Raw genomic sequence first — 144,179 nt, 5'->3', positions numbered from 1 at the left:
CAGGCGTATTTTCGCCAGCGCTACGCAAATTCACTAAAATCCGAACTTGCGCTCAGGGGAAGCATAAGGTTGCGAAGTTGCACTAGCGATAATTCGCCAAGCGAAGCGAAGTTACGCTAGCGATGGTTAATTTGCATACGGCGCCAAATTGAAGTTACAATGGAGGAATATGTAGCAACACTACACAAGCCTGGGAAACCTTCAAAACAGCAAATAAAATGTTTATTTTGCCCTACACATGTGCCCACTGTATAGTTAAGGTGCCATGAGTTAGGAAATGTAGGGGGGAAGGAGGGGAGCCACAAAAAAATTTCGATCTTTTTCAGCCTATCACCCATACAAAATTAAAAAACGCCAGTGTTTTTTGTGACTTAGAAACATTTTTAACTTTTTTTGAAGTAATCCCTATCTACTCTATTGCACTTCGCCTGGTCTGAGGTGGTGATGGAAGTCTGGCGTAAAAGATAGCGTTCAGAAAAATGCGCGCGTAGTTGCGTAGTTACGTCCGTTGCGCAAATTCGCCAGGCGTAAGGGTGCGAAGTAAGTATCATCGGGAGAGGGATCCCAGTACTGCTTGTTTTTAACATGGTTTCATCATCTCCCGCCTTGATTACTGCAACCTACTCCTCACAGGTATTCCAACAAGTCACCTTTCACAACTCCAATCTGATCTAAACGCGGCCGCTAGACTCATTCATCTATCTCACCGCTCAACATCAGCTGCTCCCATATGTATGTCCCTTCACTGGCTCCCAATCTCTTCTAGAATCAAATTCAAATTACTTACACTCACATTCAAGGCCCTTAATAATGAAACCCCTCCCTATATTTCATCTCTAATCTCCAAATACTCTCCTTCACGAAACCTACGCTCTACTTCTGATCTTCCCTCACTTCTCCTCTGGTCACTTCTGCCCATTCTCACCTACAAGACTTCTCTCAGGCTTCTGCTTTTCTCTGGAACTCTCTGCCACAAGCTGTCAGACTTTCTCCTTCCTTCCAAACTTTCAAGCTCTCCTTAAAGACCCACCTGTTTAAAGAGGCCTATTCGTTGTACCTTAATTAATCATTGATGTATCAAAAATGACAAAGTGTTTATATAATCCTAATGTCTCAATTGTACCCTAACCTTTTAGTTTGTAAACCCTATTGTACTCTGTAATCCTTGTCTGTTATCCACCATTTATTCCCTGTTTGCTATAACTGCAGTAAAGCACTGCGTATCTTGACAGCGCTATATAAATAAATGATGATGATGACGATGGTTTTCATTTATATACTCATGGCATGGTTGGGAATAAATATTGCTTTGTAGTTTCGAAAAACGGTCCGCACACACCAATATTGCAGTCGGGGATTGTGCCCCTTTTATTAATGCCACCAACAATAAATATTCAACGTTTCGGGGGGACACAGCCTCCCTTCTTCAGGATAAATTCACAAAGTGCACAGTGCCATATTCTTATACCCTTAACTCCTCCCATCTCATCTGTGTAACATCTCATTAGTATCATTTATGTGATTAACTCATTCAGTTCATTTAAATACAATTTCAGTGTAAATCATGTTTTAAATAATGTTACATATATTTCTTTAGATAGTGGAAAGCATTTCTTTCAATTAATAAAAAACATTTTTTACTCACTGCCGCTGGTTGCGTTTTTACTTTAGCTTTAATATTTGGAAAATCTTAACACCTCTCGTGTGTAATTGGGCTATCATGATACTTCATCTGTGAAGGAAAAGGGTGATTATAAAAATTATTAAATAGTGTATAAATATCTAAAAAACCTACAAACCACATATATTACAGAAAACATGTCAAATTAAAATCTTCATTGAGGCCTTTAGGCGAAAGTGTTTTCAGACGCCAAATCCAATAAGCTTCTCTCCTCAATAATGATTTTTTAAAATCAACACCTGCATTTTTATAAATAACTTCTAAAACTTGCCATCTTATTTGGGAGACATTATGTTTCACATTATAAAAGTGTCTAGCCAGTAGGGTTTCTCTTTTATACTTCTCTTTACTTTTTTTATCTTTAGGATCGGTTCCCTCATCTGGTTTGTAGTTTCTAATCACGCTTTTATGCTCGTTTAGACGTGTTTTAACTGCTCTTGAAGTTTGGCCCACATACCCAAGACCACATGGGCATTTTAACAAGTAGACTACCCCTTCCGTATTACATGTTGCCATATGTTTTAATTGAATTCCATATCCTTGACTCAGATGGGTGCATTTGTCACCTTTAATTATGCCACTACAGTGGCCACAATCGTGACACGGAAGGGTACCCCTCTTGTTAAACATCACACTTTTAATTTTCTTTGGTTTAAAATCCGATCTTATTATTCCATCCGCAACACTTCTACCTCTTTTAAAACTAAAGATTGGTTTTTTAGTGAATAATTTACCATAAATTTGGTCTTTTTGTAGAATATGCCAGTGTTGCAATATACTTTTCTTTATCAAATTGGAATGTGGGCCAAATGTGGTTACACAAACACACTCCTGTTCTCTCTTTTTCAAATTTCCTTTTGGTGTTAACAAATTTTCTCTTTCAATCCCCATTACTTCATTTTTAACCTGATTCAGTTCACCCCTATTGTAACCTCTTTCACTGAATTGTTTTACAATCACTTGTGCCTGTCTTTCATACAGATCATTTGTTGAGGTGATTCTTTTAGCCCTTATAAACTGGCTTTTAGGTAATCCTTTGCTGACCCCTGCTGGATGAAAACTGTCTTTCCTTAATAGATTCTATCTGTTGGCTTTCTATATAAATCCGTAACAAAATTACCATCCTTTATTGTTATTTGTACATCTAAGTTTTTTATTAATTGAAAGAAATGCTTTCCACTATCTAAAGAAATATATGTAACATTATTTAAAACATGATTTACACTGAAATTGTATTTAAATGAACTGAATGAGTTAATCACATAAATGATACTAATGAGATGTTACACAGATGAGATGGGAGGAGTTAAGGGTATAAGAATATGGCACTGTGCACTTTGTGAATTTATCCTGAAGAAGGGAGGCTGTGTCCCCCCGAAACGTTGAATATTTATTGTTGGTGGCATTAATAAAAGGGGCACAATCCCCGACTGCAATATTGGTGTGTGCGGACCGTTTTTCGAAACTACAAAGCAGTAAGGTGACCTGGCAAGGTCAACGGTGGACCAGCACCACTACGCAGAATAAGTGGAAGGAGGTGTGCGGTAACACAAAGTTTTATGGGAATAAATATTGCCTTTTTAGCATTATAGCTGGTATTTTTTATCATATTGTATTGTCCAGGAGTAGAAGTCTTGGGGGTTAAATCCCAGTTCTGGCATATTTACAATAAACATACAGATTATATACAAATACTGATTGGTACAGAAGAGAAAGAGGTCCCTGCTCCACAGAGCTTACAATCTAATAGAATAACTGGGTATGAGATACAAGCTGTGAGGCTGGGCAAGACCAGTGAGAGATGTGGGCAGGTGCCAGGGGTCAATCAGTAGAATTCGAATGCAGGACAAATCCACAGCAGTATTCTTAACTGCAAAAACTTTTATTGGGAATGCACAAAACACAACATGTTTCGGGCTAGGCCCTTTATCAAGTGTGCAGGAACATACAAGGTGTGGGTATTTAACACCAGGGGTGTAACTACAGAGGAAGCCGACCCTGAGGCTGCAGGGGGGCCCTGGAGGTATAGGGGCCCCATGACGCCCTAAATAATGAGCAATTCAACATATATTGGTAAAAAAGGACAACCTCTTTGGTTATGTTGGGGGCCTAAAAGTAATTTGCTGTGGGCCCAGTAACATCTAGTTACACCACTGGCAGGTGCCATAAAGGGCATAATGAAGAGATACCAGGCTGGAGAAGGGAAAGCTTCTCTAAACAAACGAATGTGCTTCACGAGAAAAGGCAGAGAGATTGGGAGAGGGCAGCGCCGATTCAGACCTAAGCGCCGCCTGAGGCGGCTCCTGCAATGCCGCCCCCCCTCGCTGACTTACTTGTCGGGAGGGGAGGCAGGAACACTAATGCGGAGAGCGCAATTGCGCTCTCTCGCATTAGTAAAGCCGAATTTCCGGTTTAAAAACCGGAAATTCGGCTCTTAAAGGTGCAGGAGCGGCTTTTTGCCGCCCCTGGAAACCGCTTCGGCGTTGCCGCCTGAGGCGAGCGTCTCAGCTCGCCTCATTGGCGGCGCGCCCCTGGGAGAGGGTCAGATGGAATGTGGAAGGGAATTCCAGAAAAGAGGCGCAGTTCTTGAATACATGTATGAGGAGGAGTTGAGTAAGGAGTTGAGGAGTAAATCAGTACTCAAGGAGTTTGATGAGTACATGGAGCCAAGTTCAGAGATGCAGGGTGGAGCATGAACTGCTTTGATATTAAGACCAATGTATGGAGTTGTAGGGTGGAATGGCAGAGGAGCTATGAGGAGCTTTGAGAAGTGAATGAGAAGTGAATGAGAAGGAATTATCAAGACTGAGTATATGGAGTAATAGGGGAGACATTAACTTTGGTCAGTGACACTATAGGAGCAATAGGAAAGGTAAGAAGAAAATTAAGAATGTGTCACAGATCATGGAGTATTAATAAAAAGTATTTTTCAGCTTTTGCAGACAGCAGGTCATTGGTGAGTCGTTAGAGCCGGTAAAAGGCTGGGACTTGGGTCAATCTAGTGATGATTAGAGAGGAAGCAGGTCAGTCTGATTTCTAATAACTGCTTGAGTAGTTTAGAGATGGGACGGAGGTTACAGAGACTGGAGAGAACCACAGAGGGTTTATTTATAATAGGGATGAGGAGTGCAATATTTAATTGGGAGGGGATCTGCTCAGGTTTTTTACGCTCATTTATTGTTACATTTTTCTGAAAATTGGCTTTGCTGGAAAAAAAAATGAGTTTTTCACAATTTTTTCAGATTTTCTCATCCCATTTTGACGAATTTCACGTTTTTTTTTTTAACGAATTTTCACCTGTAAAATCCTTGACTACTTGCTGGTCAGACTGGTGGGAAACTGACCAGCAGGTGGCGCTGTTGTAACAAAATTCATTCATATTAACAGTACATGTATCCCTTAATATCTTGGAATTAAAAACAAAATAAATAATGAATGTACATTGCAAAAGTGCTTAGAATAGCCCCCTTACATTCACTTATTTTGAAGGTCTACTTAGCCTTTAAGCGTAGAGGAAAAAGCTCATGCCACACAATGAGTTGGCCGGGTCGGTAATGAGCATTTCAGTTTATTAGGGTCACTACTGTTAATTCTAGGGGCGCTTGTGTGTGCAACTCCCGGTGAGAGTCTCTGGACGCCCCATAAGGAAACACCAGATGTGGAAGGTGCTCGGAGTCTTTTGATTGATTCCTTAGGAATAGAGAGAGGATAGTAATTTAACCTCATGGGTGACTGAACTGCTGAGGAGCAGAGATGCTTTTTTTCCTTATGGACTCTTTCTCTGTAAACAGCAGCTCAGGGGTTACTACTGATGAAGGCTACAGGGAGTTAGAAGCAATATAAATATTTCCAACTGCCACAAGGCACATTAACCTCTGCAGTCCAAGAGTCAGATTCAGGGTAAGTGCCTGTATATCCCATTCTTTCCTGCTGGATTGTTCCACAGATTGAAGCAGACATTGCAATTACATCAGGGCAATTAATCTGAGCTTCATCATATGGGTAAGACTCCTTCAGCTTTTATACCCCCCGCACCAGACTCATCCCCTTCCACAGTCACGTCTGTCTACACAAATTGGATAACCCATTTTGGTTACTCAAATCATTCCGGCTCATTCCCCCTCCCTTCCCATAACCTGACTGTCCTTACAGTAAAGAACCCCTTCCTATGCTGATGCTGAGATCTTCTTTCCTCCCCACCAATGAATTACTCATTCCCCCTCTCTTGGTACGGAATCCCATAACCTGACTGTCCTTACAGTTAAGAACCCCTTCCTATGCTGATGGTGACATCTCCTTTCCTCCCCACCAATGAATCACTCATTCCCCCTCTCTTGGTAGGGAATCCCATAACCTGACTGTCCTTACAGTAAAGAACCCCTTCCTATGCTGATGGTGAGATCTCCTTTCCTCCCCACCATTGAATTACTCATTCCCCCTCTCTTGGTAGGGAATCCCATAACCTGACTGCCCTTACAGTAAAGAACCCCTTCCTATGCTGATGGTGAAATCTTCTTTTCTTCTCCCACCAATGAATCACTCATTCCCCTCTCTTGGTAGGGAATCCCATAACCTGACTGTCCTTACAGTAAAGATCCCCTTCCTATGCTGATGGTGACATCTCCTTTCCTCCCCACCAATGAATCACTCATTCCCCTCTCTTGGTAGGGAATCCCATAACCTGACTGCCCTTACAGTAAAGAACCCCTTCCTATGCTGATGGTGAAATTTTCTTTCCTCCCCACCAATGAATCACTCATTCCCCCTCTCTTGGTAGGGAATCCCATAATCTGACTGTCCTTACAGTAAAAAACCCCTTCCTATGCTGATGGTGAAATCTCCTTTCCTCCCACCAATGAATCACTCATTCCCCTCTCTTGGTAGGGAATCCCATAATCTGACTGTCCTTACAGTAAAGAACCCCTTCCTATGCTTATGGTGAAATTTTCTTTCCTCCCCACCAATGAATCACTCATTCCCCCTCTCTTGGTAGGGAATCCCATAACCTGACTGCCCTTACAGTAAAGAACCCCTTCCTATGCTGATGGTGAAATCTTCTTTTCTTCTCCCACCAATGAATCACTCATTCCCCTCTCTTGGTAGGGAATCCCATAACCTGACTGTCCTTACAGTAAAGAACCCCTTCCTATGCTGATGGTGAGATCTCCTTTCCTCCCCACCAATGAATCACTCATTCTCCCTCTCTTGGTAGGGAATCCCATGACCTGACTGTCCTTACAGTAAAGAACCCCTTCCTATGCTGATGGTGAAATCTTCTTTTCTTCTCCCACCAATGAATCACTAATTCCCCTCTCTTGGTAGGGAATCTCATAACCTGACTGCCCTTACAGTAAAGAACCCCTTCCTATGCTGATGGTGAAATCTTCTTTTCTTCTCCCACCAATGAATCACTCATTCCCCCTCTCTTGGTAGGGAATCCCATAACCTGACTGCCCTTACAATAAAGAACCCCTTCCTATGCTGATGGTGACATCTCCTTTCCTCCCCACCAATGAATCACTCATTCCCCCTCTCTTGGTAGGGAATCCCATAACCTGACTGTCCTTACAGTTAAGAACCCCTTCCTATGCTGATGGTGAGATCTCCTTTCCTCCCCACCATTGAATTACTCATTCCCCCTCTCTTGGTAGGGAATCCCATAACCTGACTGCCCTTACAGTAAAGAACCCCTTCCTATGCTGATGGTGAAATCTTCTTTTCTTCTCCCACCAATGAATCACTCATTCCCCTCTCTTGGTAGGGAATCCCATAACCTGACTGTCCTTACAGTAAAGATCCCCTTCCTATGCTGATGGTGACATCTCCTTTCCTCCCCACCAATGAATCACTCATTCCCCTCTCTTGGTAGGGAATCCCATAACCTGACTGCCCTTACAGTAAAGAACCCCTTCCTATGCTTATGGTGAAATTTTCTTTCCTCCCCACCAATGAATCACTCATTCCCCCTCTCTTGGTAGGGAATCCCATAATCTGACTGTCCTTACAGTTAAGAACCCCTTCCTATGCTGATGGTGAGATCTCCTTTCCTTCCCACCAATGAATCACTCATTCCCCTCTCTTGGTAGGGAATCCCATAACCTGACGGTCCTTACAGTAAAGAACCCTTTCCTATGCTGATGGAGAAATCTTCTTTTCTTCTCCCACCAATGAATCACTCATTCCCCTCTCTTGGTAGGGAATCCCATAACCTGACTGCCCTTACAGTAAAGAACCCCTTCCTATGCTGATGGTGAAATCTTCTTTTCTTCTCCCCCCAATGAATCACTCATTCCCCCTCTCTTGGTAGGGAATCCCATAACCTGACTGTCCTTACAGTAAAGAACCCCTTCCTATGCTGATGGTGAGATCTCCTTTCCTCTCCACCAATGAATCACTCATTCCCCTCTCTTGGTAGGGAATCCCATAACCTGACTGCCCTTACAGTAAAGAACCCCTTCCTATGCTGATGGTGAGATCTCCTTTCCTCCCCACCAATGAATCACTCATTCTCCCTCTCTTGGTAGGGAATCCCATGACCTGACTGTCCTTACAGTAAAGAACCCCTTCCTATGCTGATGGTGAAATCTTCTTTTCTTCTCCCACCAATGAATCACTAATTCCCCTCTCTTGGTAGGGAATCTCATAACCTGACTGCCCTTACAGTAAAGAACCCCTTCCTATGCTGATGGTGAAATCTTCTTTTCTTCTCCCACCAATGAATCACTCATTCCCCCTCTCTTGGTAGGGAATCCCATAACCTGACTGCCCTTACAATAAAGAACCCCTTCCTATGCTGATGGTGACATCTCCTTTCCTCCCCACCAATGAATCACTCATTCCCCCTCTCTTGGTAGGGAATCCCATAACCTGACTGTCCTTACAGTTAAGAACCCCTTCCTATGCTGATGGTGAGATCTCCTTTCCTCCCCACCATTGAATTACTCATTCCCCCTCTCTTGGTAGGGAATCCCATAACCTGACTGCCCTTACAGTAAAGAACCCCTTCCTATGCTGATGATGAAATCTTCTTTTCTTCTCCCACCAATGAATCACTCATTCCCCTCTCTTGGTAGGGAATCCCATAACCTGACTGTCCTTACAGTAAAGATCCCCTTCCTATGCTGATGGTGACATCTCCTTTCCTCCCCACCAATGAATCACTCATTCCCCTCTCTTGGTAGGGAATCCCATAACCTGACTGCCCTTACAGTAAAGAACCCCTTCCTATGCTTATGGTGAAATTTTCTTTCCTCCCCACCAATGAATCACTCATTCCCCCTCTCTTGGTAGGGAATCCCATAATCTGACTGTCCTTACAGTTAAGAACCCCTTTCTATGCTGATGGTGAGATCTCCTTTCCTTCCCACCAATGAATCACTCATTCCCCTCTCTTGGTAGGGAATCCCATAACCTGACGGTCCTTACAGTAAAGAACCCTTTCCTATGCTGATGGTGAAATCTTCTTTTCTTCTCCCACCAATGAATCACTCATTCCCCTCTCTTGGTAGGGAATCCCATAACCTGACTGTCCTTACAGTAAAGAACCCCTTCCTATGCTGATGGTGAAATCTTCTTTTCTTCTCCCCCCAATGAATCACTCATTCCCCCTCTCTTGGTAGGGAATCCCATAACCTGACTGTCCTTACAGTAAAGAACCCCTTCCTATGCTGATGGTGAAATCTCCTTTCCTCCCCACCAATGAATCTCTCATTCCCCCTCTCTTGGTAGGGAATCCCATAACCTGACTGTCCTTACAGTTAAGAACCCCTTCCTATGCTGATGGTGAGATCTCCTTTCCTCTCCACCAATGAATCACTCATCCCCCCTCTCTTGGTAGGGAATCCTATAAACCTGATTCCAATCTCTTCATTTGCTGATGGCGGAATCTTCTTTCCTCGCCTCTGAAATAATGTTCTGTTTTCACCAGTATTTATGAATAAAAAGAGTCTAAGGTAAGTCCTTCTATATATTTGTTGATGTTAAGAATATTCTTTCTAAGGGGCCTTTTGTTAATGCACTAGATCCAGTTAATCTCAACGTTGTACTGTTAAAGCCAAATTAATAATCATCATCATCTATTTATCCTTTAATGATCTAATTGAGTTTTTCTATTATCTCAGCTACAGCCCTGGGTGGATCCTGCATTTAGTATCAGGGAGGGAAGGTCTCAGCCTGGATGATATTAGAATGTGAATTAAAATTTTAACCAATTGGCTTAAATCACATGGGTGCAAATCCATCCCCTACAGTAACCAATAACAACCAATCAGCAATTATTGCAAATTTGTTACTAGCAAGTGGGTTTTAGTGCGGCCCCCGGCAGTGGGGAAACACTGGTGCCATTTAGCCATAGTGCCAGAATATCCAGCCCAGTGTTCCCCCGAAATATAAATAAAAAACACAATGTAAGGGGTTGTTTACCTTTAAATTAACTGTAATATGATATAGAAAGTGATAATCTGAGATAACGTGCAATTGGTTTTCATTTTTTATTATTTGTGGACTTTTGAGTTATTTAGCTTTTTATTCACCTGGTTGCTAGGGTCCAAATTACCCTAGCAACTGGACTGGAATATGAATAGAAGAGGCCTGAATAGAAAGATGAGTAATAAAAAGTAACAATTACAATACATTTGTAGCCTTACAGAGCATTTGTTTTATAGATGGGGTCAGTGACCCCCATTTGAAAGCTGGAAAGAGTCAGGCAAATAATTCAAAAACTGTAAAAAGTAAAAAATTAAGGCTTAAAATTTGCTTGGAATTAGCTATAATATAATAACATACTAAAAGTTAAATTAAATGTGAACTTGACTGTCCCCAAACACACCCTTTACTTCTAGACTAAATATCCCTGACACCTTTCAGACATAAGTGGTTGATATAATTATAAATGATTATTTTATGGGGAGCCACTCCAGTGTTTCATGGTTTGCAAATTTGGACCACTGCATCTGACCAGATCCCTTCCGAGATTGGTCCCCTGGCAGGGAGCTGTAGATTACTAATTCCTGGTTGGACACATAAGGAGCCAATGGGAAACAAGTCTTCATTGCTAGACACCATGTGTCCTCATATCTCATTGGCTTCCAGTGCAGAAAGGAGAGAGTGGAAGGGGTCACACTAGTGATTTGAGCATGAACAATGGATTATGTTGCTCACAGTTGACGTTCTCCAACGCCCAACCCTTTCTTGACGCTCCCTATTGTATCCCCCAGCAGTGCTTTGCATTACTAATGCTCCTCTCTTTTTCCTTTAAGTCTGTGATTGTCAAACCAATGTTGGCCATGGGGAATTTTCGGGTATTATACAACGACACAGACGCATCAGCCCAAGCAAGAACTGTGCTCAATGTCAAGACGGGTCTGGTGGTCCTCACACTCCTTTGCTTCAGCTGTTTCCTCTACACCATCACAGTCATACTCCACGTCTTCTTCTCTTCTCCTCATCTCAAGGACAACGTCCGCTATCTGCTCTTTGCCCACATGCTCATTAATGATACAGCCTACCTTGTGTCAGGTCTCTTCCTTTTCCTGGCCGCCATATACACACTATACCTCCCGTTGCCCGCCTGCTATTTTGTGTTCACAGTGGCCTCCGTTACCTTTCGGGTGACTCCGTACAACCTGGCGATTATGTCCTTGGAGCGCTATGTGGCTATTTGCTTCCCTCTCAGACAAGGGGAATTGGTCACTGTGCGCAAAGGAGTAGCTGCCATTGGAGGGATGTGGACACTTGGGCTGATTCCAAACCTTGCTGATTTCATCACATTTAGTCCTTTCATTGGGATGCTCCAACCTATTGTCTGTAGCCAAGGGGCCCTCACAGTGAGGCCAGAGCAGGGCACTATCAGATTCTACACCTACACCTTAACTTTTACCCTTGTGGCCCTTGTCATTTTATTCACCTACTACAAGGTTTTGATGGTTGCCAGAAGCATTGGCTCCAACAAATCGTCCGCCCTTAAGGCAAGCAAAACTGTCATGCTCCATGCCTTCCAGCTCCTCCTCTACATGACCTCTTTATTGTCATCAATGGTGGAGACCTTTCCATTCAATTTTATTACTTATCTGCCCATCTCCAGCTTCCTCCTCTTTACCTGCCTGCCCAGGTTCCTCTGCCCTCTGATCTACGGATTACGGGATGAAGTGATACGAAAATATGTCAAAAAGTTGCATTCTCCAAAGCATTAAAGGGGAAATCAGGGAAATAAGGAAATGATATGAGGACTGGAATAACTTTAAAATATGCCCCCTACCTGTTAGACATTTTTAAAGGAAAGGTATTCTACACCAACAAGACTGACGTTATGGAGGGGCCCAATCCCCTTAATCCAAAAAGCAAGAAATGCAGAAGAATTGTGGGACAGGTTGTTGGAAGTTGGTGGAGTCCATACAACACAGATGTGCAGCACAAACACTGTTATACAACTCAATATTAGTTCAGTCATTCAAAGGAAAACAACAGCTTCAAACATGTTTCACTTGATACAGTCAATGAGTTGGCAAAGAAGATTTTTTTGGAACAGCCTAATATTCCCTTTTCTTCACTTTCTCTAAAGCAATAACACAAATGTCATCCATTTTTCTTCATGTTGTGATTTGGAATAGAATGTGCCGTGTTCCCAATACATTTATGTGTAATATGGAAATAAAATCTATTATAAGGATTTTGAGTTTTATTCCCTTTTTTTTTTAAAATACACTGCTGTTATTCTGTATAAAGCATAGCAAAGCCTGGGGGATACGTGACATGTCCATATGGGACTCTGCTGTTAGTGAGGGGCGACTGACCTTTTCCAGCATTTTGGGAGAGAGGAAAGTAAAATTAGCCAGTTTTTTGGGAATCGATTCTTGTAGCTCCCCGTCTATTTCACACTTACGTAATGGCCCCGAATTACAATGTAGAGAATGATGTAAAAGGTTTTTTTAAGAAAATGCAAATAAATGTTTGTCCATTCAGAAAGTAAGAGACATGATTATTTACATGTGGGTGCAACTGAGACGAAGGGGACGGGGTGCCAGTCCTAGGCAAATACAGTTACAAACCTCACCCCCCGAAAACCTTTATAGGTGGCCCAGTCCTGAATTATGCACATGAAATGGGAGTGGGGCTTACTGAAAATAGGGGTGGGGTTTGTGTGGATCAGGGACTCGGTCGGAAATTCTGGGGCGAATCAAACACCAAAAACATTTTACACAACACAACAAATGACTATTTTAAGAGGGGTTCCCAAACTTTTTCATATGACTGTATATCTACATCTTTCTTCATTTATATCTCTCTCACTATATATATATATATCTACATCGCTCTCCATTTCTATCTGTCTCTACATTGCTCTATATCTCTCTCTGTATCTCCTTCTTGTGTTGCCCCTGGCTTCCATATTCATTTCACTGCTAAGTGATATTTTGGGTTTAATGAGTTTTCTGAGAGTCGAGAATCGGTTACTGCAGGAATCACGGCATCAAAAGATACCAAAACTGTCTGGACAAAACAGATCCGTTTTCTCCCACAGAACGGGATTTTTAAGATATTTATCTGGTAAAAAAACAGTTTGGAACCTCGATGTTGGCAGGATCCATCCAGTGGCCTCATTAGCTTCCCTTTATTTACACTGGGGGGCTGCAAGAATGGAGGCAAAGTTGCATTTATCCTATTTCTGTTCATAGAAGTGCAAAGTGCAGGGCCCTAGAATTAAATGGAGAAAGTGTCACTTTTTAGGGACCCCTTTGTGTTTTGCCCCTACACACTCAAATAATTCAGAGGGTTATTCCATTCCTGTTACTGTGGCCCCATGAAGGGAGTCGCACAATTTGTACCCACACTGGCACAATGAAGACCCCAATTCTGGGCAAAATGCTTATAAAAATGACGAAGTCTGTGACTCAAGCAGTGGGTGGAGCATTGATACTGTGATGGAATTGTGGAAGGGGCAGGGAGTCTGTAAGCAGTGGGTGGGACTATAGAACACTCTGATGGAAGCTTACGGGGGTGGGGGTCTATAACTAACCCAGTGGGTGGGACTAGATCACTATAATGGCAGCTGTGGGTGGGACTAGGTACATTTTGTTGGCAGCTTTTGTATTCTTCCCAATTTTCACAAAACAGTGCCAGTTTTGACAGCTCAGCCCACAGTCCCAGATTTTTATTAAACTGTTTTATCTCCTACACCGTTGGCAGAAAAAGATACAAAGTTTCTGAAACAAAGAAAATGTGAGGGGTTTGACAGAGAGGTCAGAACACGCAGCACCTGCACTTTTATACAGTTGTAACTAATAAGATACACAAGTTTCTGAGACTCATAGTTTAAAGGGCAATTTCAGCTTCATTAGCAAAACTGTTATAACACATAAAACATGGTCCTAAAACTCCCAGAAATGTGTTCAGACTTTCATAACCTGCCAAATTGTGTAACATGGACATGGTAATAAGGGGGTGGGGCCAAAAACAGTTGTGGTCAAAAAAACGTTGTCTCGCCATGTGGATCTTTTTGTCCCTCTTTATATTTTTCAAATGTTGGGCGTTAAACTTGGGAATTAACTGTTAGTGTGATGTAGCGAGGGATATTCTGAGACAAGTTGCAATTGGTCTTCGTTTTTTATTATTTGTGGTTTTTGCGTTATTTACGGTAGCTTTTTATTCAGCAGCTCTTCAGTTTGTAATTGCAGCCATCTGGTTGCTAGGGTCCCAATTTCCCTATCAACCATGCATTGATTTGGAATATGAATAATAGAGACCTGAATAGAAAGATAAGGAATAAAAAGTAGCAATAACAATACATTTGTAGCCTTACAGAGTATTTGTTTTTTAGATGGGGTCAGTGACCCCCTTTTGAAAGCTGGAAAAAAGCAAATGCTTCAAAAACCATAGAAAAGATAAAGATGCTTAGAATTAGCCATTCTATCACATATTAAAATTAATTTAAATGTGAACCACCCCTTTAAGTGATGGAACACGGGAGCGGTACTGTATGTATATCCGGGTCCTGGATAAATAAGTGTAAACGGGTGCAAGTTGCTTTCAGATTGGGTCAGTGTTATGTATTGTGGTTAAAGGAGTGAGAACTATTTAATAGAATGAGAAGCAGTGGGTAGTGACGGCCCAAGTGATTTATGCAAATACGATACCTATTTTCCCCTCTCCAAAATTTCTGCCCAGTGTTTGGAAAAGAGATCGGCACCTCTCCAAGGAATTCACTAGGAAGAAATGACCAAACAATCGAGAGCAAGTGTATCGGGGTGAACCCCTGCGTCAGACATTCATTAGCACCAACATTTCTTTATAATGTTTCTTTCTCATCTTTACAACAGCCTGCCAGAAAGCAGTTCCATCCTAAAGTGCTGGCTCTTTCTGAAATCACATGACCAGGCAAAATGAGCTGAGATGCACCTACACACCAATATTACAACTAAATACACTTGCTGCTTCAGGAATGACATTTTATATTGTACAGTGAATTATTTGCAGTGTAAACAGTGTCATTTAAAACTGGTAGATAAAATAAAAAAGTTCCTAAGTGCCTATAAATTTAACTGAATCTGCACAAATATGGCTCATGGAATGTTTAAGTTGGAAACAGGAAAATGGCAACTTGCCAGATTTCCATAAAGGACAGATCATTGGTATCCACCCTATTTCTATTATTTTGTCCACCACCTGAACCTACTTTTGAATGGCTGCCCCCATGGCTACACAGCAGCTTGTTTATATAAACTATAGTAGTACTTATCTGTTATCTACTGTGTATCCTGTGCTTGAATGGCTGTCCCCATGGCTACACAGCAGCTTGTTTATATAAACTATAGTAGTACTAATCTGTTATCTACTGTGTATCCTGTGCTTGAATGGCTGCCCCCATGGCTACACAGCAGCTTGTTTATATAAACTATAGTAGTACTTATCTGTTATCTACTGTGTATCCTGTGCTTGAATGGCTGCCCCCATGGCTACACAGCAGCTTGTTTATATAAACTATAGTAGTATTTATCTGTTATCTACTGTGTATCCTGTGCTTGAATGGCTGCCCCCATGGCTACACAGCAGCTTGTTTATATAAACTATAGTAGTGTTTCTGAAGCAAACTCAGCAGTTTTACTAGTGCAGGGCAACACTGCATTATATTTTTATTAATTTAAAACACTTTCATTTTTTTGGTGTTACTATTTCTTTAAGACGTCTGTGCAGTACACGGCTGCATGTCATGTGACCATTGAGAGTTTTTGGGAGCTGTAGTTCCGGTTTCCTTGCCTGCAGGCGGCAGCTGTAGAGGAAAAACTACATGTCCCAGAAGGCTTAGAGTAAACCAATGAGAGGAGCCAGAGGGCGGAGCTACAGACAGGGAAAGCTGTGCGGTTACTGATGGTTACGGTAGGTGAGGGGAGGGTGTCAGCCTGTCAGTATCTGCAGGGTTAAGATTATAAAAGCAGCAGGTTACAGGGCTGATCAGTTGTGGGGTCTGAGGGTAAAGAAATGAATTAGAAAGTTCTGATGTTCCCCTGAGCACTTTCACCAATTGTATTCTCTGTTTTATTTTGTTTTTTTATTTGAATAAACATAAGTGTTTGGCAAGTCAGTGGCCTGACAATGGGAAGGTCAGTTTGGGTAACGGAGAATCAGATAGGAACAGTCTAAAACTGCGAATATCTCTCATTAAGCCACTTACTCTCCTACAGAGTATATTTGCCTCAATGCATTATGGGGGTTAGATTTCTTTTAAAGGGGCAGCTCACCTTCAAGTAATCAGATGCTTTTTTAACTGTGTTTTTTTTTACTGTCTGTAGGTTTCAGTGATCGAGTAACTGCTAATGGGATGCAATGAAGTGACTGTGTGTGGGGTGATACCATTTGTGCTGCTGTAACATCTATTTCTTGTTATTATTTTCTATTTCTTTCTCACACTCACTTGGGCAATACAGGCCAAAAGGGGTTAATGTCCAGCTAGTGCTTCGAGTCACATGTAACCCATGCTCTAACACTTCAGGCCTTCGCTAAGTGGAACATTTCAGGTGTGGTGGAACTACAACTCCCACAGGCTACTGTGCAATAAAACGGGAAAAGAATGGGCTCCAGGAGGTTCTTGCAGTCAAACAGAATAAACTTTTATTTGTCAGAGACACATGATCCACAGGTTACTTACATTGGTACATCCTGCCACTCATTAGCCTCATTAATGGGGGTCCCTGCTCCCCGACTCAGACGCTGGAGGACCGGTCCCTCTAGAGCATATGGCTTTTTTCGGCTGTACTCAGACTCCCTGGGCACACACAGTGGGATCAGCAGCCAGAGAGGAAGCTCCACCCCTTCTCACTCACTATACCAGAGTGTGACAGGAAGTGGTCACAGAGCCTCCTGGCCAATAGCACAACTATGCAAATTACATCTAGCTACATGGGCATCTTCCCAGCAACTAGGGAGATCAGGAAGTGTAGGGAATTAAAGCCATAGGGACACATTAATCTTTATATACTTTTATTCAGTCCTTCTCCCCTTTATCCTGCAGCCTGTCATTCAAACCACAGCCTTGTTACTAGGGTCAATGGGAAGATTTTCTTTTCAAGGCATGTGAATGATCGCTTCCTTGAGATGGGCTATTCTATAAGTAATGTGCACCTATTAGGCAAAAATATTACCCCCCCCACCACCAGTTACTTGGGGGTAACAGTAGTTTTTGTATTACCCCCCCCCACCACCAGTGTTAGGCCACCTGCACCCAACGCAAGCGGCCATACCAATCAGAGCGCATGCACTTCTGATGTCAAACACATGCACTTCTGATGTCACATTCTGATGTCACACACATGCACTTCTGATGTCACACACATGCACTTCTGATGTCACACACATGCACTTCTGATGTCACACACATGCACTTCTGATGTCACACACATGCACACATGCACTTCTGATGTCACACACATGCACTTCTGATGTCACACACATGCACACATGCACTTCTGATGTCACACACATGCACTTTTGATGTCACACACATGCACATAATGAATGAAGCCGCATCACTCACTCATTATGCGTGTGCCCCAATATGGCCGCTCGTACCGGGAGCTCATTCCTGGTGCAGGAGGCCAAGCGCTGGTGGGGGACAATTAAAAATAAACAAACTCACTGTTACCCCCAAGTGGAGTGAGGGATCTATTATCCCGCATCTTTGGTTGGGGATAATATTTTTGCCCAACAGGTGCCCTTTAAAAAAAAAAGCTAAATAATTCCAGAAAAACACACTGAAAAATTAACTGTAAACTGTCTCAGAATAATCATTGCCTGTCTAAAGGGGTATTTCACATTTAAGTTAACTTGTAGTATATTATAGAAAGGCTAATGCTATGCAACTTTTCAATAGGTCTTCATTTTTTATTCGTTTTTGAGTTATTTGCCTTTTTCTTCTGACTCTCTCCAGCTTTCAAATGGGGGTCACTGACCCCATCTAAAAACAAATGCTCTGTAAGGCTACAAATGTGTTATTGTTACTTTTTATTCCTCATCTTTCTATTCAGGCCTTTCCTATTCATACTCCAGTCTCTTATTTAAATCAGTGCATGGTTGCTGGTTGAATATGGACCCTAGCAACCAGATAGCTGCTGAAATTGCAAACTGGAGAGCAGTGGCGTAACTATAGAGGAAGCAGACCCCACAGTCACTTGAGGAACAGGGGGCCCGAATTGTGGGGTCTGCTTTCTCTATAGCTAATAAAAAATCTTTTTTATTCCTGTATCTGAAATCTGTTTAAATGTATTGAGCACTTCTGACTTACTCACTACATAATTCTGTCTCTCCCCTCTGATCTCTCTGCAGGCCTGACAGTTGCACAAGGAGCAGCAGTGACAGTTGCTACAGGACTCCCAGTGTAGCCATGATAGACATGGGCAGCCATCAGGCCACCGAGCGGATTGTAAGCCTCACGTTGGAGATCCTGTCCCTGCTGACCGGAGAGGTGAGAGACAAGGCCGAAATACTAGGGATGCACCGAATCCAGGATTCGGTTCGGGATTCGGCCTTTTTCAGCAAGATTCGGCCGGATCCTTCTGCCCAGCCGAACCGAATCTGAATCCTAATTTGCATATGCAGATTAGGGTCTGGGAGGGAAAACACGTGACTTTTTGTCAGAAAACAAGGAAGTAAAAAAATTTTCCCCTTCCCACCCCTAATTTGCATATGCAAATTAGGGTTCGGATTCGATCTTTCCATTCAGATGAAATATAAAGTTGTAAGAACAGATGAGCCGATGTTCTGCCCCTGACAGCAATACACGCAGAGATATTATCCACAGCCAACAGAAATTTTCTAACCTGTCCGATCGACCAAACGACCGATCTCCGCCGGACGAAAAATTCGGGACTCTCTACACATGGTTCGAATATCGTACGAATCCTCCATTCGTACGATCAGATCTCTGCGTCTATGGCCAGCTTTACTAACACTTTATTCTCTTGGAAAATATTTCCAGCCAAAAAACAATTTGTTAAGGGGGCCACTTGTGTTTATATTAGTTAATGCTTATTGCTATTCCATAACTTCATTAGACTAAAACAAGGGCACGTGCCCATAAAGAATAACCCTTCTTAATTCAAAACTCTCCTTCCCTATATGATTTCGTTTCCGTTCCCTGGACTTTTCTAATTCCATATTTTCTTCTTTTTGCCAGAATTAACTTTCCTAATCAGTGTTTTGTGCTCTGCAGTGTGTCAGGGAGGGTGGGCAGTTTTTGGCTAATCTGAGGATACACCCGCCAATCACAGCTGTCATTGTTTTTATATATATATATATACATAGGACTATATAGTGGTAAAGAAACAGAGTAAGGAAGGAACAGCCACCAGAAGACCGTCCACTCCAGATGGACACGTCCGATCCCAGAGTCACAAACCCAATCCTCCGGTCGGCTCCTTGAGCCCCAAACGGATCCCCAAAAGGATGGAACTGGCTGCCCCAGAGGTGATCGTTGCTGGAAATTGGATTTTGTACGTTGTCTGACCCCAGTGGTAATGTCTCACCATAAATCAATGGTGTTTTCCAGGTTCTTCTAAGATGTGACGACGCAGCAGTCTATCTCTCCATGGACGAGTGGGAATATTTAAAGGGACACAAGGAGCATTACCAGGGTGCAGTGATTGAGGATTTTCATCCCACCAGCTCAATTGGTATTAGGAAAATACCTATGAAATTAGGGGGGGGTGCAGTTGCTGGAAAGAATAAGGTCAGCGGCACATCAGGTGCGTCACCCACTTCCTCCAGGGAAACAACAGGAATAATTTATACAGGCAGATTTGAATAGGCAGCCATGCAAAGGTATTTGTTGCAGAAATACTACAATTGAGTGGGTTATAAGACAAATTCTTCAAAATATGCCTCTGTAATAACCCAGAGTAACGAATCAGATGTCGTGTAGAGCAACCAATAAGATTTAAGTTTCTCGCTGGCAAATGCAAATCGTAGCCATGTTATAATATAACTTCCGAAACAGTCTTGATGTAGTACAACTTGTACAGGCTTATTATGTAGGGGCAGAGGATAAAGTGTGTGTGTGTTTACATGGTTAACAAAAGTAGAAAAAAGACAAAGTCCATCAAGTCCAACCCCTCCAAATGAAAACCCAGCCCCATACACACACCCCTCCCTACTGTCACATAAATGATATATCCCCATATCTATACTAACTATAGAGTTTAGTATCACAATAGCCTTTGTATTATGTCTGTCCAAGAAATCATCCAAGTCCCTCTTATAGTCATTAACTGAATCATCACCCGGCAGTGCATTCCCCAACCTCACTGTCCTCACTGTGATGAACCCCCTACTCTGTTCCTTTAAATGAAACTTCTTTTCCTCTAGTCTGAAGGGGAGGCCTCTGGTACGTGATTCTCTTTATGGGTAAAAAGGTCCCCTGCTATTTGTCTATAATGTCCTCTAATGTACTTGTACAGTCTAATCATGTCCCCTCACAAGCGCCTTTTTTCCAGAGAAAACAACCCCAACCTTGTCAGTCTCCCCTCATAATTTAACTCTTCCCTCCATCTAACCAGTTTAGTTGCACTTAGTCTCTGCACTCTCTCCAGCTCATTTATATCCCTCTTAAGGACTGGAGTCCAAAACTGCCCCCATACTCCAGATGAGGCCTCACCAGGGACCTATAAAGAGACACAATTATGTTTCATCCCTTGAGTTAATGCCCTTTTTTATACAAGAACTTTATTTGCTTTAGTAGCCACAGAATGACACTGCCCAGAATTAGACAACTTGTTATCTACAAAGACCCCAAGATCCTTCTCATTTAAGGAAACTCCCAACACACTGCCATTTAGTGTAGAACTTGCATTTATATTATTTTTGCCAAAGTGCATAACCTGCATTTATCAACATTGAACCTCATTTTCCAGTTTGCTGCCCAGTTTTCCAGTTTAGACAAATCACTGTGCAAAGTGGCAGCATCCTGCATGGAACCTATAGTTCTGCACAATTTAGTCTCATCTGCACAAATAGAAACAGTACTTTCAATGGCCACCTCCAGGTCATTAATAAACAAGTTGAAAAGCAAGGGACCTAGTACAGAGCCCTGCGGTACTCCACTAACAACACTGGTCCAATTAGAAAATGTTCCATTTACCACCACTCTTTGTAGTCTATCTTTTAGCCAGTTCTCTATCCAGGTACAAATACTATGTTCCAGGCCAACATTCCTTCATTTAACCAGTAACCTTCTGTGTGGCACTGTATCAAATGCTTTAGCAAAGTCTAAGTAAATCACATCCACTGCCATCCCAGAATCAAGGTCTCTACTTACCTTCTCATAAAAAGAAATTAAGTTAGTCTGGCAAGATCTATTACACATAAAACCATGCTGGCACACACTCATAGTATTATGATTTGCTATGAAGTCCAGTATTTTATCCTTTATTAACCCTTCAAAAAGCTTTCCTACCACTGATATCAGACTAACTGGCCTATAGTTTTGTATAAAATGAAGTAAAGAGATTTGGCAATCACAGCGTTAAGCTCACTAAGTACCCTGGGATGAATACCATCCGGCACTGGACCTTTGTTTATCTTAACATGTTCTAGTCTCTTTTGAATTTTCTAGTCTCTTTTGACTCTTTTTTTGTCTATTATTCTGACCAGGGTGTGACATTGTAAAACCTATCCAACTGTGGAGTGAGAGAGACAAGGAAGCAAAGCTGGAACCGCAGGAGAAAATAATCCACCCAAATACCTGTGTAGGTCAGTGGACGTTCACTCTGGTACCATAGCGTCAGTGAATATATCTAGATTACAGATATATAGGTAGGACACATATACAGTATGCCAGCTAGCCTCAATCTTGGGCAGAGAAAAAGTTATATTTATACAGTACATAATATATGGTAATAACATGTTCAGAGTCACTTTAATTTTAGTAACCCATAACAACCAATCAACATAGAGCATTTACTTGGTTTTGAAATGGAGTCCTGAGCGGGTCTAGTTGAGCAAACCTGTGGCCAACCCAGACCTGCTAACTCACAACCTGACCCGGACCCACTGGTCCAATAAAAAGCTCCCTGTCCCTGCTAACGGAATCTTTTACTTGACCCGGGGCCCACACAAATTAGATGGAGGAGGTGACAGCACTCTGGAGGCAGATCAAAAAGGTTGGGGGGAAAGGTTATTTTTAACTTCAGTAGGTGGGGGAATGTGAGTCTGCAATCCCGAGCACCCAGGCAGGGCACCCACAGACCATGAATGTTCAGCGAATCTGGGTCTCTGTGTCCCATTCCCGACCACTTTACAGGTACCCCGACCTATGCAGAACTCTTTTAGAAGTACACGTCTGCTTCTCAGTGGCTGAAAATCTTGTATATTGCTCAACACTACCCCATGAGATAAAGGACCTCATCTATATGGCGGTATGTGGGGACTCCCATGGGAAATCCAGCAGATGACAAAGCACCCAAAAATATCTTTCCATCCGAACCAATTGAAAACACCGCTTGTAAAACATTATACATGCAGCAAACCTGGACTAGCTTGCAAGAATTGCATTCTTTGGCATTGTCATGTCATTATGTAAGTTAAAACTCTCCGATGCTCCGATTTTAACTGATCCGGATGGGAAGGTATTTTCAGGCTCTTCTATCTGCAGGAGAAGTGATTTCTCTTGGGTGACAAAGTGCCGGATATCCCATCGCCCATAGAGATCCTACTGACAAAAGTGTTATATTCTAAATGACCAATCAACAAAGAACCTTTGCCATTTGTGCAGCCTAAGCTTTGCACTGAATCTGCATGCCATTCTGGAGAGCAAAGAGCTACACCTATGTACAGAGCAGATTTGCACCTGTTTTTGCACTTTGCACCCTTCCCCACTATTCAGGGCCGGCCTTAGGCCTATTGGACCAATTGGGCCCAATAGGGCCCCGCACCTCTGGGGGCCCCGCACCACAGGGCAGCACAGATAATATTTCCCTCAACACATGATGCTGCCTGGCCTGCCCCCAACTTTGAGAGTCCAGCCCATCCCCAAATCTATAGGTCCAGCCCACCCCCAACTCCAGGACCGGGCTGAGAATTAAATTAGGACCTGTCATTTCAGGTACACAGAGGCCCACCCAGCCCACATAGAGGCCCAAACAGCCCCCACCAGCCCAATAAATACTGAATTTCAATGGGACCTTATAGCAGCCCCTCTGGCATTTGCCAGAACCCACAGATTGCCAGTCCGGGCCTGCCCAACTCTGATAAGCCAGCCTATCCCCCAACTCCATAGGTCTAGCCTGCCCCCAACTCTCATAGGCCCAGCTTTCCTCCAACCTTGATAGGCCCTGCCTGCCCCCAATCCAACCAAGCCTGCTCCCAAGCTGAATCGGCCCAGCCTGCCCCAAACTAATTGGCCCAGTCCATTCTCCTATTTCCTCCCTCTCTCTCTTACCCTGTGTGCCCCTATTATGTGCCCCTATTTCATCCCTCTCACTCTCTTACCTTGTCTGCCCCTTTCCTTTCTATTTTGTGCCTGTATGCCCTTATTTTCCTAAATACTTGGTGTGTCAGTAGCCAACAACACTTTGTCTAGGGGCCCCGCCAACATGGTCCCAATTGGGCCCCACATTTGATAGGATCAGCCCTGCCACTATTTATATATGAGGTGAGTTTCCCTCATGCAGCACTTAACTAAGGGCAGTACATAGTATGTATTATAGTCTAAATTTCATGTTGCCTGTGGTTTTGTTTTGTCATTGGACAGATACCATAGAGACTAGTGACTAGTTTATGTTCTGTTGCTGTGCATTTGTGTATCCTGATTACACATTGTTCACTTTTATTTACAGATACATCTGTTGTTGGTGAAATTCAGGGCGATGGACTCCAGGTTAACGCTTCCCGAGAACATGTAAATATTGTTACTGTTATGGAAAGGGATCAGAAGGAGAACCTTGCTGAGTGCCAGTCACCCGAGAGAAACCAGGAGGACACTAAGAAGGATCAAAGCCTAGAGGAAAGAATACATTTCACAGTCTCACCAAAAAGGCACCAAATGAGAGAGCCTTTGCTTATACCAAACCCCTGCATCGAGAAAATTCAAGAAAACCCATGTGTAAAAATCTATGAATTCAAGGATGACAGCATTAACTTTGAATCTGATGTTGATTGTCTCCCAAGAACTGACAGTTATGAGCTAAACAAGGGTTCTTCTGTGTCGGAGGAAAATGGCCCTACAATCTCAGCTCTTAGCCAACAAAGTGATGCAAAATGCCAGAAGGAGAGTGGGAAACACTACACCCAAACCATAGGGCCAGACAAGGAGAAGCAGTTTGTGTGCTCCTTCTGTGGGAAATGCTTCAGAACACACTCCTATATCACCCGGCACATCCGGACTCACACCGGGGAGAAACCCTTTCAGTGCCCCGTGTGTAGCAAATGGTTTTCGGATAAATCCGTCCTCGTCCGGCATCACAAAAGCCACACGGGGCAGAAACCGTTTATCTGTAGCTACTGTGAGAAATGCTTCTCCCAAAGAGCCGGCCTTGTGGAGCACCTCAATCTGCACACGGGGGATAAACCCTACATGTGCCCCGAGTGTGGCAAGTGCTTTAAATACAGGACATCTCTTAAAAGCCATCGGAGGATTCATAGAGGGAAGAGCGTCTGTGCGTGATGGAACTGAGCTCCGTATTTCAGGCAGATTTTATTTTAGCATCATTTATTGGAAAGAAGCAAAATGAGCAGGCTCTCAGTCTAGCAATTATTTGCGATAGGATTGGAGAGAAATTAAAGGTCAGAAAACGAAGCAAAGGTATGAGTGCAAAGTTTATCAGCTTATCCTGAGAGCAGTGGGAAAGGTACAGGCCCTCGAATCATATTCGACCACAGTTTCTGTATCGACATGCCAGACATTATGCCATTAACACTGATCACATATCTAACTAAACCCTGATCAGATATTGGTTGGGAAAGCTACCAATTTGGGCCAATACATTGGTTGTCAGCCTGTATATATTCCACCCTACAGCAAACTCTTAAAGGAGAACTAAACCCTAAAAATGAATGTGGCTAAAAATGTCCTATTTTATATAGTGAACTTATTGCAGGAGGCTAAAGTTTGAGCTTGTCAATAGCAGCAATGATCCAGGACTTCAAACTTGTCACAGGGGGTCACCATCTTGGAAAGTGTCTGTGACACTCATGTAGGGACCATAGGATTAACGCTCCCTATGGCTTTAAATGCTTACACTTTCTTGTTCTTTGGTTGCTGGGCAGAAGCCTATGTATCAACTTTTGCTCATTAGCATAATGTGTACAGTGTGTGATTGGCCCAGAGGCTGATGACCACTTTCTGTCACACTTCAGCAGCGCCGGATTTCAATGTGCGGCGCCCCTAGGCCGCGTGGTCCGACCAGGCGGCCGCGCGGTCCGACCAGGCGTCCACCTCACCTCCCCTTCCCAGCGCGCCGGCGTTTTTTCGCCGGCGCAGCTGCTGTAATTGAATGGGGACGCACGCGTCCCCATAGTGCGGCTGGGCGGCATGCCGCCCCTATTTTTTTGCTGCCCTAGGCCCGGGCCTATGCGGCCTTGCCGCAAATCCGGGCCTGCACTTCAGTATAGCACTGGGCAGATGGTGGAGCTTTTTCTTTCCTCTGCCACTCCAGGAGGGAGTGAATGCTGCTGGAAACCTGGAGCTTAGGCCTCAGTAAAGGGAAGGCCCCATGGTGAGGCCCTGGGTAAAGTCGGGGATACTGGGACTCTGTGAATGAGTGGTCAGAACATGGTAGTTCTCTATAAAGCACTTTCTAGGAGTAAGTCAGATAGAACTAGTGAGCAAGGACAGCCTGTGCTCCAACTAGGAGTGATAGCAAGGGGGTAGCTCTCCCCTCAGGAAGACTGGTCTGTAGTGTAGGGATCACAACCTGATAGGGATTTAGGTTTAGTGATTTCCGTGATCCAATGTGTGGGGATCCAGGTCACTGTACAGAGATCCTGAGGGTGCATCTATCTACACTATCTCCACATGGGCGTCACAAGGTGCTGCCTCTGAATTGCTGTGATATTATCTGACATGTATGTGATAAACCTCAAAGGATTGTGAGTATCAAAACCCTGATTTGTGCTTAAAGAGAATAAAACCTGTTGCTGTTTGTTTTGTTCAAGAACCTTCTGCAAGTCAGCCCTGATACCCACTGTCAATATATTGTACATAACCCACTTACATGTGCAGTACATTCCTAGTTACAGAACTGCAGGACTGAACCTGCCTGCCACAGTGCTCGAGGATCTCCCAATGGGCCCCAGCCAGAGATTCTCTCCATCAGCCCTTTCTTTTTTCCCCACATACGTCTATCTGCGTACAAAATGCGTAAGGCTGTCTGTATTCCCTATGTTTTGGAAAAAAATGTATTGAAAGTTTTTTAATAGTGGGGAGCTGCAGTTCAATTAAGGAATACCAGTCCTAATCACAACTCTGAAACAACACTGAAGGTGAACTACACCTCCCGTCGGACAAAAAAAAAAACAAAGCCATAAAATGTTAATTTATACACCACTTGTGTTAAAATGGTCATAATCAATGTTAACATTTTAAGTAGTTCTTTCATAGGCTGTCTGAGTGTAAATATTTAAGCACATTAATGTTTTTACCAAATAAAAAAGGTATTGAAAGAAACGGCTTATGCAGTAGTGATGTTCGGGCCGGCCCAGGACCCACGGGTCGGGCGAGTTCGGGCCGACCTCGCTGCCCCATTTGCAGGTCGAGGACCGGGTTTGGGTTGACCTCTTCTACCTGCTCTCCCCGCCTGTGACCTTACACTAACGACTTCCGGTTTTATAGGCCGGGCCTGCCCTGCCCCTTTTGTGATGTCATTGGTGGGCGGCACGGGTCTATAAAGGCAAGACGGGAACGGGTGGGCGTAGATCTGGGGTGTGTGGATCTCGGCTGGTTGCAGGTCGAGTTTTTCTCAACCCACTGCAGTGTTCTCCACTAGCCGTACATCGATCAGCTGCACCCTGTTCTGCTCGGGCCCCACATTGTACTCAGAAGAGAACTTGAGCCTGGAGGATTGCGCACTGTTTCCTTCCTCTTCTTGTTCTCTAGAGGGCACTAGCACATAGAATACCAGCAATTATCCCCTACATGATCTACATGCCCAGCAACACTGGCCTACGCTCTCCTTCTATACAGCCTATATATCAGAGCACATGTCACATGAATAGGGGCAGCTGGGAATCTGACAATGTCTAGCTCCAAGTCAGATTTCTGTTTGCTCTTTTGAGAAATGGATTTCTCTAAAGCAATTCTGCTGAAGAAGCACTATGAACTGATTTTGAAAATCATTTTTTCCCATGACAGTATCCCTTTAAGTGCTAAAAAGCAGCATAAGGAGAAGTTGGGTAAAGCTGATAAGAAGCAAATATTGGCGCGAGTCAGTTTCACCAAGAGGATTTGTACAGAGTCAAAGCACAATCCTATACTTGAGAATATAATACACTGGCACATTCTTATTTGTTACACAATACATCTCCCTTAAGTAGGGATGCACTGAATCCAGGATTCGGTTTGGGATTCGGCCAGGATTTGGCCTTTTTCAGCAGGATTCAGATTCGGCTGAATCCTTCTGCCGGCCGAATCCGAATCCTAATTTGCATATGCAAATTAGTGGAGGGAAATTGCGTGACTTTTTGTCAGAAAACAAGGAAGTAAAAAATGTTTTCCCTTTCCACCCCTTATTTGCATATGCAAATCAGGATTCGGTTCGGTACTCGGCCGAATCTTTTGTGAAGGATTCGGGGGTTCAGCCGAATCCAAAAAAGTGGATTCAGTGCATCCCTACCCTTAAGTTTCTGCTGCTTGGCCCTAATATCACATGGGATTTCCTACTCACAGCATGTTAGATATTACTCTCTTTTCAATATCATATGGACATATGTTGAGCAAAAAGAGCAATATCAGTGGAGGAACCTACCAATAAACCCCAACCAGAGGGTAAGACAGCTGTAACATCCACACTACCCACCAGTCCAAGAGTCAATCATTTCCCATGAAAAAGGTGCTGTTGGGTGTCCAGGCAAGGAGGTGAGGCTCCAGCACCTACAGGTCTCTAGGGTTGCTACATCATCTACTTCATCCATGCTGCAGGGCTACACTGATTATATTTACATCCAATTGGATTTTCTAGACGTATCCCTGAATTTTCTGGTAACTCTGCATTTTGTACACTTGCACAGGGACAATCCCTTCTTTTTATTCTATCTGATTTTAAAAGCTGACCAACTGCATAGAAGTATGTCTATAATTTTATGAGCAGAAATGTGTCTGCATATAAATATTAAAGGAGAAGGAAAGGCTTGGTGCACTTGCGGTGCAAATGTTAGGCACTCCAAGTGATTGTATTGACTTACCTGAAACCCTGGGCTGGTGCTCCTATCAGCAGAAAACTGCACCGGCCTGGGGTTATACCAGTGAGCACCTAACATTTGGCACCCCAAGTGCACCAAGCCTTTCCTTCTCCTTTAAAGGGATTCACCTTTAAATTATCTTTTACTTTGATGCAGAGAGGAATATTCTGAGACAATTTGCAATTGGTTTTCATTTTATTTCATTTCATATTATTTGTGGTTTTTGAACTATTTAGCTTTTTATTCAGCAGCTCTCCAGTTTGCAGTTTCAATAATCAGGTTGCTGGGGTCTAAATCACCCTAGCTACCATGCACTGAATAGGAGAGGCCTGAATAGAAAGATGAGTGATAAAAAGCAGCAATAACAATATATTTGTAGCCTTACAGAGCATTTGTTTTTTTGGATGGGGGTCAGTGGCCCTCCCATTTGAAAGCTGGAAAGAGTCAGAAGAAAAAGGCAAATAATTAAAACACTATAAAAAAATTAAGACCAACTGAGAAGCAGTGTCGTACTGGGACACCAGGGGCCCACCCGAAAACCATTGACCAGGGGCCCACCAATTAACCTTAGACCAGGGGCCCATTCTCAGTACTATTATTCTTCCTCTCCTCACTTAACCTCTATTCTCCTAGTCTCTTTTCTTTACATACTTTAATCCATTATTCCATCTATTTAGTCTCTTTGTTCTAATAGAAATATGGAATGGCCATGAAATAGGCTAAATGTTTAGCAGCCTGAGGGGCCACTGATACCTGGGCCCACCGGGAGTTTTCCTGGTATCCCTGTGGGCAGGTCCGGACTGAGAATTAAAATAGGCCCTGACATTTCAGGTACACAGAGGCCCAATCAGCCCACACAGAGGCCCAAACAGCTCCCACCTGCCCACTAAATACTGACTTTCTATGGGACCTTATAGCAGCCCCTCTGGCATTTGCCAGAACCCACAGATTGCCAGTCCAGGCCTGAATGTGGGCCAGTCCGACACTGCTGAGAAGTTGTTTAGAATTGGCCACTCTATTAAATATAACAACTTAAAGGTAAACCACCCCATGTTATATGTGATGCTATTGGCCAGTGGCAAAGCACCCCAGTAAACTAAAATAATGGGAATGTATGGGGTGTGTGTGTTTGGTCTTGCTGCACTGGGGAAAGGGGGGAAACAGTAAATACAACCATTTATTCCTCCTTCAACCTAGTAACACACTATCTGTTTCAGCTGACACAAGTCTTCATATGTTCCCCTTTAAAACCTACAAAGCTTTGGCTCCGACACAACTGCTTTTTTGTTGTTTTATAAGGGGCATCGGGTGCAGCATGTCTGCTAAGGGGTTAAGGCTAAGGAGAAACACCTGGTGTATGATGCAGGTATTTCCCATATCAGGTGCTCAAGCACAAGGGTGGTGGGAAGAGACTTTGAACAATATTAGCAGTGCAGAGGGAACTCAGGAGGTAAGAGAGGGACAGGGGGTTGTAACTTAAAGGGGTAGTTCATCTTATGATTCCCTTTTCATATAATGATGACAACATTACACTGAGCCAATAAGCTAGCAATCATCACTTGTTAAGAAGCATAGGGTTAAGGGTTGCTTGTTATTGGAAGTGGTGCAGCAGTTCTATTACTAATACAAATGAAAGTTGCCTATTTCACTTACTACTGCACCACGTCCAATAACAAGCAACCCTTTTAACGCACCTTTCACTGTCCTGAAAACCAGCAACCTGTATCTGGCTCATGGTAAAGTCTGGCAGTTTTATATTCTCTGCACTCTTGGAAACATGCAGCAGAAGCCAGCTGATAAAAAGAACTGGAGGGGAACTTACTTACGCTACATTGAGTCAGAGGATAGAAAGGGACAGACAAACACTGCTTTCAACAGAAATTTCATGACCCAATAACTTTGAAACCAGTCAAAATGTGTAATGGCTTTATATTAGAATGTTGCTTAGAGTTATATCTTCTTTCTTTATATCTTCTTTCTTTAAGCCAAAAACTGTATTTATTAGGGATGCACCGAATCCACTTTTTTGGATTCGGCCGATCCCCCGAATCCTTCTTGAAAGATTCGGCCGAATACCGAACCGAATCCGAACCCCAATTTGCATATGCAAATTAGGGGTGGGAAGGGGAAAACATTTTTTACTTCCTTGTTTTGTGACAAAAAGTCACGCAATTTCCCTCCCGCCCCTAATTTGCATATGCATATTAGGATTCGGTTCGGCCGGGCAGAAGGATTTGGCCGAAAAAAAATCCTGCTGAAAAATGCAGAATCCTGGCCGAATCCCGAACCGAATCCTGGATTCGGTGCATCCCTAGTATTTATGGGTGGAGTTCCCCTTTAATGTTTGCCCTATATCTAGTAATATTTTTCTATACTGTAAAGGCAATATAGAACTCTGGGGGGGGGGGTGACTAGGGTCAGTTAGGTGGGAGAGCCAACTGCCATGAAAAGGTGTGGCTTCTCACTAAAGGTGCAGGGTCTGGCCAGATTGAGGTATATCCAGACACATATGTGGGCCCCAATATTTCTTTCATCCCCCTCAGTCACTATGGAGCCTCAAAAGCTGGGTTGCTGCCCATCTTCTTAAAGTGATATGTGTTGGGATATTTGGGCTGCCGTAGTTTCTTAATGGGACAGTAAACCCCCTTGTGCAACATGAGTGCAATGAATAGGGTGTGTGCTGAACTCTACTTTTATCTGTTTCAATTAAGAAAATTTTATTTTTTGTTTGTTTGTTTCTTGAACTAAACCGGGAAATTGAAGCAACTCCATGTTTGGGCCTCACAAGGTAGATAATTCGATTCCCAGTGCAGCAATAAATCCCAATAAATCCCGCTGCATAACAAGAAGTAGAGGGAGAGTGCTTGAATACTGGTCTGGTTTGTAAATTTATACCCACTTTAATTCTCAATATATTCCTGAACTACTATTGTCTGCATTCTGAAAGCATGTGAGTAATGCTAGTAGGGAGTCTTACAGTCAGACATTTGTGATTGTTGAAAGGTGATGAAGAGTTTGAGGGAGCTGCAATCCTCCTGCCCTAAAGGGTGGTTGATAAGTTTCTAGCACAATATTAAAAGAGAAGCCTTTGCGCTGGCTAAAGAGTATTGTCACTGTGCCTTATCATTAAAATTAGTGATTTTATAATGGACCATTGATCCTGTTTTATTGCTGCATTTTTCCCCAGGTGCCGCTCCACAACCCCTGCTGACTTGAAACATTTAGATCTTACACCAAGACATTCTAAAGCTACAGTCCATGGATACCATGGAAAATGTTTCCGAGGCTACAGAATGTAACATGCACCCAGGTCTAGATCGTTCTGATGTACATGGCTTGGGAGATGAAGTGGTCTCTCCACTTCATGCAGCATTGAATGAGCTTTCATTAGTAGATGGAGCTCAAGGTATTGATTCGGAAGTTACTTTTCCCTGTGTATCTAGCATTGCTTATGACTCCTGTATGGCTACAGATTTGGACGATAATGGTAACGATATGGAACAAACCTGCCCTTTCCTAAAATATAAACCAGAAGATGTTCCACCAAGCAAAGGAAAACTCAAGCATTCCCAGTCTCCAACAAGCGTGTCCCATGACTTGGCCCAAGTCAACATGTCCGTCCCACAGGTGGCACAAAGCTCACTACTGCCATCTCCATGCAAGTGGGACATTAGGCTCAATAAAGCCAGATTAGAAGAGGAGGGGCCATGCCCAGATCCTTTCAAGCCAAGAAATGTGGTCCGATTCTGTTGGATTGGGGAATATGAACGCTCTTCAGACAGGAGCTTAATTATTTGTAAATTCTTATTGGAATCCACGGTCTTCCAACCGAAAGACATTTTTGCAGTTATTAACCTGCCAGGGCAGGAATATGAGGTTTACTTTCATGAGACAGAGTATTACCAAAAGTTTTGGTCCCTCTACCAGGAACCACGGACCATGGATGTATTGAAGTCCTTCAGTGTAGTGCCTATTGCCAGACCTGGGGTTAAAGGTATGATGATATATTTTACGGATGTGAATATACATCCAGAAGATATTCTCTTGTGGCTTAAACAGCACTGCATTGTCCTGACCCCACTTATTCGCAGGAGAGATAGGTTTGGCGATTGGACCGGTGCATGGAGGGTACATGTGAAGTTGAAGCTCAAAGGTCAAGTCTACCAACACCTGCCCGCTACGTTTTTCATAGGGAGTGAGAGGGGAGATGTAGTATATCAGGGGCAGCCTCGCTATTGCTACAAATGTGACTCAAGAACACACTTCTCCAGACAATGCTCCAACCAGAAAAGCAACCCATATAATAAGGTGGGCCTGCCTCCAACAACTTCTGGTTCTTTAGGCAAAACCCAGCCTGAATTCTGGAAGGGTGTTGTAACACAGCCTGCTGGGAGCTCAAAGCTCTTTTCTGCAGAGGATTTTCCAGAGTTGGGGGCAGTTGTTCAACATACAAAGGCACGTCCAAGAATGGTATAACTTTAAAAGCCAAGAGCTAATATGTGTGTTGTGTGCCACTTTATAAGCGACTGGCAGTTCAACCTTCCAACACTGCATCAGCCATGGGATTCCTTTGGGTATCCAGTCACCCATTCTCGGCCAAGTATCTTGAGAAGTCTTATCTCCCTGTTTCTCTGAATGAACTCGTTCTTTGGCAGATCCTCAAAAGCATTGTCTTCAAAAAGGCGCTGAATCATGGGCAGACTGCAAACCCAACAGCCAAAAGTAGACAACAAAAACTTCATTGTAAATATTTCCATATTAAGAAGCAGATATCTCATCGGGCCCTCAGATGCACTTAAGCCCACTTCATGTCAAGATCTTGGTCTTCACAGCACTCAACTACTTGTCTTAAGCCAATATGGCCGTAGCCAATTCCTCATGAGCAAGAGTAATAATACTAGTGATATAACTGCATCTGCTTCAGTCCAGAAAGATGGAATAATGGTCTTTAACGTCTAATGCTCTTACTACATCTAAAAGATGGTGGTAGAATGTCCAGGACTTTTTGTCTCCTTTTTAGCTGGTTTTATTCTAATGCCCTTAGATGATGGTGCACCACATGATTAATTACCAGTGATAAATCTCTGCTTCTATGGGTTACTAATCTCCTGTAAATACTTTTCCACTGGTGATAAAGTGAATCACTGGCAGTATAACCCATGTGTTGCTTGAATCATCTAAAGTTGCCTCATGAGGAAACTTCCAGTGACTTTGGAAGACCGAAGCAACAAATGGGTTTTACCACCAGCGATTCTCACTTTATCACCGATGGGGAAAGTATTTACAGGAGATTAGTCACCCGCAGAAGCAGAGATTTATTGCTGGTGATTAATTGTTGTGGACCATTGCCCTAAAGCCAGAAAGCTTAGTGAATGAATCACAAAAGATGATGGAGAGGAATCCTTGTTACCTGCTCTTATTAACGGCTAAATATGGAGGTTTTTTTTTTTCTATTTCATTTTTTTTTTTTTTTGTTATTCCAAAAGGGACACTTCTCATGCCGTCCTCACACGTGTGTCCCCAGAGTGTATGTTGCACTAATTGATTTCTATGTGGTTAACAACCCTTCTTAATAAAGAATTAAAAATAAACTATCTGTAAGGCCTTTGGTTATTATTGCTTTAAATTTGAATACAATATGCTTGACTTCGGGGGGGGGGGGTTAGAATTTTTTAAGAAAACAGTGCTGTCATTGAACTATAACACCCCTTAGGAAAAAATAAAATATAACTGTTTAAAGAGATAGTTCACCTTTAACTTACCTTTTAGTATGATGCAAGACAGTGATATTCTGTGACAATGTGAAATTGGTCTTCATTTATTTTGGTTTTTGAATGACTAAAGGTTTTGTTCAGCATTGCTGTGTACTAATTGTTTTTTTTCCCTTTAGTTTCTGTAATAAAAACAAATGAACCTGAAGAATATTGGGCTTGTTTACTATGTATATTGTGAAGTCCTAAACCCCAGGTCCACTTTAATTCCAGGCGGGGGATGGGTGACAGGGGTGGGACTATGAAGTCATGGGCGGGGCTGATGTGGTGATTAGTGATTGGCTGATCTCCGTTCCATTGACTACAATGTCCTGTCTGGATTTCCTAATGTGGAAAAGTGCTGTGAGGAAAGTATTTTGCCTTGTGCCCGGGATTAGTGGTCCTGCGGCTGACGCCTCTTCTTCGGCCCTCAACTTTCTGTTTGGTTTTGGCCTTGTGGAAGGTGGGTTGCCATCTGGACGGCTTTCACAAGGACAGGCCTTCCAACAACCAGTCTGTCCGGGACAACCCTGGTTCCACAAGGCCAAAACCGAACATAAAGTTGAGGGCCGAAGAAGAGGCTTTAGAACAAAAGGCACAAGCCCCAGGGCCACTAATCCCTGGCCCAAGGCAAAATACTTTCCTCACACAGCTCTTTCCCAGGTAGCTTGAGAATGTGATGGTTTCTGAAGGATAATCCAGTCATTATGGGAAACCATTTGGTTTCCCAACATACCTCCCAACTGTCCCTTTTTCGGAGGGACAGTCCCTCTTTTGACAGCTCAACCAGCAGTCCCTCATTTGTACTGGAAAGTCCCTCTTTTCTCTGCACTGAACAGCCAGAAAAAGAAACAAAGTTTCTCACTTAATGGCTTTTAGCAGAGAGCCCAGAACAGCTAACAGGTGCAAATAAGATACTTTGTAACAATTTTGAGACACAAAAACACAGTTTAGATAAGGAGAAATATTTTCAAACTTTCATAACCTGCCGAATTTTGTAAAACAAACATGGTAATTAGGGGGTGTGGCCACAGAAAGGGGTGTGGTCAAAAAAATTGCTGCACTACATGCGGAAATTTTATTTTTTGTCCCTCTTTTTACTTCCAAAATGTTGGGAGGTATGCGAACACCAAAAATAAAAAACAGTTGAAACAAAACTTTCCAAAATTGCTGCGTGTGCTTCTGCCCCACTGGAAGCTCCCAGGACATCATCTACAAGTAATGCCTAACTGTATTGTTTCAATTACCACGAAAAATACTGCATAGTAGTAGTATACTGAGGAGACTTCCCCTTTAAAGCGCGCCAAATTCATGCGCCAATGGGATCTAGCCGACTGGACAAGATAGGTTGCACCGTGCCATCAAACAGCTTCTCAGGACTCCGCCCTGCTGCTGAGGAACGAGCAGGTACAAAACCTCTATCCGTACTTCCGGCTGATGGCTACGCGCTGATTGGCTCAAATTCAGTAGACAGAGGGTATTTGAGGTATCAACTTCCGGATGAGTCACAGCCAGTGATTCATAGGGAAAATGTTATTGAGGCGTTAGATGAAACGCAATGGCTGCCATGCTCTCTATACAGGGGGACTGGGACCAAGTCCTGAGGTGAGACGCGGAGTTTGGGGCTTGTCTGACACTTACATTGGCTTAACCCTTTGCTTCAACAGTACAGAGCCACTAATGAATGGCAATTACTTGTCTACCCTCCCCCAACTCTTACAGTTTAGTTTGCAGATTGTGCTATAGATACCAGTGAGGACCTGAGAGATTATTAGATTGGATATTACTTTATGTACAGTAGGGCCTGGCCTCTATAGCCTGGGACATCCTCTCTGGCCAGGCCCATTCCATTATGTGACAGAGTAATAGGATAAAAGGAGCAGTTATGTACCATAGGTCTTGTTGCCTATAGCAACCAGTCTGCAAGTAACATTTGCTGGTCACCTGTTTGAAAGTAAAAAGAAACTGGTTGCTATGGGTTACTAGATATTGGCAAAAGTAGCACCTTTTATTACATTTCCCCATGAAAGCCGACTGCTCATGTCTATGAACTGACTGGTTTAAGCCTTTCAGACCTTAAAGGGGAGTTATCACAATAATGAAAATTGTATTTAAACTTCCGCATACTGAAGACATTTTATAAATACAATCAATTAAAAATTCTGTACTATTTCTGAATTAATCAAGTTCACTATCCCTCTCTCAGCATCTGTTTCTCTTCATTTTTCTTCATGCAGCAGTTGGGTGTCAGATATTCACTGACAGTTACATCCAATATATCTTATAGGGGGGCTCCTTTTGCCTAGAAGATGTATTAGAGGCCACTCTATTAAACTCACCAGACATCATGTCTCTCTACATGCAGGATTTGTGCAAAAGGCAGTTATTTTGTTACATTTTGTTTGTACTGGAATCAGTTATTTGAGTGAGCTCTAATACATCTGCTAGGAAAGGAGCCCCCCCATAAGATATATTGGATCTGTCAGTGAATATCTGACACCCAACTGCTGCATGAAGACAGAATGAAGAGAGACAGATGCTGAGAGAGGCAGTAGCGTTCGTTGAGGGGGGCGGGCCCTGGTGCGTGAGGCGCAGCCAGGCCCCGCCCCCCTCCGTACGGCCGCATTAGCCCACATTTCTCAGTGGCGCACGGACTGCCGGGGGGCCCTGAGGGGGTGCGGGCCCTGGCCCGCTCGCACCCCCTGCTCCCCCGGTAGTTCCGCCACTGGAGAGAGGGATAGTGAATACAAAGTTGATTATTTCAGAAACAATGCAGAATATTTAATTGATTGTATTTAGAAAGTTTCTTATTTCAGTATGGTGAAGCTTATATTACATTTTCATTTTTTCAGGACTTCCCTTTGTAATCCATTTAAGTCACTGATAACTGAACTGGCCACAAGAGGGTAGAGCCTCAACCCTTTTCAAGAGAAAAAAAGGTTTAATCATTGGAGGTGCCAGTTGGTGGGACCATGGTGCTACTATAGTGAGCCTGGCACTGCTATTTTGTTTCCCGATTGCTGCGGCCCTGGGCTGTGCATATGAGCAGGGGAGCAGAGACTCCACTTTTAGTGACTGAATTCCAGTTTTACTCTAAACACACTTTCCTTCTCCTTTAAATTGGTGGTTGTCAGACTTTTAGGGTTCAAAATTCCCTAAGATCAGGGCCCTCTTTATTAATAACAAGGTTATAGATAAAATACATTAGTATTTCAGCCATCAGCAGTTCAGTTATCAGCCATAGCACCAGGAATATTTACAGCAGCACAATTTATTCATATGATCAGATGTTTAAAAAACAATGTAGCAGAAGCCAGTTGCATAACAGACCTGGGGAGGACTAACTGTTTCATAAGTCAGACCCAACTAACAGGGAGGGATAGACAGTGACGGACAACAGCAACTCCATTTACACAGAACTATAAACCCAGTGAGAATGAGGAATGAATGGATATTGGGAAGTTGTATCAGGAGTCAGAAGCAGCAGTGCAGAGAAGAGAAAGGGACAGACACAATGACAGTTACACAGAACTATAAACCCAGTGAGAATGAGGAATGAATGGATATTGGGAAGTTGTATCAGGAGTCAGAGGCAGCAGTGCAGAGAAGAGAAAGGGACAGACACAATGACAGTTACACAGAACTATAAACCCAGTGAGAATGAGGAATGAATGGATATTGGAAAGTTGTATCAGGAGTCAGAAGCAGCAGTGCAGAGAAAGGGACAGACACAATGACAGTTACACAGAACTATAAACCCAGTGAGAATGAGGAATGAATGATATTGGGAAGTTGTATCAGGAGTCAGAGGCAGCAGTGCAGAGAAAGGGACAGACACAATGACAGTTACACAGAACTATAAACCCAGTGAGAATGAGGAATGAATGGATATTGGGAAGTTGTATCAGGAGTCAGAAGCAGCAGTGCAGAGAAGAGAAAGGGACAGACACAATGACAGTTACACAGAACTATAAACCCAGTGAGAATGAGGAATGAATGGATATTGGGAAGTTGTATCAGGAGTCAGAAGCAGCAGTGCAGAGAAGAGAAGAGAAAGGGACAGACACAATGACAGTTACACAGAACTATAAACCCAGTGAGAATGAGGAATGAATGGATATTGGGAAGTTGTATCAGGAGTCAGAAGCAGCAGTGCAGAGAAGAGAAAGGGACAGACACAATGACAGTTACACAGAACTATAAACCCAGTGAGAATGAGGAATGAATGGATATTGGGAAGTTGCTTTAAAGGGCAAGTAAACCTCAAAATAAAAATTTGCTTGATAAAAAGAAAAGCAACTTTGCAATTTACATTCCTTATAAATTTTTATGGTTTTTAAGTTATTTGTATATGTATTGTTATTGAAAGCAGTGCTTGTCTTTCCTTTTCTATTCTCTGCACTGCTGGTTCAGACTGTTGATACATTGTAAGACAAGGCAGATGATTAACAGACCTGTCTTTGCTGGGGAACTCAGACATTTGCAACATTGTTTAAAAAGTACAATGTCCCTGTCCCACAGAGCATGCAATCTAAGTAGTAGAAATGCAACATTATGTACATTCAGCTTGCTTTGCTTGCACTTTCTATTATTGTGACCTACTGATGTGACTGTAACTATGTTACTTATAATATTAACTGTATTCTTGTCACTATGTCCTGTGCTGAGGTGACGTCAAAGCCTTTATATGTTGTGCCTTGTGGCCTGTCCCTTACATGAAATTCTCTTTATTTTAAGGGAGGCTGAAGGGGAAGTCTGGGTATCCTGCAAGATTCCAGGTAGGTTTCATTGTGTTGCTGAACAACAGGCCTGAAGGGCCGACCCCGTCTCATGCACAGAGCAGCCTCGGCAGACTTGCAGCCGATAAAATGCCCACGGATGGAACAGGGAAGGGCCTGTGTAGATGATGATCTGCTGAGATGCTTTAAGGAGAACAAAAGCCTAAATAAAGAAGTAACTAGAAATTATGTACATGATGTTTTGTGCTTCTGCATCAGCTTATATTACAGGGGAAGCTCGTTTTCTGCTGGATAATTAGTGACGAGCCCTAAACTTAGCTTCTCAACAGCCAATCAGAGCCCACTGAGCATGTGAGTGTCACAGACACTTTCCAAGATGGTCTGTAATATAAGCTGATGCGACAGGTTTGCTGATTATTCAATTCTGATGCTAATTGCACTGGTTTCTGTGCTGCCATGTAGTAATTATGTGTATTAATGACTAATCAGCCTTATATTGTGACATTTCTATTCTATGTGTACTGTATATTGTGAGTGGCTCCCTAAGCTCAGTAAGTGACAGCAGCACAGAGCATGTGCAGTGAATCAGCAGAAAAGAAGATGGGGAGCTACTGGGGCATCTTTGGAGACACAGATCTTTACTGCTAAAGGGCTGTGGTTGCCTTGGGCTGGTACAGAAGCACAAAACATCATGTACAACATTTCTACCTACTTCTTTAGTTAGGCTTTAGTTCTCCTTTACCATTTTTGTTCGCCTCCTTCAGCCATACAATTGCAACCAATTGCTTCACTATCAGTCTGGGAGGCTATAGAACCAGAACCAGAACCAGACTGAGGTGCGTCACCGATAAACATGAAAGAGCTGAATTACTAGTGACCATTCACTTCCAGGTTTTAATGACAAAATAAAAATGTTTTTGCCAGCATTTCAGTGTTATCGTGACTCCTTCAAAATGTTCTTATGCTGCTACTCGTGACTGATGTGTGTGTCCTTGGTGCACAAGTTATATTTAATTGCATTAGTGTTAATTTGGGCTTTCTAAAGCACAGCCCAAACCTGCTGTTTTTCTCGTAATGTCCTTTGTTGTTTCTGTTCCTCAGGGAAGCCTACGATTCGTGGAAGCCTGACATCGAAGGGTATAAGTTCTGATGGGGTCCTGGAAGTCACCACCTCCGAGGAATTTGTTGTACAGGAAGTCACAAAGGTAAATTCACCTACACGTAGTAAAGCAAGGACTTGGTGCTGCACATGTAGGTTCTATTCTGATTAAAAGGCCAGTACTGCATAAAACACTGCATGTGTATTCCCTGCCAAAAGCGCCCTTGAACCAAAGGCTAATTTGTATTATTGTAGTTTGTAAGCCTTCATTTAGCAAGCTTGCATATCCCTTGTAACTAGGGGTAGTGCCCCCCCGAGAGTGGAATAGTAGTGCCGACTATTGAGGCTAAACAAAGTAGCCTCTGTGACCAGAGTGGCACTTAGAAATGCCGACTGCCTGTTGTCTTTCCCAATCCCCAGATTACACTACTATTAGGTCACTACTAGGAGTAAGGTCATTATTCTTTCTCAGCATAGTCTGCATCAGGTCCACTCGCTGAACAACACCATGAGGATCATTGCCTTCCCTGGATCCCCCCTTTCTGTCAGTAGCTGGCTTGATGATGAGTTAAAAACTTGCACTGGCCTGGCCCCAGGGCCGCCATCAGGTAGAGTCCTGCAGTGGGTCGGGTAACCGCGGGTTACCCGCAAAACCTGCGGAACACTGCTGGTTGCAGATAGAAGTTGCGGGGCAGGTATAGACGCGAGTCAGCGTTTCTCCGGGTTTGCGGGACGCGGGTCTTCTCAATAGTGAGTTTTACTCCTTTTTTTCGGATCACACCTACTTCCAATGATGTCACTTCTGCACTTCCTGTTTTACTCCTTTTTTTCTTATCACGGCAACTTCTAATGATGCCACTTCCGGTTTGCAATGACAGCACTTCCTGTTTCTTGATGGTCAGCGGATCAGGTTGTGGATAAGGTACTTGCGGGTCAGGTAGAGGGTCCAAGCGGGTAAGTATGCGGGTGCGGGTTTAGCAAATTGGTTCCGCACAGGATGGCATCAGGGGGGAACAGAGGGTACTGTTGTACCAGGCCTAAAGGTGGCTTTTTGGGCTTCAGCTCTGTTTGCAGCAATTTCAATGCTGTCAAGGGCGGCCCAGCTATTTTGAAAAGTGGAGCACAGCCGCCCCCCCCCCCTTGACGGCGCCAACATTGTCCCGAAGCCGCAAACAGAGCCAAAGTTGAAGTCCTGAAGCCACAAGTTCAGTTCTACTGAACACCAATGTGTGTTTTTTTTATTTTATTAAACTTTTATGGGGGGCCCTGGCCCTGACCATCAATGGCTTTTTACAACCTCTGGGGGTAGGGTTGCCACCTTTTTTGGAAAACAAATACCGGCTTCCTATATATTTCGATTTTTTAATAACATTGGGATCAACCATCATTTTGTGGCAACCCTATCTGGGGGGGGCGGGGTATTACCGTTTTTAGGGCTGACGTCTGTGTGGCCTTTTTGTACAGGGCCCCATGATTTCTAATGGAGGCTTTGCCTGGCCCAATACAAGGTGACATTTTGCTGGAAATCCAATGAATTCAAGGGTTTTTAACCTTAGTGATGTGTGGGACAGAGTGCATTAATTCAGGAGCAGCTGCTACATTCAGGTTTTTGATTTTACTGGTGAACTCCTGTTTAAAGTGAAAGGTATCGTGTAAATGTTTATGTGATTGTATAATGATAGACTGAATCCATTTCTACCCTGTGCACCTTACAGAATAAAATCACACTTTCCTGCCCTGGAGAGAATATTTCAAGTACATTTTTGTCTCCTTATGCAAGTTTTTCCAACGTCCACGAAAAAAATGTAAGCTTTACTTTCTTTTGTTTCACTCATTTGTATGTTTAGATGCCTTTACAATATGTATTTGTTTGATATCTTTCTGTACATGCTATGAGTAAACACTGTGGGAAGTTCCTCAGACTAGGTATTCGTATATATGACCGTATATATCACAGTTTAGGTATTGCCCTGCGCTAAGCACAATTCAGCAGGAACAGTCCCCTAAGTTTGCTCATAGTCTGTACAGAGAGATCCCATAAAACTATGGCAGCATAGGTATTCCCCTGTACTAAGCACAATTCAGCAGGAACAGTCCCTAAGTTTGCTCATAGTCTGTACAGAGAGATCCCATAAAACTATGGCAGCATAGGTATTCCCCTGTACTAAGCACAATTCAGCAGGAACAGTCCCCTAAGTTTGTTCATAGTCTGTACAGAGAGATCCCATAAAACTATGGCAGCATAGGTATTCCCTGTACTAATCACAATTCAGCAGGAACAGTCCCCTAAGTTTGCTCATAGTCTGTACAGAGAGATCCCATAAAACTATGGCAGCATAGGTATTCCCTGTACTAAGCACAATTCAGCAGGAACAGTCCCCTAAGTTTGCTCATAGTCTGTACAGAGAGATCCCATAAAACTATGGCAGCATAGGTATTCCCTGTACTAAGCACAATTCAGCAGGAACAGTCCCCTAAGTTTGCTCATAGTCTGTACAGAGAGATCCCATAAAACTATGGCAGCATAGGTATTCCCTGTACTAAGCACAATTCAGCAGGAACAGTCCCTAAGTTTGCTCATAGTCTGTACAGAGAGATCCCATAAAACTATGGCAGCATAGGTATTCCCCTGTACTAAGCACAATTCAGCAGGAACAGTCCCCTAAGTTTGCTCATAGTCTGTACAGAGAGATCCCATAAAACTATGGCAGCATAGGTATTCCGTGTACTAAGCACAATTCAGCAGGAACAGTCCCTAAGTTTGCTCATAGTCTGTACAGAGAGATCCCATAAAACTATGGCAGCATAGGTATTCCCCTGTACTAAGCACAATTCAGCAGGAACAGTCCCCTAAGTTTGCTCATAGTCTGTACAGAGAGATCCCATAAAACTATGGCAGCATAGGTATTCCCCTGTATTAAGCACAATTCAGCAGGAACAGTCCCCTAAGTTTGCTCATAGTCTGTACAGAGAGATCCCATAAAACTATGGCAGCATAGGTATCCCCTGTACTAAGCACAATTCAGCAGGAACAGTCCCCTAAGTTTGCTCATAGTCTGTACAGAGAGATCCCATAAAACTATGGCAGCATAGGTATTCCCTGTACTAAGCACAATTCAGCAGGAACAGTCCCCTAAGTTTGTTCATAGTCTGTACAGAGAGATCCCATAAAACTATGGCAGCATAGGTATTCCCTGTACTAATCACAATTCAGCAGGAACAGTCCCCTAAGTTTGTTCATAGTCTGTACAGAGAGATCCCATAAAACTATGGCAGCATAGGTATTCCCTGTACTAATCACAATTCAGCAGGAACAGTCCCCTAAGTTTGCTCATAGTCTGTACAGAGAGATCCCATAAAACTATGGCAGCATAGGTATTCCCTGTACTTAGCACAATTCAGCAGGAACAGTCCCTAAGTTTGCTCATAGTCTGTACAGAGAGATCCCATAAAACTATGGCAGCATAGGTATCCCCTGTACTAAGCACAATTCAGCAGGAACAGTCCCCTAAGTTTGTTCATAGTCTGTACAGAGAGATCCCATAAAACTATGGCAGCATAGGTATTCCCTGTACTAATCACAATTCAGCAGGAACAGTCCCCTAAGTTTGCTCATAGTCTGTACAGAGAGAACCCATAAAACTATGGCAGCATAGGTATTCCCCTGTACTAAGCACAATTCAGCAGGAACAGTCCCCTAAGTTTGCTCATAGTCTGTACAGAGAGATCCCATAAAACTATGGCAGCATAGGTATTCCCCTGTACTAAGCACAATTCAGCAGGAACAGCCCCTAAGTTTGCTCATAGTCTGTACAGAGAGATCCCATAAAACTATGGCAGCATAGGTATTCCCTGTACTAAGCACAATTCAGCAGGAACAGTCCCTAAGTTTGCTCATAGTCTGTACAGAGAGATCCCATAAAACTATGGCAGCATAGGTATCCCCTGTACTAAGCACAATTCAGCAGGAACAGTCCCCTAAGTTTGTTCATAGTCTGTACAGAGAGATCCCATAAAACTATGGCAGCATAGGTATTCCCTGTACTAATCACAATTCAGCAGGAACAGTCCCCTAAGTTTGCTCATAGTCTGTACAGAGAGAACCCATAAAACTATGGCAGCATAGGTATTCCCCTGTACTAAGCACAATTCAGCAGGAACAGTCCCCTAAGTTTGCTCATAGTCTGTACAGAGAGATCCCATAAAACTATGGCAGCATAGGTATTCCCCTGTACTAAGCACAATTCAGCAGGAACAGTCCCCTAAGTTTGCTCATAGTCTGTACAGAGAGATCCCATAAAACTATGGCAGCATAGGTATTCCCCTGTACTAAGCACAATTCAGCAGGAACAGTCCCCTAAGTTTGCTTAGAGTCTGTACAGAGAGATAAGTTAAAACATGACACACTTGCTTTATTGTTATATGGCTTCCAACCTTTTCTGCAGACACTAGTTGTGCTGGATTAAATAACATCTCATACTTAGTGAGCAAACTGATTATCAGGTGCAGTACATTCCAGGCTGCACTGGTGATTTTTCCTTATGGAGCTGAAGATTTTGGATAAAATAAAGTTAAATTGAGCAGTTTCTGCCTTCTCCTGCAGGTCAGTTACTTGGACATCTCCAGCGGAGGGGACCTCGGAGTCTCCAGCAGCACAGATCAGACCTTTAAGGTGTGGGAGACCCATAATGCAGAAGTAAAGGTAGGAAAGGGGAGGCTATCTTAGGCTATTGTTCTATTGTTTCTATCTGTATATCTGACGATTCAGCTCTACACGTGTGTATTGAAATGAGCGATCTTTCCTGGAAACATTGTAATTGAACATCTAAGGCCTCCTTAAGAAATACAGCCATACACTAAGCAACATGACTGCTGAATAATTTCCTGGTCTATATGAAGTGACCTTCCAGTCTCTTTCTATGCACACCCAGAGAGATGGACAGGTCCCCCCATGAATAGATCATCCGTCTGGCACTTTGCTTCCCATGCAAATATGTGAACATATGTAGGTGAATGTGGTGTAAGTTATAAGTAAGTTTCCTTTGGTTTATTATAGTGAAGCCACACGCTGCTGTAGCATTGATGCTGTTATATTTCCTTATGTAAATAGAATACAATTCAGCTAGTTGCAATCTTAAGTCCTTTTGGATACTAGGGATCTCCAGTGTGTGGTCGTCTTATTGTTTAACTGCAATTTACAGCTCTTCCTGCATTTCTTCACTATACATAGGTCAGGTAGTTTAAAGGATAAGTAAACCTTTAAAATAAGTGAATGTAAAATTGATGAGGGGACTATTCAAAGCACTTTTGCTATGTACATTCATTATTTATTTTGGTTTTATTCCAAGATATTAAGGGATACATGTACTGTTAATATGAATGAATCTTGTTACAACAGCGCCACCTGCTGGTCAGTTTCCCACCTGTCTGACCAGCAAGTAGTCAAGGAAGTTGTCAGGGGAAAGAAAGAGACTGATGTTCTTCTGCTTAGGAAAGATGTGAGAAAGGTTTCTAATTTTATTCCTAAGCGGAAGAACATCAGCCTCTTTCTAGACAGCAGGATGGCACTCAGAAGCACATCTTTTTCCAAAGATGCCCGAAGTTGCCTCACGAGGAAACTTCGGGTGACTTCGGAAAACAAAGCTCTCCAAGTGCCTTCCCGCCGGCAATTTAGATTGTAACCGGCGAGGAGGCAGTAAACTCCCCGAATTTCCACGTGTGTCTCTGCCCTTATGAACAGAGGCCATTATTTGATTCTTGCAGAGCGTACTGGAAGGTCACACGATGGACGTCTTCTGCTGCAAGTTCTTTCCCTCAGGGCAGGAGGTGCTGAGCGGCGGGTTGGATTCGCTGGTGAAGGTCTGGTCTGTAAATGATGGAAGCTGCTTAGCGACACTGAAAGGACACAGAGGAAGTAACTGAACAATTTGTTTATTTACAAGAAGTCTTATCTGCCCTCTATTTCCCCATACCCACTGAAGTCATATGTGACATGTAACTACCATATACAGTGAGTGCAAGTTGTAGTTCAGTTATTCATTAAGCAATCTGTCCCACAGGTATCCTGGACATCGCAGTTGTGGCTGATGGACAGAATGTCATTTCCTCGGGGCAGGATGGCACAGCTCGATTATGGGACTCTGCCCAAGGCTCCTGCATATCGGTGGTGGATGACTCTTACTCCCCTATTAACGCCATTGCTGTGGGCGAGGTTGGGAATTCACTAAATCTGGGCTCTTCCAAGGAAGCTCCTAGTAAGTTATAGATTTTTAAACAAATCAAGTCCCAGTCATTATTGGCTTACACTTTCTGTAGCATGGAACTTTAGGCTGTGGCTCTCTACCTCTGCCAATGGCAAGCATTGACCAACAATTTGTAACATGTGAGTAGAAGCTGTTTGTATTTCCCAGGTGATAGGGAAGTCGGAACTGAAGGGAAACTGCTGATTTTGGCCCGAGAGGATAAATCATTGGAAGGAGTGAGCCTGCACAGCCGCCAGTCGGTGAGTAGCAATCTCCTAACTATACGTTGTTCCACCTTCACTCACCAGAAAGAAACAGTAACATCAAAAAATGAAAGTGTTTTAAAGTAATACAATTATAATGTACCATTGCCCTGCACTGGTAAAACTGCTGTGGTTGCTTCAGAAACACTACGATAGTTTATATAAACAAGCTGCTGTGTAGCCATGGGGGCAGCCATTCAAGCACAGGATACACAGTAGATAACAGATAAGTACTACTATAGTTTATATAAACAAGCTGCTGTGTAGCCATGGGGGCAGCCATTCAAGCACAGGATACACAGTAGATAACAGATAAGTACTACTATAGTTTATATAAACAAGCTGCTGTGTAGTCATGGGGGCAGCCATTCAAGCACAGGATACACAGTAGATAACAGATAAGTACTACTATAGTTTATATAAACAAGCTGCTGTGTAACCATGGGGGCAGCCATTCAAGCACAGGATACACAGTAGATAACAGATAAGTACTACTATAGTTTATATAAACAAGCTGCTGTGTAGCCATGGGGGCAGCCATTCAAGCACAGGATACACAGTAGATAACAGATAAGTACTACTATAGTTTATATAAACAAGCTGCTGTGTAGCCATGGGGGCAGCCATTCAAGCACAGGATACACAGTAGATAACAGATAAGTACTACTATAGTTTATATAAACAAGCTGCAGTGTAGCCATGGGGGCAGCCATTCAAACACAGGATACACAGTAGATAACAGATAAGTACTACTATAGTTTATATAAACAAGCTGCTGTGTAACCATGGGGGCAGCCATTCAAGCACAGGATACACAGTAGATAACAGATAAGTACTACTATAGTTTATATAAACAAGCTGCTGTGTAGCCATGGGGGCAGCCATTCAAAAGAGAAAAGGCTCAGGTTACACAGCAGATAGCAGATAGGCTCTGTAGAACATAATGTTATCCACTATTAAACCTGTGCCATATAGCCTTTTTTCAATTCCTGCCATTTCTACACAGCAGCTTGTTTATATGAACTATAGTAGTGTTTCTGAAGCAAACAGATCATTTTTTCCCAGTGCAGGGCAACACTACATGATATTTTCATTACTTTAATTACATTTTTTTTGGTGTTACTGTTCGTTTAAGGAGCTAGGTAGGGAAATAAAGTATAGTAAAAGTGCTGGTAAGATGCAGACAGAACAATATAAAGTGAGGAGATTTGGTGAGGGAAGGGCAGAGGAATGTACAGTAAGGACATTATAAGGAGTGTAAGGAAAAGTGTATAGTAAGGAGATTATTGTGATTGACATAATGTACAGTAGGAGAAACTGATAAGCAAGTGGAACAGTGGGCATAAAGGAGACTGGTAAGGGGCAGGCAGAACGATACAAAGCAAGAAAATTGGGGAACCATAGTGAACAGTAAGATAATTGTAGAGGGTTACTGCACTTGAGGAGTGTGAGTGATCAATTATACACAAAGGAGAGATACAAGGGGCAGGTGGACAACTGATGAGATGAGAGATGAGAGGCAGAAAATATAATGTACAGTAGGTAAGGAGATTGGTGAGGGGAAGATAAAATAATACATTGTAAGATGAGGAGGTAAGTGGCCCAAGGTCCATAATGGGATTGCATCTTAGAACTGAGTGGGAGCTGTAGAGCCTTACGAGGTGTGCAGTGATTTACCATAGATTGTGCCCTAAGGTATAAATACTACTATTGTACTGAATTCTGTATTGGACTTGTTAGTACTTTGTGCTCATAGTAAACTCAGCCCTGTCCTGTTTTGCCTCAAACCCTCAGTTGCCTCTCTGTAAGTAAATTATGTTTTTCTTTTGATCCAGGTTTTCATTTTTGAAGGTTCTGACCCTTTTAACTGCTGCACCTTTATCTCCAGTGTGGGGGTGCTAGCTGGGGACCTTAATGGTAACATATTCCACGTAGATATCAGGAACCCAAAGTAAGTATGAGATAAATCTCACTGTAATAGAGCAGAGTTCTAGTTCTCCAGCCTGTCTTCTCTTGCACGTCTAACACGTGACTGTTGGGGGATTTTTATGTTAATTTTATCACGTTCCAACTCAACTGTGTCAATTTAATTGCACTTGGGAACCTCTGGTTGATCCCAGCAAAGTTGATTGGCCAAGGCAGAAAAAACAGACAACCAATGACCCCATTTGAACCTCATCAATGAATCCTTTAATGAAGAGGCCTACACACATGCCTACTGCACTTTTGGCTCATTAATAAAATCAGCCTAATAAGCACATATCCTGATGATAATTATGTCTATTTCAGAACTGCTGTGGAAACTGTTTCCTGGTCAGAAAGACCCGTGTTGTCATTGGTTCCCTTCAGAGACACCTACATCGCCAGTTATGGTAGGAACTGTTATTTTAATGTCACACAGGAGAATAATATCCCTATACCGGTATAGATTATCTCTCTATATGTTATCTGAGCAAACTTAATACTCTGTTCCTACTGAATTGTGCAGGGAAGGTTTAGCTCCCCTTAAAGGATAAGTAAACCTTTAAGATAAGTAAATGTAAAATTGATGAGGGGGCTGTTCTTTTTTTTTTTTATAATCTCTTTTATTTTTCAAAATTAGATACATTGATAGAGAATAATGTAAATATAATTTTCAGTACAGAACATTTCAACTGGTTCACATCAGTACAACTTCATTCAGTATAACATACATCAAAAGCATTGTTTTACTCAAGGTTGTAGAAATACATTCCATGGGGCCCAAATTTGTGTATGTTTCTCTACCCTGTCTTCTAATAAAGCCGTTAAATACAACAGATTCTGTGTTTGGGTAATTCTTGCAATTACGGCATGAACATCTATAGTGTGTTGCAGCCAGTGTTTCGCTAAATTGGTTCGTGCGGCAGCTAAGATTTGTCCCATCAAGGTATTCTGGAGCTTCGTGAGGCCTTTGGATGGACAGGCTAAAAGAGTCGTAGTGGCCTCAGGGACTATATGCGTATGAAATACTCGCTCAAGTAGGCTATAAACTTCTGCCCAATATTGCTTTGCCACAGGACATGTCCACCAGATATGCGGATAATCCCCAACTGCTGTACAACCCCTGAAGCAAGAATCGGGAGTGGAAGATGAGGGGGCTATTCTAAGCACTTTTGTAATGTACATTCATTATTTATTTTGTTTTAATTCCAAGATATTAAGGGATACATGTACTGTTACTATGAATGAATTTTGTTACAACAGCGCCACCTGCTGGTCAGTTTCCCACCAGTCTGACCAGCAAGTAGTCAAGGAAGTTGTCAGGAGAAAGAAAGAGGCTGATGTTCTTCTGCTTAGGAATAACATTAGAAACCTTTTTCACATCCTTTCCTAAGCAGAAGAACATCAGAGCAGCCCCTCTAACAGTACATGTATCCCTTAATATCTTGGAATAAAAACAAAACAAATAATGAATGTACATTATAAAAGTGCTTAGAATAGCCCCCTCATCAATTTTACATTCACTTATTTTAAAGGTTTACTTATCCTTTAAATGTGTTTACTGATCTTAAAACATTAGATGTATTTACCTAGAAAATATTGTATTGTGCTGTTACCAACATGGAGGATGAATATTATTTTTATTTAATAATATAAAATGTATATAAAAGCAACACAGGTATGGGATCCGTTATCTGGAAAGCTTCATATCACGGAAAGGCCATCTCCGATAGACTCCATCTTATCCATATAATCCAAATATTTAAGAATGATTTCCTATTTTTCTGTGTAATAATAAAACAGTAGTTTGTACTTGATCCCAACTAAGATATAATTAATCCTTATTGGAGGCAAAACCAGCCCATTGGGTTTTATTCAATGTTTATATGATTTTCTAGTAGACTTAAAATATGAAGATCCATTAGAGAGAGATTCTTTATCCAAAAAAAACCCAGGTCCCGAGCATCCTGGATAACGGGTCCCATACCTGTATATTTATAATACAGTAAAACCCCTGTTTTATGTTTTTCAGGGAACCAGAACAATAGTGCAAAATTAGGGAAAATGTAAAATCAGGAACATGCATTATACTGTATATAAAAAATGAGGGAAAATGTAAAATCCGGGTATGTAAAATTGATGTTTCACTCTATTCCCATTAGGTAATGGAACCTGCTACATCCCCTCGAAGGGTTCTGATCATGTTCTGCAGCTCACTGGGCCTCAGAAACAACCCGTGTTCCAGGTAATGTAACAATACAATTTTGTTTCAAGGGAATGTTGGGAAATGACTTTATGATTTGATGTGTCAGCTGGTGATTAAACTGTGTGTCTATAAAGGGTCTGGATGTATTTACACAAGAATATGTTGACTTGAATGACAACCAGCTCCACTGCTGATCCTGGAATTAGAACAATAAATGTTTTCATCTTCCATTCATTGTTCCCTTTCCCAGGTTGCAGCATGGAAGAAGCTTGTGTACAGCTGCTGCAGAGACGGATTCATCCGCAAATATGAAATCCCAGATCTGGGATAGATTTGCAAACTGTACAGAATTTCCAATTTCTGAATTACTAACCTGCTTCCTATGTTTCCTCTGACCAAAGATCAAGCCTTATAGATGAGAAACAATATATTGTATTTATAGCGAGAGTTTAACAGCCAGCTGTTTTATATAACATGGAGAGATGCATATATGTGTTTTTTTATATGGTGAGCACAGACAATACCTTCCCTGCATATTTCTACTACAACTTATGGGAAGGAAGTATGCAGCATGTGTTTTCAGTATGTTATTATATTTACATAAACAGAGTTCCCTGTATAACTCAGCCTGCAGCCTTGTGTCTTTATATGGTCACAGAACAACCCCTCAGTGACTTCTAATATCCTTATCATTTACAGTAGGGGGTACATTATCCCTTATAATACATGAGTGATACTCAGAGTTCCCTGTATAACTCAGCCTGCAGCCTTGTGCCTTTATATGGTCACAGAACAACCCCTCAGTGACTTCTAATATCCTTATCATTTACAGTAGGGGGTACATTATCCCTTATAATACATGAGTGATACTCAGAGTTCCCTGTATAACTCAGCCTGCAGCCTTGTGTCTTTATATGGTCACAGAACAACCCCTCAGTGACTTCTACTATCCTTATCATTTACAGTAGGGGGTACATTATCCCTTATAATACATGAGTGATACTCAGAGTTCCCTATATAACTCAGCCTGCAGCCTTGTGCCTTTATATGGTCACAGAACAACCCCTCAGTGACTTCTAATATCCTTATCATTTACAGTAGGGGGTACATTATCCCTTATAATACATGAGTGATACTCAGAGTTCCCTGTATAACTCAGCCTGCAGCCTTGTGCCTTTATATGGTCACAGAACAACCCCTCAGTGACTTCTAATATCCTTATCATTTACAGTAGGGGGTACATTATCCCTTATAATACATGAGTGATACTCAGAGTTCCCTGTATAACTCAGCCTGCAGCCTTGTGCCTTTATATGGTCACAGAACAACCCCTCAGTGACTTCTACTATCCTTATCATTTACAGTAGGGGGTACATTATCCCTTATAATACATGAGTGATACTCAGAGTTCCCTATATAACTCAGCCTGCAGCCTTGTGTCTTTATATGGTCACAGAACAACCCCTCGATGTCTTCTAATATCCTTATCATTTACAGTAGGAGGTACATTATCTCTTATAATACATGAGTGATACTCAGAGTTCCCTGTATAACTCAGCCTGCAGCCTTGTGCCTTTATATGGTCACAGAACAACCCCTCAGTACATTATAATACATGAGTGGTACAATATATAAATCCCATGTAGAAGTGATCAGAGAAACATCAAGCCATGAAGCCACCTTCCAATACCTGACATAGGTATAAACGTGAGCTCTACTCCCACCTACAGGATCCTATGTGTTTTGCCACCAACTCGCTTGTTGGAATGCATGTTGCTGCAGCAACTACGTTAAATGTGTGTAAGTGTTGGATTTGCACTCATTCACCTATCTCAGCATTTGACGATACAGGACATTGTGCTCATGCCCAATGGGACTATCACACCAATAGGGGCTTCTCTAGCCCACCTACTTTTTATAACAACAAATCCTTTGCTGTAGTTGGAGAGATCCCTGCGACTCTATGTAACACTGCCCGGCAGCGGCACTGCGTTATTTATATAGTGAATAAAGTACCTCCTCTTGTAAATTATAAGTCACAGAGGAGTTTCATGACCATATAAAAGTACGAGGCCGAAGGTCATGGAACTCTGAGGTAACTTCTAATATCCTCATATATTGCAACTGGGGGTACTTTATTTATTATAATACACAAGATTCAGTGAGTCATGTGACAGAAATGACATCACTACTCACCGTTTATAAGGATATAATTTATAAGAGATTTATGGCTTATGTGCATTATAAGATGTTATCCAACGCATCCTTCATTTATTCATCCGATGAGCCCCTCGCCTATCAGCAGAGTGACTTTAACAATATCTCCAAAGATGATTTTGCCGAATACGATCAGTGGTATAATTTTAACTGTTCCAAATCCAGTAATAACTGTAGCTGTAAGATTAACATGTTTCAATATCTTACCCAGTATATCTTGTGGGAAATGTCCTATACTTTGCTCCATACTATTATGTTTGTGGTCCCCCTGTTGCCTTTTGCTGCCTCGGGATTATGTACCATAGCCCGGCTCATTCCCCCAACCTGGTATACTAAAGGCCCCCATACATAGGCCGATAAAAGCTGCCGACAGACCGAGACGGCAGCTTATCGGGCCGTGTGTTGAGACCCCCGATGGGCTTTCCCAAACGATATCTGTCTGAAAGTCGGGCAGATGCCAATCGGGCAGGTTAGAAAATCCCATCGGATTTCGGGCGCATCTTTTCGTTGATGCAGCCTTGTGATTCGACTGCCCGTTTGGCATCCGTTCTAAACCGATCATGGGGCCGTAGGTCAGATCAGCCCGATATGGCCAACTTCAATGTGTGTTTATGGGGGAGAGATCGCCAAAAGTGCAGGTCTCTACCTCTATGGCCACCTTTACTACTCATACATTCCCGCCCACTTCCCACTCCACCACAATTAAAGGGATACTAGTTGGCCAAGTGCACAGTCCGTGTTTGATATTCCCTGGGTCAATCATCGTAAAAAGGCCTTTCGCTTTATTATTGATCTGTTCATTCTGCTGGATCACATCACAAATGAATACGACGACACCTTTAGAGCTGTAGCCAGGGAAGTGCAGTCCCTAAAGAAAGAGGTCTTGCAGCGGCTACTTTTAGATGATTTGACTGCTAGCCAGGGTGGCCTATACATGTCGGTGGCTGCAACTATATTGATGAATTTTATGATTTTGAACTAGCTGTCTCATTACACGTTGATAAAGTTGCCCAAATGAAGTCTGATTTTCTTTCTTCCCATATCGGACAGAACATATTTTCCTGGATAGACCCGTCCACTTGGTTTGCAGGCTTTGGCTCCTGGTTCTCTGGTTTGTTACACAGCTTATCATTGTCATTGCTTGTGTTATTCTTGTTTCATTTTGTTGTCTTCAACAAATCCGCCCTCTGCCACATATTATAACTTTGTGACATTCTGCTTTTGCAGCCTTGAGAAATGTATGTAGAACTAGACTGATAACATCTTAGGTTTTGCCTTGAGACCTGCCACTAAATAACAGCTAAAGCTATTTTGCTAAATAACTAGGATGACTCATTATAACCTGTCCTCCCTGATCTGTGCACAACCCTCGGGAGGCATGTGTTACAACCGGCACCCAATTCCAGAACAAGTGCCAAGCACCCTGGTCTCGGCTCGGCTTCACCAGTAGTGTGACCACCGTTGGGCTTCGGGAGGAGCCCTCAGCTTACTTGGGTGCCACCTGGACTTAATGAGGGGTACAAGGCGAGATGTTCTGGCTAGCAGAGGGGCACGGCTGTTAGCAAAGTCTTTTGGGCCGAAGGTCACGGTACAAAAGGATTAGGCAGAAGGATGGTCAGACAGGCTGGGTCGAGGCAGGTGGACATCAGAATCGTCAGGCAGGCAAGGGTCAAACCGGGTTGTCAATCAAGGGGTTGAGCTGGAAGAGTTGTCGTAGGCAGGCAAGGGTCAGGATACAGAATGCAGAGTAGTCAGGGAACAGGCTGGAGTCAAAACCGGATAATCAAGACAAACAGGTACAGGATCAGACGCACAAGGCTCAGGAACCACTAGAAACCAAGTTCTATCACGGGCACTGGCTGGGGGTCAGAATGGGCCTTAAATACAGACAAAGTTCGCGCCAAAACGTGCGCCAATTACGCCAGCGCGCCTGTACCCTTAAGAGGCACGCCGCGCGCGCCCTAAGAATCCAAGATGGTGCCGGCTCCTAAGAACACCGCGTGGCGGGCGTCCCCACCGATGGCGCTGCGGGTGACCCTGCGGCACAGGTAATTTCATTACAGCATGTAAGGGTATATAATGTTGTCATATACATCAATAAAGTGAACAAGTCTTGTACCACACTTCCCGAGATCTTGAGTCCTTCCTGGGCTACTCCAAGGGGGACATCAAGTGGTGACTAGTAGGCAAGCAGTCATGAATCCCTACATTTCTAATGATACTTACTGTAATATTATTTCTTATAATACACAACAGAATTGACTTACTTTGTTTTGATAATAATATATTGGTTCTTTATAATGGTGCTGTTATTTTATTACTTTTTAAACCTTAATACCAAGGTGTACTTTTAAAAAAAAAAAAAAGACATGGTTTCTTGGGGTAGACTTACTGTTAGTGGGATTTTTTGCCTTCTCTGTTAGTTTAGCCGCTGGGAGTCTTTGATTTAAAAATATCCACGAAACTATAAATATTTGATACTAGAGTGTACAGGAGACGTGGGACTTTTGAAATCATTGGTGTGTTTGATGTTTTGATAATAAACTTTTCTGTTAAAGCTACATCAACGTGTCTGTATCTGAGGAGACCGATTGAAACTCCAGAACACAAGTACTAATGGCTGACGCACACATGGGAATAGTAGAAAGATTCAATATACTATGGACTACCGGACACACGGGAACACATCATTAAAACATCAGTGACGGAGTGGGTCAAAGGGCCACATCACTTGTGCAAAGAGCACAATAGCATTCTTTGCACTAGTAGCGATGAATTTATGGGTTAAAACCTGGAAATTCGGATCTTAAAGGGATACTGTCATGGGAAAAATACATTTTTCAAAATGAATCAGTTAATAGTGCTGCTCCAGCAGAATTCTGCACTGAAATCAGTTTCTCAAAAGAGCAAACAGATTTTGTTATATTCAATTTTGAAATCTGACATGGGGCTAGACATATTGTCAATTTCCCAGCTGCCCAAAGTCATGACATCATATCCTGTATGCCAATAAGATGAAGTGACATCCTCCTCAGTCTTATGTGAGTGACATCATATCCTGTATGCCGATAAGATAAAGCTACATCCTCCTCAGTCTGTCAGTGACATCATATCCCGTATGCCAATAAGATGAAGCTACCTCCACCTCAGTCTTATGTCAGTGACATCATATCCTGTATGCCAATAAGATGAAGCTACATCCTCCTCAGTCTTATGTCAGTGACATCATATCCTGTATGCCAATAAGATGAAGCTACATCCTCCTCAGTCTTATGTCAGTGACATCATATCCTGTATGCCGATAAGATGAAGTGACATCCTCCTCAGTCTTATGTCAGTGACATCCTATCCAGTATGCCAATGAGATGAAGCTACATCCTCCTCAGTTTTATGTCAGTGACATCCTATCCCGTGTGCTGATAAGATGAAGCTAGATCCTCCTCAGTCTTATGTCAGTGACATCATATCCTGTATGCCGATAAGAGGAAGTGACATCCTCCTCAGTCTTATGTCAGTAACATCATACCCTGTAAGCCAAAAAGTCATAAAAGTTTATAAAACGCTGGCGTTTTTTCATATTTTAAAGCGGTATTGTCTTGAAAAGTTCTGTAATTAAAGATTTTTGTGTTAACATTTGAGGGGCATGCCACATTTGTTTTAGGGTGAGATCATGTCTAGGGCATTAGAGGATCTCTTTTGTCTTTATTTTGCTTCCTTGGACATGTGTAATAATAAGTGGCCACTTCAAGCATTTGCACCAACATCTCTAATAAAGACGTATATATGACCTATATGTACCCACCCTATTCAAATTAACCTAAGTGTAAGAGTACTAACGAAATTTTGCTAGGCAGAAATGAACGTTAACAAACGTTCGCTATGAAATACTATCACTGATGAATTAATGCTAGTGAAACTTCACCAGCATTCGGCTGCTGAGACACAACTTCACATTTTAGTGAATTAGGCTGACGAAGTGGCACGCAGTGTCGGACTGGCCCGGCGGGAAACCGGGAAAAAACACGGTGGGCCCCGACCCTCGTGGGCCCCCGCCGGGCCAGAACCCTTCTCTAGATATTTCGAATCGTGGGGAAAAAAATTTTTCCGGCGATGCGCAGCGCCGCCAGCGAACGGCGCTGTTGCACATGCGCTCCGAACGGCGCTCTTGCGCATGCGCGCCAAGCGGCGGTGTTGCTGGCCCGACGCATTTTAGTAGGGGTGCAGGGGGCCGGAGGGGGGCCCCTGGACAGCAGTCCCGGTGGGCGCCGGGCCCCCCAGTCCGACCCTGGTGGCACGGAGTGTGGTGGATCATTCGCTGGCAAAAATTCACCCTTTTGTGAATTTGCTTCAAAGATGGAACTGCAGTCCCACAATATACATTGGAATAGCAATGAAGGGGGCATTTTCATTCTGTTAAAACAAGAAATGAAAGAAATATTCAGGCATTCCAGAGGCAGGGCAAACAACAGTACCAAAACTTTTAAATTCATAATTATATAAAATCTGATTATATGATATTAAAGTTTGTGTGAGGGATGCTGTGTTGTAGTAAATATTATTTCTATGTGAAATTATGTATGTTTTTATATGTTCTGGATGAGGGCACATGTATTAGGATCTGCCATGGATATACATACAGTAGATAAACAATGGACAGTGAGCAGATTAACAGGTAATTGGCAGGTAATTACCTTACTAAATCAAGATTTGAAAATTCGAACCAAGATACTGGCTAATCGTTTATCATTCAATCTGCCTAAATTTATATAATCTGAACAAGGAGGTTTCATAAAAGGAAGATCAGGAACAAAGAATATAAGAACTATAATTAATGTAATGTATGCAGCCAAAGCCAAGAGAATCCCTTCTGCTTTGGTGGGAATTGACGCAGAGAAAGCAGTTGATATTTGCTAGAAACCTCTTAATGACTCCCCTCTCAGCTTTTAGATTTCAAGACCCTTTTCTAAACTTAATTCACCTACTATATTCTTTCCCAACAACTGGGATAATTGTAGCTGGTGAAATGTCTGGAATAATTCACAAAGAAAAAGGAACAAGGCATGGATGTCCTCTTTCACCCCTTCTTTTTAATTTATCATTAGAACCTCTTATTAGATATCTACAGAAATCTCCCTGTTTGCCTGGCTTGCGATTTAACAATACTCAAGTGAAATCAATAGCTTTTGCTGATGATATCTTACTCATTATAAAAGATCATAATAAGTTTCGCTCTCTGCGCTAGCGATGCACCCCCATCGGTGAGTTTAAGGTAAACGTGACTGGCGGTGGGGGCATTTTCAGCACCGCCTCAGGCAGCATCACAAGCTGAAGTGCGCCTGGCAGTACAGAATCGAGATCCAAGAGAGTAGTCAGGACAGGCAGCAAACTAGACAAGGTCAGGTACAGGCAAGTTCAAAAACAGGTTAATCATGCTAAGATCACACCCAGGAACTATTGGAGAATAGACCTACGTTGGGCGATGAATGGTAGGTCAAGGCCACTTATTATTGATATTTGAATTTCGTGCTGCTTGCGATGACATTATGCACCAGCGCCAAAATAAATATGTGGAAGCAGGGAGCGCGGCTCCCCCACCGCACCACCAATGTCTACTACATGGGAAAATAAAGGAATTCATTATTTACAAGATATTTTATCTCATATTACAGGTATGGGATCAGTTATCCAGAAACCCTCTATCCAGAAAGCTCCGAATTACACAAGACTCCATTAAAATTAAATAATCCAAATTTTTTAAACATGATTTCCTTTCTCTCTATAATAATAAAACAGTAGCTTGTACTTGATCCCAACTAAGATATAATTAATGGAAGCAAAACCAGCCTATTGGGTTTATTTAATGTTTACATCATTTTCTAGTAGATTTATGGAATGAAGATCCACATTTTGGAAATATCGTTTATCTGGGAAACTCGAGCATTCTGGATTACAGGTCCCATATCTGTACTAATTTAAGACTAATTTCCACTGTTCGACTTTATATCTAATACAAGTAATTTAAAAAAAAAAAAGATCTGTTCGACTTTATAGGGGCAGATTTATCAAGTGTCAAATTTGGAATTAGAAAAACTTCGAAATTCGAATTCAGAAAGACCAACCGAAATTGAATTAAAGTTTTTTTTTTTGGCCGACTAGGTCCATTTACAATTGAATAGGACTGTTCTTGATTGAATTTGAATGGTACCAATCAAAGTAATAGCGCATTCAAATCGTATGATTCAAAGTTTTCCCCCAAAAAAACCTTCCATTTTTTAAAGTCCACCAATTGACTCCAGATAGGTTCTAGGAGGTCCCCCATAGGCTAAAACAACAATTAGGCAGGTTCGATATTTTTTTTAAAATTCTAATCGAATTTGGACTATTCCCTAGTCGAAGTACACAAAAATTGAACAGCGCACAATAATTTCAAATCTTTTAACTCCGGTAACTAGTCTGTTAGGTGAGGCTTCTAACATTAACCCTTCACCTTCTATATATAAATCTAAGGGCTGGTGCTCCTCGCTCATTCATGCATTTGTGAAACTGATTCTGGCTGCTGCTCGTGGAACAAGTTTTACAAAATGGATAGAGGCTTTCATTCCTTCTCTGCATGAGAATCTTCTAGAGCTATGGAGATAAAAACAATAAAAAGTCTAAAATTCACCTAAAGATGGAAAATTGGAAGATTTACTCATTATTATGTTATTTTCTTACCAGTGGCACAGGGCCCCCTGCAAAGAAATTTTCAGAGATGCCTGGTGCACTCCGATCCCCTCCTACCCATTTCCCATCCCGCCTCTGCCCCACCCAAGTCCCACCCCGCCCGCTCCCCAACGTGACTCCACCCACTGCCCATCCTGACTTGCGCCCCCCTTCCTTGCTGCAGGTAAGTGGGTAGCTGGGAAGGAGGGTCTGATTCCTCTATAGTTACCCCACTGTTTCTTACCCCTCCTCCCCCCCATAGCTTTATCCCTTAAAGGACCAGTAACATAAAAAAAAAAAAATTTGTTAGTGCACAACGAAAAATAAACACCAAGACAAATGTCAGAAAGTCCACTTCTGCTCCTCATCAGAAACGGCAAAAAGGCGACCATCCATACTGCAGCGATCGATTTCTCCTCCCTGTCTATTCACTGACAGGCATCGCCTTCATCCTCCTCTCGGTGTCCAGCAGCAGCAGTGTCACAGGCTCTTCTCTCCTGCAATTTCCCAAATCTTAGTGTGACAGCGGCGCCAAGTTTGTTCCTGTGCTGGCGGCGATCAACTAACAGCAGTCGATCCTCTCGCTTCCCTTCCACTGGCCTGGCCGTCTAGAGTCTCCCGAGTCCTGACGCACACTTGTTCCTGCTACTGCCTCCCAGCCTTTCAATGTGCATCAGCTTCCCTCCTCCGCTCTCCTCACCTCCCTCTCAGTCTCCCCTCCTCCCGGGTCCAGTCCCGTTCTGCTCCCTCCACTGTGTCCTTTCCTTGTTTAATTCCAAACTCCACATCATTGTCACCCCCTCTGAGAAGCAATAGAAAGTGAAGCTCAGGTCATTTTCCCTTGCTAGGCCGGAAAAAGGTCACATACAATCAAAGGAAAGGGGGGGGGGTAAGATAGTCACACACTTAGGGGCCCATTTACTTAGCTCGAGTGAAGGAATAGAGGAAAAAAACTTCGAATTTAGAATGTTTTTGGGCTACTTTGACCATCGAATGGGCTACTTCGAATCGAACGATTCAAACTAAAAATCATTCGTCCATTCGATAGTCGAAGTACTGTCTCTTTAAGAAAAAATTTCGACCCCCTAGTTCGCCACCTAAAGGTCCCCATAGGCTTTGCTAGCTTTTTTTGGTCGAACAAAAATCGTTCGATCGATGGATTAAAATCCTTTGAATCGAACGAATAGCGCTAAATCCTTCGATATTCATATTCGATATTCACTGTAGATAGCTGGCTTTTCCCCTCCGCTGCCCTTTCAGATCGCAAGGCTTTGCTATTTAAAAGTTACATTTGTCTTGGGGGCCGATTCACTAACTTCGAGTGAAGGATTCGAAGTAAAAAAACTTCGAATTTCAAAGTGTTTTTTGGGCTATTTCGACCATCGAATGGGCTACTACGACCTTCGACTTCGAATCGAACTATTTAATGTAAAAATCGTTCGACTATTCGACTATTCGATAGTCGAAGTACTGTCTCTAAGAAAAAACTTCGACCCCCTAGTGCGCCATCTAAAAGCTACCGAACTCAATGTTAGCCTATGGGGAAGGTCCCAATAGGCTTTCCTAAATTTTTTTGATCGAAGGATATTCCTTCGATCGTTGGATTAAAATCCTTCGAATCGTTCGATTCAAAGGATTTTATCGTTCAATCGAAGGAATATCGCACTATTTGTGCTAAAATCCTTTGACTTCGATATTCGAAGTCGAAGGATTTTAATTCCCAGTCGAATATTGAGGGTTAATTAACCCTCGATATTCAACCCTTTGTGAATCGGCCCCTTGGTGTTTATTTTTCGAATTTCTAAACATTTTTTTGGATGTTACTGGTCCTTTAATGCCTAATATTCTTGTTTAGTGTCCTCAGTTAATTTAATACATTTAAAAAAAAATAACTATCACTAAAAGATACAGGAGGTACTTTCTTATCAAGATCCCCCCCTCTGATATAAATATTTTACAGTAATGCAGAAAAGATTACGACTTTGTTCTCTTTGTTTCCCCCACATATTTAGTCATAATCACGTGGGGACAAAGACTAGATAAGAACTTGTGCAATTTCATTTCTCACTAATTTCCTTCCATGAAGTTTAATTTCTAAGTAAAAAAAAACCTGCTCACACTTATGGACACAGCAGTGTCTCTCGATCATTCTTTCCCCATAACTGATCCCTTCCATTCCCTTTATCAGCTTAGTCGCTCTTCTCTGTACTTTCTCTATTTCATTACCGTCCCTTATATATTTATATATAGTGATCATATCCCCTTATATATTTATATATAGTGATCATATTCCCCTTAAATATTTATATATAGTGATCATATCCCCTTATATATTTATATATAGTGATCATATCCCCTTATATATTTATATATAGTGATCATATCCCCTTATATATTTATATATAGTGATCATATCCCTCTTATATATTTATATATAGTGATCATAGCCCCTTATATATTTATATATAGTGATCATATCCCTCTTATATATTTATATATAGTGATCATATCCCCTTATATATTTATATATAGTGATCATATCCCCTTATATATTTATATATAGTGATCATATCCTCCTTATATATTTATATATAGTGATCATATCCCTTTATATATTTATATATATAGTGATCATATCCCCCTTATATATTTATATATAGTGATCATATTCCCCTTATTTATTTATATATAGTGGTCAAATCCCCTTATATATTTATATATAGTGATCATATCCCCCTTATATATTTATATATATAGTGATCATATCCCTCTTATATATTTAGATATAGTGATCATATCCCTTTATATATTTATATATATAGTGATCATATCCCCCTTATATATTTATATATAGTGATCATATTCCCCTTATTTATTTATATATAGTGGTCATATCCCCTTATATATTTATATATAGTGATTATATCCCCCTTATATATTTATATATAGTGATCATATCCCCTTATATATTTATATATAGTGATCATATCCCCCTTATATATTTATATATAGCGATCATATTCCCCTTATATATTTATATATAGCGATCATATCTCCCTTATATATTTATATATAGTGATTATACCCCCCTTATATATTTATATATAGCGATCATATCCCCTTATATATTTATATATAGTGATCATATCCCCTTATATATTTATATATAGTGATCATATCCCCCTTATATATTTATATATAGTGATCATATCCCCTTATATATTTATATATAGTGATCATATCCCCTTATATATTTATATATAGTGATCATATCCCTCTTATATATTTATATATATAGTGATCATATCCCCTTATATATTTATATATAGTGATCATATCCCCTTATATATTTATATATAGTGATCATATCCCTCTTATATATTTATATATATAGTGATCATATCCCTTTATATATTTATATATAGTGATCATATCCCTCTTATATATTTATATATAGTGATCATATCCCTCTTATATATTTATATATAGTGATCATATCCCCCTTATATATTTATATATAGTGATCATATCCCCTTATATATTTATATATAGTGATCATATCCCCTTATATATTTATATATAGTGATCATATCCCTCTTATATATTTATATATATAGTGATCATATCCCCTTATATATTTATATATAGTGATCATATCCCCCTTATATATTTATATATAGTGATCGTATCCCCTTATATATTTATATATAGTGATCATATCCCCTTATATATTTATATATAGTGATCATATCCCCTTATATATTTATATATAGTGATCATATCCCTCTTATATATTTATATATATAGTGATCATATCCCCTTATATATTTATATATAGTGATCATATCCCCCTTATATATTTATATATAGTGATCGTATCCCCTTATATATTTATATATAGTGATCATATCCCCTTATATATTTATATATAGTGATCATATCCCCTTATATATTTATATATAGTGATCATATCCCTCTTATATATTTATATATATAGTGATCATATCCCCTTATATATTTATATATAGTGATCATATCCCCTTATATATTTATATATAGTGATCATATCCCCTTATATATTTATATATAGTGATCATATCCCTCTTATATATTTATATATATAGTGATCATATCCCCTTATATATTTAGAGAGGCATAAGGAGCGCACAACCACGTGTCCATGTTCGCCCTGGGTGCCAGTCAAGGTATATATAATAAAAATTGCAGCAAGCGACGGCACTCCTAGGAATTTCACCAAAACAACAAAAGTATGAATCAAAAGTGAGGTTTAATAAATCCTACGTTTCGGTTCCTAACCAGAACCTTCGTCAGGGAAACAAACAGTGCAGTACACACGAGTCACATTTAAATACTTGTCTTGGCGCCAAAGGCCGTTGCTAGGTAACTAGTAAACAGCTGTGTATTGAAGCTTAACTCCGATCAAGGTAACCAGCAAATGAATAAAGTTAAAAATCACACTACCGTCATCGTAGGGGTTTCCTTATAGCGTGACTAATGGCACCACTCAGACCGGTTCAACAGATCCTCCGTGTCGCTCAGTATGCGGATATGATTACCCGTCCTACGTCCTGTAGCGGTGGAACGGGGCCGCAAGGGTCTCCGGGAGGTTCAGTGCGTAGGAAGTTTACTGCGTTGCCAAGCAACCCGCCTTGCCGGTCTAATGTCATCGCGCTTTCTCGTGCCTAGGTCATTCACACAGAATGAGTCCTGCAGCTCACCAGCTTCCCACCGCTGGTGTGCGCCGACAATGCTAAAGGCAACGAATGTTAGGCCAATGCAGGGTACTAGTGAAAGTGTCCGCATTTGCCAACACATATTGAGCCTAGCAACGTTAGACCAACGGGTGCATATGGCTGCTTATAGGCTTACCTTCGCCTAGGATTCCATACTGCACTTCCGCTAACTATCCATTATATTATATATATACTGATCATATCCCCCTTATATATTTATATATAGTGATCATATTCCCCTTATTTATTTATATATAGTGGTCATATCCCCTTATATATTTATATATAGTGATCATATCCCCCTTATATATTTATATGTAGTGCTCATATCCCTCTTATATATTTATATATAGTGATCATATCCCCTTATATATTTATATATAGTGATCATATCCCCTTATATATTTAGATATAGTGATCATATCCCCCTTATATATTTATATATAGTGATCATATCCCTCTTATATATTTAGATATAGTGATCATATCCCTTTATATATTTATATATAGTGATCATATCTCCCTGATATATTTATATATAGTGATCATATCCCTCTTATATATTTATATATAGTGATCATATCCCCCTTATATATTTATATATAGTGATCATATTCCCCTTATATATTTATATATGGTGATCATATCTCCCTTATATATTTATATATAGTGATCATACCCCCCTTATATATTTATATATAGCGATCATATCCCCTTATATATTTATATATAGTGATCATATCCCCTTATATATTTATATATAGTGATCATATCCCCCTTATATATTTATATATAGTGATCATATCCCTCTTATATATTTATATATAGTGATCATATCTCCCTTATATATTTATATATAGTGATCATAACCCCTTATATATTTATATATAGTGATCATATCCCCCTTATATATTTATATATAGTGATCATATCCCTCTTATATATTTAGCTATAGTGATCATATCCCTTTATATATTTATATATATAGTGATCATATCCCCCTTATATATTTATATATAGTGATCATATTCCCCTTATATATTTATATATAGTGATTATATCCCCCTTATATATTTATATATAGTGATCATATCCCCTTATATATTTATATATAGTGATCATATCCCCCTTATATATTTATATATAGTGATCATATTCCCCTTATATATTTATATATAGTGATCATATCCCCTTATATATTTATATATAGCGATCATATCCCCTTATATATTTATATATAGTGATCATATCCCTCTTATATATTTATATATAGTGATCATATCCCCCTTATATATTTATATATAGTGATCATATCCCCCTTATATATTTATATATAGTGATCATATCCCCTTATATATTTATATATAGTGATCATATCCCCTTATATATTTATATTTCCCCTACGTCCCTTACGGCAGCACCATGAGATTTATTTTGCTTTACCTTTCATGTAGGACAAGTGAGAAAAAAGAGTTAATTAACCCCACCCATAAATACCAGCTACTCAAACCCTCTCTGGTGTTTTTTTGTCCTACCTTCGTAGGCAGGTGAGAGCTTTATCCGTGTAAAGGTTGATGCCTATAACATTCTTTCTCTTTTTTTCCAGGTATAACGATGCCAGGTCCCTAGGGGACTTGAAGACCGTAGACTGCATTACCCAAGGGGTTTTTTCAGTCGGAGGTTGGGTGACCTCTTAGGTTTTTCCGTCGCCGCAATGGACTGTGCAGCCGAGGGTTGCCCTTAAACAAAATGGCGACGATTAACCTCTGACGCGCAACTTAGAGTTGACGCGATTGGTTACACTGATGATGCGGATCAAGTGCGCGACGAGGTGAGCGCCAGAGAATCCTTTTAAGCAGATCACGCTATATTCAGGCGCCCATTTGGACGCGAAAAGTTTAAGTTGTGATCAGCCTGCTGTTTAACGTTGCTGCCTGGGTTGCAGCCTCCTTGTTTCAGCACAGAGGTACAAAGTAGTCTGTGGGCTAACTTTTTACCGGGATTTTATATATTATGTCTAATTATTTTTTGGTGTTTTTTACAGATGTCTACCCTAGATCCACCGCCTGCTAAAAAACACAGGAAGTCAAAGCATCAACAATGTACAGCATGTGAGATGCCTCTTCCAGATTCCTATGGGAAAAGATTCTGTAAGGACTGTCTGTCTTATCTGGCTCATAAGGATGTCGAAGCCATTCCTGAGTCTTCTTCTTCATGGATTAAAGAATTTATTAAATCAACTATGAAGGATATGTTTAACCAATTTCAACATAGTTCAGTCAGAATTTCGAATGACGTTGTTAACTCTCCTACTCTTACTAATCCTATTTCAGTAGATGGATCAACTCAGGATTCATCCTCGGATGAGCCTTGTTTCCTGTGGAAAGTACTGCAAAATTGGTTAAAAGAGTAAGGCAAACGATGGAATCCTTAGAGACTGAGGAATCACAAGCATCTGCCTCACAAGTAGCTAAGAAATCAAAATCTTTTCCGGTCCACCCAGTTATGAAAGACTTAATGACTAGAGAGTGGAAAAATCCTGAAAAACCTCCATCCATAACCAAAAGACAGAAACTATTGTTTCCCATTCAGGAAGAAGAGCTACTGTCCTCGGGGGCACCTCCTAAAGTTGATGTAGCCATTGCCAGACTGTCTAAGAAAACACTCATTCCTGTGGAAGACGGGTCAGGATTAAAAGATCCTATGGATCGCAAAATGGAGTCTTTACTCAAGAGAGCTTATAATACAGGCACAGCCATTTGTAAGCCAGCCTTAGCAGCCTCGGCAGTTGCTCGCTCAACCAGGCATTGGCTTAAACAATTTGCAGATGATATTAATAACAACATATCTCGTGAGGAGCTACTAGAATCCCTGGATAAGGTCAATAATGCAGTTGAATTCCTATGTGATTCATCTATTGAAAGTATTAAACTCGCTGCTAAGTCTATGGCTTTAACTACAGCAGCTAGAAGAGCTTTATGGCTAAGAACCTGGTCAGCTGATACAGTATCCAAAAATAGCCTTTGTGCCATGGCGTTTGAACCAGGTCGTCTCTTTGGATCGGAGTTGGATAAACTTCTGGAGTCATTATCAGGTTCTAAGAGTAAGCGTCTTCCTCAGGAGAATCTATCTAGGAGGAACAAAAACTCTTTTTTTCGAACCAGAAGAGCATCACCTAAGAGAGATGACTTTATTCAGAGGGACAGAAAGAGAAATGAAACAAATTCCTTTTGTTCTAACAGATCATTCAATACTTCCAGAGGTGAGAGAGGATTTGGAAGAACCTTCCCACCAAAGAAGAAGTCATCCTTCTGACGCCAGAAGTTCTCTTCCAGTGGGAGGAAGATTGACTTTTTTCTTTCCAGAGTGGAAAGAAACCATTTCAGATGCATGGATACTGCAGCTTATTGCAGAGGGTTACAGGATAGAATTTCTAAGTCTACCTCCTCAGAGGTTTGTTCTCACTCCTGTAAATTCTCAAAGAAAACAGCTAGCTCTCGAGCAGGCCATTACAGAATTTGTTTTAGCCAGAGTCCTCGAACTGGTGCCTCCACAAGAAATTCATCGAGGAACCTATTCAAAGGTTTTTTTAGTCCCCAAACCCAATGGGACTTTCAGGACAATAGTGGACTTAAGGCATGTCAATCAGTTCATCCACAAGAGGACTTTCCGTATGGAAACTATCAAGTCAGTGATAAATATCTTGGACAGAGGCGACTATATGGCTTCTTTGGATCTCAAAGATGCGTATCTTCATATTCCAATATTTCCGGCTCACAAGAAATTTCTTCGAATTGCTGTGTTTATCAAGGGAGTTCTACACCATTATCAGTTCAGAGTTTTTCCCTTCGGGATAACAACAGCACCTCGGGTATTTACCAAGGTGGTGACGTCGATAGCAGCGGTACTAAGAGAAGAAGGCATAGCTCTGATACCTTATCTAGACGATTGGCTGATTACAGCAGTATCAGCGTCTCTGTTAAAGAAACATCTGAACAGAACCATCGAACTACTTCAGTATCTAGGATGGATGATAAATTGGGACAAATCAACCCTAGATCCATCCAGAACAGTCCAGTTTTTGGGGCTTGTCATCAGATCTACAGAGATGAAGTTATATCTTCCCCAGGACAAGATTTACAGATTGAAAGAGGCTGTTCGGGAGATAATTGTGAGCCCCCTATCGACAATCAGAGGCTTAATGAGAGTTCTAGGTCTCATGACGGCATCGATAGAGGCTGTCGCTTGGGCGAAATTACACATGAGACCTCTACAAACAGAGATACTTATGAGTTGGAATCGGAAAGTTTCCTCCATAGACATGAAGATATGTCTCAGTGCAGAAACACGATCCAGGTTGGAATGGTGGCTTCAGGAGAATCACCTTGCTCAGGGTCTATCTTTTCAACAACCGAAATGGATAGTTCTAACTACGGATGCTTCTCAGTGGGGTTGGGGAGCTCATCTGAACCATCTAACAGCACAGGGCATTTGGGATCCAATGGAAAGTTCCATGTCCTCAAATTTCAGAGAACTGAGGGCGGTATACAAAGCCATTATGAGTTTCCAACAACAGTTGAAAGGCAAAAGTATAAAGGTTCTTTCAGACAACTCCACCACAGTGGCTTACTTGAACAAACAAGGGGGGACCAGAGTTCCCTTATTGAATCAAGAAGTTTTCAAAATCTTGAATTGGACGGAGAGACACAGTCATCGTCTGATGGCAGTACATATAATAGGAAAGGACAATGTTATAGCAGACCACCTCAGCAGGAAGAGGATTTTTCCGGGGGAATGGTCCCTAGATCAGCAGATGTTTTGGAAGATTACAGACCGATGGGGAATGCCAGAGATAGATCTTATGGCCAACAGGAAGAATCGCAAGATACAGAAGTTTTGCTCCTTAAACAAACTAGATCGCCCGGATTACATAGACGCTATGTCAATCAGGTGGGAATTCCGACTAGTTTACATTTTTCCCCCAATACCAATGATTCCCAAGGTATTGCAGAAGATCCGATTGGAGAGAGTACAGACAATTCTCTTAACTCCATTCTGGCCTCGGAGGAGTTGGTTTTCTCTGCTAATGAGAATGTCCAGGGGACAGTATTGGATTCTCCCTCAATTTCCAAATCTATTGACCCAGGGACCTCTTACAGTTCAGCATCTTTCGAGGTTGAAGATGACAGCCTGGAAACTGACAGGTCCATTTTAGAGTTAGAGGGGCTTTCTACTGAAGTAGTAGATATACTTATTCAATCTAGGAAGGCTTCTACTATCAAGACTTATTCCAGAGTTTGGAGAAATTTTGGAGACTGGTGCAAAAGGAAACAGATTTCACATGTACAACCTTCTGTGCCAGTGTTGTTAAAGTTTCTTCAAGAAGGTTTTGATAAGGGACTATCAAAACTCAGATTTCAGCTTTGTCTGCTCTCCAAAATAAATCTTTATCTACTCTACCGCTTTTTAAAAGATTTGTAAAGGCCATTTCAAAGATCCGACCTAGAATCATTCAACCCTCTCCTTCTTGGGACTTACCTCGTGTGTTAAACAAATTATGTGAATCACCTTATGAACCCTTGGAGAATACATCAATTAAGTGTCTATCTTTCAAGACTTTATTTTTAGTAGCCATTACTTCAGCCAGAAGAATTGGTGAAATCCAGGCTTTATCAGTAAAGGAGCCTTATCTGACCTTCCTTCCAGACCGTGTTGTTTTGAGAACCCTTCCAAACTTTAAACCTAAAGTTGTCAATACGTGTAATGTCAATCAAGAGATTGTTCTACCAAATATTCAGGAAGCCCAGGGACACAACTCTCAGCTTACCCTTTTGGATGTAGGCAGAATTCTGAAAACTTACCTAAAGATTACAGAAGAATTTAGAATATCTGAAAATTTATTCATCAGTTTCTGTGGGAAAAACAAGGGGCTCAAGAGCTCGAAACCTTCATTAGCTCGATGGATTAAAGAGACCATTCAGATGGCCTACATTAAGGATGATCTCAGTCCGCCATTTGCAGTCAGAGCACACTCTACCAGGAAAATTTCTGCGTCTTTAGATCAGATATGTAGAGCCGCAACTTGGAGTAATCCAAATACTTTCATCCAGCATTACAGGGTAGACATCTCGGCTTCACGGGAAGCTTCCTATGGCAGTAAAATACTACAGAAGGCGTTATGAAAATGCCCTCCCTTGTTACTCGCTAACTCTCATGGTGCTGCCGTAAGGGACGTAGGGGAAAAAGTAAATTTTTACTTACCGTAATTTACTTTTCCCTTAGTCCCTTAGGCAGCAATAAATTACCCGCCCTAATAAAGTACTTAAGCATTGTCTGGGTGTCGTGTTTAAAAAAAAAAAACACTAGAGAGGGTTTGAGTAGCTGGTATTTATGGGTGGGGTTAATTAACTCTTTTTTCTCACTTGTCCTACATGAAAGGTAAAGCAAAATAAATCTCATGGTAAGTAAAAATTTACTTTATAGTGATCATATCCCCCTTATATATTTATATATAGTGATCATATCCCCCTTATATATTTATATATAGTGATCATATCCCCTTATATATTTATATATAGTGATCATATCCCCTTATATATTTATATATATAGTGATCATATTCCCATTAACTGTCCCTTAGTTGGTTAACTTAACCAATCCCAACTTGCCTTTCCCCATAACTGATCCCTTCCATACCCTTTATCAGCTTAGTCGCTCTTCTCTGTACTTTCTCTATTTTATATGTACCAGTGTTACCCTCCGAATCCCGCAGTCGGTTTTCTATCTACGTATAAACAGCATCAACAACCAAGAGCCTCAGTTTAGACCGCAGCCATGCAGAACTGTATCAGATGTTTAGGCACAGGTTAAATAGGTGTAATGTACCCCCTGCTGTCTGACTACTGCACCCCCTGTCCAACTTCCTACTTACTTCATCATACAAATTCATGTTTCAAAGGACCAGTCCTTCAGAAATCCATGCTGATTCCATCTGATAATGACATTCAACCAGAACAGTGAGCTCTGCTGTGTACCCCCAGTCTCTGCTATGCTCCCCCATACAAGGTCTCCCTCATTCTCCCCATAGAGCAATATCCGCCAGTTCCTCCTGCACAGAAGTGTGGGCTTATAGACACATAGACATAATGATGAATCCCATAATTCCTCGCACTCTATATTATATTAGGGACAGGTCACGAGACCCCAGTGCAGCCCCTCTTTATGGAAACCTGGGTCTTCTGCCCAGAAGAGAACTATTGAATTGTACATTAGGGGGGTATAGGGGACGATGGTGTTTGTGCGGTGCAGTTACAAAGCTGTAGATTAGCTGGAATCAGTCTCAGTTAATCTCACCACAATATTGCCGCACACACATCACAATATTGCCCCACACACATCACATGTGACATTTGCAGAAGAGGCTACAATTGTGCATAAAATCTTCCTTATTCAGAAGTGTTGAGTCATTTGCTGATTTCAGATCTAATCAGCTGGACTTGATCCAATACCTGCACCCTGACTCGCACCACTTGCACCCACAACTCTAATATATCCCAGTTGTGCTCAGAAAGTACACGCCCCGGCTCAATTTATATTATAGGTATGATATATGAGTCGCCCTTCAAACACCAATTCTTATATCTCACAATATTGGTGAGGTCACGTTGTTCTTCAATACAGAATCGTATGTGCCCACAGATAAAGGTCCATAGATCAATATAAATAGGTTGGACTGACAGTTTGTAGTGACCCAATGTGTGAAGTGACCCAACAAGGCCACCATGGTAAGGTGCTTCTGGGTGTGTAGATCAAATCATATGAAAGTTGAAAATCAAACACAGAAATGACATGATAAATGAACGTAAAGTCATCCAAGGGCAGGTGGAGAACGAGGGAGCGAGGTGGAAAAGCCAATCTGAGAGAAGTGGTGTTAAATTCTCTCTAAGAACCAATCACCAGAACCATACCCTGCAGAACCTCAAACTGGGGTGCTAGGTGTCCCCAGGAAATATAGATCAGTGGTAACCGTTCCCGAAGATAAAAACTGTTATTCATAAAGGAAATCCAACATAATTATGTTCCATTGTATCCTCTTTCATCAAACACTTCTTCACATGTAACTGAATATTTTTCTCTCTTTACATAATTAGAACAACAGACACAGTGGTAAAACTATAGAAGAAGCAAAATCATGTCAAAGTCAATGGCAGATGGTCCCTATAACAATTTTTTGCCTTGATCTTGATTGTCGAGAATTTCGGGCTGTTTGACACTGGTTTTCATTTATTAATTCGAGTTTTTCATTTGATAATCCAAATAATTTTAGTTTTTTTTGGGTGACAAGACGAAAAAGTCACACGATTCAAATTGTCGCATTAATTAAGCCAGATCGTGTTTGTGAGTTAGGTCGAATTTTTATTAATAATATAATGGGAAAAAAATTTAGTTTTAATAAATAGCCCCCTAAATGTCATTTTTATTAATATTTTATTGTAGTTGCGGTTGAAAAAAGACAAGTTCATCATAGTTAATTAGTGTCCCAGTTATACCTGACTGACTTCTAATAGACCTGTATGGTGAAAAAAACCATCTAAAACTATTGTTAATTTGTCTATGGATGAGAAAAATCCTTTCTTCTAATCTCAGCTTATTCCTCAGATGCAGAAAGTGGTGATATCAGCCCCCATTCACCAATGTAAACAATCCATATATTTTGGAAAGTACACATTCTCCTAAATCCAAAATGTTAATGTAACCCTTGGCAATTCAGGGCCCTGAGTCCCTTTTGTATATGAAAAGTACTGGGAACTCGGATTTACAGTGCAGTGCCTCCACCTAGGGAACACTGAGGAACACACCTCAGGGGATTTCCACTAGGACAAATAAAACACACAGTTTGCAAATAAAACAAATATAAACTTTATATAAACACAATAGTGAAAGAACTTGGGCAATCTAATAGACACTACACTCCTGCACTGGGGACACGTGGGACCTACCTAACTCACTATTAGGTACCTGACTGTAAATAACCACACAGTTCAAATCCTCCCCCAGAACTCTTATACCCCAGGTAGTGCTACCTTTCCCAAAAGTACCTCTCCCTTTGGAACTTAGAAGCTGCTCCCACGTAGCAGGTAAATGCACAAGACCTGTCCTCAAATTGGGGCCCCACATTTGTATCTTTGCCACTATCCTCCCTTGGGTGGCTCACTCACCAGGGTGCTCTCAGAGGCAGTCACACTGGAGATTACAGGCAGCTCTGCAGCAGGATCAATCTCACCAGTGGTACCTTTCTTCTTCTGAGTCTCTAGCAGCTTGGCAGGGAACAGGATGGGCTCTCTTTGTACTTCCACAGATTCAACAGCTTGGGCAGTCTCACAAGACTTGTTTCTGGCTGGATCTGTTAAACTCTGTCAGAGACCCGGATTGCTCTCCAGCCTGTAACTGGGCTGGATGATGTCACAGACACAAAAACAGGAGAAGGATTTCCCTAAATTAATATTCCCCTACATTCATATTTCATTCTACACCTACTGCCGTTTACAGCATCTTATCTCCCACATATCATTTAGTACCAACACAAAATAACCAGAATATGAATGCCAGGAGTCTTGTGAATAGTTTGATGCCCAAAGTGCATAATATTACCAAAATATATTGCATGTAAAGGCCCTGATATAAAATAATGTATAGAGGAGTATCTGATGATTTAGTAGGACAGCAGACGCTCCCCTCTTCCTTGAATTTGGGCACTGGTTATGGCGAACACGTCCATATTTTTGTTTTCGGTTGATGTCATTGCGATTGGAACAAAATTTTCATTTTAAAAGGTGCCACATTCTAATTCACATTGCCCAATTTAGGTCTATTATCAAATAGTTCCTGGGTGTGCTTAGTATCTGCTTTTCCTGTTCTTGATCAGTGCCTGACCCTGACCTTTGATTCTGATTTGCTGCCTGTACCGACTTTTGTCTGTTACTTCTTCTGGAATACTGATTTGTTAGACCCCAGGCCATGTCCGTTTTTGTTTCTTGATTCCATAGCGCACTGTACGTCTGTCTGGCCTGTCCTACGACTATACTTTCTCTTTCCCCGTCCTACCTGTCACACGTTACGGTTCTCTTGTCTGCCCAAAACCCTCCCCTTGATTCTCTCACATTAATGGGCACATTTATCAAAGGTCGAATGTCGAGTTCATGTGAGATTTTAAAAACTCCCATAGACTCCTATGAATTTGAAATTCAACCAATCAAAATTTATTAAAAAAAAAATTAGAATTTTCAAAACTAAGGTGAATAGGATCAACCCGAAAGTTTTAAAAACTCGATTCGAGTTTTTTCTCTGAAAAAAACTTGAATGTCAGGATAGCTGCAAACAACTCCAAATTGATCCCAGGACGTCTTCCATTGACTAAAACAGCAATTCGTCAGGTTTTAGTTGGCGAATACTCATATTTGAGTTTTTAATGGGCCAGTGTATGATAAATCTCGAAAATCAAATTAGAATTTTTTTAAAAATACAAATAAAATTTTAAAAAATTCAAATTTGAAATCAAATCTTCAATTAGACCCTTCATAAATCTGCCCATTAAGGTGTAGAGATCCGCTCGTTTGGTGATGCTGCCAAACGAGCGGATATCTCCCTGATATGCCCACATTGGGCTGATCATAATGGATCCGATACAGCAGTGGGATCGCGGGACCGCATAGAGTCACAGATGCGGGATTTTTTAACCTGCCTGATAGAGATCTGGCGAGTTTCGGGCGGATATATATGGGACATAAGTTGCCGACTCGATCTGTTGGCAGCTTTTTATTGGACTGTGTATGGGGGCCTTTAGTCCTGGTGGCATCTGAGTAGTGGAGGGCTCCTCCTGACGTGAAAGGCGGCTGCTATAGGCAGAAGTGTGAGTCATGACCGGAACCTTGCCATTTGCTCTGGGTTTGGAATACCGGACGTGACAAGAGGGATGTCTTTTTACTCCAAATTAAAACTATGCCAAATGGAGCAGTTTTTTTTAGAATTCCAATAAATCTAGCATTTTACAGCATCAAATGCACCAATAAATGGGGTCGTTAATGATAAAGAACACAGTGTACAAAGTGCATTTTCCCATTTCTTTGGAATGTTCGCTGTGTTCTGCTCTGTGCAAAAAGCTGCGGGTGTCTGGGCTCTGTTTTGGGGAGCAGAGACCTGTTGCTTCACCCATAAATACAGTATTAGTCAGGCATGAAGGTGCCCCCATCCATCCCCTAATTTGCACCAGTGCTCCTGTATAACCTATAGCATTAGGGTAAATTCCCCAGCTTGATGCACTTGCCACATAGTCATATCTGCTCTTCTAACAGTCCTAAAGTGAGGGCAAAAAAACTAAATGATAATAAATTGTTGGCATCAGAGAGGGCAGCAGAGGCAGCAGCCAGCAATAAATTGCACAAGGAGGACAACATGAAATGAAGATGATTATCATGTGTTATCAGGTTGGACACACAATTGCATTTTGTTATTTTTACACAACACTGGTTAACAAGAAGAAGAGAGGAAGAAAGATAAAAGGAGAAGCAAACCAATAAGGAGAGACAGAAGGAGACAGCAGATACACAGCGAGGGGCAGACAGACCACTCAATAACAGGAGCAGGTGAGCTGAGCTTGACGTTGCTGCTGCATTTATACAGCTTTTTGTTTGGAGGGAATTTAGTTTGAAGTCTAGTCAGTACTGTATACCAGGTATTTGCTGTGTCAGACTGGCCTACCGGATACCAGGAAACTCCCAATGGGCCCAGGTATCAATGGGCCTCTTGCTGCTGAACATTGGTGGTCATTCCCTATTTATTTATGAGAAAAAGAGGCTTAACCCTTTCCCTGCCAGCCGTTTTGTCCTAGATGCGAACATCTACTGCCAAGCAGTTTTTAGATATTTTGCACTCTTTCACTTTAAGGGCCCTTCCTGGGGCGGTCTTTTAGTTTACCCAGGAAAACAATATATTGTTTTTTCAGGACAACCTGAACTTTCAAAATATGCAAGAATTTTGGTGTAATTCTACTTCTGTAAAAAAATATAGGCTTCTAAGTGTCCAATAAAATGAAAAAAATCATGTTTCACAAAGAACAATCACATATATCAGAAACATTATTTACTTTATGTATGAGAACACAGCTGATTTGGAAAGGTCTATGTCTCCTGAACGCGGCAATACCAAATATATATAGTTTTATGGAGATTTCTCACTTGTATAGATCAAAATCTATAAGCAGTACACTAGCAAATGTCCAAAGCACCGCTCCCCAAACGGCATACTTCTGATTTCAAGGCCAAACATTCCACTAACAGTAGGTTTACCCTAGAAAACTACCCATTATTAGAAAGAACAGATTCTGGTGAATCAAAAATGGGTAAACATATTGTTGTACTCCAAACTACCAAGTTGCAATTGTTTCCTAAAGTTATAATGTTTTATAGAAATTGGTGAATTTTTTGAAAAATGACCTCAAAGCTTCCAATCTACAGAATCGTATCTCCCACACATCATTAGGTATCAATGTAAAACACCCCAAATATGAAAGCCTGGGGTCCACTGAACAGTTTGATGCCCAATATGTATAGGTGTACCCAAGCATGTGACATATAGGGGCCCTAAAATGTAGACACCTCATTTGAGCTATCAGTTCTGTAATTCCAGATACTGCAAAATCAACACATTTACGTCGTTTTGGGGGGGTCAAAAGTAGAAAAAGGTATGTTCACCCCAGAAAACCATATATTTTCGGAAAGTACACATTCCCACAAATCTAAATTGGGTATGCATGTCTTTGTACTACAAAGTACCAAGCCGCAAACCATTCCTAAATTTGGTGATTTTGGTGACATTTCCAAAAATCACCTCAAAATTTCTACCCTGCAGCATCGTATTACCCACATACTTTTAGGTATCAAGAGAAATCACCCCAAATATGAAAGCCTAGGGTCCTCTGAACAGTTTGATGCCCAATATGTATAGGTGTACCCAAGCACGTGGCATACAGGGGCCCCAAAAGGAAGACCCCCAAATGGTCTGTCATTTCAGGTACTGCAAAATCAACACATTTACATCGTTTTGGGGGGGTCAAAAGTAGAAAAAAGTAAGTTCACCCAAGAAAACCATATATTTTCGGAAAGTACACATTCCCACGAATCTAAATTGGGTATGCATGTCTTTGTACTCCAAAGTACAAAGCCGCAAACCATTCCTAAATTTGGTGATTTTGGTGACATTTCCAAAAATCACCTCAAAATTTCTACCCTGCAGCATCGTATTACCCACATACTTTTAGGTATCAAGAGAAATCACCCCAAATATGAAAGCCTAGGGTCCTCTAAACAGTTTGATGCCCAATATGTATAGGTGTACCCAAGCACGTGGCATACAGGGCCCCCAAAAGGGAGACCCCCATATGGTCTGTCATTTCAGGTACAGCAAAATCAACACATTTACGTCGTTTTGGGGGGGTCAAAAGTAGAAAAAGGTATGTTCACCCCAGAAAACCATATATTTTCGGAAAGTACACATTCCCACGAATCTAAATTGGGTATGCATGTCTTTGTACTCCAAAGTACCAAGCCGCAAACCATTCCTAAATTTGGTGATTTTGGCGACATTTCCAAAAATCACCTCAAAATTTCTACCCTGCAGCATCGTATTGCCCACATACTTTTAGGTATCAAGAGAAATCACCCCAAATATGAAAGCCTAGGGTCCTCTGAAGAGTTTGATGCCCAATATGTATAGGTGTACCCAAGCACGTGGCATACAGGGCCCCCAAAAGGGAGACCCCCATATGGTCTGTCATTTCAGATACTGCAAAATCAACACATTTACATCGTTTTGGGGGGGTCAAAAGTAGAAAAAAAGTAGGTTCACCCCAGAAACCATATATTTTCGGAAAGTACACATTCCCACAAATCTAAATTGGGTATGCATGTCTTTGTACTCCAAAGTACCAAGTCGCAAACCATTCCTAAATTTGATGATTTTGGCAACATTTCCAAAAATCACCTCAAAATTTCTACCCTGCAGCATCGTATTACCCACATACTTTTAGGTATCAAGAGATATCACCCCAAATATGAAAGCCTAGGGTCCTCTGAACAGTTTGATGCCCAATATGTATAGGTGTACCCAAGCACGTGGCATACAGGGCCCCCAAAAGGGAGACCCCCATATGGTCTGTCATTTCAGATACTGCAAAATCAACACATTTACATCGTTTTGGGGGATCAAAAGTAGAAAAAAGTAGGTTCACCCCAGAAACCATATATTTTCGGAAAGTACACATTCCCACAAATCTAAATTGGGTATGCATGTCTTTGTACTCCAAAGTACCAAGTCGCAAACCATTCCTAAATTTGGTGATTTTGGCAACATTTCCAAAAATCACCTCAAAATTTCTACCCTGCAGCATCGTATTACCCACATACTTTTAGGTATCAAGAGATATCACCCCAAATATGAAAGCCTAGGGTCCTCTGAACAGTTTGATGCCCAATATGTATAGGTGTACCCAAGCACGTGGCATACAGGGGCCCCAAAAGGAAGACCCCCATTTGGTCTGTCATTTCAGATACTGCAAAATCAACACATTTACATTGTTTGGGGGGGGACAAAGGTAGAAAAAAGTACGTTCACCCCAGAAAACCATATATTTTCGTAAAGTACACATTCCCCTGAATCCAAATTGGGTATGCATGTCTTTCTACTCCAAAGTACCAAGCCACAAACCATTGCTAAATGTGGTGATTTTGGTGACATTTCCAAAAATCACCTCAAAATTTCCACCCTGCAGCATCGTATTACCCACATACTTTTAGGTATCAAGACAAATCACCCCAAATATGAAAGCCTAGGGTCCTCTGAACAGTTTTATGCCAAATATGTATAGGTGTACCCAAGCACGTGGCATATAGAGGCCCTAAAATGAAGACCCCCCCCCCATATGGCCTGTCATTTCAGGTACTGCAAAATCAACATATTTACATCGTTTTGGGGGGGGGCAAAAGTAGAAAAAAGTAAGTTCACCCAAGAAAACCATATATTTTCGGAAAGTACACATTCCCACGAATCTAAATTGGGTATGCATGTCTTTGTACTCCAAAGTACAATGCCGCAAATCATTCCTAAATTTGGTGATTTTGGTGACATTTCCAAAAATCACCTCAAAATTTCCAACCTGCAGCATCATATTTCCCACATACTTTTAGGTATCAAGATAAATCACCCCAAATATGAAAGCCTAGGGTCCTCTGAACAGTTTGATGCCCAATATGTATAGGTGTACCCAAGCACGTGGCATATAGGGGCCCCAAAAGGAAGACCCCCATATAGTCTGTCATTTCAGGTACAGCAAAATCAACACATTTACATCGTTTTGAGGGGGGCAAATGTAGGAAAAATTAAGTTCACTCCAGAAAACCATATATTTTCGGAAAGTACACATTCCCACGAATCTAAATTGGGTATGCATGTCTTTGTACTCCAAAGTACCAAGCCGCAAACCATTCCTAAATTTGATGATTTTGGTGATATTTCCAAAAATCACCTCAAAATTTCTACCCTGCAGCATTGTATTACCCACATACTTTTAGGTATCAAGAGATATCACCCCAAATATGAAAGCCTAGGGTCCTCTGAACAGTTTGATGCCCAATATGTATAGGTGTACCCAAGCACGTGGCATATAGGGGCCCCAAAAGGAAGACCCCCATATAGTCTGTCATTTCAGGTACTGCAAAATCAACACATTTACATAGTTTTGGGGGGGGGGCAAAGGTAGAAAAAAGTATGTTCGCCCCAAAAAAACATATATTTTTGGAAATTACACATTCCCGCGAATCCAAATTGGGTATGCATGTCTTTGTACGCCAAAGTACCAAGTCGCAAGCCTTTCCTAAATTTGGCGATAAAAGCAACAGTTTTTACATTTCTGAAAATCGCCTAAAAATATTGAAATTGGCCGCATTTATCTCACCCAACTTCTTACATACAATTGTAAAACACCATAAATACTGATGCCAAGGGTCTACTGAACAGTTTTATGCCCAATATGCATTGATATACCAAGGCAGCTGGCATGTGCGGACCCCAAATTTAAATAGTGAATATGAGTTTTCTCTGCTGCCGATTCGCCTTCTGTGAACATAGACCCTTGACTTCATATTATGTGCCTCAAGACCCTCCTAACAGCAAAGACCCCCCAAAACCATATGTTTTTGGAAAGTACACATTCTGACGAAAACAACCAAGATAAAGACGTCTTTCTACAGCAAAGTACCAAACTGCAAAACTTTTATAAACATAGAGATTTTTACATTTCCGAAAATCGCCTAAAAATGTTGAAGTATGCCACATTTATCTCACACAATGTTTTACGTACAAAGAAAAATCACCCCAAATATGGACATCAGAGGTCTACTGAATAGTTTGATGCCCAATATGCATAGATTTACCAAAGTATATGGTGTGTACGGCCCCAAATGAAAAACGTGCCTATGAATTTTCACGCTGGCCAACTAAGCTGCTGAAAAGAGAGCCCCAACTGTGCGTTATGTGCCGTAAGACCCCCAAACTGTAAAAAGACCCCAGAAAACCATATATTTTTGGAAAGCATATATTCTGACGGATCAATCTAAGTAAAATAATATACCAAAGCACCAAACAGCAAAACTATACTAAAGATACATAAGGAACAATAATCCAGGGATAAAATTGCAATAAAACCACAAAAATTGTGCAAATCAATGAAATAACAAAATAACTGCACCGACAGCGTAATTATTGGCCGAAATCGATTATCCAATAGTCACGCTGCTGAAATAAACAGTTTTTATGGGTAAAAAAAACACAAATTGATGAAATGAAAAAGTAAAAAAAATAAAATGTGTGTACACTTCCAAGAATTGTGTGACAGTGTATAAGTGTGTAGAAGTGTGTATATAAGTCCATATAAGTGTATATAAATGCATATAAGTCCATATAAGTGGAAAATTAAAAATTAAAAAAAACGTTTTTTTTTTGGGGGTTTTTTATACTAAAATATGTGTGTATGTGTGTATAATGTAGGTAGGTGTATGTAAGTGTGTAAAATAAAGGCCACTTACCGTTTTTGGCTGATCTTAGAGCTGGAGAAGAGAGAGAAGCAGATCTGCAGATTCACAGCAAGCAGGAAGTGTGTGGGCGTCGCTGGAACACGAGGTGAGCAGGAGGAAGCAGAGCAGCAAGGCAGACACGCGATTTGCTGTGTCTGCCTCTTTTAGGTCGGCCCTGCGACAATCCAGTCGCAGGACCGACATGACAGCCCCCCAGCCTCGTTGCCCAGGGGGCTGTCAATGCTGCTAAACCTCTGCAGAGGCGGCTAAAGCCGCTGATGCAGAGTACAGCATGTAAAACTGCAAGCACGTACAATGTACGTGCTTGGCAGTTAAAGCCCTTGCCTGCCAGAACGTACGGTGTACGTGCTTGGCAGGCAAAGGGTTAATAATGGAAGAACAGAGTATATTATGTAGAGACTCGGAGAATAAAGAGGTTGAGTGAGGAGACGAGGAATAATAGTTTGGAAAGTGGTCCCACAGCCTAAGGTCTCTGGTGGGCTCCAGCATCCCAGTCCAACACTGGCCATTTTCATGTCTTATCAGCTGCTGCCAGATGTTATTTCACTGATAGGCATCATTTTATTCTATTATTTGTTGCATTTAGATCTACATTTCCCTTGAGATACTGACACCAGAAAATAACCTTTTTATATCCATCATAACATTATCTTTGAATGCTATTAATAATTGTCTGATGCCACGTGTTCCTGTATAAGGGGGCGGCCATATTTGTGCAGCAGGAGCCCGTTAGCATTAGAAACTCTAACTGACAGGCTGAGATGTGACAGTCAGGTTTAGAAACTTCAACTAACAATTACTTACAAAAACAAACCTCTCAGCAAAAAAAACAGTCAACATGACCTATAGGTAACTTTTAGTGGCAGATTTATCAAGGGTTGAATTTCGAAGTAATTGGAGTTTTTCGTTGAACTCCCATAACTTTGATATTTGAATAAAAAAAGTAAATAAAAAAAAGTTTTTAACTTTCGAATCGAAGTTTTTGCGCATTCGATCGAATTTGATTCAAAGTATTTGCCCCAAAAAAACTTACATTTTTCAAAGTCCACCAAATGACTAGATAGGTTCTATGAGGTCCCACATAGGCTAAAACAGCAATTCGGCAGGTTTTAGACGGCGAATGGTCGTCAGTACATGATAAATTTTCAAATAGTCAAATCTTTTTCAAATCAAATTTTGGCCTATTCTATAATCGAAGTACACAAAAATAGCTCAAAATTAAAAATTTTTTACTTTGAATTTTCACTTTGACCCTTGATAAATCTGCCCCTTAATGTAGATTCATATTTTGAAAAGAACATTTTCAGGATCACTTTGAGCTTTGATGTTTAGTAGTTTTGAGTAGAAAGACCTGTTTACCCATTTTGGATTCATTTTGGACTTTCCAAAAATATACGTTTTTCACATATACTTGTGTAGAGCTATGAGCATTGGGCATCAAACTAATGAGTGGACCCCTGGAATTTAATGTTAGGATCTCGGTATATAAGAATCTGTGGGACATACAATGCCTTTCATCTTGAACAATCATAAAGGAATCCCCACGGAAATTAACGAACGCAGGTTTTTGGAGAGAAAATCTCGTTAGTTGAAGTATTTTTCTTAATGCTTTCTTAAATAAGAATAAATTGGCCCCTAAGTTTCAAAATAACAAGCAATTAATTTAGCAGAACATCAAGGTGGAGATCAAGATGATTCTTAGCCCCGTGGCCATGTAAATATTACAATTTGGAACATAAATTAAACATGAACGACGAATAAGCCTGAATTGTTGATCCTTCCAGTTCTCTGATTAAATATATTTATTAAAACTTTAAATGGAAGATGAAAGTATTTTAGGATTAGTGTTTATTCCCAAAAACAAAGTCCATTTTTCTCCTGCTTTTTATAAAGGATGAGTTTAGATGATGGTAATGTGAAATGATTATGGGAAATGGTCTGAGTATTATTTCCTTGAGTTACTTGAGTAATTGATTTATATAAATAATGTTTATTTAATGCTAATACAGGTAAAAGGTTAATCTGATTCGTAATTTGAGATTATACCCTTTTCTTTTTCCATAAATAAGAGAAAATGTGTTCCTTAGAATCCAATTTGATTTTTAAATCATGATTTTAAGGGGCAGATTTATCAAGGGTCGAATTTCAAAGTAATGGGAGTTTTTTTTGAACTCCAATAACTACAAAATTTGAATTAAAAACAACCAATTGAAATTTATCAAAAAAAATCAAAGTTTTTTTTGAGGGAATAGGTCAGTTTTTGATCAAATTCTAATCGTACAAATCAAAGTAACAGCACATTCAATCAAATTCTATTCAAAGTTTTTCCAAAAAAAACCCTTGATTTTTCAAAATCCACCAATTGACTCCAAATAGGCTCTAGTTGGTCCCCCATAGGCTAAAAAAAGCAATTCGGTGGGTTTTAGATAGCGAATGGTCGAAGTTGAATTTTTAAAGAGACAGTACATGATAAATTTCGATATTCGAATTTTTTTCAAATTTGGATCGAATTTGGACTATTCCCTAGTTGAGGTAAATTTGAATTTTCTAAATTCAAATTTACACTTTGACCTTTGATAAATCTGCCCCTAGGTGTATTCTCAGATATCCATTCTATCGTATATTTGTAATGGAAGCACGATTAAACTTCAAAAATAAGGTATAATACACCTTTTGGTTTGAAAACCCTCCGTTTCCACAGGGAAATTTATTTTGCCAAATACTTTTACCAAGGATTTCATCCATCTTATTCATATCAGAGTGTTTCAATAAAAAAAGGTACATTTAGAAGGGAATAAGAGATTTTAGAAAAAATTAGCATTTTAAAAATGCAAGTCCATTAGATGTGGATTCAATACATTTTAATAGTGGCAAGAATACACTTTACATAAGTCTGAAGAGAAAATAATTACTAGACATTTTAATTTACGAAAGGTAATTTTATATTCCTTTATTATTAATTCATTTGGCATAGTACCAGGAATATCTAAAAATTGTCTTTTCTTTAACGGACTCTCGTGATTTTTATGGTGTAGTTTTTATTTCTAAATGACACTGTTTACACTGCAAATAATTGACTGTACAATATAAAATGTCATTCCTGAAGCAGCAAGTGTATTTAGTTGTAATATTGGTGTGTAGGTGCATCTCAGGTCATTTTGCCTGGTCATGTGATTTCAGAAAGAGCCAGCACTTTAGGATGGAACTGCTTTCTGGCAGGCTGTTGTTTCTCCTACTCAATGTAACTGAATGTGTCTCAGTGGGACCTGGATTTTACTATTGAGTGCTGCTCTTAGATCTACCACGCAGCTGTTATCTTGTGTTCGGGAGCTGCTATCTGGTTACCTTCCCATTGTTCTGTTGTTAGGCTGCTGGGGGGAAAGGGAGGGGGTGATATTACTCCAACTTGCAGTACAGCAGTAAAGAGTGACTGAAGTTTATCAGATCACAAGTTACATGACTGGGGCAGCTGGGAAACTGATAATATGTCAAATTTTAAAATTAAAAAATCCATGTGTGCTTTTAAAAAACGGATTTCAATTTCTCACTTAATTGACTTTTAGCAGAGAGCCCAGAACAGCTAACAGGTGCAAATAAGATACTTTGTAACAATTTTGAGACACAAAAACACAGTTTAGATAAGGAGAAATATTTTCAAACTTTCATAACCTGCCAAATTTTGTAAAACAAACATGGTAATTAGGGGGTGTGGCCACAGAAAGGGGTGTGGTAAAAAATTGCTGCGCTACGTGCGGGAAAAAAAATGTTGTCCCTCTTTTTACTTCCAAAATGTTGGGAGGTATGCTCTTTTTAGATCTATTCCAGCTCTGGGGGATAAAAGGTTAATGAGCTGCACATAGGGTTTGCCAACTTTTCCTAAAATTTTTACCGGCTGGTGGGGGCTGGAACAAAAGAGGCGGGGTGTGATGTAAAAGGGGTGTGGCTAAGTCACGGGAAGGAGGACAAGAGTTGCGTTTCCAGCGGATTAGGGGCGGGCCAAGGGGTTTTGTTATGGGTATTATAAATTTACCAGTAGCTACATTGCCGGTAAATTTGTAATACCGGTCCCGGCCTTGGCAGGTGTTTTACTGGCCGGCCGGGTGGCAACCCTAGGTGCACAGAGCGGTGCAGAAGAAGAGGGGTTTTGCAGTGCGGTGGAGGAGCGGAGGATTGTTATTATATAGTCACACAACTGAATATAAAAGGAAGCAGCAGCACTGTGATAAGGAGGCTGTAAACCCTGACCCTGTGTGGCTTCATAGTATAAACCAGGGATCCCCAACCTTTTGAACCCGTGAGCAACATTCAGAATTAAAAGGAGTTGGAGAGCAACACAAGCATGAAAAATGTTCTTGGGGTGCCAAATAAGTGCTGTGATGGGCCATTTGGTAGCCCCTATGTGGATTGTCAACCTATACCGAGGCTCTGTTTTGCAGTGCACCTGGTTTTTATACAACCAAACCTTGCCTCCAAGCCTGGAATTAAAAAATAAGCTCCTCCTTTGAGGCCACTGGGAGCAACATCCAAGGGGTTGGAGAGCAACATGTTGCTCACGAGCTACTGGTTGGGGATCCCTGGTATAAACCAACAACACCATTGTCTGTGCCGGATTCTTCCTGTCAGTCAAACATTTAACTGCCGGCCTTGCAGCTCTGATTGACAAGCCCCAATGGACCATAACAATGTGTCTGATACTATCTTAAAGGAAAACTATACCCCCCAAACAATGGAGGTCTCTATAAAAAGATATTGCATAAAACAGCTCATGTGTAAAACTCTGCTTCATGTAAATAAACCATTATCATAATAATATACTTTTCTAGTAGTATGTGCCTTTGGGTAATCATAAATAGAAAATTGCCATTTTAAAAAATAAGGGCCGTCCCCCTGGGATCGTAAGATTCACTGTGCACACATACAAACCACATGTAAGGTCACATGAGCCAATTAACAGACAGTTCTGCCTTTTGCTTCCTCACTTCTTCCTGTTACAGTTAGTGTTGTAGTATTTCTGGTCAGGTGATCTCTGAGGCAGCACAGATAGAGTCACGAAATGGTGGTTCAAGGCAAGAGATGTAAAAGGGCAATATTTATGGAAATATATATTCCAGTTGGGTAAGATTCTTTAATACGTCATTCAATTTGATATAAACTATCTGTTGCTTAAGTATTCATTTTGGGGCTATAGTTTTCCTTTAAGGGAGAAGTCACCTATGTCCAATTTACATAGAAAGAGGAAAATGGTCTAAAGCACATATAGGCATATTTTGATGAAGAATTCAGTTGAGAAGTGTCACTTTCCCTTTAACATTGCAAATCTACAGACCAAGAATCTCCGGCGGCTCCATGAGATACTGTGCTGCCACATTTTCACATAGTCCAGAGTTCAAATACAGTTCCTGCCATTTTAATTTAATTGAATTTGGCTTTTATTGGCTTCTATTAACACAGAAATGTTGTCTTGGTAACAAAAACCAACATTTACACAAAGAGAAATTCACTATATAGGGACACTATGGGGCCAATTAATTAACATTTGAATTCATGTTTTTTCTACGAGTTATTTTGCACTTACGTAAACTCTCAAATGCAAATTTTGAATTTCCAAAACTCAAATGTTCAAGCTTTATTGTTCACAAAGAACTTGAAAAAGTCAAATATAAAAATTTGGAATTTAAAGGGATACTGTCATGGGGAAAAAAAAAAATTCAAAATGAATCAGTTAATAGAGCTGCTCCAGCAGAATTCTGCACTGAAATCCATTTCTCAAAAGAGCAAACAGATTTTTTTATATTCAATTTTGAAATCTGACATGGGGCTAGACATATTGTCAGTTTCCCAGCTGCCCCAAGTCATGTGACTTGTCCTCTGATAAACTTCAATCACTCTTTACTGCTGTACTGCAAGTTGGAGTGATATCACCCCCTCCCTTTTCCCCCAGTCAAACAACAGAACAATGGGAAGGTAACCAGATAACAGCTCCCTAACACAAGATAACAGCTGCCTGGTAGATCTAAGAACAACACTCAATAGTAAAAACCCATGTCCCACTGAGACACATTCAGTTACATTGAGAAGGAAAAACACCAGCCTGCCAGAAAGCATTTCTCTCCTAAAGTGCAGGCACAAGTCACATGACCAGGGGCAGCTGGGAAATTGACAAAATGTCTAGCCCCATGTCAGATTTCAAAATTGAATATAAAAAAATCAGTTTGCTCTTTTTAGAAATGGATTTCAGTGCAGAATTCTGCTGGAGTAGCACTATTAACTGATGTGTTTTAAAAAAAACCTATGTTTTCCGATGACAGGATCCCTTTAAGGTGGCGAATCTAACAGGATATCCGAGGTGTGGGGTAAGTAGACAACAGCAGTCATGGGTTGTCCCAGTTGTAGCTTTGTAGGGATTCTTCTGCATCGTACAAAACTTGTGTTGGGAATGATGTACTTATGCACTTACACATGTGTTTCCTCAGCAATATGGCGGATAATGAAGATTATCAGTGTCTGGTCTCTGGTGTTGGTTCTCTGAGTTTCACTGGGGAGGCGGTTCCGTGCAAGCTGCTGCTGAGAGAACCTTCTGCATTCCCTGTGCTGGTGTCTCCCAGAAAAGACGTTCTCATCGCTGCCTCTCTCTATGGAAAAGGGAAGGTAGTGGTTATGGCCCATGAGGAATATCTCAACAGGGAAAGCTTCATGGACTTTTTGAAAAATGCTGTACCTTGGCTGAATCCAGATCCAAACGTCAACATTGGGGTACATAATACATTACCCGTTTTATCCAATAATCTCTCTGCCTCCAGGTACAACGTCCAAAACACTTCCACCCTGATTCAGGGCCTGGGCGTGTTCTGTACTACTGGATATGATGACCACCAAGCTGAGGAGATCATCTCATTTGTGCGAGAGGGAGGAGGCCTGCTGATTGGGGCTCAGGCTTGGCACTGGTCCACCACCCATAAAGAGAATGTTCTAATCTATTTCCCGGGGAACAAAATCATATCTGTTTGTGGGATACACTTCACCAGTGACTACGGAGAGAAAGGAGATTTCCTTGTTACTGAAGATATGCCACAGGTTCCACTTTACACAGAGTAAGTATCTTATAGGTATATAATCTACAGTCTGGTCATTTCTCTATGGGACCAGACAGTAAATTATATCCTTATAATACACAAAAGCCATGAATATCTTGTAAATTATATCCTTATAAACGGTGAGTTCTGATGTCATCAGTTATAAACGGTGAGTGGTGATGTCATTTCTGTCACCTGACTCACTGAAACTTGTGTATTATAATAAATAAAGTACCCCCAGTTGTAAAATATGAGGATATTAGAAGTTATCTCGGCCTCGTGTTTTTATATGGTCACATAACTCCTTGTGACATAATATCTTTAGAAATTACAGTAGGGGGTACATTATCCACTATATAATTCTATTGTATGGTGCCTGGTAAAACAAAAATATTAAAGGAACAACCAGCAACACCTGGATATTCAGGCAAAACCGTGTATTTATAGCTTTATGTACAACCAAATGTGAGATTTCAGTCCAAATGGGAAGCAAATTGTACATACAGCTGTGAATATACTGTGTAACCTAGAAATAGTCTGGATGCTACTGGTCATTATAAATAATTTATACTGTGGCTATATGGGGTAATGGAATAAGTGATCTAAAGTTTGTTGCTTGGCTAGTAACCCATAGCAACCAGAACCACCATGTGCCACAGCTACAACAGTCAGCTCTACTGTAGGAAACCCAGCAAATTTTAGGCACAGGGAGGCCCTGACAGACGTGCTTTTTTATGCAAGAAATTCGTAGCCCCCCCAGGACCCAGGGCCGGCCTTAGGCCTATTGGACCAATTGGGCCCAATAGGGCCCCGCACCTCTGGGGGCCCTGCACCACAGGGCAGCACAGATAATATTTCCCTCAGCACATGATGCTGCCTGGCCTGCCCCCAACTTTGAGAGTCCAGCCCATCCCCAAATCCATAGGTCCAGCCCACCCCCAACTCTGATAAGCCAGCCTATCCCCCAACTCCATAGGTCTAGCCCACCCCCAACTCTCATAGGCCCAGCTTTCCTCCAACCTTGATAGGCCCTGCCTGCCCCCAATCCAACCAAGCCTGCTCCCAAGCTGAATCGGCCCAGCCTGCCCCAAACTAATTGGCCCAGTCCACTCTCCTATTTCCTCCCTCTCTCTCTTACCCTGTGTGCCCCTATTATGTGCCCCTATTTCATCCCTCTCACTCTCTTACCTTGTCTGCCCCTTTCCTTTCTATTTTGTGCCTGTATGCCCTTATTTTCCTAAATACTTGGTGTGTCAGTAGCCAACAACACTTTGTCTAGGGGCCCCGCCAACATGGTTCCAATTGGGCCCCACATTTGATAGGATCAGCCCTGCCAGGACCAGTAGGACTGATTAGGTTGGGTCTGAGGTGCTTTGTAGGAAAGGCAATACCTGAGCCCTAGCATTAACAATGTTCTGCAGTGCTTGTAGGAGGGGCCAAAAACTTGGGGTCACCATCTAGTGTTGCAACTTGTCTGGTTTTGACCCTGACAGCCTGTTTTTCTGAAGGTTTGTTTGAGTTAAAACTGGCTCCAAATTAGGAAAACTGGGCAGGATTTCCTGAGATTGATGCAGCGATTGGCCAATCATCGATTGCCATGTCATAGCCCCACCCCAATGTCACAGCTCCACCCCCAGCTGTATCATGGTCCTGCCTCCCCCCGAAGTTTGTTGGGGGGAAAGGTGGCAACCCTATCACTATAATTATTTGTTTATATAGTGACAGCAAGTTACTCAACTCTTTAATTTATAACAAAAGGGGGTAACAGAATAAAAATAGGGTCCCACAATATCTGTTGTTGTTGTTGTATTACTCTTGCCTGTAAAAGGAGAGCTAAGCCCCTAAAATTGAATATAGCTAGAAGTGTTGTATCTTATTTATTAAACTTATTGAACCAGCCTAAAGGTTCAGCATCTCTGTAGTAGAAATGATCCAGGCCTTCAACGTTGTCACAGGAGTTTCCCATCTTGGATCTTGTGAGGAGGGTTTGCCACACGCACATGCTCAGTGGGCTCTGATTGGCTGTTGAGAAGCTAAGCTTAGGGCTCGTCACTAATTATCCAGCAGAAAATGAGCTTCCCTGGCTGTAATATAAGCTGATGCTACAGGTTTGCTGATTATTCAATTCTGATGCTAATTGCACTGGTTTCTGTGCTGCCATGTAGTAATTATGTGTATTAATTACTAATCAGCCTTATATTGTGACATTTCTATTCTATGTGTACTGTATATTGTGAGTGGCTCCCTAAGCTCAGTAAGTGACAGCAGCACAGAGCATGTGCAGTGAATCAGCAGAAAAGAAGATGGGGAGCTACTGGGGCATCTTTGGAGACACAGATCTTTACTGCTAAAGGGCTGTGGTTGCCTTGGGCTGGTAAAGAAGCACAAAACATCATGTACAACATTTCTACCTACTTCTTTAGTTAGGAATTAATTCTCCTTTAAATGACTGTTTATTTATATCCTCAAACAAAGTCACCTCTCCCAGTTTGCAGCCATCTTGAGTACTGCCAACAAACCATCAATGAACATCTTGGAGGTGAATTTATGTCAAGTGGCGCCTGTGGAGGGGTCTTCATCAGCTTTATAACATCCACTTTCTAAGACAGGGCAAGTTCTTTATAATTATTGTTGTCTCTTAATGAAGTGTAACTTACTGTATCTCTTACCGGCAGTTACCACTACCTTGTCCGTGGTGTTGGTTCTCTGAGTTTCACTGGGGAGGCGGTTCCGTGCAAGCTGCTGCTGAGAGGACCCTCTGCATTCCCTGTGGTTGTGTCTCCCAGAAAAGATGTTCTCATCGCTGCCTCTCACTATGGAAAAGGGAAGGTAGTGGTTATGGCCCATGAGGAATATCTCAACAGGGAAAGCTTCATGGACTTTTTGAAAAATGCTGTATCTTGGCTGAATCCAAATCCAAATGTCAACATTGGGGTACATAATACATTACCCATTTTATCCAATTATCTCTCTGCCTCAGGGTACAAAGTCCAAAACACTTCCACCCTGATTCAGGGCCTGGGCGTGTTCTGTACTACTGGATATGATGACCACCAAGCTGAGGAGATCATCTCATTTGTGCGAGAGGGAGGAGGCCTGCTGATTGGGGCTCAGGCTTGGCACTGGTCCACCACCCATAAAGAGAATGTTCTGTACCATTTCCCGGGGAACAAAATCATATCTGTTTGTGGGATACAATTCACCAGTGAGTACGGAGAGAAGGGAGATTTCTCTGTTACTGAAGATATGCCACAGGTTCCAGTGTGCACAGAGTGAGTATCTTATAGTTATATAATTCTAATGTATGGTGCCTGGTAAAATAAAAATATTGAAGGAAAAACAAGCAACACAGTGGCGGAACTACTGGGGAGCAGGGGGTGCAAGTGGGCCAGTGCCCGTACCCCCTCAGGGCCCCCGGCCACCTGCGCTCCACTGAAATGCAGGCTGTGCGTCACACACAGGCCCGGATTTGCGGCAAGGCCGCATAGGCCCGGGCCTAGGGCGGCAAAAAAATAGGGGCGGCATGCCGCCCAGCCGCACTATGGGGACGCGTGCGTCCCCATTCAATTACAGCAGCTGCGCCGGCGTTTTTTCGCCGGCGCGCTGGGAAAGGGAGGTGTGGTGGGCACTAGGACCGCGCGGCCGCCTAGGGGCGCCCCACACTGAAATCCGGCGCTGGTCACACACCAGGGCCCGCCCCCTCTAGTTACGGTACTTCAGCAACATCTGGATATTTAGGCAAAACCGTATATTGGCAGCTGTATGTACAACCAAATGTGAGATTTCAGTCCAAATGGGAACCAAATCCAGTGTGCCCAGATTATCTATAGATACAAATAAACTGGTTTTGCCTAAATACATAGTCCAATGTTGCTGGTCATTTCTTTAAAAATAATAAAGTATTTGTAATAAATGTATATATTGTGAGAATTCACTCAGACTTGGTAATAACTAATTCACAAGGGAGTGTTTATAACAGTGTAAGAGTACAAACGGTTAGAGTCCCCATAAAGGCTGGTTCCTTGCTGGCTGCAAAGTGCTTGCCTTTCAGTAGCCTTTAGCCACCCTTAGGCTATTTACTGTTTCAGATCTAGTTTTCCACAGGGGTTTTAAACTCCTTGCTGCAGAATTTACCTCACACTAACAGACTTCCTGTTTCCTGCTTCCTTGGCAGAGAGCTTCCTTCCCCCAGTTAGTGACATCACTTCCAGCACCCTCTAGGTTTTCCCAGACACTGTGCCACAATATATGTAAATGAACACCTCAGTAGAAATCTGTACTTCCAGCACTGATAACTCAAAGAGTCATTTATTTGAGAAAAAGAGCTAATGATTTAAATGGGCAAAAGGCCAATTGGCCCAGAGCCGTGTGATTTAGGAGCTCCTGAGGGTCGCACAGCAGTGTAAATAAACCAATATCAGGTCCCTCCACATCCTATTTTCGTGTCTGTCAGGGCTGGAACAAGGCGCAGGCAGTAGGAAGTGCTTTTGGAGCAATGATGGGGTGTTCTGATGGGGGTTGTTGATTGTGGGGTACCTTGCCTTAGGCACACATGGAGCTTGGCACTGCTGTCTGTTCACAGCAAAACTGGACTTTGCCCAGCACCCACCAAAGCCTTATAGGAGAACTAAACCCCCAGAGATATAACAACCCCCTCAACAGTCCCCTGATTGGTCCCCTTTACCTCTCCCTCCCCACACAGTGTATTACCTATATTAGCACTCCTACTTGGATTCCTGAGTGCAAGAACAGATCAGCGCAGTGGAGTCCCTCTGCACCATCTTCTGTCCATTCGTATCCTCTTCAGCCGTCTCATTTTTGCACATTTGGGACCAGGAAGGAGATGGCATTATTTTGAATAACAGGGAAGCAATTGGATTGGTTAGTGTTGCTGGGGACCCCTGTGTATGTCTTTTCATGAGACCTGGGTGCAAAATAGAGGAACTTGCTCCCCGATTTACCTTATTAGGGACTCTATAGCACAAACCTATAACCCCTATGACTTGATAGATCAGACTACCTGGAAAACCATGACTGAGCCAATGTAAAGGCCGAGAGCCACTGGGATGTTTTTCCAGAATTACAGATGATTCGTAGCCCAACAGAGGTTAAAACGCATGGTAACTAACTGCCATTCCCCGTATCTCTCCACAATACAATCACTCGACATTCATACAGGAATTTAATTGCAACAGATCAGAACTTCCCTAACACAACACACAACACAACTAACAAGAACGGTCCCATGTCAAACCTCCTAGATCTTAGGTCTCACTTAGGTCTAAAAATAAAAATGAATTAACAAAATACAGGGAGAACTCAATGACTATAAGGCACAGATGAAAATCAAGGTACAACTACAGAACCAGAGAATTATGTTTTGATTTTAAGTGAAGGAGATTCTAATCCTGATTATCTTCCAGCCAATAGGTCAATACCTGTGTATGAACGGAACAACAACCAGACATCACGGCTCTTTTACATCTCCTGATATTTTGCATCTGCTCTGATACAGCTTTCGGCTTGTCGCAAGATAATTCTATGTTATAAATGAATAATTTGATTGCAAAACAGCAAACAGTTGTTGGGTGTCTTTTTATTCACCTACCCATAGACTGAGTTCCCCACAGCGAGAGGCATCTATAGCTATGGGCTGACTGGGATCAATTAGATCCTGCTTAAAGGGGTTTTTTTTTACCTTCCAAACTCTTTTTTTCAGTTCAGTTGTTTTCAGATTCTACACCATAAAAAAAATACTTTTTTCTATTACTTTCCATCTTTTATTTTTTACAGTTTTCCCAAAATGTAATTTTAACTTTTAAAGGATAAGTAAACCTTTAAAATAAGTGAATGTGAAATTGATGAGGGGGCTATTCTAAGCACTTTTGCAATGAACATTATTTATTTTGTTTTTATTCCAAGATATTAAGGGATACATGTACTGTTAATATGAATGAATTTTGTTCCAACAGCGCCACCTGCTGGTCAGTTTCCCACCAGTCTGACCAGCAAGTAGTCAAGGAAGTTGTCAGGAGAAAGAAAGAGGCTGATGTTCTTCTGCTTAGGAAAGATGTGAGAGGTTTCTAATTTTATTCCTAAGCAGAAGAACATCAGTCTCTTTCTTTCTCCTGACAACTTCCTTGACTACTTGCTGGTCAGACTGGTGGGAAACTGACCAGCAGGTGGCGCTGTTGTAACAAAATTCATTCATATTAACAGTACATGTATCCCTTAATATCTTGGAATGAAAAAAGAATAAATAATAAAAGTAAACTGCAAAAATGCTTAGAATAGCCCCCTCGTCAATCTTACATTCACTTATTTGAAAGATTTACTTATCCTTTAAATGAGACTATGAGTAACAACCACTGATCATATCTCTTGTATCACATTATAGACTATAGTGAAACTGATAAGATGCATGAAGGCTGGTACCATATCTGGCAAGCGTCAGGTATTGCCCATTTATTAAGTGCTTTGAATCTGCTTTAGTATCAATTAGTTATTGGAGGAGTGGATAGAATGTAGGGAAAATGTGTGATTCAATGATTTAGAACTTTGTTTTAGACAATGCTTTAAAGATAAAGTGGAAGTCTTTGCTATGTGAGGTTATGCAACACCGTGTAATTACAATATATAGTACACAGGCTTGGATTTGCAGTATATCATGATACAGTTATATTGCCTGTTTTGTTATCATATTCAAAGCCCTTCCTGGAGGATTAAAGCCGATTTATGTGAAATTATGTGAAATTATGTGAAATTATTGAACATCTTGGGCGAGTCCCTCAGTATCAATAAATCCTTTATCTGCCTTATCTCAATGGGTCCGTTTCTTTTCATTCTACAGAACCAAAAATAACCTTTCTCAGTACAAGTTGATGTGTGTGTGCCATTATTCCTGCAATATTTTCCATTTACAGACACATACAGATTTACACGTATAAATGTGTAATTGTTTTGGTACGATCCGTAGACTGGAGCAATACAGGACATTGTATACATGGATATACCTGGGAAAGCAGAAATAATCATCATCCTTTATATAATGTATAGAAAATGAAACTTTATCCCTTTTTACTGCCAATAGAACCACCTACCATATATCACTAGAAATTCCAAAAAAAAAAATGATGCCATACTGCAATTTTCAATATCAGTTTCAGCGCCTCCTCCCCAATAATAACAAGCTTTTAGAAAACATCCAAAAGGGATGGGAATGTTCTGACATGGACATTATCCAGGAAAAGCAAATCATGGAACGTATGATACTTTACCTCCCATCCCTAACTATCCCTCTATCCTGGATCTAAATGTAAATGCCCCATATTGTCTGGCACCTCTTTGGTTCTACTTTGCTTCCTACATCTTAGGGAATTAGCATACGGGCAGATTCAGGGAAATTTACTCGCCTGGCGACTAATCGCCTCTTCTGCGGGACGACAATCTCCCCGAACTGCCTTCCGCCTTCTATAATGAGAAAACAACAGCGCCAATGCACTCGCAGTGCTTCGATTTCCGAAGTTGCCTCACAATGATAACGCGTGTCCATTTTCTGGAACCCGTACCCACAACCTGCAATCCGGACCCGTATTCTTAACAGATTGGACACGCTACCCGACCCGCAAGTACCTTATGCGCAACCCGGACCCGCTGACCATCAAGTATCAGGAAGTGCTGTGGTAACCCGGAAGTGACATCATCGGAAGTAGGCGTGATCAGAAAAAAGGAGTAAAAATCAGTATTGAGAAGACCCGTGGCCTGACCCGCATCTATACTCGCACCCGTGACTTCTACCCACAACCCGCAGGTTTTTACGGGTAACTCGCGGATACCCGACCCGCTGCAGGACTCTAGTTTGCCCATAATCTGAATGAACTTTTTTGGGACATTAATAAGTGTGCAACCGACACAAATGTGGCACCATTTTGTTCCCTTGTTATAGCGTATTTAAGTCACACACTGATCACTGTCTGGTATCCCTGATAAAGGTCCTAAAGAGGACCGAAACGTTGTACACAAATGGTATATGAAGAAGTGTTTTTTCTTTTTTTACTTATCTAGAGTGTTGGTCCTACCAGCAAAACCGTATATATTTTTGATCGTGCACCTCGAACAAAAACCAGTGATAAAGTGCAGACACTTATTTTCAAATATATGTGTGTGTATATATATATATATATATTTATTTATATATATAGTCAGGTGATCTCACTGGTGTCTAATAAAAGGGCAGCCAAGTTTGGGAGTTTTACTTTGAAAGCAGCAAGTAAGTTGCAGGTAAAACCTAGTCCCTTTGTAAAATGTATAATGAAGCAATAGAATTTTTAAAGGAGAAGGAAAGCTCCAAGACAGTTTATTGCCAACATATTAGCCACAATAGTGCAAGCTAAAATGCTATATTTATTCTGCAGAATGCTTTACCATACCTGAGTAAACAGCTCTAGACACTGTCTCTGTTTGTTTAGGATAGAAGCTGCCATATAACCTTGGTGTGACATCACTTCCTGCCTGAGTCTCTCCCTGCTCACTTACAGCTCTGAGCTCAGATTACAGCAGGGATGGGAGGAGGGAGGAACAAACTGAGCATGCTCAAGCCCTAGCCCTGGAGGTTTAAGCTGAAAACAGGAAGTCTGATACAGAAGCCCATGAGTACACAATAGAAGGAAAGAAATGTGCTGTTTCTTTTGACAGAGGACTCAGAGCAGCATTACTGAGGTTTTACTGGTGTATTTATATAGATCTTTCTGATAAAGCTTACTTAATTGTAGCCTTTCCTTCTCCTTTAATGAATCAGATGAAATTGAGTGTAGGACTGGCCAGATATGGGATGAGTGTGACGTAGTTGGCCAGCTTAATATATTGCAATATATGGACAAACAATCCCTGTTTTGTTTAAAGGGTAAGGCATTTTTCAGTAGCACAAATGTCTCTGTCTTAAATATATTGATAATGGGTTGACTCTTGTATTTGTCTGTTGGGGACCTATTCTCCAGAATGCTTGAGCATAACAGATCTTTCTGTAATTTGGATCTTCAAACCTTAAGTCTACTAGAATATCATGTAAACATTAAATAAAGCCAATAGGCTGGTTTTGCTTCCAATAAGGATTAATTATATCTTAGTTGGGATCAAGTACAAGCCTCTGTTTTATTATTACACAGAAAAAGGAAATTATTTTTAAATATGTGATTTGGATAAAATATGGGAGATGGTCTTTCCGTAATTCAGAACTTTGTGTATAATGGGTTTCCAGATAACTGATCCCATACATGTAGTAAAATATAGATCCTTTGTTAATTTTTTTTTGCATAAATTAAGTTCTTTCCCCCTCTCAAACCATAAATGAGTGACCTGCTGGTCAGTTTCCCACCAGTCTGACCAGCAAGTAGTGAAGGAAGTTGTCAGGAGAAAGAAAGAGGCTGATGTTCTTCTGCTTAGGAAAGATGTGAGAAAGGTTTCTAATTTTATTCCTAAGCAGAAGAACATCAGCCTCTTTCTTTCTCCTGACAACTTCCTTGACTACTTGCTGGTCAGACTGGTGGGAAACTGACCAGCAGGTGGCGCTGTTGTAACAAAATTCATTCATATTAACAGCACATGTATCCCTTAATATCTTGGAATTAAAACAAAACAAATAATGAATGTACATTAAAAAAGTGCTTAGAATAGCCCCCTCATCAATTTTTCACTTATTTCAAAGGTTTACTTATCCTTTAAATGTAACCTTTCTTGTTTGTTTGCTGACCATGACTTATCCAAATATTGCTGGAGTTAAACACATATTGGTGTTCAGAGGAATTGAACTCGTGGCTTCAGGACTTCAACTCCTTTCGTGACTTCGGGTCTTTTCGCCGCTTCAGGACTTCAATTTCGGCTATTTTCGTGACTTCGGCTCTTTTCACCGCTTCAGGACTTCAATTTCGGCTGTTTTCGCCGTTTCGGGACTTCGGCTATTTTCATGGCTTCAGGTCTTTTCAACGATTCGGGACTTCGGCTGTTCAGGACTTCGGAAGGAGGTGACAAGGCTTCGGCGTACAGACCCGGTACACTTGTACCCCCTGTGCCCCCCTGATGGCGGCCCTGTGTAAGAAGCACATCTTTTTGCCTGTGCCAGTTACAAAACACCCACACAACCAACATGAATGTTAACTCTGTTTAATAATAAACCATTGGCATGTGGAACTTGCCACTTCCTAACAAGAGGAAATCTGTTAATCTCAAAAATATACAGAAAATCAACATCCCCAACAAACCCCCATCACCGGCCTAATATATATATATATATGATTAATAAAGTATTTGTGACTGCCAGGTTTGTGCTGGATCAAGTCTAAGCATGGAATGAAAGAGACTCATAATGAGCAGGTCAAAATAAAAGCATCACAATTAGAGGAGGGTAGAAAAATAAGAATATAACCCCCTTTTGGCTGTTTCATGGATGTTGAAAGTTGTATCCAGCATCACATCACATCATTTTATGCCAAAGTTTGCCTTTCTTATAAGTAATAAAAATGAACTCTGCAAAAGCAGCAATAACCAAAAGAACTTTCTGATTTGCTACAAAGAACTGTATAAATGAAACTTGACCCTCCCCTGCGACTCCACTTAATGGTAGTGGCCTTGGAGGTTAAACACAAAGGGTGTCTGCCATCTACTACCTCAGGTGACATCCCTGCTTCTCATATGGGCTGCTCCAATTATGTGTGTGAGGTTTAGAATCTAACAAAAGCCCCAATAGTCTGAATATTTTTCAGCGACACTCCACTCTCTTCCTACATTCCATTAAAGGAACAGCAACACCAAAAAATGAAAGTGTGTTAAAGTAATAAAAAATTAATGTACTGATTACGTTGCACTGGTACAACTGGTGTGTTTGCTTCAAGGACTCTACTATAGTTTATATAAACAAGCTGCTGTGTAGCCATGGGGGCAGCCATTCAAGCACAGGATACACAGTAGATAACAGATAAGTACTACTATAGTTTATATAAACAAGCTGCTGTGTAGCCATGGGGGCAGCCATTCAAGCACAGGATACACAGTAGATAACAGATAAGTACTACTATAGTTTATATAAACAAGCTGCTGTGTAGCCATGGGGGCAGCCATTCAAGCACAGGATACACAGTAGATAACAGATAAGTACTACTATAGTTTATATAAACAAGCTGCTGTGTAGCCATGATGGCAGCCATTCAAGCACAGGATACACAGTAGATAACAGATAAGTACTACTATAGTTTATATAAACAAGCTGCTGTGTAGCCATTCAAGCACAGGATACACAGTAGATAACAGATAAGTACTACTATAGTTTATATAAACAAGCTGCTGTGTAGCCATGGGGGCAGCCATTCAAGCTGAAAAAGGAGAAAAGGCGCAGGAAACACAGCAGATGACAGATAAGCTCTGTAGTATACTATGGGATTCTTCAGAACTTATCCGTTATCTATTGTGTATTCTGTGCTTGAATGGCTTCCCCCATGGCTACGCAGCAGCTTGTTTTTTATAAACTATAGTAGTACTTATCTGTTATCTACTGTGTATCCTGTGCTTGAATGGCTGCCCCCATGGCTACACAGCAGATTGTTTATATAAACTATAGTAGTACTTATCTGTTATCTACTGTGTATCCTTTGCTTGAATGGCTGCCCCCATGGCTACACAGCAGCTTATTTGTACAAACTATAGTAGTCTTTCCTGAAGCAAATGCAGCCACTTTAGCAGTACAGGGTACCATTACATGATATTGTCATTCTTTTAAAGTACTTTCATTTTTTGGTGTTATTATTCCTTCAGTAACGGCCGAGAAGCTGAAAGGGGCCATGTTGGTACAACTACTGCAATAAGTCTATAGGTAATGTGGACATGTGTCAAATTCCTGTGCTGATTAGTTGATGATTTCTAAACAAATGGCAGTAAAGTTTTACTCTCAACACAAATCAAACATTCTCCATGCAGAGCTTGTTTTCTGCTGTGAAGGATAGAGGAAGGTAGAATTTTCTGTCAGTATCAATATCTGTCAAATCTCAGAGCTTCTGCAACAAAAGGATGTCCCACTTGATTCATGGACTGATGGTGAGGGAGGTCGGCTGATGAAGAGCATGAGATACTGCCTTGGCATAACAAGAGCGTCTCTTATGCTAAATTATAGAGAAGAAACTGAAGAAATAGATGCAATTACAACGAGGCACAACTTCTACTCTCTGGCCTTCAGATTACGAATGGTCTTTTGCTCGTTGTCTTTGCCGTTACAGCTTGGTAATCCCACAGTCAACTTTTGAAAGCAGTCACGAGAGGTCTAAAGCCTGATGCCAACGGACTGTCTGCATGAAGCAGTCTCGGCACCACAGCCATTATACGGTGTATAGTAATCATAGTCATCGTCATTATCCATCCGATAAAGGTCTAGATCCGCATCCCTGCGCTGTTTCTCTATGGGGCAGTCACTGGCAAAATGCTCTGTAGATTCACATACATAACAGATACGGGGCTGACCGAAATAAGAAACGACTCCCCTCTCATTCCATATAAAGAATGTAATGGGCAGGTGCTGCAGGACATTGTTCACCACATTCAACTTCACTTGCGCTCTCCATTCACCGGTCCAAACGCCGTAACTACACCTGACGCGTCTCACCGGGCTCAGGACAGTGCAGTGCTGCTGGAGCCAACTCAGAACATCTTTCCGACGTATCATCTCATTTTTAAATGCTATTGTCACCGTTTTAACTTGTGAACTGGAAACAGGTCTGGCTTGCACAGATTTCCACATATCAGTGGGGCCCTTTTTTTTGTACAAGGACCAGAACTTAGGTAGAGATTCTGCCACTTGAAAACTGACATCGAACTTGGAGCCAGACACATCAGTGACGACGAGTATGTCTTGTGAGCGAAAGCCCATCGAGTCGAACAAGAGGCGGCGCACACGTTCCCTATCTAGAGGATGATCCGCATCCCCTGTCCAACATAATCGCACAATATTTCTATTCCTGGAATGAGACGGACCCTGTGCTCCCTCCTGTAATTCTTCTGACAGGGGCCCCGAATCAGTCACATTAGAAGAAGGAGATGGTGAACTTTGTGGCTCCTGCTGTAAGTTATTAGCATTGATCTGCAGATCAACAGGACCCGGAACTGCACCAGCGTTTACGGAAAGCTCAGAGTCAACTTTAACGTTATGAAGATCTAGAGGATTGTCCTCATTTACCCCAGAGACTTGAGGCAAATCTGGCTCTGAAGTTCCCGCTTGTAAAGTGAGTTCTGCTGCATCAGAATGCGAGATATTGGCATCAGACTGAGACACATCGGCATCAGAATGTGTGACGTCGGCATCAGACTGAGACACATCGGCATCAGACTGAGTGATATCGGCATCAGACAGACACAATACATTTTCACCACACTTATCAAGTCCTGCAGACTCCTGGGAGTCCAGCACTGTGGCAGAAAATGAAAATTCCATCCCGGGCTGTGGTGTTTTGTTGGTGTCCATCTCATCTGCTTCAGGATGCTGTGAGCAGATCACTCTTCCGCGCAGTCCTAGCGGTTTATGGAGTTTACAGTACGTAGTGAACTATACCTAGTCTGTAGTCTGAACTGGAGGTGCACGTAGAAGAACCGATAGGGAATGAGGCCCTGGGAATGTCACTGCTTGTTAAGGACCTTACCGGATGCTCTGTCCAAGGCTTCAAACGGAAGGTCACTGTGAAGGAGACAGAGGAGAAAACAAGTCAACAATAGAAAGGCAGCCATTCGGTGTATGGGACCTCATAACTAGGGTTGCCAGTTGGCCGGTAAAGATGATGGTTGATCACAGTATTATTAATAGGGAAAAAACAAATGTATAGGAAGTAGGGTTGCAACCTTTTAATAAAATTTCCACCGGCCGGTGGTGGGGTGGGAACAAAAGGGCAGGCCGTGACGTAAAAGGGGCCGGGCCAAGGGCTTTTGTTAGGGGTATTACAAATTTAGCGGCAGCTACATTGCCTGTAAATTTGTAATACCGGCCCTGCCAGGTGTTTTACCGGCCGGGTGGCGACTAGGGTTGCCACCTTTTTGAAAAATCTTTACCGGTCAGGGAAGGGGCGGTTCCACGAGGTGGAGGATCGTTCTAAAAATGGGCGGGGTTGTGATGTCACGGGGTGGCATAGTGCTGTCACTGTGGGCGGGGCCATGACATCAAGGGGCAGCGTGGAGTCGTGGAGCGTGGAATAGGTAAGTATTTTTTAGCTATAGAGGGAAGAAAAGAGTGGGCTGAGGCCTGTGTGCTGTTCTGTCAGGGAGGCAGTCCGCACAGTCCCCTGCTCTGCTGCTTATGTCAGTACGATCCCCCCTGCACTCGCGCCTTTAAAGACGCCGGTAACTCCGCCCACAAATTGCATCACGTGAGATTGTGACATCACAACGTCACGTAAGCGCCATGAGGTCCCAGGCACCGTAGCAAGCTTAGCTGGGGATTTTGAGCAGGGAGGGGGAGGGAACAGGGAAGCTGCTATGGCCATTTCTCCCCTCAGAATTTTACCGGCCTTTGTCGGTATTTCTTAAATACCGGCACTGCAACCCGTTTTTCCGTCTGGGCCGGTTAAATACCGGCTGGGTGGCAACCCTAGTGGCAACCTTAATAGCAAGGCCGGTAAAAATTTTGGTTGATCCCAAAATTTTATTAATAGGGAAAAAAGATAAATATATAGGAAGGCCGGTATTTTTTTCCATAAAAGGTGACAACCCTACTCATACCATTTCCCTCCATGAGCCAATGGGTTGGACACTGTGCAAGGTTGACTTTCCCTTAAATATCAGACTGTAGGTACTGCTATTGTTGGACATGTGAGTGCTGCTGGGGAATGGAGGCCAGTTGGTGAGGAAGGAATGGAGGCCAGTTGGTGGGGAATGGAGGCCAGTTGGAGGGGAATGGAGGCCAGTTGGAGGGGAAGGAATGGAGACCAGTTGGAGGGGAAGGAATGGAGACCAGTTGGAGGGGAAGGAATGGAGACCAGTTGGAGGGGAAGGAATGGAGACCAGTTGGAGGGGAAGGAATGGAGACCAGTTGGAGGGGAAGGAATGGAGACCAGTTGGAGGGGAAGGAATGGAGACCAGTTGGAGGGGAAGGAATGGAGACCAGTTGGAGGGGAAGGAATGGAGACCAGTTGGAGGGGAAGGAATGGAGACCAGTTGGAGGGGAAGGAATGGAGACCAGTTGGAGGGGAAGGAATGGAGGCCAGTTGGAGGGGAAGGAATGGAGGCCAGTTGGAGGGGAAGGAATGGAGGCCAGTTGGAGGGGAAGGAATGGAGGCCAGTTGGTGAGGAAGGAATGGAGGCCAGTTGGTGAGGAAGGAATGGAGGCCAGTTGGTGGGGAATGGAGGCCAGTTGGAGGGGAATGGAGGCCAGTTGGAGGGGAATGGAGGCCAGTTGGAGGGGAATGGAGGCCAGTTGGAGGGGAATGGAGGCCAGTTGATGGGGAATGGAGGCCAGTTGGAGGGGAATGGAGGCCAGTTGGAGGGGAAGGAATGGAGACCAGTTGGAGGGGAAGGAATGGAGACCAGTTGGAGGGGAAGGAATGGAGACCAGTTGGAGGGGAAGGAATGGAGGCCAGTTGGAGGGGAAGGAATGGAGACCAGTTGGAGGGGAAGGAATGGAGGCCAGTTGGAGGGGAAGGAATGGAGGCCAGTTGGAGGGGAAGGAATGGAGGCCAGTTGGAGGGGAAGGAATGGAGACCAGTTGGAGGGGAAGGAATGGAGGCCAGTTGGAGGGGAAGGAATGGAGGCCAGTTGGAGGGGAAGGAATGGAGACCAGTTGGAGGGGAAGGAATGGAGGCCAGTTGGAGGGGAAGGAATGGAGGCCAGTTGGAGGGGAAGGAATGGAGGCCAGTTGGAGGGGAAGGAATGGAGGCCAGTTGATGGGGAATGGAGACCAGTTGGAGGGGAAGGAATGGAGGCCAGTTGGAGGGGAAGGAATGGAGGCCAGTTGATGGGGAATGGAGACCAGTTGAGGGGAAGGAATGGAGACCAGTTGGAGGGGAAGGAATGGAGACCAGTTGGAGGGGAAGGAATGGAGACCAGTTGGAGGGGAAGGAATGGAGACCAGTTGGAGGGGAAGGAATGGAGGCCAGTTGGAGGGGAAGGAATGGAGGCCAGTTGGAGGGGAAGGAATGGAGGCCAGTTGGAGGGGAAGGAATGGAGGCCAGTTGGAGGGGAAGGAATGGAGGCCAGTTGATGGGGAATGGAGACCAGTTGGAGGGGAAGGAATGGAGACCAGTTGGAGGGGAAGGAATGGAGACCAGTTGGAGGGGAAGGAATGGAGACCAGTTGGAGGGGAAGGAATGGAGGCCAGTTGGAGGGGAAGGAATGGAGACCAGTTGGAGGGGAAGGAATGGAGACCAGTTGGAGGGGAAGGAATGGAGGCCAGTTGGAGGGGAAGGAATGGAGGCCAGTTGGAGGGGAAGGAATGGAGACCAGTTGGAGGGGAAGGAATGGAGGCCAGTTGGAGGGGAAGGAATGGAGGCCAGTTGGAGGGGAAGGAATGGAGGCCAGTTGGAGGGGAAGGAATGGAGGCCAGTTGATGGGGAATGGAGACCAGTTGGAGGGGAAGGAATGGAGACCAGTTGGAGGGGAAGGAATGGAGACCAGTTGGAGGGGAAGGAATGGAGACCAGTTGGAGGGGAAGGAATGGAGGCCAGTTGGAGGGGAAGGAATGGAGACCAGTTGGAGGGGAAGGAATGGAGGCCAGTTGGAGGGGAAGGAATGGAGGCCAGTTGGAGGGGAAGGAATGGAGGCCAGTTGGAGGGGAAGGAATGGAGGCCAGTTGATGGGGAATGGAGACCAGTTGGAGGGGAAGGAATGGAGACCAGTTGGAGGGGAAGGAATGGAGACCAGTTGGAGGGGAAGGAATGGAGACCAGTTGGAGGGGAAGGAATGGAGACCAGTTGGAGGGGAAGGAATGGAGGCCAGTTGGAGGGGAAGGAATGGAGGCCAGTTGGAGGGGGAGGAATGGAGGCCAGTAGGTGGGGAATGGAGGCCAGTTGAAGGAATGGAGGGCAGTTGGTGAGTAAAATGCTGGTAAATGTCGGTGAGGCACAAAACAGAAGAGATACAGAGGAGAGAGCTGAGGGCCAGTCAGTCACACAAGGGAACAGCTCAGGCTCCTGTGAGGGAATGTGACGAGCAGTTTTGGAGAAGGATCTCGAATTTCTGTTCAGCCAATAGAAACACAAGCTCCTCAACATCTCCAATTAAAAGAACTAAATTCCCCCTCAGAAGAGTTCGCTCGGTGACTGGATATAAAGGCGCCACAAACACTGACCCCTAGCGGCTACTGATAGAAATACAACAGAACTACAGTAAACAAAATGCCGCGCTCAGGCTAATGGGGGAAACGCGGTCACTGGTGCGTTAATGTCAATACCCCGCGCACACACACGAGTCCCCTCCTTCCCTCCAAATACGCACCTTCCGCACGACAGAAACGCGTCTCAGTGACAGACACAGCCAGGTGCGACAGCATTTACTTCCCGCGAAGGACAGAACCGCACGCCATTGGCTTACACGGGCCGAACGCTGATTGGCTTATCGCTATGCAGTTCCGGGAGGCGTTAGTGAACTATTACTTCCTGTAAGCGGATAAAGATGAGGGAACCTGATTGGGCGGGGCTTCAGCATTGTTTGTGTTGTCATGGCTGCCAGGCTTGTGCTTCTATTGGGGCTGAGGAGAGCACAGCTTTGTGCTTATAACCATCTCCTGTTACACTATATAGAACTTACTTAATAAACAAATGAATAAAACCTGATTTGGTATCAGAGTTACTCCATAAAAATACCTCAGCAGCGTCAGCTTTGTGTGCTGGACGTTCCCTCCCTGTGTACTAATGTGATGATGATTCCCCACAACCCCTAAGTGTAGCGTCTCAACAGCAATCACTGAGCATGTGCAGAGTCACTGACACAAGTCCCTTGTATGAATTTGAAGGCCTGGATCATTACTGTTAAAGGGATACTTAACGTCAGACCTGGTGGTACAGTAACTTCACTATATAATATACCACATCTCTAGCCATATTCTTTTTTTAAGTTTTAGCTTCTTTAATGTAAAGTTACCACCTTTCTGGTTTTGACCCAGACAGCCTGGTATTTTGAAGGACTGCCAAGGTCAAAACTGCCTGCCCAGTTTTCCAAATTCCACATCATCAGACCGCCCCCAGCCGGGAAAGTTGCCCACCCTAACCCCTCCCAAGTATCAACTGGATCAATTCCTTCTTTACTGGTGTAGTTCAGTTCCCCCGTATGATACAGTCATGGGCCGTCATCAGAGGGGGCACAGGAGGTACCGTTGTACCGGCCACACTGCACTTTTCAAATTAGCCGGGCCCCCCCTTGACAGCACCAATGTCATACTCCGAACCTCCGAAGAGCCCGAACTGCTGAAGCTGCAAAAAGACCTGAAGCCACGAAAGGAGGCAAAGCTGAAGCCCGAAGCCACGATAAAGACCCAAAGCCACAAATGCCTATGATTAAGGGAGTGATTCCCGAAACGCGTAGGGCGTTGGATCCTTGTTTTAAACTGGAATAAAAGTACATTCCAGTGTATTCGGAGTGCCGTCCTTTCTTTTCGAGGTCTATGTAAGTTCCACTGAACACCAATGTATTTTTTATTTTATTAAACCCCTAGCCAACAATGTATTATTTAAATAATATATAGGCCCCTGGCCACCAATGTTTTTAAAAATATTCTATGGGGCTAGTGTTGCCACTAGTGATGTGTGGGTCGGGTTTTACCTGACCCACACCCGCCCGATACCCTCCCGCCACCCGCGCCGAGCAGTGCCGGGCCAAGTTGGCCAGGTGCCCTAGGCAACCTGTCCGACTAGGTCGCCCCCCACTGTTCGCGCCAGTGCGCATGCGCGTTAGAGCGTATATGCCATTTCAAAACGCCAGCCAGTGCGCATGCATGGAAGGGCGCACACGCATTAATAAAAACAACTAAACTGCAACCACAGCTTAAGGACACAATGGTCCGGACTAGGGGAAGGGCTCAGAAGAGGTAGGTGCTTGGCGCCCCTCTGCCTTTGCACCCTAGGCACGTGCCTCTTCTGTCTACCCCTAGTTCTGGCCCTGGCGATGAGGGAGGAAATGGAGGCCAGTTGTCATTTCATATTTCAGGGTTCCTTTTATAAACCCGTGCAGGGCAAGCAGGCGAGTGTCTTATTAAAGTTGAACCTGGAAGACAGAAGCCAATGTTTTAAAAAAAATATTCTATGGGGCTAATTTGGAAAACCGGGCAGGCAGTTTTTATCCTGAGCAGCCCTTCAAATTACCGGGCTGTCCGGGTTAAAACCGGACAGGTGTTTACTTTATATGGGGCTCCTGACAACCAATGTTTCTTTTTAACTTGTAAGGGGGGGGGCCTTAGCCACCATGTTTTTTTTAAAACTTTTATGGGGGGGCCTAGCACCAATTATTTTTTTAACTTATAGGGGGGCCCTTACCACTAATGATTTTTAAAAAATGTTTATGCTGTTTTATGTTAACGTATAAGGGGGTCCTGGCCACCAATAGCTTTTTATAACTTGTTTGTGGGGGGTTTACCGTTTTTAGCCCTGATGTCTGTGTAGCCTTTTTACTGTGGTGTGTGTGGGATCTGTGGTGTGGCTGGGATGAGCGGGGTCTAGGGGGCCCAGAAAATATTGTACGGGCCCCTTGATTTCTGATGGCAGCCCTGGATACAGAACATCCATCTACGTCCTCCTCAACTCCCCTTTCATTCCCTCCTCACATACCCACATACAGTTCTTTGCAAGGGCACCACCCTGCTTTAGGTCAAGTTGTAGGCAGAGGTATAAGATCCCCCATGTACATGGATGTACATGGATTTCATGTGTTGGTAACTGTGCCATGTAATTGTGTATTTTGCATACTTCACACATATGATGCATCATCAAGACCAGACAAGAGATGTCAAGGAAGCTGGGAAGTTACCCTTAAGAGACTCGTCAGCAGGTAACTCTCAAAATGCTTTATTTAGTGTTAGAAATATGTGAACTGAATGTAACTATTGGTGACTTGATAACAGTGGCATGAATAACACATCCCAACATGTCTATGACATCAAAAGTGGCAACAACAATTTAAATCCACACGTCAGAACAAATTTCCCTGGTGAGCTTCTTTGAAAGGAGTGAAAGACCCAATGAAGACACAACAGAAGACTCCAAGACTGCCAACAAAAAGACAGCCTCATTTGAAATACCAAAAGTCTTACAATTTGGGTGTCACTGTCTCTCGTCCCCTCTAGGTGGGACTGTCTAGTTGCAGGGAAAAAAGCTCAGGTCTCCCACTGATCCTGTATCGTGCTGAGTTGCACAATGTAAGACTAGAAATTAAATGCATAATATAAACAGTGACATTAAATATGTAATAATTAAATGTTATACTACTTATGCACAACAAGGGGTAAATTTATCAGAGTGAAGTTCCGCCACTAGAGTGAAATTCCGCAGCTCACAATTCATTTCTATGGGATTTTGAAAGGCATATTTATCAATGGGTGAAAGTTCACCCTTTGATAAATACGCCTTTAAAAGTCACATAGAAATGAATGGAAAGTGGCGGAATTTCACTCTAGTGGCGGAACTTCACTATTAACTTCACTCTTTAATAAATATACCCCCAAGTGTGGGTTTCATTTATCTATTATGCGCCTGAAATGTGCATCCCCCGGTATTTGGAAATTTTTTTGTCTTGTTTGAAACCGGTCCCTGGTCAATTTATAGTATATATTAATACCAGGGCTGCCATCAGGGGGGCACAGGGGGTACTACTGTACCGGGCCCGGGTCTGAAGGGGGGCCTGGCTGTGCTGCACTTTTCAAAATAGCCAGGCCCCCCTTGACATCGCCGAAGCCGTGCCACATCGTCTCGCCTCTCCTGAAGTCCCGAACAGCAAAACAGCCAAAGTTCCGAAGCAGCGAAAGATCCGAAGTCAAGAAAGGAGCCGAAGTTGAAGTCCTGAAGCCACGAGTTCAATTCTACTGAACACCAATGTTTTTTTTAATCCCTTGAACACCAATGTATTATTTTAATACTCTATAGGCCCCTGCCACTAATGTTCTTTTTAAAAAATATTCTCTGGGCCCCCTATTTTTTTCAAACTTGTAAGGGGGACCCTGGCGCCAATGATTTCTTAAAAAATATTTAACTTGTAAGGGGGGCCTGGCACAACCAATGTTTTGTTTTTTTAAAAAAAAAAACTTTTATGGGTGGCCCCGGCGCCAATGTTTTTTAAAAAAAACTTTTATGGGGGCCTGAAAGTATTGTTGTACGGGGCCCCTTGATTTTTTAATGGCGGCCCTGATTAATAGCAGCAACCTTGTGTGTGTTTTAATTTATCAAAACCTATCCACCTCTTTCTATATCTACTGCAGGGGTCCCCAACCAGTGTCTCGTGAGCAACATGTAGATCACCAACCCCTTGGATGTTGCTCCCTTTGGTCTTAAATCAGGTGCTTATTTTTAAATTCTTGTTTTGGAGGCAAATTTAGCCACATAAAAAGCAGGTGTACTGCCAAATAAAACCTCCTGTAGCCACCTGCCTCCAGGAATTTTTTTCATGCTTGAGTTGCTCCCCAAGTCTTTTTATAATTGAATGTGGCTCATGGGTAAAAAAGATTGGGGACCCCTGATCTACTGTATCTTCCCTTACCAGGGAGCCAATTGCACAAGTCTGTATTCAGCTGTGCTTGGTATATTCTGTCCTTACAAGTCTTTATCTTGTCATTTCGTATTTCTTATTTAGGCAACAGGACAGATATAAAATTAAAGAGGAAGTTCACCTTTTAATTAACTCTGAGCATAGATAGACCTAATGCAATTATTTTTGAGCTGATTTTCTTTATTTTGTAAGTTTTCTTAAATTATTAGAATTTCGATACTTCATCTTTCCAGCCTGAAGCTTCAAAATGCTATCTGTTAGAGTTAGGGTAACTGACCCTAATCTGTGTCTGGTGTTTGCTTGTCCTCACCCCCCCCCGCTCAGGATTTCACATCGGATCATTCGGCAAAACACTGATTAGGATGCCAGGGCTGTTGTATCAGCAGCTGTACATACATAACTGTACTCACATAATGTGGCAGTTGGTAACACAATTCATGCGTCACATAAGCAAATTTCACATAAGCAAATGTCACATAAGCAAATGGAAGTGATCATCATCATCAGAACTTGCCCAGTGATTCGCTTGGTTGAGAGACTGGGCAGGACTGTGTGTGACCAGCTTTATAACAGTTTCTCCACTATTCACTGTATGGAGTCCAAGCTGGCAGTCCTGTTATAGAGACCAAACTATGTTCCTAAAGGTCATCCGGTACAATGAAGGCCGACAGACGTTTATGAGTCATGTCTGCAGTTTAACACTCTTGCCTCTTCCCCAGACAGCCTAGTTAATGCTGTAAGATTAGATAACAAAAGTCTAAAGGCCAACTACTTTTTTATAAAAAGGATTTGACTTCAATATTTTTTAATGGTTTCCCTTCCCATTATGTCTATGGGTCTCTGACCCTTCCAACCCCACTGTCAGGTTCTGCCTTTGGGCCATTTTTGTCTGATTTATACAGTTGGGAAAACATTTGCTTTACTTCTCCATTAAAACTAGAAAACTCAAGCTTAAAATTCTAGTAGACTGTCCAAAGATACTTGATTGGTTGTTATTAGTGTAGGGGACTGATAAATGTTTTCTCCTGTTTATAGTTCATTTCTCTAAGTCAGGGATCCCCAACCTTTTGAACCCGTGAGCAACATTCAGAAGTAAAAGGAGTTGGGGAGCAACACAAGCATGAAAACTGTTCCTGGGGTGCCAAATAAGGTCTGTAATTGTCCATTTAGTAGCCCCTATGTGGATTGTCAGACTACATTGAGACTCTTTTTGACAGTACACCTGGTTTTTATACAACCAAAACTTGCCTCCAAGCCTGGAATTCAAAAATAAACTCCTGATTGAGGCCACTGGGAGCAACATCCAAGGGGTTGGAGAGCAACATGTTGCTCACGAGCTACTGGTTGGGGATCACTGCTCTAAGTAACGGGTCCCCAACCAGTAGCTCATGAGTAACATGTTACTCACCAACCCCTTGGATGTTGCTCCCAGTGGCCTCAAAGCAGGTGCTTATTTTTCAGTTCCTGGCTTTGAGGCTGGTTGCATAAAAACTAGGGATGCACCGAATCCACTATTTTGGATACAGCCGAACCACCGAATCTTTTGCGAAAGATTCGGCCGAATACTGAACGGAATCCCCTGGGAAGGGGAAAATATTTTTACTTCTTTGTTTTGTGACAAAAAGTCACGCGATTTCCCTCCCCGCCGAAGGCAGAAGGAGGCGGTCGAATCCTGCAGAAAAAGGCAGAATCCTGGATTCGGTGCATCCCTAATAAAAACCAAAGTTCACTGTCAAATAGAGCCTCCTGGTGTTACGGATAAGTGGTAATTTAGGCCCCACTGACCCTTTGGGTTATGTGCTTCTGAGGGGGCGATTTGTATTGTACAACATTGCATGTAGTATACTACCCTGATTACCCCCATATTTATGACCGAAAAGTGTTTAAACAGAGTTTTTTTGGGGTGAGCTCCACCAGCATACATTTACCACTTATCCGGACTTTTTTTATCTTATCAGTAATAAAAGTTAAGTTTTAATGGTGTATAAATATGAGCTTGCGGACAATCTTAGATGGGAGGGTGCAAATACATGGGTCAGTTCTTTCTCTTTCTTGTTTTCTTATGAATTACTACTTGACCCTCCACACCATCTTCTGTTTTTCTCATTTGATGGTAGGTGCTCCCCAACTTCTTTTCTACATTCCATTCTAAAATCCCTTGCTCTCCAGCAGTGACTTATTAACCTCAATACAAAATAATACACAGCCCCTCTTATCCCAATATCAGATCAGCATTTTATTCTAATACCCCCTGCATCTCAGCAGTGCACTACTCACAACTAGTACAATTTACTCTGCAGCCCCAGTTGTCCCCAGGGCAGATCTACATTCTCCAAAGTAATAGTCACCCTGCTCAGCACCCACAAGAAAATCAGTTTCACAAATCACTCCCAGGGTTCCCATTAATCAGGGAGACTTATCATAGAACCTTTAAACTCAGTACCAAGATGTGTAAGTTACCGACAACTCCAGCTACAGAGCTGCCATTAAACTTCACACCCCCGATTTGGCGATGAACAAAATACTGAAAGAACCAGAAACCATGTATAGATCACTGATAACCAGCAATAATCGGGCATAGAGATACAAAGAATGTAGGTGCATTTATATGGATGGTTTGGGTTTTCAATGGAAGTGTTAAAAAGGTTCATTGACCCAACAGATCAGACTGATGGAACTGAATGGACTGTTTGCTGAACGCTGTGTAATTCCCGATCATTTCGACCCATGTTTGCCATTTAAACATTACATTGGGAAACTTCCAGTCTGCTTTGTGTAGATAAAAATGATGAAACCTGCAAAGTTTGGGAGAACTCTGATTGGCCCGTTGCGATCGAGTGGTGTCATTCTGTTTCATCACTGCTGGATGTAACCTTGGGACACTGGGGAGCAGATATAAACCCAGGCAAGTGAATTCATGGCTGGCACCATCACAAGACATTACACTGAGCAGCCATGCAGGTGTCCCAGATCAGCAGCCTCACCAGTGCAATGGTGAAATACTGCGCCGCAGTCAGACACATGGAGCAGGAGGTGATGTTCCCCAGCCTTCTCCGTGATGTCCCCATGGAGCAGAAAGGTGACTGTGCAGAGCACGACTCAGGGGACCTGTATGATCACTACATCCGGCTGAAAACCATCAGAATCAGTCTGGAGAGCGGACTGGTGCCACTCAGTATCCAGCACAAGGACCTGGAAGCAACAACATTGGGCACAGCAGACAATGAAACCCTTTTCTACCATCACTTCACTGGTCTATTCTCCATCCTGGGACAACTGACCAACGAATCCAACGCCCTGACCAACAGATACAACAATATCATCGGCACAGCGAGGGGAGCATAAAGAGAGCAAGCCTCAGTTTCCCTGCACTCTAACCCATAGCAACAAAAGGAACTGTCTCAGAGCTACTTATGGAAGTAACCAAACTGGTTAAGGACAGGGGGCTGGGTTTGTTTCATGTGTTTCCATGCTGCCCAAATAAAGAGAAAATGTGCAGGGATCAAATAATTTTGTTTTTTATTAGTGAGCCTGTCTTCCTGTTACGAATTCTACATTTTATATAGTTAAACGGGGAACTTGTTTTTTCTGATGTAAACATTTGTCAAAGGCAACTTCAATGTTATGGTTTATTCCTCTCGGTTTTTACATGGTTTAACTTTCTGAGCTGCAGCTATCCAGTCTGGAATTCAAAGCTATCTGGTTGCTAGGGTGCCACTTATCCTAGCAACCAGAACTTGATTTAAATGAATAAGAGGGTCTAAAGCAGTGCTTTTTAAACTTTTATAGTTTAACCACTTCCTTTTTGATCCAATCTTTAGTCTGGGCCCTGTTTAGCTCATAACAAGATTTTAAATATAAAGTGTGTAACAGTCACTGCTATAGTTCCAGGGGTACCCAGGGCACTCACCCCAAATCTCCCCCTGACCTTCAGACTGGGCCCCCTTAGCTCATAACAAGGTAACAGATATATAGAAACATTGGGGTGTCACCTTGCTATAGTTCCAGGGGTACCCAGGGTACAAATAATCACTCACCCCAAATCTCCCCCTAACTGACCTTCAGACTGGGCCCCCTTAGCTCATAACAAGGTTACAGATATATAGAAACATTGGGGTGTCACCCTGCTATAGTTCCAGGGGTACCCAGGGCACAAATAAGCACTCACCCCAAATCTCCCCCTAACTGACCTTCAGACTGGGCCCTCTTAGCTCATAACAAGGTTACAGATATATAGAAACATTGGGGTAATGGTCAACCTGCTATAGTTCCAGGGGTACCCAGGGCACAAATAAGCACTCACCCCAAATCTCCCGCTTACTGACCTTCAGGCTGGGCCCCCTTAGCTCATAACAAGGTTACAGATATATAGAAACATTGGGGTGTCACCCTGCTATAGTTCCAGGGGTACCCAGGGTACAAATAAACACTCACCCCAAATCTCCCCCTAACTGACCTTCAGACTGGGCCCCCTTAGCTCATAACAAGGTTACAGATATATAGAAACATTGGGGTGTCACCCTGCTATAGTTCCAGGGGAACCCAGGGTACAAATAAACACTCACCCCAAATCTCCCCCTAACTGACCTTCAGACTGGGCCCCCTTAGCTCATAACAAGGTTACAGATATATAGAAACATTGGGGTGTCACCCTGCTATAGTTCCAGGGGTACCCAGGGTACAAATAAACACTCACCCCAAATCTCCCCCTAACTGACTTCAGGCTGGGCCCCCTTAGCCAATTTCTTACTCTGATAGAAAAATAAGGCATCTCAGTAAGTGCAATTCACTCTGGGGTGTTACAGTATCACTAGTATCAGCACCTTTAAAGCACTGTGCCCCCCCCCCTTTTCATGAAATCCTTGCCCCTCAAGTGTTTTATTAACTGCAGAACTCTCTGTAGACCACACTGTGGATACACATTTACATTGGGAGGGGGTCAGTGTAGTACAAATAGGAGCAGTATCTCCAGCCTATAAGAGTCCACAATCCTCAGGTTTCGAGTGATGGGGTGGGGGGCAACTGGAACGGATTTAAGCAAGTACAGGGTAGAATTAGGATAGAATGGACATAAAAGGGGTTAAAGTGACAATGAGACCTTATATAACTAGTATTGCTAGTAAAGAAGAAAGGAGTAACTAGATGTTACTGGGCCCCGCAGCAATTTTTTTAGGGCCCCCAACATATCCAGAGATTGTCCGGTTTTACCAATATTTGTTGACATTGCTCATTATTTGGGCCTCATCGGCCCCCCTGCAGCTGCAAGGTCTGATTCCGCTGTAGTTTTGCCCCTGAAAGAAGAGGTCAGTATTGCTTTAAAAGAGAACCAAAGCCTAACTAAAGAAGTAGGTAGACATATTGTACATGATGTTTTGTGCTTCTGTACCATCCCAAGGCAACCACAGCCCTTTAGCAGTAAAGATCTGTGTCTCCAAAGATGCCCCAGTAGCTCCCCATCTTCTTTTCTGCTGATTCACTGATTCACATGCTCTGTGCTGCTGTCACTTACTGAGCTTAGGGACCCACTCACAATATACAGTACACATAGAATAAAAATGTCACAATATAAGGCTGATTAGTAATTAATACACATAATTACTACATGGCAGCACAGAAACCAGTGCAATTAGCATCAGAATTGAATAATCAGCAAACCTGTAGCATCAGCTTATATTACAGCCAGGGAAGGTCATTTTCTGCTGGATAATTAGTGACGAGCCCTAAGCTTAGCTTCTCAACAGCCAATCAGAGCCCACTGAGCATGTGAGTGTCACAGACACTTTCCAAGATGGTGACCCCCTGTGACAAGTTTGAAGTCCTGGATCATTGCTGCTATTGACAAGCTCAAACTTTAGCCTCGTGCAATAAGTTCACTATATAAAATAGGACATTTTTAACCAAATTTATTTTTAGAGTTTAGTCTTAGTTAAAGACACAGCGTCACTTTACTGGATGCCAAATGAAACCAAATTCCCAAACTCAGTGAATAGAGGGGCAGGTATTTAACTCCCAACTCAAATAAGGTAAATAATAATAAAGATAAAGACTGACACAAATCTTTTTAAATACAATATATTGTTACATAATCCTGGAAGCCGCTGGGGAAACACAGTGACCAGATAATATACAGTTGAGTGACAAAGGTCCCAATGCACCAGGGACAGGAGACGGCCCTTAACGGATGGGGGTGAAATCTTCCAGCACTTCAGCCATGGTTTTCTTTTCTGCATGGAGAGAGAAAGACTGTATATCAGGCAGGTGTCAGATCAGAGGGGGAAATGGAAGAAGTGACTGAACAGTCGGATGAAATAAAAATAATCTTGACTTGCAGTACATAGATCAGCTGGGGGAAAGTGTTTGTTACTATGTTAAAGGAACAGTGACTGGATGTGTAACATAATAGCCAGAACACTACTTCCTGCTTTTCAGCTCTCTAACTCTGAGTTAGTCAGTGACTATAAGGGGGGCCACATGGGACATAACTGTTCAGTGAGTTTGTAATTGATCCTCAGCATTCAGCTCAGATTCAAAAGCAACAGATATGTCCCATGTGCCCCCCTCAAGTCTCTGATTGGTTTCTGCCTGGTAACCAATTAGAGGAAAGCAAGAGAGCTGAAAAGCAGGAAGTAGTGTTCTGGCTATTATGTTACACATCAAGTCACTCCAGCCTTTATACATTACATTTTTGCCTAACTAACTATATTAGATACATTTTTTATTTTGCACAGCCTATTTATTTACCCAGTTTTTATTTTTATACTGAACTGTTCCTTTAAAGCTGAACAACCCCTTAAATGTTACAGTATGGGGGGGGCATGTGCAAGGGATCACTGTCAGACTATAGCAGTAATCAGTGCATGGCTGTATGAGGCGCAGACTAACTGGACTATTTACACACAGAATCATGCCAAATATGCATCTAATTGGTATTTCAAACCTCTTAATTTCACTAATAAGATTAACAGAGGACAAAGACATTTTTTGGGAATATATTGGTGTAAAATCAGGGAAAAGCACTCACTGAAATACAATATAAATTGGTAGAACCACAAATAAAATGCAGGAAAACTTTAAAGACGCGTAACATAAAAAAAACTTGTTTCTACATAACTAGCGATGCACCAAATCCAGGATTCGGTTCAGGATTCGGCATTTTTCAGCAGGATTCAGCCAAATCCTTCTGCCGGCCGAACCGAATCTGCAAATGCAAATTAGGGGAGGGAAATCGTGTGACTTTTCGACACAAAACAAGGAAGCATATAATGTTTCCCCTTCCCACCCTTAATTTGCATATGAAATTAGGGTTCAGATTCGGCCGAATCTTTCACAAAGGATTCGGCCCAATCCACAATAGTAGATTCGGTGCATCCCTACACATAACAAAAAAAAACAAAAAAAAAAACAAGACACTTAACTTTAAATTGCTCTCCTCTTCAGAAACGTCAACAGGGCGACAATCGGTGGCGCTCGATTTCTCCTCCCTGCCTTCAATAGGAGATAGCCAAGGAGGAGAAAACAAGCGCCGTACGTAGGATCGTCACCCTGTCGCCGTTTCTGAAGAGGAGCGCAAGCGGAGAATCAGTAAGTTATTCCTTAATGAAGACTTTGCAAATTTAAAGTTAAACGTGTCGTGTTTTTTTATGTTACTGGTCCTTTAAAAGTGAGGGTTCACTGTAATGCCCTGCTCTGAATCAAACCCAGAACTCTGATCAATGTTAAAGTGGTGGGTCACCTCTAATTTAACTTTTAGTAAGTTATAGAATGGCCAAATCTAAGCAACTTTTCCACTGGTCTTCATTAAAAAATTTTTTTAAAGTTTTCCAGTTTTTTTCTGACTCTTTCCAGCTTTAAAATGTCACTGACCTTTTAAAGGTCACTGACCCCATCTAAAAAACAAATGCTCTGTAAGGCTACACATGTATTGTTATTGCTACTTGTTATTCCTCATCTTTCCCCAGCTGTACCATTTATTGCATATAAATATATATATACCCTGCACTTTGAATTCTCCTGGGTGATGCCCAATGTACTCGCGGAGATCACGGTCTATCTTTGCGTTCCTGTAGTTCTCGTACTTGGTCGCATGATACCCAAGGAAAACACCAATACTGGTCAGAAGCACCTGCCGATGGACACCTGGGGAGAAATAGCACAATACTGGATCAGAATCAAGCTTCATGCTCTGTTATATACACACTAATAAATATATATATATATATATATATATATATATATGTTTCCAGGCACACACAACTGCACTCTATATAAATTGGTCAACTCTTTAAATTGTGCGTTAACTTCCCCTTTAATAATGTTCCTGCACTAGACTGAGTGGCAGAGTCATAAGCAGAGAATGAAATGTGAAACATGCCGGTACCACTGTCCAGTGCCAAACAGACTATGGGCCAAAAGTGAGTAAAAGACACGACTGCCTGGTTCTGACTGGCAGCTGGAGCTGCACAACTGCCGCCCATGTGCTGCTTATAAGTTACAACCAGGCATGTGAGCCAGATCATTATTCAGGGACGGATGTGGCCCCTCGGATTGTGGCCCCCAGCCTGCCCAAAGGCTCACAGACAGATCTGTGGGGAAACAATCCTTAGGGGTCATTTATAGGGGCAGCACAGTGAAAGGCAGTTGAGTAACATTTGAGGGGAAAGGGTATTTGCTGCACTTCCTGTTCTTGTAGGCTCAGAGTATGGGGAGCAGATTCCAGGGTTCTAGCGGAGGCCTCAGACTGTCCACGAATGGTTCTAGTTAAAGGGGTTGTTCCCCTTTAAATTTAACTGTTAGTATGATACAAAGAGGGATATTCTGAGACAATCTGCAATTGTTTTTTTTTTTTAATTTGTGGTTTTTGACTTATTTAGCTTTTTATTCAGCAGCTCTTCAGTTTGTAATTTCAGCCATCTGGTTGCTAGGGTCCAAATTACCCTAGCAACCATGCACTGATTTGAATAAGAGACTGGAATATGAATAGGAGAGGCCTGAATAGAAAGATGATTAATAAAAAGTAGCAGTAACAATACATTTGTAGCCTTACAGAGCATGTTATTTAGATCGGGTCAGTGACCCCCATTCCAAAGCTGGAAAGAGTCAGAAGAAGGCAAATCATTTAAAAACTACAAAAAAATAATTAATGAAGGTGGATGGAAAGTTGCTTATAATTCGTCACTGTATAACATACTAAAAGCGAACTTGAGTGAACCTTTAGAAGGTTACAGAATGATGAATTCTAAGCAACTTTTTAATTGTCCGTCATTATTTATTGCGTAGTTGTTTAATGGTTTGCCTTCTCCTTCTGAATTTTTCCAGCTTTCAAATGGGGGTCACTGACCCCATCTAAAAAAACAAATGCTCTGTAAGGCTACAAATGTATTGTTATTGCTGCTTCTTATTAATCATCTTTCTATTCAGGCCTCTCATATTCATATTCCAGTCTCTTATTCAAATTAGTGCATGGTTGCTAGGGGAATTTGGACCCTAGCAACGAGATGGCTGAAATGACAAACTGGAGAGGGGCTGAATAAAAAGCTAAATAAGTCGAAAACCACAAGTAAAAACTAATTGCAAATTGTCTCAGAATATCCCTCTCAACATCATACTAATAGTTAATTGAAAGGTGTAGCGCCCCTTTAATAAGAAGAGCCGGTTGTCGGATCCAGTAGGAAACAGTGAGGAGGAGGAAGAAGAGTCTCACCCGCTCGCAGGGCCGGCATGTGTCGGATGGCATTGTGAGTGATAGCGGACATGTAGCCCATGAATCCCATCCACAATGAATTCCTATTCACCAGCCCGGGAGGCGGCAGCACACGAGCCTCGTCCGGTAACAGCCCCATAGCTGAACTTCTTCCCAAGGACAGGACACCCAGGTAAAAGCCGTAGGAGTGACGTCACAATACCACGTGCCGGATCCGAGCGAACGGAAGTGCCGCCTATTGGTCGAGACATGTTCTCCCGCCCTAAACAGGGGCGTTCTTTGCCGACGCGCTCCCTGCAAGACTACATTTCCCAGCATGCCACGGGCTAGGGCTCTTTGCGGCTGCTCCGTTGTTCCTATAGCGGGTTAATAGGGGTGCGAGGGCTGTTGTACAAGTACCTGTGCCCCCAATACTCCTACACCCTTTGTCTGCCCGTGGCTTATCTAAAAACCTCTCGTCCAATGATTTCTAAGATGCACGTTTCTCCCTGACACTTGTGTGTCACAGGCGGAACGTTTGAGTGCGGCTCGGGTTCCCAGCGAGCGGCGTTTGGTGTCGGACGAGGGTGCATCCGGTCTTCTGTCCCCAAATGCGGCGAGAAGGTGAGTGTAAAGGGAAGAGGTGACCGGGACTGAGTGAGACGGTGAATGTTTGGCCCCAGGGAGATGGGAAGGGACTGACGTGGCAGATTGATAGGGAGAATACAGGGGCATGAGCAATATTGTTATTGTTATTTTTTATTCCTCATCTTTCTATTCAGGCCTCTCCTATTCATATTCCAGTCTCTTATTCAAATCAATGCATTGTTGCTAGGGGAATTTGGACCCTAGCAACCTAACTACATAAAATACAAATTGAAGAGCTGCTGAATAAAAAGCTAAATAAGTCAAAAACCTTAAATAATGAAGACCAATTGCAAATTGTCTCAGAATATCCCTCTCTACATCATACTAACAGTTATCTCAATGGTGAACAGCCCCTTTAATATAATCTTGGCCTCGGACACTTTGGCATAATAAATAATCAGAAATAATAATAAAAAGAAATCCAATGTTAAAATTTGTATCCCTCAAATCTTGTTGTGCACCAGTTATTTATTTTACTCTATGCAGAGCCCCCACTTTGCTTCCACATTCCCAAGGCAGGTCTCCATGGTGATTTTTGTGTTTGGGAAGTCCACTTAACCCCTTATTTCCCAGGACACTTTGAGCAAAGCTCTCTGCTTGTGTCCCATATACACAGTGTGTGTCATAGAAGACAGAGCAATTCCTGTGCTGGCAGTTAGGTCCCTGATCGTGAGAACTCTAGAATGTAAGATCTGTGGCAGGTTGGTGAGTGACGGGAGCTGATCTAGTTTTTATGGTGAGCCTCTGGTAAAGAAATAAAGAAAATGGCAAGGAATAGCCCATGGCTAGTGGCAAGATGAGTAAGTGTAGAGATTATTTCCTCTGTATGAGAAACTGCTGAAATCACTCACAACAGAGGGGAAAGTGGCAGGCTTTGTCTGTGTAAGGATATTGAGAGGTGTAGTTGAACTGTAGCTTGGGGCTGCAGGATGAATGTTGGAAGTAGCTAATACACAGTTACATAGTTACATAGTTAAATTGGGTTGAAAAAAGATAAAGTCCATCAAGTCCAACCCCTCCAAATGAAAACCCAGCCCCATACACACACCCCTCCCTACTGTCACATAAATGATATATCCCCATATCTATACTAACTATAGAGTTTAGTATCACAATAGCCTTTGTATTATGTCTGTCCAAGAAATCATCCAAGTCCCTCTTATAGTCATTAACTGAATCATCACCCGGCAGTGCATTCCCCAACCTCACTGTCCTCACTGTGATGAACCCCCTACTCTGTTCCTTTAAATGAAACTTCTTTTCCTCTAGTCTGAAGGGGAGGCCTCTGGTACGTGATTCTCTTTATGGGTAAAAAGGTCCCCTGCTATTTGTCTATAATGTCCTCTAATGTACTTGTAAAGTCTAATCATGTCCCCTCACAAGCGCCTTTTTTCCCCCAGAGAAAACAACCCCAACCTTGTCAGTCTCCCCTCATAATTTAACTCTTCCCTCCCTCTAACCAGTTTAGTTGCACTTAGTCTCTGCACTCTCTCCAGCTCATTTATATCCCTCTTAAGGACTGGAGTCCAAAACTGCCCCCATACTCCAGATGAGGCCTCACCAGGGACCTATAAAGAGACATAATTATGTTTCATCCCTTGAGTTAATGCCCTTTTTTATACAAGAACTTTATTTGCTTTAGTAGCCACAGAATGACACTGCCCAGAATTAGACAACTTGTTATCTACAAAGACCCCAAGATCCTTCTCATTTAAGGAAACTCCCACAATGTGGAAGGGGGTAGTATCCAGTGCACACTGAGGGGAACGGGGAAATCCCCGGCACCATGTAATACTGTCACACGACTTAGCAGCATTTCTAGCACATTATTCAACAAAAAGCACTGGATACACTGACACCACAAGCAACACAGAGTGGCTACTGACTGCCCAAGTGCATCACACACAGGAACATCATAATAATAATAAGTAGTGGCTACTGAATGCCCAAGCGCATCACACACAGGCACATAACTGAACCCACGCTATGTAGTCAGGATGACACAAGTGAGACTTAGGGGCTGATTCATGAAGCTCGAGTGAAGGATTCGAATTAAAAAAACTTCGAATTTCGAAGTGTTTTTTGGGCTACTTCGACCATCGAATGGGCTACTTCGACTATGACTACGAATCGAAGGATTCGAACTAAAAATCGTTCGACTTTTCGATAGTCGAAGTACTGCCTCTTTAAAAAAAACTTCGACCCCCTACTTCGGCAGCTAAACGCTACCGAAGTCAATGTTAGCCTATGAAGGTCCCCATAGGTTTGCCTAAGTTTTTATGATCGAAGGATATCCCTTCGATCGTTGGATTAAAATCCTTCGAATCGTTCGATTCGAAGGATTTAATCGTTCGATTCGAAGGATTTAATCGTTCGATCAAAGGAATAATCGTTCGATCTTAGGATTTGCGCTAAATCCTTCGACTTCGATATTCGAAGTCGAAGGATTTTAGTTCCTAGTCGAATATCGAGGGTTAATTAACCCTCGATATTCGACCCTTCATACATCTGCCCCTTAGTGTTGTCCTTTCAGTTATTAAACACAGACACAACTTTACAGTCAATAAAGGGAAATGGCTTAGCTCACAGAGTCGAGATAAATGCACTCGTTATACAATTATGTGTATGTATACAATAAATATAAAGATTTCACACCCTGAAAAATACCTTAATCTGTACACCATCCTGATGTTTGATATTTCTGTTTTTTTTATGTTTCACTCTAAGCCTCAGTATCATATGACTTTGTAATCACAAATGGTTGCAACTGACAAAACCCACAGGCCCAGATTTACAAACGGGGAGCCCCTAGGCCGTCTCTGCTCATCTCCCCCTCTCCGTCCGCGTCGCCCTCCCCTTCTGCTTCCACCTCCGCGACACTCTCCCCATCCGCCTCCCCTTCTGCTTCCCCCTTCGTGTCTCTTTCCCCCTTCTGTCCTCGTCACCCTCCCCTTCCCCCTCAGTGTCTCTCCCCTTCTGCTTCCCCTTCCGCGTCTCTCCTCCCTCTCCTTGTGTGCGTGCGCGTATATACACATATCTTTAATATGCAAAATTGCACATGCGTAACTGATTTTTAATGCGGCTGGGCAGCATGCCGCCCCTGAATTTCTGCCTTGCCACAAATCTGGGCCTGAAAACCCAAAAATCACAAGTTACAAAAAAACTAAGTGCATGTACATGTGCAACATCGCTTTTGAAACTTTCAATAACAAAACCAATTAAAATGCATTCGCAAACATTCTCTTATATCTTTTACAAAAGAGCCGTCTCTATTCTGCCTTTGGTCACTGCACCTCCCAGCCGCTCTCTTCCCTCCCGCAGCCCCTTGGCAACCTCCAGCTTGACCGTCTCTTTATTGGTGTCCATTGTATCTGTCTCCAGATGATGGAAAAGGATTGCACGTGTATATAAATGTATATAAATGGGTTCTACTGTGCGCTGCTGATTAGTTGCAGGGAGGGGGCATTATCAGCTGCTTTTGCTGCAGTGTTGGGCTAAAGGTTCCAAGCTGCAGCCATTAGGCTATAACAGTGACCGTCTTCTATTTATTTGCAGATGCTGGCCCTCCGCAATGAAGCACTTATTATGAAGAAGGCAGTGGCCCTGTGCAGGTAATAGTCCATACAATGTACAGCTGGAGGGGATAATGGGAGAGGCGTATTGGCAGCAACAGTGAAAGTGCTGCATACTGAGTGTACGTGGGTAAAGAGTTGCCATAAATGATAAATGTGTCTTTTCATAACCCTATTAAAGTATTTAGATGAGAAGAAAAAACAAAATTTTAGCTTGTTTCCTTTGCTTTCCATCACTTGTGAGAGCATTAAAGGGGAAGTCTTTCTTATTGCATCATATAAGGGCATGTAGTTATAGTAACGTGCTAACACCAAACCACAGACCTGACTGATTTGCTTTATTCTCTTTAGGCTCACAGGGTGCCTGCCCATCACCTGCACCAACTCCGGTATGTTCCTAACTCATGTTTACTGAAAAAAGTCCAGTGCACGGTATATACAGGGGATGCCTCACCTTAAAGGGGTTGTTCACCTTTAAATTAATTGTTAGTATGATGTAGAGATGGATAGTCTGAGACAATTTGCAATTGGCTTTCATTTTTTATTATTCGTTGGTTTTGAGTTATTTAGCTTTTTATTCAGCAGCTCCCCAGTTTGCAATTTCAGCCATCTGGTTGCTAGGGTCCAAATTCTCCTAGCAACCATGCATTGATTTGTATAAGAGACTGGAATAGGAGAGGCCTGAATAGAAAGATGAGTGATAAAAAGTAGCAATAACAATACATTAGGAGCCTTCCAGAGCATTTGTTTTTTTTAGTAATTGGGGTCAGTGACCCCATTTGAAAGAAGGCAAATAATTTACAAAAATAAATAAATCATGAAGACCAAAAGGAAAGTTGTCTAGAATTGGCCATTATATAATATGCTAAAAGTTAACTTAAATGTAAACCATCCCTTTAATATGAAAAGTGTCAGTAGAGTTTGCCATGAAAGGGGGCAGTTAGTGTATAGACAAGGCCTGAGTCTGTTCTGCCAGTTGAATTATACTACCAGCCCATTTGTGTATTTGGGTTTATATTTTCACATAATATACATAATTAGAACTCATTTATATTGTGCAATTATTGGAGCTGCAGTTATGCAAATGTTATGTCTTTCCAAAGCCCATACTTAAAGGGCAAATATAAAGTGCTGTTTGTGTTTCTGTGCCAGAGAGAGAATCTCCTGTCATTCACACGCTTCTCTGCTGCCTCCCTGCCCATAAAACTGCAGTCTGGTCTTCCTTTATGGCAGGGATTCTATATAGACACTCTGAATTAGAGCAAGGGTTTCACAAGACACTTGGCAGCACCAGTTAACCCTTACTTTGCTGCATGCATGCCTCAGGAATACACTTGCTGACTAAACAAATACATAGATAAAGACTATTAGGCATCTTTATTGTGCTGAGCAAAACGATATTCACCGGAATAAAAAGTTGTATAAAATAATATGGGGGGTGCAATATTTTACGTCATGCCATATTTACAGTTATTTTACACTGCTTCAGGCCTTTGTCATTTTCTGCGGAAGTTGTTCAAAGAAATTGTGTAAAAAAAAAAAACAACAAAAATTACCAGATGCCTGGCGATGTGTGGCGAACGATTCCATCGTTTTTTTACAGCACATAAGTCTGCCCCTAAATATCTCCTGTGTAATTATGGTTCAAGGACACAGAACACTGAATTAGGGAAGAACTACATCTCTGCTTTATTGAAGTGATAAAAGAGTCCTACAATGGTGAAATCGTAAAGGAAAACTATACCCCCAAAATTAATACTTAAGCAACAGAAAGTTTACATCATTTTAAGTGGCATATTAAAAGAATCTTATCAAACTGGTGTATATATATTTAAGTAAATACTGCCCTTTTACATCTCTTGCCTTGAACCACCATTTGTGACGGTCTGTGTGTTGCCTCAGAGATCACCTGACCAGAAATACTACAGCTCTAACTGTAACAGGAAGAGATCACCTGACCAGAAATACTGCAGCTCTAACTGTAACAGGAAGAGATCACCTGACCAGAAATACTGCAGCTCTAACTGTAACAGGAAGAGATCACCTGACCAGAAATACTGCAGCTCTAACTGTAACAGGAAGAGATCACCTGACCAGAAACACTGCAGCTCTAACTGTAACAGGAAGAGATCACCTGACCAGAAACACTGCAGCTCTAACTGTAACAGGAAGAGATCACCTGACCAGAAATACTGCAGCTCTAACTGTAACAGGAAGAGATCACCTGACCAGAAATACTGCAGCTCTAACTGATTCGGTTCGGGATTCGGCCAGGATTCGGGCTTTTTCAGCAGGATTCGGCCGAATCCTTCTGCCTGACCGAACTAAATCCTAAATTGCATATGCAAATTAGGGGCGGGAGGGAAATTGCGTGACTTTTTTTTCACAAAACAAGGAAGTAAAAAATGTTTTCCCCTTCCCACCTCTAATTTGCATTCGGTTCGGTATTCGGCCGAATCTTTCGCGAAGGATTCAGGGGTTCGGCCGAATCTAAAATAGCAGATTCGGTGCATCCCTAGACCTAACAAGTATGTTTTGTGTGGTATGTTTGTGTGCACCGTGAATCGTACAATCCCAGGGGGCGGCCCTTATTTTTTAAAATGGCAATTTACTATTTATGATTACCCAATGGCACATACTACTAAAAAAGTATATTATTATGAAAATGGTTTATTTACATGAAGCAGGATTTTACATATGAGCTGTTTTACTCAGTATCTTTTTATAGAGACCTACATTGTTTGGGGGGTATAGTTATTTTCAACTGTCTTTAGAATAAAAGTTTTGGACAAACGTGGCCAAATATTTGCCAGAATATGAATATAGGACACAAACAGTGTTTTTTTTCTGCTTTTTTTTTTTTTCTCCTTTGTGACCCCTAAGGCTGCATATAAACCTGGCATTCACCTAAGTGGTGTGCACATTTTCCTTAGACAACTGCAGACTAGGAGGGACTTGTGATTCTTCAGCAAGTGTCAGTTCTAGAGCTGGAGGGGGGGGGGAAGTGGCATTTGCCCCAGAAACAAAATTAATTAATATTATTAAAATATGAGGCCAATACTCTGCATTTACACGAACTTCCTAAAAGTGATTCCTGGTGTTGAGCTTGAGAAAGGTTAGATTGCAAGCTTTCCCATACATCTCTTCAGTTAAATATTTTCGAGTGACTCGTTTCCTAGCGGTATAATAATGATACACAGAACATTTTCTGTAAGCTTGCCAAGTCATTTATAGCTCAGTATCAGTATAGTAATTAAAGGGCATGTAAAGGCCAAAAAATAAAATCCAATTTTTATGTTCTTTAATTAAAAAGAAACCTATCTTCAATATACTTTAATTGTAAAACGTGTACTGTTTTTATAAGACCCCTGACTGTATGCAGTGAAATTCTCCCTTCATTTACTGCTGTGGATAGGAATTGTCAGACGGTCCCTAACTGCTCTACAGGGAAACAATCATACTTATGAACAGCAGGGGGAGCCCCCGCCTTACTTCCCAGCCATGCAGAACTCAAGCAGCTTTGTTTGTTTCCCTGTAGAGCAGTCGGCGACTGTGTAGAGATTTGTATTGGATTTTATTTTTGCCTTTACATCCCCTTTACTGTTTCCAACTCCAGCTGCAGGGACAAAGATCATGGAGTCAGATTTAAACAGATAAACTGGGATTATATTTGGAGGATTATTTTGCTGCAGCCACTGGTTCTGCAGAGTTGGAGAAAGTTTGTATTAAACAATACAAAAACTATAAAATCCACATTAGATTACATGACAACACAGGACCCAGTGCAGTCTGTATATTCTGATTATTAATCAGTCTTGTTGTATCGGCTTCTGGCAGATATTATTTGACTTGTGCTGTTTTGATCATTTATGATGATCCCTAAGCAGCCCAGACCTCACTGAGCATGTGCACAGTCTTGGTCTTGCAAAGATGTATAACAAAGTTACAAGATGGTGACCCCCTGTGGCCAACTTTGAAAGCATAAATCATTTGTTTGATTAGGCTTGTGGTGCAGTAAGTTTATGTTTAGTATACAAAATACAGCATTTCTAGCCTTATTCTATTTTACTTCCCCTTTGAAATTGCGTATAAATCTAATCACATTAAAAAACCTCTTCCCTTCGTGTAGCTGTCCTGAAGCAGAGCGGTTGCAGGCATTACCGGTCGCAACCAACGCATGGCATCGGCAGATACAAGCACCTCCTTCCTCCAGAACCAGTAAGCATTTATTTATATGGATTCCACATAAAGTCATGTCATCTGAAGGCCTGCCAGAGTGAGTACATGAATTAATCCTCTGCATTCCCAGGTTACACGTTTATATTCCCTAAACACAGGGCAGGTGCACAGTTTTCTCCAGGTATAGTAACTGTTAGAAACCAATTATCATTACATTTACCCATCAGCTCATGATTGGGGGGTTAAGCTTTATTATTAACTGTTGCACCTGTTATTACTAATGCCTCAAAGGTTGTTATGAGCCTGGTATATTGTTAACAGCCAAAATTCAGTTTTTTCAACTAGAAATTCGATTACCGTATATACTTGAGTATAAGCTGTCCCGAGTATAAGCCGAGGTACCTAATTTTACCTCCAAAAACTGGGAAAGCTTATTGACTTGAGTATAAGCCTAGGGTGAGAAATGCAGCAGCTTCTGGTAAGTTTCAATTTAGGGTTTCTGCTCCCATTGGAGGTGCCAGCGTCTCGTTTTTGGATGCCGGCGACCATTCTTGGAGACTATTCTTGGACGCCGGCAACCGTTTTTGCGCTTGACTCGAGTATAAGCCGAGGTAGAGTTTTGGGGGCTGAAAAACTCGGCTTATACTCGAGTATATATGGTATTTAAAGGGGTTGTTCACCTTTAAGTTAACTATTAGTATGTTATAGAATGGCCAATTCCAAGCAACTTTTCAATTGGTTTTCATTATTTATTTTTCTATAGATTTTTTTTATTTACTTGCTTTCTTCTTCTTACTTATACGGGTCACTGACCCCATCTAAAAACAAATGGCCTGTAAGGCTATAAATGTATTGTTATTGCTACTTTTTATTACTGGTCTTTCTATTCAGGCCTCTAATATTCATTTTCCAGTCTGTTATATAAAGCAATGCATGGTTGCTAGGTTAATTAGGACCCTAGCAACCAGCTTGCTGAAACTACAGACTGGAGAGCTGCTGAATATAAAGCTAAAAAACTCAAAAACCATAAAAAATTAAAATCAATTGCAAATTTTCTCAGAATATCCCTCACTACAACATACTAAAGGTAAACAACCCTTTTAAGTACAAAGTCCAGTTGCATTCTCTGCACTAGCAATTGGGTCACCTCACATTGGTTGGAATGCAAGTGGGTGGAAACAAAGTTCGTATGGTGGCTGAAAGGAGTTTGCCTCAGAAATGTCACCCTGCACACGAGGGCTGCAATATATCAGAGATGTATATATCAGAACCTCCTAGTGAGGCAGCCATACCTAATTTAGCCTTCTTGGAGATTTTCCCATATTAAAGGAACAGTTCAGCGTTAAAGAAAAAAACTGAGTAAATACACAGGCTGTGCCGGAGTGAGTGGATGTGTTACATAATAGCCAGAACACTACTTCCTGCTTTTCAGCTCTCTAACTCTGAGTTAGTCAGTGACTATAAGGGGGGCCACATGGTACATTTCTGTTCAGTGAGTTTGTAATTGATCCTCAGCATTCAGCTCAGATTCAAAAGCAACAGTTATGACCCATGTGCCCCCCCTCAAGTCACTGATTGGTTACTGCCTGGTAACCAATCAGTGGAAAGCAAGAGAGCTGAAAAGCAGGAAGTCCAGTCACTCCAGCCTTTATACATTACATTTTTGGCTAACAAACTGTAGTAGATACATTTTTTATTTTGTACAGCCTATTTATTTACCATGTTTTTATTTTCATACTGAACTGTTTCTATGGCGTCATAGGAAAACTCTATGGGGGTTATTTATCAAAATCCAAATGTATCCCATTATTTTCTGAAATATACTCTGACCAAATCTGCACGGGTTATTTCCTGTTATTTATCACAAAAAAATTCCAGTTTGGGGAAAGAACTAAAAAAAAAAAAAAATAGTGAAAATCGTTTGATTTCACTAAATAACCCCCTATGTGTAGCTGCTGCTCTGGGCCTTATTTCTGAATGAGATTGATTAGGTGAGCCCAAAATATGTCCTCACCCCCCCTGCAGGTGACAAGATGCACAAGTACTTACATTGACCTCTGTTGATTAATCTTATGCCTTGGTCCTGATAGGATCCCAAGAAAAAGGACAAGCTGCCCAGGAAGGAGATCAAGCCCAGTTCTGATCATGAATACGGGGTGCTGAACCTGCAGGTGTCCGGATACAACATGATACTGGTGGAACATTACTCCCAGTATGTCCATAATCTCTGCAGCCGGCTCTCCATCAAAGTACAAGAGTGGTGAGTATCTTTATTTTAGGAGGCAGAACTACGTCTTCTGTAGACCCTACTGTATTCTCTCCTAATGTTTCCAGGCTATCAAGGCTCTCTCTTATGGGAAAACAATGTAAAACTTCCAAAGAACATGTTCTACTGAGAAACCACTAACCATCGATATATTTGTATGTGTCTCATTTTATAACTAAATCAGAGAAGGCAAACTCAATTATACAAATTGTATGTTATATACTCCACCTTCTTATCCATGGCTTTATGTTTCACATGGTGCAGTATAACAGGGACCATTGAAGACACTTGATGACCTATCCTTGTGTGTAAATCAGTTCATTATATAGTAACCCCTGGTTATGTTTGTCTGATGCAGCTATGCCAAGCCCACCAAAACCAAGGAGGTGATGCTGATGCAGGAACATAGCACTAAGATGTTTCTGGATGCCATGCTGACCACTCACGAGAGAGTTGTCCAGGTGAGGGTTAATGGAGTCCTGAAGTTCCAGAGAATGAATTGTCCCCGTATCAGGGAGGGTTTAGAATTATCCAGACAGAAGGGAAGACATTGTGGCTTTTAGGCTTATTGCACACATGGGGTAATTTCTGTTGGTTTGAAAGGAACAGTTCCGTCTAAAAATAAAAACTGGGTAAATAGAAAGGCTGTGCCAAAATAAAAAAATGTATCTAATATAGTTAGTTAGCCAAAAATGTAATGTATAAAGGCTGGAGTGAGTGGATGTGTAACATAATAGCCAGAACACTACTTCCTGCTTTTCAGCTCTCTTGCTTTCCACTGATCGGTTACCAGGCAGTAACCAATCAGAGACTTGAGGGGGGCTTCATGGGACATAACTGTTGCATTTGAATCTGAGCTGAATGCTGAGGATCAATTACAAACTCACTGAACAGTTATGTCCCATGTGGCCCCCCTTATAGTCACTGACTAACTCAGAGTTAGAGAGCTGAAAAGCAGGAAGTAGTGTTCTGGCTATTATGTTACACATCCAGTCACTCCAGCCTTTATACATTACATTTTTGGCTAAATAACTATATTGGATACATTTTTTTTATTTTGGCACAGCCTTTCTATTTAACCAGTTTTTATTTTTAGACGGAACTGTTACATTTTTGGCTAACAAACTATAGTAGATACATTTTTTATTTTGCACAGCCTATTTATTTACCCAGTTTTTATTTTCATACTGAACTGTTTCTCTGGCGTCATAGGAAAACTCTATGGGAGTTATTTATCAAAATCCAAATGTATCCCATTATTTTCTGAAATATACTCTGACCAAATCTGCATGGGTTATTTCCTGTTTCACAAAAAATTCCAGTTTGGGGGGGGGAAAAAAAGTGAAAATCATTTGATTTCGATTAAAGGAACAGTTCCGTATAAAAATAAAAACTGGGTAAATAGATAGTCTGTGCAAAATAAAAAATGTATCTAATATAGTTAGTTAGCCAAAAATGTAATGTATAAAGGCTGGAACACTACTTCCTGCTTTGCAGCTCTCTTGCTTTCCACTGATTGGTTACTGCCTGGTAACCAATCAGTGACTTGAGGGGAGGCCACATTGTACATATGTTACTTTTGAATCTGAGCTGAATGCTGAGGATCAATTACAAACTCACTGAACAGTTATGTCCCATGTGGCCCCCCTTATAGTCACTGACTAACTCAGAGTTAGAGAGCTGAAAAGCAGGAAGTAGTGTTCTGGCTATTATGTTAGACATCCACTCACTCCAGCCTTCATACATTACATTTTTGCCTAACTAACTATATTTTAGTTAGTTATACATTTTTATTTTCTTTACAGTCTATTTATTTACCCAGCTTTTATTTTTACACTGATCTGTTCCTTTAAAATCAACAGTGATGGACTGCTGCCCAATTAGGGTGCTTCTCTGCTGGCACATAGACAGTATCATGAATATCAAGAAGTAACAACTATTTCACCCTTGTGGCTTGTTGTCTGGCTTTCTGGGCAAATCCAGTGTTAGTTATATCTATGAGAGCAGTTTGTGCCACGGCCTCAGGAAGAGATTCAGTAGAGTAATCATCAAGTTTCTGGATAAACGAGAAAGAGAGGAAGGTTTGTGCCATTAATATTGAGCCTTGCTAATTGGTAGTTCTTCTGTACAGGTGACTGGATTAAGTTCCACAATGGCACCTATTCTTATGGAGGTCCTTATGATGAACCAGCCTGAAGGGGTGCAGCTTTTGGTGAAGGAGGTAAGTCAGTAAATGCTGACGTATACGGTGGAGCAATAGAACCAGAGTATTGATACACTGACTTTTACTGCCATCTGACCCCTGCCCAGTCAATATTAGTTTAGGCGCAGTACTTAATTTGTTCTTTAGCATCTCCAAACTGATCAGAAATCTTACTTAATATTAATAGAACAGGCAGAGGGCTACTATAGTTTATATAAACAAGCTGCTTTGTAGCCATGGGGCAGCCATTCAAGCACAGGATACACAGTAGATAACAGATAAGTACTACTATAGTTTATATAAACAAGCTGCTGTGTAGCCATGGGGGCAGTCATTCAAGCACAGGATACACAGTAGATAACAGATAAGTACTACTATAGTTTATATAAACAAGCTGCTGTGTAGCCATGGGGGCAGCCATTCAAGCACAGGATACACAGTAGATAACAGATAAGTACTACTATAGTTTATATAAACAAGCTGCTGTGTAGCCATGGGGATAGCCAATCAAGCACAGGATACACAGTAGATAACAGATAAGTACTACTATAGTTTATATAAACAAGCTGCTGTGTAGCCATGGGGGCAGCCATTCAAGCACAGGATACACAGTAGATAACAGATAAGTACTACTATAGTTTATATAAACAAGCTGCTGTGTAGCCATGGGGGCAGCCATTCAAGCACAGGTTACACAGTAGATAACAGATAAGTACTACTATAGTTTATATAAACAAGCTGCTGTGTAGCCATGGGGACAGCCATTCAAGCACAGGATACACAGTAGATAACAGATAAGTACTACTATAGTTTATATAAACAAGCTGCTGTGTAGCCATGGGGGCAGCCATTCAAGCACAGGATACACAGTAGATAACAGATAAGTACTACTATAGTTTATATAAACAAGCTGCTGTGTAGCCATGGGGGCAGCCATTCAAGCACAGGATACACAGTAGATAACAGATAAGTACTAATATAGTTTATATAAACAAGCTGCTGTGTAGCCATGGGGGCAGCCATTCAAGCACAGGATACACAGTAGATAAGTACTACTATAGTTTATATAAACAAGCTGCTGTGTAGCCATGGGGGCAGCCATTCAAGCACAGGATACACAGTAGATAACAGATAAGTACTACTATAGTTTATATAAACAAGCTGCTGTGTAGCCATGGGGGCAGCCATTCAAGCACAGGATACACAGTAGATAAGTACTACTATAGTTTATATAAACAAGCTGCTGTGTAGCCATGGGGGCAGCCATTCAAGCACAGGATACACAGTAGATAACAGATAAGTACTACTATAGTTTATATAAACAAGCTGCTTTGTAGCCATGGGGGCAGCCATTCAAGCACAGGATACACAGTAGATAACAGATAAGTACTATTATAGTTTATATAAACAAGCTGCTGTGTAGCCATGGGGGCAGCCATTCAAGCACAGGATACACAGTAGATAACAGATAAGTACTACTATAGTTTATATAAACAACCCTAGGGTCAGATAATTGTTCTGGGCTTTGTAACATAATTAGATAAAGTATTTTAACACAAATCATTTTTTTTTTCTGCCGGCAAGTTGTACTTTGAAGACGTCTTTGTGTTTCAATATTCCATTTTTAATGATCTTTCTCCCTTTCTTTTCCAGCATACGGAAGCAGATTACCAGGTCAGATTTAAGGGCCGTCCAGAACTGGAAAACCTTGTGGCTTCTATGAGCTGAGAACAAGTAGAGTGTTCCAGAGCCTGGGATCTCCCCTCAGTATGAGACGCTTGTTGGGGGGCATCTGTCACTTCTGTTATTGGCAGAAAAGGGCCAGGAAAGAGGAGAAGAAAGAGAGAAGATTCAGAATTGCTTCTTTCTTGCTTCCCCAAGGATGTGAAATGGAATAGTAAGTTTATCTGATACCAACTCAGTGTGGAACATGATGATACAACAGCCAAGTAAAGAGACTGAGCGCTCGGCTACTGTACCTACAAGATACTCGTCTTGCTCAGCGGGAATCTAATCTGGGACTTCTATTGCCATAAAAATGTCTCATCATAAACTATTAACAATAAAGGATTTTGGAAAGATTCATGATTTTTACTGTTGAAGCCAAAATATGCTCCTAGTGGGGGGAATTGTCTCCAGCAGCAGAGGTGAGGCCTAATAGCGTCCCTACTGTGTACTGTTTGTTTTGTAATAAATGGTGTTAGTAAGTGCTATGTGCCTGCCAGGGCCACCAACAGGGGGACAAGTGTCCCGGGCATGAAGGGGGGCCCAGCAGTGCTGCACAGTGTCGGACTGGGATGCCTGGGACCCACCAGAAAACCTTTGGCCACAGGCCCACTCTTCAAAATATTCTTTTAATCACTTTTCCTCTAATATTATCATCAGTCTCTCCCTCCATTTCTTCTCTTTATTCTCATATAGAAATGGGGCAACTGCTGTGTTATAGACACACAAGACAAATAGTTGGGGTAGAAGGGCCCACTGACACCTGGGCCCACCGGGAGTTTTCCTGGTATCCCGTTGGGCAGGTCTGGACTGAGATTCAAAATAGGCCCTGGCATTTCAGGTACACAGAGGCCCAAACAGGCCACACAGCAGCCCAAAATATAATGACTGTCTTTAGCAACTTATAGCAGCCCCTCTGGCATTTGCCAGAACCCACAGATTGCCGGTCGGCCAGTCCGACACTGGTGCTGCACTTTAGAAAGACCGGGCCCCCCTTGAGAGCGCTGAAGCTTTGCGGCCATTTGTGAAGTCCGGAACAGTTGAAATGCGGAAGTGCCAAAAAGCCGAAGCGACGAAAAGTCCCACAATCACAAAAGGAGGCAAAGTTGAAGTCCTGAAGCCACGAGTTCAATTCTAATGGCGGCCCTGGTGCCTGCAGTGGTAGGGAACAGTCTTGTCTGGTTACACATATGGACCTACCTCCTCATTAGTTGCAGCACATGGAAGTTACATAGGGTTGCCAGCTTTAGGGGTGGGACAGAGACGTGGTGGGGTTGTGATGTTTTGGGGGTGGAGTTATGACATTTCAGGAGCTGGCTTTGCCAAGAAAGGACTGCTGCACAGTTGTGGAACTACAGGGGGTGCGAGCGGGCCAGGGCCCAGCCTTGGCTTGTACTAAGCTGGTGAAATCGCATTTCGTGGGAACCCTAAGTACACCTCTGATACCCCTCATTATCCATGCTGCTTGTTACACTGTTACGTAACTATAGAGGAAGCAGACCCCTGCAGTATGGACCCCATCCCTGGGTTGCCTGGACTGCATTATATAATTGTTAGAAACCCCACTCCCCACTTGCTCTCTTTCCTTCCCCAGGACACGAGTGGGGAACACGACCATTTTGGTGGGTGGACAGAGGTCTAGGAAGGGAGAAGAGGCACATATCTAGGGTGCAATGGTACAGAGATACCAGGGGACATACCTCATTTGGCTACCTACCTCCTGCTTTGCAACTGTCACACTCTCGAGCATTTCGTTGGTATGGGACACAAGACAGAAGTCTGAACGCTAGGCACCCCCAGTACAAGTGCATACCTCCCAAAATTTTTCGCGGGGCAGTCCCGATTTTGACAGCTCAACCCGCAGTCCCGGATTATTGAAATGCCCTGACTTTCTCTTTGATCTACTGCACTGAACAGCCAGAAAAAGATACAAAGTTTCTAAAACTGAATTGGCTTTTGGCAGAGAGACCAAAATATGTGGCAGGTGCACTTAGATACATTAGTAACAATTTAAGACAAGCGAAGAAACAATTGCAACTATTTTAGATAAGCAGGTCTCTTGTGGAAACTGTGACTTGCAGCTTTAAGAAGAACTAAACCCGTAATTAAAAAAAACCCACCCTACATTGACCCCCCTCCCTGCTCCCCCCAGCCTACCTGTTACCCCTGGTAAATGCCCCTAACTCTTTACTTACCCCTCAGTGCAGATTCAGGGCATCGGAGTTCACGGGCGCCATCTTGTTCTCTTTGGGAAGAGAGCGGCATGAGATCAGCGAATGTGCACTTGGAACAATCTTCTGTTTCACGGCGACTGCGCAAGTCACGGAAATTGCCGAAGCGCCGGAAGAAGACCCGAAGATTAGAGAAGAAGATGGCGTCTGTGATCTCCGATGCCCTAAATCTGCACCGAGGGGTAAGTAAAGAGTTTGGGGCATTTACCAGAGGTAACACCTAGGCTGGGGGAGGGGGGTAGGGATTTTATAATGACGGGTTTAGTTCTCCTTTAAAGGGCAATTCACCTTCATTAGCAAATTTGTAACAATATTAAAACCACAGAAATGTGTTTAAACTCTCATAACCTGATCAATGTTGTAAAATGAACATGATAATTAGGGGGGGGTCTTTCTCTCAGTGTAAGTGCCCAGGGGCCTCATTCTGTGACAGGGCCGTATCCCATAGCAACCCATTGCTTTCTAGCAGTCTCCAGGCGGAACAGAGACAGCTAACTCCTGATTGGTTGCCGTAGGCCCGTAGCTCACGCCCCAATGGCCAGTCTGGCTCCGCTCCTACATTACACACACGTTATCTCTCAGGGGAAATGTGGATTTTGGCTCAAAACAAGCTGAGAATTCTAGGGCTGAATAGAACATCACCCTGGGCCCTGACTGGACAATTTGTGGCTTCTGGCAAATGCCAGAGAGGCTGCTGCAATTTCCCATAGACACTCACTATTTCTTGGGCTCTTTGTGGCCTGTTTGGCCTTCTAGTTACTAGAAATGCCAGTGACTATTTTAAATCTCAGTCCAGACTAGGGTTTCCACCTGGCCGGTATTTTACTGGCCTGGCCACTAAAAATAATGGTTGATCCCAATGTTATTAATAGGAAAAATTGATAAAGATAAAAGAAGGTAGGGTTGCCACCTGGTTGGTTTTGCCCCGAACAGTTCAGTTTTTCTGAGGCCTGTTCGGGTCTCAAGATTCTGTTCGGTTTTCAGCCTTGTGAAAACCGAACACTAATCTGGCCAATAAAGTGAGGTTAATGTCTTATTACAGAAACAACAACAAAAAACAGAGCAAATCAATCAAAAATAAGAAACTGTATTTCTAAATTAGCATTGCTGGATTTCAGAGCTTTCTGGATAACTGATTTCCGTATAATAGATCCCATATCTGTAATTAAAGGATTGGACTCATCAGGCCGAATATCAATAAGAGATAGGGTTGCCACCAGTGTGGTTTTGAACTGGACATCAAAACTTTCTGTTCGGTTTACTCAGCGCCGGATTTCAGTGTGGGGCGCCCCTAGGCCGCGCGGTCCGACCAGGCGGCCGCGCGGTCCTAGCGCCCACCACACCTCCCTTTCCCAGCGCGCCGGCGAAAAAACGCCGGCGCAGCTGCTGTAATTGAATGGGGACGCACGTGTCCCCATAGTGTGGCTGGGCGGCATGCCGCCCCTATTTTTTTGCCGCCCTAGGCCCGGGCCTATGCGGCCTTGCCGCAAATCCGGGCCTATGCGGCCTTGCCGCAAATCCGGGCCTGGGTTTACTGGATGGAAAGCCAGCTAGTTGCGTCTAAAGGTGGCCATCCACAGGGAGATCCGCTTGTTTGAAGATGTTGCGAAAGGAGTGGATCTCTCCCCGATATGCCCGCATTGAGGTGGGCGATATCGGGATAATCGGATAAGAATGGAGGCAATACGGGAGGTCAGATCGCGGGCCAGATATTGATCAGGAACGCCCATCGGATGGCCCCACACATGGGCCAATTAGCTGAAGACTTGGTATGTCGGCAACTTTTATCGGCCTGTGTATAGGGCCTTTAGTGATGCAATAACCCTACCCTAGGGTCATAACTCCACCTACTTCAATATGTCTGCCTCTCATGTCACCACTGCTCTACCCCTAATGCTATCCGCCCAACCCCTTTTGTTCAGGTTTAGGCTCCAGCAAAAGTGGCAACCCTATAAGAAGGCCGGTATTTTTTTCCTGGAAAAGGTGACAACCCTAGTCCAGACTTGGCCCTCAGCATCAGATGCAGCCCAGCCGGCCGGCTCACCCCCCATTAGGGTTGCCACCTGCTCGGTTTTGTCCTGAACAGTTCGAATTTTCTAAGGCCTATTCTGTTAGGTTTTCAGCTTTATGAAACCCGAACAATAATCAGCCAATATATGAAAATAAAATTAAATACCAAGATACTCACCTTGACCCGGTTTAGTTATTATCAGTGCAGTTCACTTCTTGTTATTACAGAATCGAAAATAAGAACGTTTTTCTAAATAAGCATTGCTAATTGCTATTTCAAAGCTTTCTGGATAACTGATTTCTGTATAACAGATCCCTGTAGTTAAAGCATTGGTCTTACTCATGGGGCAGAATAGATAGAGGTGGGGTGTCCAGCCGTGTGGGTTTCAACTGAACATCTCCGTTTGTCAAAGGGCTGTCCATACAAAACTGTCCCATTTAAAACATTGCGAAAACTGGACAGAAATCCAGCCAGTTGCATAAACTGTAAGTGATGTAATAACCCTGATCCAGCATCATAATTCCATGACATCATCTCTGATGTCATCATGTCCACACAAACATCACTGCTCCACCCCCCATGTTATCTGCCCCACCCCCTTTATTCGGGTTTAGCCACTGCCAAAGATGGCAACCCTACCCCAGTCTCACACACATTCCAGTCTCACACACATGCACGGCAGCGGGGCTCATGTGTGTGTGCACGGCAACAGCTTTTGCACACGTGTGTCAGGGGCATTGTTGGGCGCAAGTCTAGTGCCAGGTCCAGTATAGGAGTAGGCAGAAGAGGTAGCTGCCCAATTGTTGCGCCCTAGCCATAGAGTTGCCACCTTCTCTGGAAAAAAATACCAGCCTTCCAATATTTTTGCCATTTTTTCCCATTAAAAACATTGGCATTAAAGGAGAATTCAACCCTTTAGCAAAATAACCCCTACCCCCCACCCCACGTAGACCCCCCCTCCTCCCCCCCAGCCTAACTGCCCCCAGGGAAATGCCCCTAACTTTTTACTTACCCCTCAGGGCAGATTCAGGCATCGGAGTTCACGGTAGCCATCTTCCGGGTCTTCGTGTCTTCTTCCGGCACTTCAGCAATTTCCGTCCATTTTGGCGCATGCGCAGTTGTCGCATGCGCCTCTTTACTGGTCTCAGTCTCAGATTACCAAAGACCCGAAAGATGGCTGTGTGGAACTCCGATGCCTGAATCTGCACCGAGGGGTAAGTAAAAAGTTAGGGGCATTTCCCCAGGGGCAATTAGGCTGGGGGGTGGAGGGAGGCAGGTCTACGTGGGGTGGGGGGTAGGGTTTTTTTTTTTTGATAAAGAGTTGAATTCTCCTTTAAGCATCATTTTTAGCAGCCAGGCCGGTAAAATACTGGTCAGGTGGCAACCCTACCCAGGCAGCTGCCTTTTCTGCCTACCCCTAGTTCCGGCCCTGCTCAGCATCACAAGAAACCCCCTCATCCAGCTCCAGAAGAACAGAGATACCTGCTAATTGCCACCCAACGTTCAGAATGGAGAAATGAACTAGTAAACTACAGAACAAACAAAAAATATTCCATAAGACCTTGCGATTTAATGTTTTGACCATGCGCATGCGCGAAAAGATGCTTCTGCGCATAAAGACGCTTCTGTGCATAACGACGCATGCGTACTCGCACAGATGGGAACAAGTGGGCGATCGGCAGTAAGTACATGCCTGGCGCCCCTCCACCTTTGCGTACTAGGCACGTGCCTAGTTTAGCCTAGTTTGCCTGGTTTATTAACATGATTATATGGGGTTGCAATTGTTTTTAACAGTCTGAATAGTATGTAGATAATTATCATGTATTTTTTTTAAAGCACCAACATAGAGGCCCTGGCCATGGATTTGCAATCTATATAGATTATAGAGACTACGGTAAAATGCCAGACAGTCAATATTTATTGGGCTGCTGGGGGCCTGTTTGGGCCTCTGTGTGCTGGAAATACCAGGGCCTGTTTTGAATCCAAGTCTGGACCTGCCAACAAATTTCTGGAAGTATATATTGAAATCAGTCACTGGTGCAAAGCTGGTACCATCCCAAAAGAATATGGCAGGAAAAGCATAATCCCCTCCCCCGGGTGTTTTTTTCCTCCACAGGCTTGTTGTTGGTGAGTCACATGGTGAATAATGATGAATAACAATGATTAAGACAGTGGCGTAACTAGAAATTAATGGGCCGGGTTCTTGCCCGCTTAGGTTTAGGGGACAGATTCGTCAAGTGGATAAAGGCTCTAGTCTATATAAATCTCCAATGGGACAGGTGAAAGTCAACAATTACCTCTCAGAACCCTTTGAGCTCCATAGAGGCACGAGGCAGGGTTGCCCTCTCTCCCCCCTTCTGTTCGCACTGGCGATAGAACCACTAGCCATTCAGATCCGAGCCGACCAAGAGATAGTTGGGCTTAAATTAGGACAGTTGGAGGAGAAGGTATCCCTGTACGCCGATGACATGCTGGTGTACTGGCTGACCCACGGGCCTTGCTGTCTAGGCTCCTGCAAGTCGTAAACCAATTCGGAGTACACTCCGGACATAGGGTGAACTGGGTGAAATCCATAATTTTTCCAATTTAAATATCTGCCCCTGATCGAAGCCCCTGCCAATTGCAGTGGGCCAACTCCTTTAAGAACTTAGGTGTAATTATCCATAGGGACCTCAAAGAATACATACCGAATAACTCGGACCCTGTCCTGCAGGAATATCCTAGGAAAACTACTGCTTGGACCAACCTCCCTCTTTCCCTAGTGGGAAAGGTAAACCTGGTCAAAATGATTTTCCTGCCCAAGTTCTTATACAAATTTCAGAATGCCCCTATATATGTACCCCAAAGTTGGTTCAAACGACTTGATAAAATAACAGGTGCCTTTATCTGGGTGAATCGAGTCCCCCACATTAGCCTTGCAGCCCTCCAGTCCCCAACTTCTATGGGAGGCTTGGCGCTCCCAAATTTTCTACTGTATTACCACGCCTCGCAATTGGTCTATTCTCACTGGAGGCTGACATTGGACACCTCACTAGAGGCACTAGCAAACCACCTGTACAGAGGTGATGAGAATTTTTGATCAAAACCTTAGGCGCCTATATCCCCGACAAGACACCTGGTCCCCTGGCATCCCCTTATGGGAGAACCCAAAACATTGGTATTGGGCTATGGGCCTCTATGGGAATTAAGTACCTTGCTAAATTCTAGAGGGTGGGCAGCTGAAGTCCTTCCAGACCTTAAGAGCAGAGTATCAGCTGCCATCCAACATGATATTCCGCTATTTGCAATTAAGTCATGTGTTCCAGGCGCAGTTTCAGATCCGCCCTCTAGACATAAGCCAATGCACGCTTGAATGCTACCTCCGGGGCTGGAAAAAGCCATCTATTGGATATATGCTATATTACAGAAACCTTTGGGCTCACATTTGGAGAGATTACACCCAAAGTGGGTAGTAGATATTCCTGCAATGGATGAGGAGGCTTGGAAGGGAGTCATAGAGCAAATTCTGGAATTTACCATATCCAACAGAGATAGGTTTATACAGATTAAATTCTTCAACAGAGTGCACCTCACCCCTCAAAGGTTGGCCAAGATTTATCCGGGCACTCCAGACACTTGCTACAAATGTGGGGAGGAGGTGGGAACTCTCTTCCATGTGTTTTGGGAATGCCCTCACATGCAACGCTACTGGGGTAAAGTGCTAGACTTTGTCCAAACCAAGTTTCGCCTTACCAAATATTAGGGATGCACCGAATCCACTATTTTGGATTCGGCGGAATCCCCGAATCCATCTTGGAAGATTCGGCCGAATCCTAATTTACATATGCAAATTAGGGGCTGGGAAGGAAAAAGTGGAAAATAATTGGTTTACTTCCTTGTTTTGTAACATAAAGTCACGTGAAATCCCGCACTCCCCACAATTTGCATATGCAAATTAGGATTCGGTTTGGCCAGGCACAAGGATTCGGCCGTATCCTGCTGAAAAAGGCCGAATCTTGGCCGAATCTTGGCCGAATCCCGAATCGAATCCTGGATTCGGTGCATCCCTACCAAATATCCGCTCCCCAGAGCTGTGTTTAATGGGGTACACTGAACCGCTTTCTCTCCCCCGATGCCAGAGGTCATTTTATTTCCAATTGTTGTATTATGCTAAAAAAGCCATTTTGTTGACTTGGAAAGATACTTGTCCTCCCACCTTGGGTCGGTGGAAAAGATTGATAAACGAATTACTCCCCTTGCAGAAGGCGGTGTATTTAGCTGCCTGGACAAATTTGATAAGATATGGGGGCCTTGGCTCGAGTTGAGAGAAACAGCTGAACGCCCATCATAAGTAATAGCCCAAATCTGGTTGGAAGGTTCCCTGAAAAGTAAATACATGTAAACTGCTGAGTTGTGCTTGATTGAAACCCTATGAAGACTTCCGGATGACAACTGTAAGACATTTCTATGTTTTATTTCAGTACTTTTGTGTGTGTTTTTAAAAAGTTAATAAAAAATAAACTTTTTTTTTTAAAAAAAAAGAAATGAATGGGCCCCACATTAAATTATTATTCAGGCCCCGAAAATGTCTAGAGGTTGACCTTTTTTACCAATATTGATTGAAAGTGTATATGAATTATAACTTCCTGGACCCCCTGCAGCTGCAAGGTCTGCTTTCTCTGTAGTGACACCCCTGGATTAAGAGGTAAATATTCTGCTTTCTTCTGATATGAATGTGACACCCCATCGGTTGGGTAATCAGTGCCGGGTAACCCTCTTTGAAGTCATATAAATCCAATATACTTGTTGGCAGCAATGAAGAGTAGCAGATACTCCCAGCTGCACTGAGCTGCTCCACGTTGCTTCCTGCCATTACCTGTACAGAATGCTCGGCCTGGGGTTTTCCAGATAACAGATCTTTCTGTAATTTGGATCTTCATACCTTAAGTCTACTAGAAAATCATGTAAATATTAAATAAAGCCAATAGGCTGGTTTTGCCTCCAATAAGGATTAATTATATCTTAGTTGGGATCAAGTGTCAGGAGAGCCCAATGGTGCTCCCATCTCCGCCCATGGCCGCCACGTGGGTAGCTGGCTAAAAAAATGAAGGCAAAAGAAAAGGGATAATGTAATGCGAAAACTTGTTTTTTTTCAATAAGCATCAGTTAATAATGCTGCTACAAGCAGAAGTCTGACATGGGGCTAGACATATTGTCAATTTCTCAGCTGCCCCCAGTCATGTGACTTGTGCTCTGATAAACTTCAATCACTCTT

The 144,179-nt window shown here is 42.2% G+C and overlaps 9 protein-coding genes across 23 annotated transcripts; 7 read left to right on the top strand and 2 right to left on the bottom strand.

Moving 5' to 3' along the window:
* Positions 1 to 10,782: 10,782 nt before the first annotated feature.
* On the top strand, positions 10,783 to 11,871 carry LOC108709148 (odorant receptor 131-2). Its single transcript, XM_041584766.1, has one exon. It carries the CDS (start codon positions 10,816 to 10,818, stop codon positions 11,869 to 11,871), a length of 1,056 nt encoding a protein of 351 aa, XP_041440700.1. The 5' UTR covers positions 10,783 to 10,815.
* A 4,099-nt stretch (positions 11,872 to 15,970) lies between these two features.
* LOC108710056 (gastrula zinc finger protein XlCGF48.2-like) lies at positions 15,971 to 25,256 on the top strand. 10 transcript variants are annotated; one of them, XM_041584632.1, is made up of 7 exons: positions 16,016 to 16,051; positions 16,465 to 16,538; positions 18,494 to 18,632; positions 19,472 to 19,633; positions 19,716 to 19,911; positions 21,815 to 21,913; positions 23,998 to 25,256. In XM_041584632.1, the coding sequence occupies exons 2-7, from the start codon at positions 16,489 to 16,491 to the stop codon at positions 24,822 to 24,824; spliced, it is 1,473 nt and encodes a 490-aa protein (XP_041440566.1). In that variant the 5' UTR covers positions 16,016 to 16,051; positions 16,465 to 16,488; the 3' UTR covers positions 24,825 to 25,256. The 10 variants fall into 10 exon arrangements, with proteins under 10 accessions (XP_018105917.1, XP_041440566.1, XP_018105918.1 ...); XM_018250429.2 differs by having other exon boundaries at positions 16,035 to 16,051; positions 16,465 to 16,509; XM_041584635.1 differs by having other exon boundaries at positions 16,036 to 16,051; positions 16,465 to 16,689.
* A 4,614-nt stretch (positions 25,257 to 29,870) lies between these two features.
* Positions 29,871 to 34,146, top strand: LOC108710055. Its single transcript, XM_018250427.2, has 2 exons — positions 29,871 to 30,005; positions 31,743 to 34,146. The coding sequence occupies exon 2, from the start codon at positions 31,814 to 31,816 to the stop codon at positions 33,029 to 33,031; it is 1,218 nt and encodes a 405-aa protein (XP_018105916.1). The 5' UTR covers positions 29,871 to 30,005; positions 31,743 to 31,813; the 3' UTR covers positions 33,032 to 34,146.
* Positions 34,147 to 35,864: 1,718 nt separating this feature from the next.
* Positions 35,865 to 51,435, top strand: paaf1.S (proteasomal ATPase associated factor 1 S homeolog). The gene is given in 12 exon segments (NM_001088327.1): positions 35,865 to 35,910; positions 39,043 to 39,083; positions 40,146 to 40,240; positions 41,910 to 41,948; positions 44,747 to 44,845; positions 45,907 to 46,057; positions 46,203 to 46,397; positions 46,554 to 46,645; positions 48,484 to 48,599; positions 48,938 to 49,020; positions 50,773 to 50,855; positions 51,067 to 51,435. Coding segments are annotated over 12 exon segments (1,113 nt in total). The 5' UTR covers positions 35,865 to 35,872; the 3' UTR covers positions 51,148 to 51,435.
* Positions 51,436 to 76,043: 24,608 nt separating this feature from the next.
* LOC108710054 (TRPM8 channel-associated factor homolog) lies at positions 76,044 to 94,297 on the top strand. 2 transcript variants are annotated; one of them, XM_041584630.1, is made up of 5 exons: positions 76,046 to 76,131; positions 87,942 to 87,986; positions 88,107 to 88,724; positions 91,382 to 91,978; positions 94,130 to 94,297. In XM_041584630.1, exons 3-5 carry the CDS (start codon positions 88,111 to 88,113, stop codon positions 94,134 to 94,136), a joined length of 1,218 nt encoding a protein of 405 aa, XP_041440564.1. In that variant the 5' UTR covers positions 76,046 to 76,131; positions 87,942 to 87,986; positions 88,107 to 88,110; the 3' UTR covers positions 94,137 to 94,297. The 2 variants fall into 2 exon arrangements, with proteins under 2 accessions (XP_041440563.1, XP_041440564.1); XM_041584629.1 differs by lacking the exon at positions 87,942 to 87,986 and having other exon boundaries at positions 76,044 to 76,131.
* A 6,019-nt stretch (positions 94,298 to 100,316) lies between these two features.
* On the bottom strand, positions 100,317 to 106,347 carry LOC108710053 (zinc finger CCHC domain-containing protein 3-like). Of its 2 annotated transcripts, XM_041584628.1 has the most exons (3): positions 106,158 to 106,347; positions 102,058 to 102,414; positions 100,317 to 102,015 (listed from the first exon to the last, which is right to left on the bottom strand). In XM_041584628.1, exons 2-3 carry the CDS (start codon positions 102,202 to 102,204, stop codon positions 101,011 to 101,013), a joined length of 1,152 nt encoding a protein of 383 aa, XP_041440562.1. In that variant the 5' UTR covers positions 102,205 to 102,414; positions 106,158 to 106,347; the 3' UTR covers positions 100,317 to 101,010. The 2 variants fall into 2 exon arrangements, with proteins under 2 accessions (XP_041440562.1, XP_018105914.1); XM_018250425.2 differs by having other exon boundaries at positions 100,317 to 102,414; positions 106,158 to 106,342.
* Positions 106,348 to 113,323: 6,976 nt separating this feature from the next.
* Positions 113,324 to 113,918, top strand: LOC108710052 (mid1-interacting protein 1-B). Its single transcript, XM_041584627.1, has one exon. It carries the CDS (start codon positions 113,367 to 113,369, stop codon positions 113,754 to 113,756), a length of 390 nt encoding a protein of 129 aa, XP_041440561.1. The 5' UTR covers positions 113,324 to 113,366; the 3' UTR covers positions 113,757 to 113,918.
* Positions 113,919 to 116,476: 2,558 nt separating this feature from the next.
* ndufc2.S (NADH:ubiquinone oxidoreductase subunit C2 S homeolog) lies at positions 116,477 to 120,272 on the bottom strand. Its single transcript, NM_001097941.1, is given in 3 exon segments — positions 116,477 to 116,635; positions 118,404 to 118,547; positions 120,112 to 120,272. Coding segments are annotated over 3 exon segments (333 nt in total). The 5' UTR covers positions 120,251 to 120,272; the 3' UTR covers positions 116,477 to 116,585.
* Positions 120,273 to 120,461: 189 nt separating this feature from the next.
* mrpl48.S (mitochondrial ribosomal protein L48 S homeolog) lies at positions 120,462 to 135,041 on the top strand. Of its 4 annotated transcripts, none has more exons than XM_018248412.2 (8): positions 120,462 to 120,714; positions 124,294 to 124,349; positions 124,662 to 124,699; positions 128,440 to 128,528; positions 130,580 to 130,749; positions 131,114 to 131,216; positions 132,887 to 132,976; positions 134,612 to 135,039. In XM_018248412.2, exons 2-8 carry the CDS (start codon positions 124,294 to 124,296, stop codon positions 134,684 to 134,686), a joined length of 621 nt encoding a protein of 206 aa, XP_018103901.1. In that variant the 5' UTR covers positions 120,462 to 120,714; the 3' UTR covers positions 134,687 to 135,039.
* The last annotated feature ends 9,138 nt before the right edge of the window (positions 135,042 to 144,179 follow it).

This window comes from Xenopus laevis, chromosome 2S (genome assembly GCF_017654675.1).
Source record: "Xenopus laevis strain J_2021 chromosome 2S, Xenopus_laevis_v10.1, whole genome shotgun sequence".
In the NCBI taxonomy this organism is placed as follows: domain Eukaryota; kingdom Metazoa; phylum Chordata; class Amphibia; order Anura; family Pipidae; genus Xenopus; species Xenopus laevis.
Note: the sequence above shows the minus strand (reverse complement) of the source record. Positions and strands in the feature narration are given on the sequence as shown.

Bases quoted from the DNA above. Each gene is read 5' to 3' on its own strand.
- LOC108709148 (XM_041584766.1), top strand. From the start codon at position 10,816: ATGAACAATGGATTATGTTGCTCACAGTTGACGTTCTCCAACGCCCAA.
- LOC108710056 (XM_041584632.1), top strand. From the start codon at position 16,489: ATGGGATGCAATGAAGTGACTGTGTGTGGGGTGATACCATTTGTGCTG. The intron at 19,912-21,814 runs GTGCGTCACCCA...TATTCTGACCAG, and splicing joins TAAGGTCAGCGGCACATCAG to GGTGTGACATTGTAAAACCT. The intron at 21,914-23,997 runs GTCAGTGGACGT...TTTTATTTACAG, and splicing joins CCACCCAAATACCTGTGTAG to ATACATCTGTTGTTGGTGAA.
- LOC108710055 (XM_018250427.2), top strand. From the start codon at position 31,814: ATGGATACCATGGAAAATGTTTCCGAGGCTACAGAATGTAACATGCAC.
- LOC108710054 (XM_041584629.1), top strand. From the start codon at position 88,111: ATGGCGGATAATGAAGATTATCAGTGTCTGGTCTCTGGTGTTGGTTCT. The intron at 88,725-91,381 runs GTAAGTATCTTA...TCTTACCGGCAG, and splicing joins CAGGTTCCACTTTACACAGA to TTACCACTACCTTGTCCGTG.
- LOC108710053 (XM_018250425.2), bottom strand. From the start codon at position 102,204: ATGGACACCAACAAAACACCACAGCCCGGGATGGAATTTTCATTTTCT.
- LOC108710052 (XM_041584627.1), top strand. From the start codon at position 113,367: ATGCAGGTGTCCCAGATCAGCAGCCTCACCAGTGCAATGGTGAAATAC.
- mrpl48.S (XM_018248412.2), top strand. From the start codon at position 124,294: ATGCTGGCCCTCCGCAATGAAGCACTTATTATGAAGAAGGCAGTGGCC. The intron at 124,350-124,661 runs GTAATAGTCCAT...TATTCTCTTTAG, and splicing joins AAGGCAGTGGCCCTGTGCAG to GCTCACAGGGTGCCTGCCCA. The intron at 130,750-131,113 runs GTGAGTATCTTT...TGTCTGATGCAG, and splicing joins TCCATCAAAGTACAAGAGTG to CTATGCCAAGCCCACCAAAA.